Source organism: Nerophis lumbriciformis, linkage group LG05 (assembly GCF_033978685.3).
Source record: "Nerophis lumbriciformis linkage group LG05, RoL_Nlum_v2.1, whole genome shotgun sequence".
In the NCBI taxonomy this organism is placed as follows: domain Eukaryota; kingdom Metazoa; phylum Chordata; class Actinopteri; order Syngnathiformes; family Syngnathidae; genus Nerophis; species Nerophis lumbriciformis.
In genome coordinates this window covers 21,309,313-21,440,000 of record NC_084552.2, presented here as the reverse complement: position 1 = coordinate 21,440,000, position 130,688 = coordinate 21,309,313, and the positions used below count along the sequence as shown (strand labels likewise).

At 40.8% G+C, this 130,688-nt stretch overlaps 2 protein-coding genes across 7 annotated transcripts; both read left to right on the top strand.

Moving 5' to 3' along the window:
* The first annotated feature begins 25,831 nt into the window (after positions 1-25,831).
* LOC133606786 (phosphatidylinositol-binding clathrin assembly protein) lies at positions 25,832-118,432 on the top strand. 5 transcript variants are annotated; one of them, XM_061961116.1, is made up of 21 exons: positions 25,832-26,379; positions 26,625-26,776; positions 67,409-67,551; positions 90,608-90,683; positions 90,755-90,857; positions 91,230-91,323; positions 91,388-91,499; positions 91,694-91,800; positions 92,876-92,917; positions 96,726-96,811; positions 96,874-96,997; positions 101,832-101,971; positions 102,406-102,506; positions 107,630-107,740; positions 113,387-113,476; positions 113,569-113,599; positions 113,679-113,811; positions 114,185-114,208; positions 114,896-114,952; positions 115,018-115,134; positions 115,228-118,432. In XM_061961116.1, the coding sequence occupies exons 2-21, from the start codon at positions 26,647-26,649 to the stop codon at positions 115,240-115,242; spliced, it is 1,836 nt and encodes a 611-aa protein (XP_061817100.1). In that variant the 5' UTR covers positions 25,832-26,379; positions 26,625-26,646; the 3' UTR covers positions 115,243-118,432. The 5 variants fall into 5 exon arrangements, with proteins under 5 accessions (XP_061817100.1, XP_061817097.1, XP_061817099.1 ...); XM_061961113.1 differs by having other exon boundaries at positions 113,336-113,476; XM_061961115.1 differs by lacking the exon at positions 92,876-92,917 and having other exon boundaries at positions 113,336-113,476.
* Positions 118,433-118,577: 145 nt separating this feature from the next.
* On the top strand, positions 118,578-128,585 carry LOC133606787 (cysteine and histidine-rich domain-containing protein 1). 2 transcript variants are annotated; one of them, XM_061961121.2, is made up of 10 exons: positions 118,578-119,978; positions 120,237-120,286; positions 120,391-120,447; positions 120,522-120,676; positions 120,754-120,857; positions 123,193-123,245; positions 123,315-123,385; positions 123,449-123,551; positions 127,460-127,642; positions 127,950-128,585. In XM_061961121.2, exons 1-10 carry the CDS (start codon positions 119,915-119,917, stop codon positions 128,385-128,387), a joined length of 1,278 nt encoding a protein of 425 aa, XP_061817105.2. In that variant the 5' UTR covers positions 118,578-119,914; the 3' UTR covers positions 128,388-128,585. The 2 variants fall into 2 exon arrangements, with proteins under 2 accessions (XP_061817105.2, XP_061817104.2); XM_061961120.2 differs by having other exon boundaries at positions 118,578-120,286.
* The last annotated feature ends 2,103 nt before the right edge of the window (positions 128,586-130,688 follow it).

Sequence of the window (130,688 nt, the reverse complement as noted above, 5' to 3'; positions counted from 1 at the left end):
TACATATGCATACTTACACTCATGCACATAATCACGTTTCATCAAACATATATTAACGTTGTTGCCCTAGGGTAAACTGGGTGTAACACATGGCACACTGACAAAGCTTAACCTATTGTGACTATAACAATCTACAAGGTTAATGTAGGTTGCTTCTCTTTCTCCCCCTCCATTTTTCTGCATTCTTTCATATCTCAAGTTATCATTACGTATATGTATTGTTGCATTTAAACAACTGTATTGTTGATAATAAAGGTACATTATTGGTATTGTTCATTATCAATAGCGCTATTTCTATTGGTATTTGTATTGATCCATTTGTAGTGTAATAATGCTCATTGTCATTTCTGTATTATTTTTGATTTTTCGCTAACTGCTTATTTGCTATTACTTTTACCATCATATTTGTACATGTCATATTTGCTGATGTTGCTCTATTGTTGTTGTTGTTGTTGTTTGCTGTTGTTGTTTTTGTCTCTCTGTCTAATCCCCTTCTTGTCCCCACAATTTCCCCCTCTGTCTTCTTTTTTTTTTCTCTTTCTATCCCCTCCTGCTCCGGCCCGGCTGCACTAAATGATAATATAAATACATTTAATAAAGTCAAATACAAATAAGGCAACAAGAGAAGTATCCTACACTTCTCTTTTGTAAAGTAAATCTGAACAGCCGACATGGGCATCTACATCAACTATATGATTTGCCTGAGAAGCTGGACAGGACACAAAAATAAAAATAAAAAAAATAAAAATAATAAAATAAAATAAAAACTTCTAGAGGAACTCTCTTTGAAGTGTTAAACAAACTCTCTCTGAAGTATTTCACAAACTCTCTTCCAACTGTTTGGTGACCGAGGTCAACGCTGTTTACGACCCGCTGCCCTCTTGAAGTCACTGTGGTCAGGAGACGGGAGGGGTTATCCATTGTCCTCCAACACCTGCCCCAGCTGGATCCAGGAAGAGCCCAAGCCCGAGAAATCCCACTTCTTGGTCTTCAAAGCGACCGAAAACAATGACTGTTTTACATACTCCCCATTCCTGCTGAGACATGTGTTGGTGTGTGAACATTGAATATTGTAATAAAGAGGAGACGAAAACCTTCTTCGTCAGAGCGTGGTGCAGGACTGTACAGAGAGTGCAGTGGCCATGTCTCTCCTCAATTGAGTCCAAATTGAATTCTGTCTCTGTTTGATTCCTTGCCTTTTGTCTTGTTTAATAGATGTCCTCAGTGTTTGAACGTGACATCTTATTGGTCCTTCGAGCCGGATTCCAACACGTCTGACGATTCCAGCATGAGTGAGTGAAACCAGAAAGACCATGGCATCCAAATCCTGATTGAGGAACTGCTTTTTCTTCATTTCGGGCAGGAATGGAAAGACTGACGGAAAATCCTAGTACAACAGGAAGGAAGGCAGAGAGCAGTGAGTACGTTTTAAATTGACGAAGAAAGAAACGACTAAGAAAAAGCGTGTGACGAGGGTTACGACGCATAAACAAACCCTGTAAATCCTAGGCTCTAACAGGTAAAAAGGCCAAAATTACTGCAGGACGTCGGTGTCCGCGAAAACTGAAATACCCGAAATAAACTAAAAACTAAAATTCTAAAACTGAAGAGGCCAATATACTGCAGGTAAACGGAACCGCGAAAACTGAAATCCGTAATATCCGTAAACAAATATACTAGGGGGAGGCGGAGCCCACAATAATTTGAAATATCCGTAAGCCATTATCCTGGGGACGACGGCGTCCAATGCAGACCTAAAATGGTCTATTCAGAATAAAAACTGAATTTTGTCCGTAAAAAACAATAACCTGGAGAGCGACGGGATCCTCATGAAATATTGAAATTTCCGTAGATCAATATACTGAAAGGTGTGAATGTGAGAGTGTGAGAAGTAAATAGTGGGTTATTGTGGATACTCTAGGCAAGACACCTCCACTGGGGAACCATCTCCAGTAGAAGCGACGTGTACCACAATAATAAATTAAACCACTATCTTACAACAAAGACAAAAGTAATCCTTATAAGTTCGGCTCTGTAGGGGACGACGGATTACTCCAAATTCCCAAAATGGAAAGAGGAACCCAAAGAAACGCAGATCTAATATGGTCTATTACAATCTATTTCAACCAAAATAGGAGACCACAACAACGACAGCGATTACACCCTACTGCGTGTTGGCGTTGTGGCAAAGAGGGACATTGAAAATTGTGAAAAAACCCCGGAGGTTCAAATAAAAATAAAAATAGGTTAAAAGAAAAAGCAAATAGGAGAAAAATCTCAAAGTGCTAAAATGAGATAAAAGTAAAAATAGATGAAGAAATGGGAAGAAATCAATAAGAAGAATTAATGCAAAATGGAATAAACTAATGTGTACGACAGAGATAATGGGGGTATTGAAATAAGAGATGAAGAAAAGGTAGACTGACGATATACATGGATGTTTGGATATATAAAGAGCGCTTTTATATATACAAATATATATATGTATAATTAAATAATGGAACAAATAAAAACCTAGATTAATAACTATAATAAGAGTTGAGATGTATAGTATGATAGAATGATAAAGTGGGTTACATGGTTATTAGCTGAGGAAAGAAGAGAGAAAAAAGAAGAGAAATCTCTTCAAGTGTTGCTGACCTTTGCCCTTAAGAGTGCGCTCACGCACTTACACACCACCGTGTGTGTGTGTGTGTGTGTGTGTGTGTGTGTGTGTGTGTGTGTGTGTGTGTGTGTGTGTGTGTGTGCGTGGCGCGGTGGGGGAGGTGTGGAAGTGAATTTATTACATGTTTAAAGTAGGTTTAACTTTGAAGTGTAGTATAACATTCTTAAGTTAGATTATGTTTTAGACATTTGCAACACCATACATCTGAGTGTTGAGCCAAGATAAGATAAGGACATAACATAGAATAAATAAGGAGGTATGGCAATCAGGAAAACTATCAGCTAGCGATAGACAACTGATTGCTTTGAATATTATTGAATAGTAATTGCAAATAAAAAATATAAACAATGGGAAGAACGTAAATTCTGAGTGTAAAAGTATAGATTAAGTGGCGTATAGACAGTTAAGTGAGTTTAAAGCGTCACTTAAAAAATACATAAAGTAATATGTATAACATTTGAATTAGGAGGAAAAATAACATTAGCGTTATTAAATAATCTACATAGTGAAAGACACAAAATAAGCAAAATAAAAGTCAAATTATGCAAATGAGAAGTAAAGGATCTCGAACGTTCTCTAAACAAAAATGGACGCACTATTGTGGAAAATAGAAAACCAAAGTACTACAAGTACAAAAACCACAAACAAAGAAGCAAATGATGTAATTTTTAGGATTAACTAATTATTGTAGAAGTTGAATACCAAATTATGCTGAAATGGTAGCTCCTTTAAGTAAATTAATGAAAAAATGTAATCATCTGTAGAGTGGAATTCAGAAGCTAAAGCAGCATTCTGTGAAATAAAAATAGAACAGAGTGTGCGATTGTTACAGTAACGGAAATTTTGAAAGCTATCAAATGACCATCAAATTGCTCAATGCAAGCGGCAGAACTAGAAGCACTAATAGAAGCATGTAAAGTAATGAAAGATCAAAAGGTCACAATATATAAAGATAGCCAAAATATAGGAATGATAAAGTCAACAGGAAAATCTGTAACACATTGGAGAACTGATAATAAAAAAAAAAAGAGAGAAAAAAGAATTAGTAGAAGCAGTACAGCTACCAGCTAAAATAGCAATATGCAAATGTGCAACACACACCAAAGGAACAGACACAGTATCAATAGGAAATGTGTTTGCTGACAAAACAGCAAAACAAGCAACAGAAAAGGAAATACATATTTCAAACTACAAACTAGCGCATGATATACTAAAAGACATGCAACAACAAAGTACTCCAAAAGAAAAAGATAAATGGATAAAAAAAAAAACGGAGTCACGTTGATCAAATATATATATGTCCAGATATATAATAAATAAACTAATTTTACCAAAAAATCTATATAAGTGGGTAGCAGTTTTGAGCCATGATTGAACTCATGGCTCAACAGGAGGGATATTAATACCCTTATACAGAAGTACTATACTTCATATCGTTTAATTCTTATAAAAAAAAAAAAAAATTGTATAAAACATCTATGCAATTAACTAAATAAGAGTGAAGGAAAACATTATTGTCTGGTCATAGTAGATGCATTTTCAAAGTAGATAGAAATATTTCCTAAAGGAAAAGCAGATGTGCTGACACTAGCAAAAGCATTATGCAAATATTTAGTAAAAATGTACATTAACATTACAAGTACAACAGGACTAACACCATTTGAAAGATAGTGGAAAGACCAAGCTAAATACACTTAGCACATTGTAAAAAGGTCATATAATGGGAAAAGTATTTGGGATTGTATTTACATTGTAGAAAGGTCATATAATGGGAAAAAAGTATTTGGAATTGTATTTGTGTTATCAAAGGGACATGTTAACTAGCACACTACAAATTCCAATGTGACAAAGTTGTAAGCATACCATTTGATGGTGTGTCAAAGTTTGATAATAATTGGTTCCTGTTTTGGTAATTAATTTGTTCCTTATGGCGGAGCAAGTGGGAAAGGCTACAAAAACTGATTGTGTTGTATGTATAAGCCCAGACAATTACTCAAGATGAGTCAAAAAAAAGTTGAATTGAAGTAATGAGCAAAACAAAATTGACCCTGTAGCTAAAAAGACAAAACAGAAACCAATATTTGATAAATATGTGAAAAAAACTCATTACACCTGCATTAACATGCAAGGCTTGTACAACAGTTAGGAAACGTATCATCAGATAACTGCATACACATAGTAAATGTATCAATATTTCTACAAGAATTGTTAACACGCCTGAACAGTTTGATATCTGAACTTTGGAAAATAATTAGACATGATGTAAACTGGCAAAGTGTTGTAGATCCAACTTATATTGATGGGTGTCCAAAGAAGTATATCTGACGACTATAAATTGGTAAATCAAGTTGCAGCTGAATTTCAATCATACGTCTACTGGTGGTGTACGATTAACAAGAATGTTGACAGAATAAACTATGTCCACTACAACGTACAGAGATTGGGAAATTGGACACAGGCCAAGACTTGAAGCCGTCGCTAATCAACTCGCCACCGCCACCTTCTTTATGGCCTTTCAAAACCGTATGGCGCTGGACATGTTGTTAGCGGAAAGAGGGGGTGTGTGCGCAATAGTTGGTGAACAGTGTTGCACGTTCATACCAAACAACACCTATGCAGAAGGTAGCCTGACCAAAGCACTGGAAGGCCTTCGCACCCTCAACGGTAAAATGAAAGAGCACTCAGGCATAGATACATCTATGTGGGATGGGTGGATGGACGTGTTTGGCAAATACAAGTCTTTGGTATCTGGTATCTATGGCCGTGTTCAGCAATACTGACGTTGTGTGGATGTTGTTGTATTCCCTGTCTGTTCTCTGTTTAACCGTCTGATTACCACAGCGATTAGCCCAGCAGATGATAAAGCTGTTCAGATGTACTTCTTGGTGGACGACAAGGAAGATGAATCTGAAGACGAGGATACCTACCAGGATGGTGTTCCTGATTTATTTCCAGAAATGTTATAAATATGAGGAAAAATGTATGTTCAATTCTGAGTGTAAACATAACTTTGTCGTAAGGAAATTAACCATTAACTGAAAATTGCAAGAAGAAGTTATTAGGGATAAGGCGATTATGGGAAAGTTTTTGCGATAAACAGGAGGGAAATGTTGGAATAATTGTTTGTAAGTTATCACAAAAGAAACGTTGTATTATGAATGCTGTCTTTCGAGGCCTAACAAGAGGAAGAAGGCTCGTAAAACTCCACTGTGATTTCAACACGGACAGATGGCAGGATCTGCTCAACTTCCAGAGGAACTCTCTTTGAAGTGTTAAACGAACTCTCTCTGAAGTATTTCACAAACTCTCTTCCAACTGTTTGGTGACCGAGGTCAACGCTGTTTACGACCCGCTGCCCTCTTGAAGTCACTGTGGTCAGGAGACGGGAGGGGTTATCCATTGTCCTCCAACACCTGCCCCAGCTGGATCCAGGAAGAGCCCAAGCCCGAGAAATCCCACTTCTTGGTCTTCAAAGCGACCGAAAACAATGACTGTTTTACATACTCCCCATTCCTGCTGAGACATGTGTTGGTGGGTGAACATTGAATATTGTAATAAAGAGGAGACGAAAACCTTCTTCGTCAGAGCGTGGTGCAGGACTGTACAGAGAGTGCAGGGGCCATGTCTCTCCTCAATTGAGTCCAAATTGAATTCTGTCTCTGTTTGATTCCTTGCCTTTTGTCTTGTTTAATAGATGTCCTCAGTGTTTGAATGTGACAGTATCTGTCGCTCTTTCTCTGTCACTTGTACGTGTCAATCGCTTCTCTTCTCTGCTGCTCTTTTGTCTGTCTCTGCATGGAATGTACCGATAGTGATTGGCTGAGTAGTATCACATGGGATTGGCTTGCAATTGTTGATCGGTGGATTTAATGATCTGATCACAACCAGTATAGTAAAGGTCGATAAGAGCTGTGCCAATCAAACTAGAAGCGCCCTGTCAAAACTTTAAGTCGCCTACTATAATAATTTCTTGAGTATATATGACAAGTCCGTATGGGACGGCAACAGCGTCTGGGTTTGGAGTCGGACCGTAGTCCACCAGTTCGTGACCCCTGATCTAAAAGACATCATAGCAGTCTGTCGGGCGCGACAATGACTGTGCCAGATCATAGACCTCCACTCAGCCCTGTCTTTTGCCTTCAGCTGCCAGGTTGCAGTGTCGAGATTCAGTTCCCTCAAATCAAGTCCTTGTATCGTAGCCTTGGCCTCCCTCGGTTTCGTTTCCCTTCCTCCAGCTGTGAGTAGAGCAGATGCCAAGGAAGCCGCTCGTGACTCGTTCTCTCTACATGACCGACCCATCTCAGGTTCGTTTGGGTTAGCATGTCATCCATCGATGGCAGTCCAGCACGACTTAGGACCTCTGTGTTGGGGATTTTGTCTCTCCAGGAGATGCCCATGATGGCCCAAAGGTGGAGCATCATGTAGGCGTGAAGTTTCCTGACTTGCAACCTGTAGAGGGTCCAAGTTTCAGCACCGTACAAAAGTGTAGCTAGCACAGTTGCTCTGTACACCTTGCACTTGACACGAATAGAGACATGCCTGTTATTCCAGAGTCTTTCCCTTAAAGGCCTACTGAAATGAATTTTTTTTATTTAAACGGGGATAGCAGATCCATTCTATGTGTCATACTTGATCATTTCGCGATATTGCCATATTTTTGCTGAAAGGATTTAGTATAGAACAACGACGATAAAGTTCGCAACTTTTGGCCGCTGATAAAAAAAACCTTGCCTGTACCGCAAGTAGCAGACGAGTAGCGTGACGTCACAAGTTGAAAGTCTCCTCACATTTCCCCATTGTTTACACCAGCAGCGAGAGCGATTGGGACCGAGAAAGCGACGATTACCCCATTAATTTGAGCCAGGATGAAAGATTTGTGGATGAGGAACGTGAGAGTGAATTATTAGAGTGCAGTGCAGGACGCATCTTTTTTCGCTCTGACCGTAACTTAGGTACAAGGGCTCATTGGATTCCACACTCTCTCCTTTTTCTATTGTGGATCACGGATTTGTATTTTAAACCACCTCGGATACTATATCCTCTTGAAAATGAGAGTCGAGAACGCGAAATGGACATTCACAGTGACTTTTATCTCCACGACAATCTATCGGTGAAGCACTTTAGCTACGGAGCTAACGTGATAGCATCAGGCTTAACTGCAGATAGAAACAAAAGAAATAAACCCCTGACTGGAAGGATGGACAGAAAATCAACAATACTATTAAACCATGGACCTGTAACTACACGGTTAATGCTTTCCAGCCTGGCGAAGCTTAACAATGCTGTTGCTAACGACGCCATTGAATCTAACTTAGCTACAGACCTCGACAGAGCTAGGCTAAAAACATTAGCTCTCCACCTACGCCAACCCTCATCTGCTCATCAACACCGAAGCTCACCTGCGTTCCAGCGATCGACGGCGCGACGAAAGACTTCACCCGATCATCGATGCGGTCGGCAGCTAGCGTCGGATAGCGCGTCTGCTAAAGTCCTCCTGGTTGTGTTGCTGTAGCCAGACGCTAATACACCGATCGCATCTACAGCTTTCTTCTTTGCAGTCTCCATTGTTCATTAAACAAATTGCAAAAGATTCACCAACACAGATGTCCATAATACTGTGGAATTTTGCGATGAAAACTGAGCTTTTTGTATTGGATACAATGGCGTCCCAATACTTCCGTTTCAACTATCGACGTCACGCGCATACGTCATCATACCTAGACGTTTTCAACCGGAAGTTTCGCAGGAAATTTAAAATTGCACTTTATAAGTTAACCCGGCCGTATTGGCATGTGTTGCAATGTTAAGATTTCATCATTGATATATAAACTATCAGACTGCGTGGTCGGTAGTAGTGGGTTTCAGTAGGCCTTTAATTTCCCAAACACAGCACTCGCTCTCCCCATCCTGAGTCTGATTTCAGTTTGTGACCCCTGATCTAAAAGGTTGCTAGAGCCACCAGAGGGAGCAAAATGCTTGCCATTGTTGCTCCATTCCAAACGCTGTTGTTGAAGTGGAAGCAGCTCCTCCTCCTCCAATCTTTTCAACAGCTTCTATTTTCATCTATCGTTTCTTCTGATTCCTGTCACTGCGGCGACAAGGAGGACGGCGGTGAAGACATGCCACAGTGTTCCTGGCTCCTTCATGCAGAAGCTTTGGTTTGCCTTGATTCCTCCTAGAACTAATTGATGGTTGCATTTTTTCTGATTGTGAAACCTGTTGTCTTCCAGACGACAGAAATCATCAAAGGAGGGCTATCATCACCATCTTCATCATCCTCCTCCTCCTTGTAAGTTTATTACAATGACATCGTTTTTAATGTTGTTGTGTGAGCAGTTCCCTCATCAACTGGTGATTAAAAATCTTTGTTAACGTATTTCTCAGCCCATCATGAGGAGAGATGCCATCGTCTTCTTTGGCCTGCTGTTGGTTCTTCACTCCAGTAACGGTCAGTTCTTGTCATTCTACTTGACAAATCACAGTTGTGTAAAGACATCCTTTTCCAACTACCTGCTGTGCAATAGATGTTGGAATACCACAACTCAGGAAAATGACTCATGGTTTGTCGGTCTCACGGTAAGATTTGTGTGATAATTGAATACTCTAATTGTCCATAGGTGTGAATGTGAATGTCAATCTGTCGTGTAAGTCAGTGGTCCCCAACCTTTTTGTAACTGCGGACCGGTCAACGCTTGAAAATTTGTCCCACGGACCGGCGGGGTTATTATTATTTATTTCTTTTTTGTCATAAAAACATACAATCATGTGCGCTTACGGACGGTATCCCTGCAGACTGTATTGATCTATATTGATATATAATGTAGGAACCAGAAATATTAATAACAGAAAGAAACAGCCCTTTTGTGCGAATGAGTGCGAATGAGTGTAAATGGGGGAGGGAGGTTTTTTGGGGTGGTGCAGTAATTGTAAGTGTGTAAGTGTATCTTGTGTTTTTTTATGTTGATTTAATAAAAAATAAAGATTTAAAAAAAATACTATTATTTTTTTTAAATTCTTGTGCGGCCCGGTACCAATCGATCCACGGACCGGTACCGGGCCACGGCCCGGTGGTTGGGCACCACTGGTGTAAGTGACTGCCGACCAGTCCAGACTGTAAACCGCCTCTAACCCATACATTCAGATGTAATAGGCTCCAGCTAAGGAGGACACAGAAAATAGATGGATGCAATAGTTAAAAGTTAAAAAAGTTAAAGTACCAATGATTGTCACACACTCACACACAAGGTGTGGTGAAATTTGTCCTCTGCATTTGACCTATCCCCTTGTTCACCCCCGGGCGGTTCAGGGGAGCAGTGGGAAGCAGCGGTGGCCGCGCCCGGGAATCATTTTTGGTGATTTAACCCCCAATTCCAACCCTTGATGCTGAGTGCCAAGCAGGGAAGTAACGGGTCCCATTTTTATAGTCTTTGGTATGACTCGGCCGGGGTTTGAACTCACAACCTACCGATCTCATCGCGGACGCTCTAACCACAAAGCCACCGAGTAGGATAGAATAACAATATGTTTGAATTTCTTAGATTTTTAGGGACAATATTGTGACATACTACGTTATTTTAGTGAAATTTCCAACCTTTCAACTTTATGCGTTCCATCCCGTCTAAGCCATAGGAGTCCAAAGTACAGGGCCTATGTGGAGTTTGCATATTCTTCCCCGTTTATGGGAATTTTATCTGAGTACATCCTCCCTTGACCCCCAAAACATTCATGTTAGGATTGTTGGTAACTTCAAATTATCCATAGGAGGGAGGGTGAGTGTGAATGGTTGTCCTGACACAGAAACATTACCCTTAGCCTGTTGGGACTCTAGAACTCCTATTCAGTGGCCTAGTGGTTAGAGTGTCCGCCCTGAGATCGGTAGGTCGTGAGTTCAAACCCTGGCCGAGTCATACCAAAGACTATAAAAATGGACCCATTACCTCCCTGCTTGACACTCAGCATCAAGGGTTGGAATTGTGGATTAAATCACCAAAAATGATTCCCGGGTGCAGCCACCGCTGCTGCTCACTGCTACCCTCACCTCCCAGGGGTTGATCAAGGGTGATGGGTCAAATGCAGAGAATAATTTCGCCACACCTAGTGTGTGTGTGTGACAATCATTGGTACTTTAACTTTAACTTTAACCGGAGCTGAAATTCTGTTCTATGCCATTTTTCATCGAGACATCATAAGGCCTTAGCTCTTTGTTTCGATCCAAACATGCTTAGTTTTTGGGTGAAGTTCATTGATTTGTGTGCAGTCTCTGCAATGGAAAATAGTTCTAAAGTTGCAGAAACTTAAAAAGATCCACCTCATGACATGGGGTTGAAAAATGACTTTGGTTCCAGGGGAAACATTCCCTATTCTGGGTTAAACGTTCCAACAGTGGAAAGAGTGCTTATACTGTATATGCCCTATGACTGACTGGTGACCAGTCCAGAATGAACTTCTAATGTCAGCTGGGATTGACTCAAGGTATGACCCCAATTAGGATGGATGGAATTGTTGAGGGTAATCCAGGTGAAAGGTTGCACATCCATAAGGGAATTTTTCTCTCAAACTCGGGACGGCATGGCGTAGTGGGTAGAGCAGCCGTGCCGGAAACCTGAGGGTTGCAGGTTCGCTCCCCGCCTCTTACCATCCAGAATTGCTGCCGTTGTGTCCTTGGGCAGGACATTTCACCCTTGCCCCCGGTGCCGCTCACACCAGTGAATGAATGGGTTGTAAAAATGAATGATGGGTTCTCACTGTGTCTAGAAAAGCGCTACATAAATCTAATCTATTATTATTATTATCAATTAGCTTCAATCCTCTGGTCTTTGATTTATTGCTTTAGCCCACAACGCCGCAGCCACCGCCGCCAACACCAACTCCTTCCACGCCACGCTAACCAACACTCCACCCCTCGCCAGCCTGCTCCTGCTGGTCATGACAGCGGTACCAACGGGTATCATCTTCCTGTGGGTGCTGGTGTACGTCTGCATGGGCTGCTGCCAGCCCGTCGCTGTCGACCCGGAATATTTGGCCAATATGTCTTCAGCCCTCATATGAAGGAGGACTTTATTACAGGGTAAAATATTTTTTGTTAGAAAACGGCAAACTTGTTGATTATATTTCAGACACCGATTGAAAAGCTTGGAAGTTTCAAATGCAGGAAAAAGGATCCCTTTGAATAAAACATGCATTTTTGGTGTGAAATGTGAGTCAACAAAGTTTATGATGACACACGCAAGGTAGCTAATTCACAACTTCTTCAAAAATTGCTGAGGAGAAGTGGTTGGTTGGTACGGTATGGAGAACACCAATGGGCGCAACACTGCTTTGTTTTAAGGCCCACAAGATCAAGATGCCATCATCAGGGCAACAAGGTAAATAAAAGACCCAACACACGAAGACGATCGACTTTAACAACACAACAATATTAACATTGGGGTGAGTTTTTCCTTGCCCTTATGTGGGCTCTGTGCCGAGGATGTCGTTGTGGCTTGTGCAGCCCTTTGAGACACTTGTGATTTAGGGCTATATAAATAAACATTGATTGATTGATTGAACACTGATTACACCAAATTCAACAATATTAGGCAAAGTGCTTAATTCATATATCATCACCAATATGTTGTTGTTCAATCTAGATCACTATATATTTATGATGATTATACTCAAGTATTCATCTATATATTTATTCTCCATGTATTTATTTATTGTAATCTTTTTATTTATGTTTTGTTCATAATTTATTACTACTGTATGTTATATTTTGTTTTGTTATATTTTAAAAATCCATTTTCAAAACACCAGCTATTAACCGTTTTTTTTAATTTAAGTTTTACTCATATATCGCCTATTGGTATTTACTTCCTTCTTTTCTTTCCGTCACTGCTGAATCAATGTCCATCAATTATTTATGAATTGTGCGTTATTTTTAATTGTTATGAATAACTAGATTAGGGATGTCCCGATCCGATATTTGGATCGGATCGGCCGCCGATATTTGCCAAAAAATACGTATCGGCAAGGCATGGGAAAATGCAGATCCAGATCCAGTTTAAAAAAAAACTCCGGTCCGTGTTTTCCAACGCACCGATTTAAATAATACATTCCACTTTTCTGCTGCTCCCTATTTTCCGTTCGGCATTTTCCAGCACACCTTCAACACATCCACAGGTCTGTGGATTCTCACGCAGTTGCTTTTAGCTGCTGGCATTACAAGACAGGCGTCACATTAGTGCCAAAAATCCGAGCGCATAAAAACTGTTATCGCGCGCTGATTCTCCACTTCGTGCGCGCGCGTGGCGCCATACTTCTCACTCTTTCCTGTGTCTCCCTCTCACAGAAAGCAAGCGCACCTTCTTACACACGTCACATACTGTCACGTCATACGTCACATACGTATACGCCCTCCCCGAGCAGAGAGGTAGCAGCATGGCTAACGTTAGCTGTGATGCTAGCGCAGCCGTGTGACCAATGTTCCCTCTAAGGTACGCGCCTGTGCAATTGCGCACTGCTCAAGCGTCCTCTGCGCATAGCAATTATATGCCACGCACAAAATCAAATAAAAAAATAAGCGCATAACAATTTTCGACATACGGACACAACAGAGAAAACAGTTTTCGTCATCATTTTTCAAATATTGTAACGTCTGTCGAGACGCTTATCTCCATTCGGTGCCACACGTCCACACCATCAAAATGCCAAGGCAAACATTTCCACATCAACACCGCATGAAAAAAATAGTGATTTTTTTTAGTTGTGATTTCCTTCTCTGCATGAAAGTTTAAAAGTAGCATATATTAATGCAGTATGAAGAAGAATGTTTTAATGTAGACATGCAAGCCTTGAAAGAATATTTTGAAAATCAAGACTACATTTCCTGCAAATGGGTGCATTTCTACCCTATATTTTAACTTTAGATTTATTCTTATATCAAACTCTTTTGGCTGTCTTTTTGACATTTACATCCGGCGCCCCCCTCCACACCCTGGATTATAAATAATGTAAATAATTCAATGTGATTATCTTGTGTGATGACTGTATTATGATGATAGTATATCTGATAGTATATATCTGTATCATGACCAGATATATACTATATACTACTAGACCGTGGACCCCGACTTAAACAAGTTGATAAACTTATTGGGGTGTTACCATTTAGTGGTCAATTGTACGGAATATGTACTTCACTGTGCAACCTACTAATAAAAGTCTCAATCAATCAATCAAAACACATAGAATCATCATACTGCCTGTGATTATATGCATCAAGTGTTCATTCAAGGCTAAGGCAAAATATCGAGATATATATCGTGTATCGCAATATGGCCTTAAAATATCGCAATATTAAAAAAAGGCCATATCGCCCAGCCCTAGTTTCAATGATGCCATTTCTGTTTGTCATGTATAATTTTGTCTATTTTGTGTTTAACCTTGAATAAACAGGTCAGTTTCTTGTTACCAACCATTGTGTATTATTCAAACTCCCCTAATTCAGCTGGCTAGTTGTTATCAAGAGTACTAAAACCCTTTTCAACATGATTCTCACAACTAAGTAGGCTAAATAACTTTAAACTTTAATACTGCTCGGATAGGCCAGTATTGGTCAGGATCGGTATCGGTCAGTATCGGTATCGGATCGGAAATGCAAAAACAATATCGGTATCGGATCTGAAGTGCAAAAACCTGGATCGGGACATCCCTAAACTAGATGCTCCAGCATCTAGCTATTTATTATTTTATCTTTATTGAATGTTTGTTATTATTTTAATTTACTCTTATGACATGCTAAGTTATAATATCTTCATTGCACAAGCTGAACAGTCAGTCTTTTTTACAGTATTTCATTTCTTTATACACCTTTCATTGATCTTTTCTTTCCTTTATCAAAGCAAATACAATACATCTGGAAAGTATTCACAGCGCTTCACTTTTTCCACATTTTGCTATGCTGCCATCTTATCAAAATGGAATGAGTTCAATACATCCTGACAGAGCTTGAGAGGTGCTGCAAAGACGAATGAGTGAAATTGCCCAAAAAGTGCCGTGCCAAGTTTGTGACATCGTATTAAAAAAGACTTAAGGCTGTAATTGCTGCCAAAGGTGCATCAACAAAGTATTGAGCAAATGCTGTGAATACTTACACTTTTGATTTTTGATTTTTAAAACAAAACCCAAAACCAGTGAAGTTGGCACATTGTGTAATTTGTAAATAAAAACAGAATACAATATTTTGCAAATACTTTTATACTTACATTCAATTGAATAGACTGCAAAGACAAGATATTTAATGTTCGAACTGAGAAACTAATTTTTTTTTTGCAATTAATCATTAACTTAGAATTTAATGGTGGCAACACATTGCAATAAAGTTGGCACAGGGGCCTTTTTACCACTGTGTTACATGGCCTTTCCTTTTAACAACACTCAGTAAATGTTTGGAAACTGGGGAGACCAATTCTTTAAGCTTTTAAGGTGGAATTATCTCCGTTGTGGTATTTTAGGCTTCATATTGCGCCACACATTTTTATTGGGAGACAGGTCTGGACTACAGGCAGGCCAGTCTAGTACCCGCACTCTTTTACTATGAAGCCACGTTGATGTAACACGTGGCTTGGCAAAGTCTTGCTGTAATAAGCAGGGGCGTCCATGATAACGTTGCTTGGATGGCAACATATGTTGCTCCAAAACCTGTATGTACCTTTCAGCATTAATGGTGCTTTCACCGATGTGTAAGCTACCCATGCCTTGGGCACTAATACACCCCCCATACCATCACAGATGCTGGCTTTTGAACTTTGGGCCTAGATTTGAACAATCCAGCTGGTTCTTTTCCTCTTTCGTCCGTGGAACACCACGTCCAAAGTTTCCATTAACAGTTTGACATGTGGAGTTGTCAGACCACAGAACACTTTTTACACTTTGCATCAGTGCATCTTAGATGAGCTCGAGCCCTGTGAAGCCGGCAGCATTTCTGGGTGTTGTTGATAAATGGCTTTGGCTTTGCATAGTAGAGTTTTAACTTGCACTTACAGATCTAGCAACAAACTGTAGTTACTGACAGTGGTTTTCTGAAGTGTTCCTGAGCCCATGTGGTGATGTCCTTTACACATTAATGTCACTTTTTGATGCAGTACTGCCTGAGGGATCGAATGTCCGTAATATCATTGCTTCTGTGCAGTTATTTCTCCAGATTCTCTGAACTTTTTCATGATATTACGGACTGTAGATGATGAAATCCTTAAATTCCTTGCAATAGCTCGTTGAGAAATGTTCTTAAACTATTCGACAATTTGCTCACGCAAAGTGGTGACCCTCGCCCCATCCTTGTTTGTGAATGACTGAGCATTTCATGGAAGCTGCTTTTATACCCAATCATGGCACCACCCTGTTCCCAATTAGCCTGTTCACATGTGGGATGTTCCAAATTAACCTGCCCCCTCTCAACAATCAATCCCAAAAACGACACTGTGGGCGAATGAAAAGTGCACTTTTGGGGCTTGACAAATAAACGGTTCTCCAAAAGTCTCTGTAAGACCAAACGGACATGCTGATGGTGTAATTCAATGGAGCGTGAAAAAATAAGTATGTCATCCAAGTAGACTACCACAAAACGGCCTATCATGTCACGGAGTACATCATTAATTAAACATTGAAAAACACCAGGAGCATTTGTGAGGCCAAATGGCATGACGCAATATTCGAAGTGGCCAAGCGGTGTGTTAAAAGCAGTCTTCCATTCATCACCTTCACGAATGCGCACGAGGTGATACGCATTACGTAGGTCCAATTTCGTAAATACTACCGCCCCATGCAGGGGAGCAAATGAAGATTCTAGCAGTGGAAGAGGGTATTTATTCTTAATAGTAATCTTGTTAAGGGCTCGGTAGTCTATACACGGTCGCAACCCACCATCCTTCTTCTTAACAAAGAAAAACCCTGCCGCCACCGGAGCGGAAGAGGGACGAATGTGTCCGGCGGTGAGAGATGAGATGTATTCCTCCATAGCCTGCTGTTCGGGGCGCGAAATATTATACAGCCGCGAAGAAGGTAGTGGAGACCCTGGAAGGAGGTCAATGGCACAGTCATACGGGCGGTGGGGGGGTAGCGACGTAGCCTGGTCTTTACAAAAAACATCACTAAGGGAGTGATATTCGTCAGGAATCAGTGAAAGATCAGGGGGCTGAAGACTGGGAAGAATGACAGGTTTAGTAGGAGACGAAGCGGAACGCAAACAGTGACTATGACAGAAAATACTCCAATTAGTAATCTTAGGTGTGGTCCAGTCTATACTGGGACTGTGACGTCGCAACCATGGAAGTCCAAGAACTACGGGTGCCGAACGAGAAGGCATTATCAGAAAATTAATCTCCTCACGGTGATTACCAGAAGTAAGGAGGGATGTGGCATGTGTCTGATGAGTAATATTAGCCAGGTGGCGCCCGTCAAGTGAGCTAACATTCTTAATACGTTCAATACACACAGAAGGAATATTTAAAGACTCCACAAGCCCACTGTCAATAATGTTCTCATCAGCCCCTGAGTCAATTAGTGCTTTAATAGGGCAAGAACCCCCCACCCATGACAGAGTACCTTCCACTTGAAGTCTTCCCACCGTAGAAGATGCAGACGTTGCCACAGGAGCATGCGGCGAAGGTGGCAAACTCCCCCGTGGAAGATCTCCGGTGGAAGTGGAACGGCCCCCCTTGGGGCGCGCAGGACAGCGAACAACGACGTGGTCTGCAGCTCCGCAGTACAGACATAGCTGCAACCTCAGCCGACGACTCCTCTCTGCTGATGACAGGCGGCTGCCACCCAGCTGCATAGGTATGGCCCCCTCTGGCCCCTCCTCCGGGGCACTGCAGTCAGAAAGCGGAAGCGACCACACCTGAGGCTTGGACATAGATTGTGTGAAGCTGGTAGGTGACTGCCCTCTGGTGGATGGAGGACCCCTCCCCTTCTGGGCGTGTCGCTCTCGTAGGCGGTTGTCCAATCGGATCGAGAGCGAGATGAGCTCCTCGAGGGTCTGGGTCTCATCTCGGACAGCCAGCTCGTCTTGGATACGGGGGCTAAGACTAGCCAAAAATATTCCCCGTAATGCTCTCTCCCCCCAGCCACTCTCCGCTGCCAGGATCCGGAAGGAGACTGAATAGTCTGCCACAGAGGAGGACCCCTGGCATGTAGCGAGGAGGCGGCCTCCTGCCTCTCGTTCCCTCACTGGGTGATCGAAGACGCTGCGCAGCTCAGCAGAAAACAGGGGTAGGCTGGAACGAAGTTCGGGTTTGCTCTCACACACCTCCATAGCCCAGCGTGCTGCTCTTCCAGCCAGTAAACTGAGTACATATGCCACACGGGCGGAGTCTGTCGTATATGTGTGAGGCTTCTGTGCAAAAACTAAAGAGCATTGATATAAAAAAAAGTCTGCATTGTCCAAAGTCCCCCTCATACCTGGGCGGATGTGGTATGCTGGGCTCCCTGGTAGGAAAACCCGATGTCGAGGGGAACGAGTAAGAAGAGATTCCAGCTGCGGGTTGAGTAGCCTCTGAGCCTGGGAGCGGGGGAGGGACCAACAAGCGTGTATGCATCTCCTGCACAAACGTTGTCAGGTTCAACAAAGTCTGTTCATGATCACTTATTCGTTGACCATGGGCCATGAGGGCCCGCTGGATCTGATTCTCATCTGCGGGTTCCATAATATGACTCGGCAATTCTGTCACAATTCAATTACAAATAGAACAGAGGAACCCAAGGATGCAGATGGAATGTGAGTAAATAGTTCTTTACTAAACCAAAAAAGCACTCACAACAATAATCCAAATAGAATGTAACAAAAAGCGACGGTGCGAAAAAGAGCACCGTGACAAAAAGAACAAAAGCTAATATACAAAGCTAACTAAACTTGGGTCGGAGTTGCAAGACGTGCAAACTAACAAAGTACATACCAAGCTGGATGACACTGGAAATAGCCAAGAAGGTAAGAAGCATAAATACAAGGAGCATAGAAATCTTCATACAACAGGAGTCTAGGAGTGGAATTGCCGAGTGCCATCCAGCTGAAGAGGTGCTGCTTAAATAGTGTGAGGCTGATTGGACACAGCTGTGCACGTCTCACGACTCCGCCCACAGGAAAAGACAGGAATTCTGGGAAGAAGACAAACAATAAGAACCAGGTCTGCTGCACCAACAAAGGCAAACTGAACACAAACCACAAGATGGCAGCAGGCGGTGACACAAATAAGTGTTTGATGAGCATTCCTCAACTTTCTCAGTCTTTTTTGCCACTCGTGCCAGCTTTTTTTAAACATGTTGCAGGCATTAAATTCCATATGAGCTAATATTTGCTAAAAATAACAAATTTTTCCAGGTCGGACGTTAAGTATCTCGTCTTTGCAGTGTATTCAATTGAATAAAGGTTGAAAAGAATTTGCAAATCATTGTATTTTGGGTTTTATTTACAATTTACACAACATGCCAACTTCACTGGTTTTAGGGTTTGTACATTTTCAAAAAAAATGTTTAAAACATTTTTTGCATTTTCATTATGGGGTATTGTTTGTAGAATTTTGAGGACACAAATGAATGTATCCCATTTAGGAATAGTGATTCAATGAAGTGAATTACATTTGTAAGGCTCTTTTTTTCCCTATTGAGACTCAAAGTGCTTAAGCTACATTCAAACCAGTGTGGGTAAAGTGTCTTTCTCAAGGACACCACAGCAGTGACTACAATGGCTCGGCCGCTCTACCAACCGAGTCACGCCGCCGCGCCCCAGTGAATAAGGCGGCAACATAACAAAATGTGGCAAAAAGTGAAGCATGACATGCTGAAGTGTAACCACGTGATGCAACTTGTTAAAAACCATATCATACAATACAAAATGATGTTCATTATTGCTGTTATGGTTGAAAGCAATTGTTGGTTGCCCATATACTGCGTTGTTCTGCAGTTTTTACATTTTGATCATCTTCACTTAATCATAAGGCTACTGTTTGAGTGCTATCATGTGCTGATAGACTGGTTGCCAGGTAGCAACACCGGCTGCCAGCATGCACGCAGTCACCGTGGCAACTGAGAGTCTGCTTCCTCTCCTGCAGATGGCAACAGACTCTCATCTTCCCTGCATGGCAGAGCCCCCAACCCACCCGCACTCCCCAAGGAGCTGCGATTGAAAGGAGCATCATTTGATGTCCTGTGGGTGCTGCAGTCCCCCCCAAACGCATGCAAGTCAGGTGCAAGATGTACAATCCCTGCGGAGTGACTGACAGTCGGCTTTGAGTTAGCTGCATTGTCTCCACACTTCAGAGTGATATCTCTTGATTGCAGGCATGAGAATGAAAGAAAAGTGCCGTTAAATTGCAGCAGGCACGTTTCCAACGGAACGCCAAGTTCAGTGTTAAACAAAAAAACATCAAATGGAGAAGAGATGTCCCTGGAGGTCAACGTGTGCAACATGCTTCATGCATGCTGCACTGACATGCTGCACGCAGCTCATGATGAAGGACACGAGGAAGACTGTCTGCATCAGTTAATCTTCACATCCTGTGTGTGATGACCACAATAGAGTTCGTTCACGGTGCAGCGTGGCTGGGTGTGTGAGTTTGTGTGAGTGTGTGTGAGTGTGTGTGAGTGTGTGTTCGTAGTGGCGGCCGGGGGCGTTCCAGCTGCTTCAGCACACCGTGTTCCGTATAGTCCTGAGTCAAATAAGGACACGGATCCGCCTTCAACAAATGTAGCTTGAGAGCAATGGCAGTGACGTCAGCACGGTGTCGCTTTGTTCTTCAGAACGCCTCAGTGATGCATTCATCCATCCATTCATTTTCTACCGTTTGTCCCTTCTTCGGAGTCGCGGGGGGTGCTGGAGCCTATGTCAGCTGCATTCGGGCGGAAGTCGCCACCTCATTGCAGGGCCAACACAGATAGACAGACAACATTCACACTCACATTCACACTCTAGGGCCAATTTAGTGTTGCCAATCAACCTATCCCTAGGTGCATGTTTTTGGAGGTGGGAGGAAGCCGGAGTACCCGGAGGGAACCCACGCAGTCAGGGGGAGAACATGCAAACTCCACACAGAAAGATTGAACGCGTGCGTTTACGTGCACACTAAAAAATGTTGGGTTAAAAAATAACCCAATTTTAACCCAACGGCTGGTTCAGAAAAGTAGGAACCCCTTATTTGAGTTATTTTAACTCAACATTTTGGGTTTATTTTTTCAACCCAACTTTTGCTTTGAATTATTTAACCAAAAAGTTGAGTTATGATAACTTAATGTTGGGTTATTCCCAACCAAGCTATTGGGTTGAATTATTTAACCCAAAAGTTGAGTTATGCTCACTCAATGTTGGTTGATTCACAAGCTAACTATTGGGTTGAATTTATTTGACACAAAAGCTGAGTTATGCTCACTACAATGTTGGGTTATTCCAAACCCAACTATTGGGTTGCGCAATTTAGCGCTCCTCGACCCAAGAGTTGGTTAAAACTTATAAATGTTACTGCTGGTTTGGACTTCCTTTTATTGTCATTCAAATTTGAACTTTACAGTACAGATAAGAACAAAATGTTGTTGCATTAGCTCGTTGAAGTGCAGGATAAAAGAGCAATAATGTGGGGATATAAATAAATAGATTACTGTACAGATAAATATATTACACTTTTGCATATGCATCCACGTTTATGGATGTATGTTATATTGTCTTTATATTCCAGCGAGTTAATCCGTTTTTGGGGGGAATTGAGGGGATAATTATGATGCGTTCAAGAGTCTTATGGCCTGAGGGAAGAAGCTGTACAGACCCTGGAGGTTCTGATACGGAGACTGCGGAACCTCTTTCTAGAGTCCAGCAGTGAAAACAGTCCTTGGTAGGGGTGGGAGGAAGTTGTGGAACTTGGAAGAACATTTCATTGATTTCATGGGGATTTCCCCAAAAATGTGGGAATTCCTGGAAAAGCGGGAATTTTTGGGAAAATTGTAAAAAACTTGAATGGTCTGAATGAATTGTTGGTGTTGGAATTTTTCAAATCGGTCCAAAAATTTTTGAAGTTGTAACATATTGAATTGAGAAATGGTATTACAGAATTCCTGGAATTTCGGGAAAACCGAGAATGTTTCCAGTTCAAAAAACAACTTTGTTTTTTGTCCTGATTAAGAGGAATGTTTTGACAGTGGAACAGTTGAAATGCGTTGAAAAATGTGGAAGGGGTAGTCACCAGAAAAAAGGGTGGAAATAGGGCATTGGAAAACCAGGAATTCTGGAAAATCCTGGAATTTTTTTTTTACTTGAAAAAGGCGTACTTTGAATTTCCAGAATGGTGGAATGTTTTTAAGGTTGAATGGTTATGAATTGATTGAAACATTGTGGAAATGGTGGAAGTTTAAAAAATGGCAAATTAATTTTGAATGGGGAAAAATGTCCCGGAAAACCTGGAATTCTGGGAAATCTGGGAATTGTTGATTCCCGAATAGGCTGAAAAGTTGGAATGGTTTGAATCGGATGAAAAATGTGGAAGAAAATCTGGAGAAGAAGAAGAAGTTGTTGAATAATGAATACAAACCCCGTTTCCATATGAGTTGGGAAATTGTGTTAGATGTAAATATCAACTATAAATTTGCAAATCCTTTTCAATCCATATTCAATTGAATGCACTACAAAGACAAGATATTTGATGTTCAAACTCATAAACTTTATTTTTATTTTTTAAATAATAATTAACTTAGAATTTCATGGCTGCAACACGTGCCAAAGTAGTTGGGAAAGGGCATGTTCACCACTGTGTTACATGGCCTTTCCTTTTAACAACACTCAGTAAACGTTTGGGAACTGAGGAGACACATTTTTTAAGCTTCTCAGGTGGAATTCTTTCCCATTCTTGCTTGATGTACAGCTTAAGTTGTTCAACAGTCCGGGGGTCTCCGTTGTGGTATTTTAGGCTTCCTAATGCGCCACACATTTTCAATGGGAGACAGGTCTGGACTACAGGCAGGCCAGTCTAGTACCCGCACTCTTTTACTATGAAGCCACGTTGATGTACAGTAACACGTGGCTTGGCATTGTCTTGCTGAAATAAGCAGGGGCGTCCATGGTAACGTTGCTTGGATGGCAACATATGTTGCTCCAAAACCTGCATGTACCTTTCAGCATTAATGGTGCCTTCACAGATGTGTAAGTTGCCCATGTCTTGGGCACTAATACACCCCCATACCATCACAGATGCTGGCTTTTCAACTTTGCGCCTATAACAATCCGGATGGTTCTTTTCCTCTTTGGTCCAGAGGACACAACGTCCACAGTTTCCAAAAACAATTTAAAATGTGGACTCGTCAGACCACAGAACACTTTTCCACTTTGTATCAGTCCATCAGATGAGCTCAGGCCCAGCAAAGCCGACGGCGTTTCTGGTTGTTGTTGATAAACGGTTTTCGCTTTGCATAGGAGAGTTTTAACTTGTACTTAAAGATGTAGCGACCAGTGTTGGGACTAACGCCTGTAACGCCGTTAGTTTCGGCGGTAACTAGTAATCTAACGCGTTATTTTTTTATAGTCAGTAACTCAGTTACCGTTACTTCATGATGCGTTACTTCGTTATTTTACGTTATTTTTTATGTAGTATCGGCTAGAAACTGAGGATCTGAGTGTGTTTTATTCCAGCGAAGCAGGGACGTGCTTCCGATTCTTCCTCTGCGCTCTCTGTGTGTGCGTGTGACTGTGTGTCTGAGTGTGGGAAGGGGAGGGGAGGGGAGGGGAGGGGGGGGAAGGGGTGCGCAATACAACCGTTGGCCAACAAAAAAGTAACCACAGAACACTATACGACTATACGGTATAGTGTTCTGTGGTTACTTTTTGGTTGGCCAAGCGGACGTGACGACAGGCTGTCCCCACTCAGATCCGCACAGACCGGGAGGGGGCGTGCCTTAAGTCCGACTGGAAATCGGCAGAAATTTGGAGAATGGTTGTCCCAGGGAGAGGCAGTGAAATTCGGGAGGGTTGGCAAGTATGAGATATTCTCACTTCTTTTCTTTTGTCGAGCACAATTTAGTTAAATGTAAGTTGTGTCTTGGATCAAAGATCCCGTCTACTGCCCAAAACAACAATTCAAATCTGCCTGGTTAGGCTCTGTGTATGCCTTCCTTGGGTGAAGCCAGCTTTACAGCTATGTTGTTGATTGATTGATTGATTGATTGAAACTTTTATTAGTAGATTGCACAGTACAGTACATATTCCGTACAATTGACCACTAAATGGTAACACCCAAATAAGTTTTTAAACTTGTTTAAGTCGGGGTCCAGATACAGATATATACTATCAAATATATACTAACATCATAATACAGTCATCACAAAAGATAATCATCGGGGTATATACATTGAATTATTTACATTATTTACAATCCGGGGTGTGGGATATGGAGGGGGGGGGTTAGGTTTGGTTGGTATCAACACTTCAGTCATCAACAATTGCATCATCAGAGAAATGGACATTGGAACAGTGTAGGACTGACTTGGTAGGATATGTACAGCAAGTAGTGGACACAGAGAGAGAGATCAGAAAGTATAAGAAAAAGTGTCTACATTTGATTATTTACAATCCGAAGAGGTATTATGTGGAAGGGAGGGTGTTAGTTTAGGGTTGTAGTTGCCTGGAGGTGTTCTTTTAGTGCGGTTTTGAAGGAGGATAGAGATGCCCTTTCTTTTACACCTGTTGGGAGTGCATTCCATATTGAAGTGGCATAGAAAGAGAATGAGTTAAGACCTTTATTAGTTCGGAATCTGGGTTTAACGTGGTTAGTGTTAGTGTTAGTGTTAGTGTTAGTGTTAGTGTTAGTGTTATTATGCTGTTTGTTACTTATGTATGTTATGTTGCAGCTATTTAAAATAGTTTTGTCAATTTGTTCTGGCCTGAAATAAATTGGCCCTTTGAAACATATCTTTGTCTTTGTGTGTTGTATGTAGAGCACATTGCTTAGCAGAGTTCAGTGATGCAAATGTATGTCAAGTTGATCAACAGATTGTATTATTCTCCAGTGCAATAACAGTACTGAAATGAAGGCTAAAAGGGCATTAATGGGAGCTTTAAAAAAAAAAAGTAGAAGAAGTAACTAAATAGTTACTTTTCACAGTAACGCATTACTTTTTGGTGTAAGTAACTGAGTTAGTAACTGAGTTACTTTTGAAATAAAGTAACTAGTAACTGTAACTAGTTACTGTTTTTCAGTAACTAACCCAACACTGGTAGCGACCAACTGTAGTTACTGACAGTGGGTTTCTGAAGTGTTCCTGAGCACATGTGGTGATATCCTTTACACACTGATGTCGCTTGTTGATGCAGTACAGCCTGAGGGATCGAAGGTCACGGGCTTAGCTGCTTACGTGCAGTGATTTATCCAGATTCTCCGAACCCTTTAATGATATTACGGACCGTAGATGGTGAAATCCCTAATTTCCTTGCAATAGCTGGTTGAGAAAGGTTTTTCTTAAACTGTTCAACAGTTTGCTCACGCAATTGTTGACAAAGTGGTGACCCTCGCCCCATCCTTGTTTGTGAATGACTGAGCATTTCATGGAATCTACTTTTATACCCAATCATGGCACCCACCTGTTCCCAATTTGCCTGTTCACCTGTGGGATGTTCCAAATAAGTGTTTGATGAGCATTCCTCAACTTTATCAGTATTTATTGCCACCTTTCCCAACTTCTTTGTCACGTGTTGCTGGCATCAAATTCTAAAGTTAATGATTATTTGCACAAAAAAAAAAAAGTTTATCAGTTTGAACATCAAATATGTTGATTTTGTAGCATATTCAACTGAATATGGGTTGAAAATGATTTGCAAATCATTGTATTCCGTTTATATTTACATCTAGCACAATTTCCTAACTCATATGGAAACGGGGTTTGCAGATGAATTTTGGTGTACAAAACCATATGTGTGATCATTCACACATTTATCACAAATAAATATGTCGTCAACCACTTTTAAATAAACATGAAAGGTAGTGTACAGAATATTAACATTTTGTATGTAGTTTTTACATCTCTTATGGATGGATGAATTATCATTAAAACAATTTTTTTTTTAAGTGAATGCTCCGAAAGCTGAAAATTCCCAGCCTCAGTATCGTCCCTTGAAGGCCTCTGGGTTGTGAGATCAGCTGATTTTTTTACGCTGCCATTTTGTCCGGTGGAGCCTCAGACAGCCGCCAGACAAGTCGTCTCTGTGTCAGGACCGACCCGCTGCCCGGACTTCCAACCCCAGCAGAACGACCCACTGTCCTTTCACAAAGTCGCCCGTAACCCCGGGGGTGGCAGCGATAAGACGGAGCCGAGCGAACCAGAGGGCAGGCGGAGGTTGCTGCCATTTTTTCTAACTTCCACCTCCCCGCCGGCTTCTCGCCAGCTATCCCCGCTGCTAGCCCCTCTCGGCTACCCTCCGCCCCTTTGAGAGCTCCCGCACCGGTAGAGACGTCACCTGTCATCGCTGGGGTATTTTTTGCTGTTTTTTTGTTTTTGTTTTCTTCAAACTTTAAAGTTTCAGCAATGTCCTTGGCGGTTGAGACTGACTTTTCACGCCCTTTGGAGGAGTTTACTGGCACTTTTACGAGCGGCAGCAGCTAACGAGCTAACAAGTTGACGTGGAGGAAGGAGGAACTTTGTTGGGTGGATTTAGTCCTGAGGTGCACTTCTTTGCCCTGAAAACACATCACCAAAGCGACATAGCGGGACAAGTATGTTTATATTTCAGCACATGGTTATTTCTGGTGTGAACAAATACCGCAGCGGGAGTCTCTCTTTTAGGTCGAGGATTGCAGCGGAAGCATGAGTTAACGCAGACTAGCTGAGAATATTTTGTGGTAGATTTAGACAAAGAATCCTCTGCACAAGTGTCCCCGCAGACACGTATTCCACATCGACTGGGAGTTACCCAATTGATCCCATTGTTTTGTGTGTGTGTGTGTGTGTGTGTGTGGAGAAAAAGCATAGACGGAGAAGCCATGTCTGGCCAATCAATCACCGATCGGATCGCGGCGGCTCAGCACAGCATGACCGGCTCGGCGATCAGCAAGGCGGTGTGCAAAGCTACCACGCATGAAGTCAGTGGACCCAAGAAGAAACACCTGGACTGTGAGTGCATCTTTTTATTTTATTTTACCATTTTAGTATGTATTGCTGCAGCGCATCCACATTCATTCCTCCCATCAAAATCACCAAAGCAGTTACAGTACCGTACACTACCTTCTTATAATCAAGTTCTTAATTGGATACTGTAAACATTGTTGACCAATCAGAGGACAGAAGACTGTCCACGTTGACAGGAAATGTTGCAGGTTGTGAAAGTAGCGGCCATCTAAACCAATCATCCATTCATCCATTTTCTACTGCTTGTCCCTTTCGGGGTCGCGGGGGGTGCTGGAGCCTATCTCAGCTGCATTCGGGCGGAAGTCAGTTAAAGTTAAAGTACCACTGATAGTCACACACACACACACACACACACACACACACACACACACACACTAGGTGTGGTGTAATTACCCTCTGCATTTGACCCATCCCCTTGTTCCACCGCCTGGGAGGTGAGGGGAGCAGTGAGCAGCAGCGGTGGTCGCGCTCGGGAATCATTTTGGTGATTTAACCCCCAATTCCAACACTTGATGCTGAGTGCCAAGCAGGGAGGTAATGGGTCCCATTTTTATAGTCTTTGTTATGACTTGGCCCATACTTGCCAACCCTCCCGAATTTTCCGGGAGACTCCCGAATTTCAGTGCCTCTCCCGGGACAACCATTCTCCCGAAAATCTCCCGATTTCCAGCCGGACAACAATATTGGGGGCGTGCCTTAAAGGCACCGCTTTTAGCATCGTCTCTCACCTGAAAAGGAGACTATTATATATGTGTCCGTTATCCATAGGTTTATCTATAACCCATAAAGTAGGCAGGCATGGAGCTATTTCTCAGCGTGTGTTTATTCCAGCCGGCACTTTAATACTGTAGCGCAGGGGTGTCAAACTCAAATACAGAGAACAAATTAACCTTGTAATAGGGACCCAAACAAGTTTTGCATTGAATATTGAACAAGCAAGGCTTAAATAACTTTATAGTGACATGCAAAATCGAGTTTCAAATAGTAATAATAATAATTAAAAAATATCAATGGCATATCAAATACAATTTAAATAAAAATTTAATGCCTATTTTCTATTTGCAGCCTTCTGAGGTAAATATCAACATTAACTTTTTCCACAGGCTAATACATTTGAAAATAAAATAACAATGAATAAACCAACCATTCAAGACTTTAAACTGCTCAGTTTGCAACACACTGATCTAATCTGATGTGCCCAAGCCAGATACGTGGCATCTTTTCTTGGATGCTAGTTCATTAATGTCGGGGCTCAGGGTTTGAGCTGAGGCAACCTTCATTATCGAACGAAGGTGTTCATCAGTCATTATATCTCGTATTCCACCCGGACCACAGTCTTGGGGGCGTGCCTTAAAGGCACTGCCTTTAACGTCCTCTACGAGCTGTCGTCATGTCCGCTTAAACAGGAGAAGCTCCTAACTCAGCACTAACTCTTCGCCAGTACTCAAATGACAGAACAAAAGCTACTCAAATAGTGAAAGGTAAGTGTTATTTTTTTTTAAAGTAAGCAGCAAGTACAGTACAGTTAGTAGAACAACTGTGTTTTCATTACTGTTTACTGTACTATATATATATATATATATATATATATATATATATATATATATATATATATATATATATATATATATAAGAAATACTTTAATTTCAGTGAATTCTAGCTATAAATATACTCCTCCCCCTTAACCCCGCCCACCCAATCTCCCGATTTCGGAGGTCTCAAGGTTGGCAAGTATGACTTGGCCGGGGTTTGAACTCACGACCTACACTCTAACCACAGGGCCACTGAGCAGGCTAAAAGCTCAACAGAAGCTTGAAGAAAGTCATTTCAAGTGTAGTAGCCCATATTGACCGATCCTTAACAAGAAAATTGTAAGGATATTTTCAGATAGCCCTGAATAATCCCAAATGTTTTGTGGATTTTGTGGGGTACTTTTGTAAATACTATTGGATGGAAAGAAAAAATAATAATAAAATGAAGTATTTTACTGCTGGAGTCACAATTCAATACAGTATTGTAATATGGCGATATAAATTGCGATCTTCTACATCAGGGGTGTCAAACTCATTGTAGATCGGGGGCCACATGGAGAAAAATCTACTCCCAAGTGGGCCGGACTGGTAAAATCATGGCACGATAACTTGAAAGGGGCGGCATGGCGTAGTGGGTAGAGCGGCTGTGCCAGAAACCTGAGGGTTGCAGGTTCGCTCCCCGCCTCTTACCATCCAAATCGCTGCCGTTGTGTCCTTGGGCAGGACACTTCACCCTTGCCCCCGGTGCCGCTCACACTGGTGAATGAATAATGAATAATAGGTGGTGGTCGGAGGGGCCGTAGGCGCAAACTGGCAGCCTCGCTTTCGCCTGTGGCTACAAATGTAGCTTACCACCACCAGGTGTGAATGAATGAATGATGGGTTCCCACTTCTCTGTGAGCGCTTTGAGTATCTAACAATAGAAAAGCGCGATATAAAATCTAATCCATTTTTATTATTTATTATTAAAATAAAGACAACTTCAGATTGTTTTTTTTTGTTTAAAAATAGAACAGTCACATTCTGAAAATGCACAAATCATAATGTTTTTTTTTACACTTACATGTTGTGGTTAATATTATTCTACCTTTATTTGTTCTTATTTATACTTTCTGAATAAATTATGTGATTATGTTCATCAGTCAACTCATTGGTGATAATTTTCAATCTATCAAGATAAAAAAAAAATAATATGAAAATAAAATTACTGGATGTTATTTATGTAGTTTGCTAATTTTCCCCGACTGGTGCACTAACATCATGTGGTTTATATATTTTTTTACATATATAGCATAATCTTCAAAGATACAAATAATTGTTATTGCAACATCTAGTGAACACATTTAGAACAGCAGTTTTTTCATTCAAAAATGTCGGCTAATTTTTGTACTTTGATAACTCATCCCGTGGGCTGCATTAAACCTTTTTGCGGGCTTTACGTTTGACACCCCTGTTCTACATGGTAAACTGATAGATTTAAAAGGGTTCTTAAAATAAAAGCTATATAAATGTACACTAGATCAGTGGTCTCAACCACCGGTCCCTGACGCATTTGCTACCGGGCCGCACAGAAACATTAAATCATTTGTAAACGACTGCATTTTTCTCCTACTTAACTTGTCTGTCCCACTAGACCAGGGGTTGGCAACCCAAAATGTTGAAAGAGCCATATTGGACCAAAAATACAAAAAAGTAATCTGTCTGGAGCCGCAAAAAATGAAAAGCCGTATATAAGTCTTATAATGAAGACAACACATGATCATACTTGCCAACCTTGAGACCTCCGATTTCGGGAGGTTGGGGGCGGGGGGTGTGGTTAAGAGGGGAGGAGTATATTTACAGCTAGAATTCACCAAGTCAAGTATTTCATATATATATAAGAAATACTTGACTTTCAGTGAACTCTAGCTATGTATACATATATTTATTGTATTATATATATATATATATATATATATATATATATAAAATAAATACTTGAATTTCAGTGTTCATTTATTTACACATATACACACACATAACACTCATCTACTCATTGTTGTACTTGAAAGACTTGATCAAATACACAGTAATGAAAACACAGTTGTTCTAACTGTACTGTGCTTGCTGCTTACTAAAAAAAACAAAAACACTTACCTTTCACTATTTGAGTAGCCTTTGTTCTGCCGTTTGCGTACTGGCGAGCGATCTCTGAATCCAGGAACATATTCTTCACGGATTTGTTGTAGACATCCGCAAATGAGAACGGGATGTTGCTTCCAGCTATCAGCATAGCCATCTTTGTCTCTGCATAAATTACACCCTCGGGACTCCATTTAGCGAGGTGGCCCATAATACTGGGCTGGGACCGGTGGTGCGCTGCTGCCGCCTTGTGGTTCGCTAGCCGTTCATGAGTGAGTATATCCGTTCGGCCACCTTGTTCAATGGAGAAGTCTGTTCTACAAAATTTACAGGAAGCATACACCTTCCCCTTCGAACTGTCCTGGATAAACTGAAATCTGGAAATCGGGAGAATATTTGTCCCGGGAGGTTTTCGGGAGAGGCGCTGAATTTCGGGAGTCTCCCGGAAAATTCTGGATGTTTGGCAAGTATGCACATGATGTAAGTGTCTTTAGTAGCTATTTTAGCCTACTATCAAAAATACTTTAAAAGTCTTATATAAGTGTTATAATGAAGGCAACACATGATGTAAGTGTCTATATTAGCTATATAAGCCTACTATCAAAATTACTATGTGTCGCAGGCGGAAGCAAATCTTCGTTGACAGAAATGTTGTAATTTAATATTTATTCTACACATTTTTACAACATTAGACACCATTAGTAAATCAGAGGCTACTCAGAAGGTGAGATAACTCCTGGAAATTAATGGCTTTTGTGGCTAAAGGTATAGATGTGTGTGTCAAAGTTAAAGCAAACGGCAGGTTGTAATAAATCTTCTTTTGATATATTTATTACAATCTTTGGCAAGCTAGGTAATGTTTGCTGTGGTCTAGAACAACATGGCACACAAACAATTATCTGAAATGCAGCCAATATTACATACAGATAATGTGTCATGAGACATGCAAAACTAAATTATATAAAAACAGGATAAAAGTAAAGGATATTAAATGAGCTCAAATATACCTACAAATGAGGCAATATGTACATACAGCTAGCCTAAATAGCATGTTAGCATTGATTAGCTTGCAGTCAAGCTCTGACCAAATAAGCCTGATTAGCTCTCCAACAAGTCAATAAATGGGTAAATGGGTTATACATGTATAGCGCTTTTCTACCTTTTTAAGGAACTCAAAGCGCTTTGACACTATTTCCACATTCACCCATTCACACACACACATTCACACACTGATGGCGGGAGCTGCCATGCAAGGCGCTAACCAGGACCCATCAGGAGCAAGGGTGAAGTGTCTTGCTCAAGGACACAATGGGCGCGACTAGGATGGTAGAAGGTGGGGATTTAACCAGGAACCCTCAGATTGCTGGCACGGCCACTCTCCCAACTTCGCCACGCCGTCCCCAATAACATCAACAAAGCTCACCTTTGTGCATTCATGCACAGCATAAAACGTTTGGTGGACAAAATGAGACAAAGGAGGAGTGGAAGATTTTACATGTAAACAAACGGTTGCGTTTGTTTGTATTTTCCCCCCATCTTTTTCCATTTTCAATCCTTTATTAAAAATGCTCCAGGGAGCCACTAGGGCGACACTAAAGAGCCGCGGGTTGCTGACCCCGATATAAGTCAACCAGAAGCTCGAAGAAAGTCATTTCCAGTGTAGTAGCCCAAATTGACCTATCCTTAACCAGACTATTGTAAGGATATTTTAAGATAGGCCTGAATAATCCCAAATGTTTTGTGGATTTTGGGGAATACTATTGGAAATACTAATGAATGGAACGAAAACAATAAAATAAAGTGTTTTACTCCTGGAGTCACGATTCAATACAGTATTGTGATATGGTGATACATATTGCGATCTTCTACATTGTTCACTGGTAGATTTAAAAGGTTTTTTTAAAATACAAGCTATATAAATGTACACTAGATCAGTGATCCCAACCACCGGTCCGGGGACCGATGCCGGTTCGTGACGCATTTGCTACTGGGCCGCACAGAAACATTAAATAAATTGTAAACGACTACATTTTCTTCTACTTAACTTTCGCCTGTTCCACTAGACCAGGGGTCAGCAACCCGCGGCTCTCGAGCCGCATGCGGCTCTTTAGCGCCGTCCTAGTGGCTCCATGGAACATTTTTTTAAAAGAATCAGAAATGGAAAAAGATGGGGGGAAAATATTTTTTTAGTTTTAGTATGTCTTTTGATTGAGAACAAACATGACACAAACCTTCCCAATAGTTAGAAAGTCCACTATTTAAAATGTTTGTATGTATGCTACATCGTTTTGTTCTACTAATTTCGGCGGTTCTTGAACTCACCATAGTGTGGACTGTGACGCAACAGTTTGTTTACATGTAAAATCTTCCACTCCTTCTTTGTCTTGTTTTGTCCACCAAAAGTTGTATGCTGTGCGTGAATGCTCAAAGGTGCGCTTTGTTGATGTTATTGACTTGTTGGAATGTTAATCAGGCATACTTGGTCAGTGCATGGCTGCAAACTCAATCAATCAATCAATCAATGTTTATTTATATAGCCCTAAATCACAAGTGTCTCAAAGGGCTGCACAAGCCACAACGACATCCTCGGTATAGCCCACATAAAGGCAAGGAAAAACTCACCCCAGTGGGACGTCGATGTGAATGACTATGAGAAACCTTGGAGAGGACCGCATATGTGGGTAACCCCCCCCCTCTAGGGAGACCAAATGCAATGGATGTCGAGTGGGTCTAACATAATATTGTGAGAGTCCAGTCCATAGTGGATCCAGCATAACAGTAAGAGTCCAGTCCACAGTGGGGTCAGCAGGAAACCATCCCGAGCGGAGACGGGTCAGCAGCGCAGAGATGTTCCCAACCAATATACAGGCGAGCGGTCCACCCCGGGTCCCGACCCCGGACAGCCAGCACCCCATCCATGGCCACCGGATCTGTGTGTCTTCCCCTCCACAAGGGATAGGGGGGAGCAGAGGAGAAAAGAAAAGAAACGGCAGATCAACTGGTCTAAAAAAAGGGGGGCTATTCAAAGGCTAGAGTATACAAATGAGTTTTGAGATGGGACTTAAATGTTTCTACTGAGGTAGCATCTCTAATTGTTACCGGGAGGGCATTCCATAGTGCTGGAGCCCGAATAGAAAACGCTCTACAGCCCGCAGACTTTTTTTGGGCTCTGGGAATTACTAATAAGCCGGAGTTCTTTGAACGCAGATTTCTTGCCGGGACATATGGTACAATACAATCGGTAAGATAGGCTGGAGCTAGACCGTGTAGTATTTTATACGTAAGTAGTAAAACCTTAAAGTCGCATCTTAAGTGCACAGGAAGCCAGTGCAGGTGAGCCAGTATAGGCGTAATATGATCAAACTTTCTTGTTCTTGTCAAAAGTCTAGCAGCCGCATTTTGTACCAACTGTAATCTTTTAATGCTAGACATAGGGAGACCCGAAAATAATACGTTACAGTAATCGAGACGAGACGTAACGAACGCATGAATAATGATCTCAGCGTCGCTAGTGGACAAAATGGAACGAATTTTAGCGATATTACGGAGATGAAAGTAATCAATGCTAACATGCTATTTAGGCTAGCTGTATGTACGTATTGCATCATTATGCCTCATTTGTAGGTATATTTGAGCTCATTTAATTTCCTTTACTTATATCCTTTTTGTATATAATTTAGTTTTGCATGTCTCATGACACAATATCTGTATGTAATAGTGGCTGCATTTCTCATAGTTGTTTGTTGCCATGTTGTTCCAGACCACAGCAAACGTTACCCAGCTTGCAAAGATTGTAATAAATCTATTAGAAGACGACACCCTGCAGTTTCCTTTACCTTAGACACACACATCTGTACCTTTGGCCATTAAAAGCCAGCAATTTCCAGGAGTTATCTCACCATCTAAGTAGCCTCTGATTTACTAATGGTTTCTAATGTTGTAAAAATGTGTAGAATAAATATTACATTTCAACATTTCTGTCAATTTTGCTTCAGCCTGCGACACAGTCATTTTGATAGTAGGCTAATACATCTAATATAGACACTTACATCATGTGTTGCCTTCATTATAAGACTTATATACGGCTTTTAATTTTTTGAGGCTCCAGACAGATTAGTTTTTTGTATTCTTGGTCCTATATGGCTCTTTCAACGTTTTGGGTTGCCGACCCCTGCACTAGTCACACCAATAAGCTTGTTTGTAGATGTACAATAAAACTCCTCATAGGAAGTTGCCACTTGTTATATTTGTTATAACTTTGTGACATGATACAATACATAAATGTGACAGATTGTAGCCAAAGGCTGATTTTCATCTGCAGTCCACAGCAGATTGATGGTAACCTGCTGGGGATCTCATTCCAAAGAAACAAGCTCAGGGCTCCCACTAATTCAGCGTTATAGTGAGTTGTAGTTTTAATGCACTTATTTTTGCTGTGGAAAGCCGGTCCCTGAAAATAATGCCTACATTAAACTGGTCCGTAGTGCAAAAAAGGTTGGGACCACTGCACTAGATGACAGTAATAATTAATTGGACACACCGAGTCACAAAAACTATGTAATTCAAATGATGCATTTCCTTTTATTGCAGTTGTACAGAAAGTGGATCATGTTTTTTCTTGGTCTTAAATTGTCCTTATAGTGTGAACTTCAGCGTGAATGTTGGGACCCCGAGAGGGACAAGCGGTAGAAAATGGATGGGTGGACCTATGATGACTTTAATCTAGTCCTTGTGGTGTAGATATTAGGTGTGTGAAAGTTTTTCGGTACAAACCGATAACCGATTTTAACGTAAGAGATATGAATACATCGTTTGGCGAGCCGATTGATCGATCTATATATAGTATGGATCGGTCGATATATGGTCGGAAAGTCATGAATCGGTTGATTGTACATTTGATACAAAATACCAAATCGTACGAGACTTCTGTGATGACGTAATACAAGAGTACCGTTCTCGTTTGCGATTGACGACAGAACAACATGAGAAACAGCACCGAAAGTGTTTACAAACAATAAACCCCCGAATATTAAACCTAAAGCGGGGTTAACATTTCGATTAAAAAAAAAGAAGGTTTGTTGGATAAAAGTATGGCCATTTTTAATATTTGAAAAGTAGGGATAAAGTCGCTTGAGTGTCTCGACACTCAAGGCGATGAGGGAGCTGGGGGTGCTAATGCGATATTATCGGCCGATAAATGCTTTAAAATGTAATAATGGAAAATATCGGTATCGGTTTTTTATTATCGGTATCGTGTTTTTGTTTTTTTTATTAAATCAACATAAAAAACACAAGATACACTTACAATTAGTACACCAACCCATAAAACCTCCCTCCCCCATTTACACTCATTCACACTCATTCACACAAAAGGGTTGTTTCTTTCTGTTATTAATATTCTGGTTCCTACATTATATTTCAATATACCGTATTTTCCGCACCATAAGGCGCCCTGGGTTATAAGCCGCGCCTTCAATGAACGGCATATTTCAAAACTTTGTCCACCTATAAGCCGCCCCGTGTTGTAAGCCGCATCTAACTGCGCTAAAGGAATGTCAAAAAAACAGTCAAATAGGTCAGTCAAACTTTAATAATATATTAAAACCAGCGTGATGTGGGCGCGCATGGAATCGTATATCAACATGGACGGAGCTGCGTGAAAAAAGCCACCCGGCCTCTTCGCGTAAACTTAAACTTACCTTAACCACTCACTCATCTTTTCTTCATCCATCCCTTTGAGTTAGCTTTTATGATGACGCCGGCTGGAAAGGTCTCTTTTGGCAAGGTCTTCCTTTTGAATATCACCATGGGTGGAAGTTTCTGGCCATTAGCATGGCAAGCTAGAACCACAGTGAAGGATGACATCTCATTCGCTGTGGTGCGAATATTCACCGTACGTGCTCCCGTTGTATCCACAGTGCGGTTCACAGGAATATCAAAAGTCAGTGGAACCTCGTCCATGTTGATAATGTTCTCTGGCCGGATCTTTTTTTCAGCTATCTTGTTTTTACAATATGCACGGAAAGTAGCCAGCTTTTCTTGAAAGTCTTTAGGCAGTTGCTGTGAAATAGTAATCCGTGTGCGGATGGAGAGATTGCGTCTTTTCATGAACCGGATCCCTGTCGCTTAGTAGGAGCCATTTTGTGGTCTTTACAGATGTAAACACACAAAGGAAATGAAACGTACGGTAATATCCGCGCGCTTCTTCTTCTTCTACGCGGGCGGGTGGTTGCTTACAGTAGAAGAAGAAGCGCTTCCTGTTCTATGGGGAAAAAAGATGGCGGCTGTTTACCGTAGTTGCGAGACCGAAACTTTATGAAAATGAATCTTAATATTAATCCATATATAAAGCGCACCGGGTTAAAAGCCGCACTGTCAGCTTTTGAGTAAATTTGTGGTTTTTAGGTGCGGCTAATAGTGCGGAAAATACGGTATATCAATACAGTCTGCAAGGGATACAGTCCGTAAGCACGCATGATTGTGCGTGCTGCTGGTCCACTAATAGTACTAACCTTTAACAGTTAATGTTACTCATTTTCATTAATTACTAGTTTCTATGTAACTGTTTTTATATTGTATTACTTTTTTTTTTTAATTCAAGAAAATGTTTTTAATTTATTTATCTTATTTTATTTTATTTTTATTTTTAAAAAGGACCTTATCTTCACCATACCTGGTTGTCTAAATTAGGCATAATAATGTGTTAATTCCACGACTTTATATATCGGTATCGGTTGATATCGGTAATTAAAGAGTTGGACAATATCGGAATATCGGATATCGGCAAAAAGCCATCATCGGACATCCCTAAATATAATGTATTTTAGCGTCCAGAAGAAAACAATTTCTGACTTTGTTTGTCTCTTTTATTACCAGTTTTTTGATAACTGGCCCAATTCCAACAAGTATTTCCTCCAAGCACACGGGTCTGCCTCCGTGCTTCACTCCTAGGCACACAACACTTGTTTATTCTCCTCCGATACGGTGTGTTCACAGACCATGGGAAAAATTACCATCATAACACACTAACATACACATTAACATTATAGTATAAATGTATAGTTTATTATTTGCGCACTATTGACTAATGATGCACTGAAAATTTGGCCGGAAAAGACATATACATACATGCAGGCCTTGAATTTGAACTTTTTAAGGTCAAGGCAAGTGTTGCCTTAAAGGAGGGCTCATATTTTAGGGCACCAAGGCAAGTTGGAAGGGCACCTAGGCAAACATTACTTTCTTTGCCGGCCTACCAGGCAAGTGCCTGACCTAAATTCACCGAACACCTGACGTCCTTTTAGACCCTGATGCAACTAGTGTATCTCTCGGCTGTTCTCGTTGTCTGTTAATGTTTGACACACGCTTCCAAAATGGCTGCGCCCATGTTGTTTATACCGATTAACGTTATTTATGTTCTTACAGTTGAAAATGTAAGAAAAAAAGTAATGTCTCTGTGTTTTTATGAATTTATTCGATGAAACAATTAAGTTACAATTGTCCATTATAGGGATGTCACAGTATGAACATTTCTTTTAACGGTTATTGTGACCAAAATTATCAGTTATTTTTATCGCGGCAATTTTAAATGTGCAGTTTCAAAAACTGCTTATACTAAAATCCTTTAACCAAGTTTTTTTTTTTTTTTTTTTAAACACACACATTCAAAATGTATGTATGTACCTCAAGTGGAAAGTTGAATGTGCATATCAAAGCAACACAAGCATTATAAACAAAGTAATATGGCAGAAACAAAATAATACTATAGATAAATAAAAAATAAATGTGAAAAATTCGCAAGATGGCATCTTATGGATATAAGACGTAACTGCACTTTTTGTCCATATAGATAAAATTGTGTTCATATATGAGGTCAAGTCTTGTACATAGGACTGCACGAGTATGTGCAAAATAATAAAGATTATTTTTTATCAATGTTGAAATCACAATTATTAATCATGATTATTCATTGTTTGGTAAAACAGTGTTGGGGTGTGAATGCGAGGTCATCATGTAATTTGTAATATCTAATAAAAATGCTCTAGATTCTGGATCTATATATTTACTGACAAATATTTGTGTTTTTGTTCATCAATAATAGCACCTTTTTAATTACATGATGCCTTTCTCTAGTTTTACATTTTCACAGAGAGAGGTGTTTTTTAAGTTATGTACATTTGCTTGTACTAATCTGTGTACATGTACATGCTGTATCAGGACCGACCCATTGAGAGTTTGAGCAGAAATGTCATATATGAATTAATTATACACCATAAAACATTAACAAAATGCTATGTCACGTGAATGGTTATTAAAGTGATTACTTTGTGGAATGGAAAAAAACACAAGTAATGTAAAAAAAAAAACGTGGTGTTTACTTTTTGATATCAATATAAAACACAAAGCCGTTTGGCTAATGAAGATACAGTCAAATAAACAATCTTTGTTCTTCAACAACCACCATGTACTTCATTCAGTGCAACGAGACAAAAATAAAGAGTGATACCTCTCACATCTAACACACAATCTGTGTGCCTCACTGACAACTCAGCCAGCGATCAATTCGATGAAATGACAAAACATTTTCGCTAGTAATGATGTTATTGGAACACTAAGAAAGTTAGCAGTTAAATTAAAGGACGAGTGAGCATCCCCGCAAACAAACTACAAACTTTATAATAAACAAGTCGTTGCAAAGTTCGCAACACATCGCCTGCTGCATGCTAACTCTGTCCCAGCAGCTGACGGAAGGACGCCAGCTGCACGTTCAAAATTAAACTGCAACATCAAATATTTTTCTCCTACAACGGCATTGCGCTCTTAATTGCACACTGAGACTCCACGGAAGTAGAAGCGATTGAAACGAAGCGATCGGCTCCGTTAGCTCGGAGGGAATATTTTCAAAGCAAAGTCCATGGAGTCGCCGCCATGTTTCTCGAGCCGGCTCTAGTGCGCATGCGCAGATGCTGCGGCGCGTCAGTATTCAGGAAGTAAGCAGTTGCCTAAAATGCATTAATAAATGATGGCTTTTAGGTAAATAGAGCATTTAAACGGTGTTACTAACCGTCTGGAATTCTACCGCTGTCTATCATTATACCATTTATCGTTACATCCCTAGTCCTTTAACAAGTAAAAAGTCAAGGACAGTCACGGCATGTTGTTGCCGTAAATGCTGGTTAACTTTTTCGGGCATTACAGCAAGTCACAAGGGCGGTCGCAGCAAATGCTGCGGTTGCCGTGGTTAAATTCGAGCCATGTGTGTGCGTATATATGTATGTATGTATGTATTAGGGCTGTGAATCTTTGGGTGTCCCACGATTCGATTCAATATCTATTCTTGGGTCACGATTCGATTCAAAACTGATTTTTTTTTTTCAATTCAACAGGATTCTCGATTCAAAAACGATTTTTTCCCAATTCAAAACAATTCTCTATTCATTCAATACATAGGATTTCAGCAGGATCTACCCCAGTCTGCTGACATGCAAGCAGAGTAGTAGATTTTTGTATAAAGCTTTTATAATTGTAAAGGACAATGTTTTATCAACTGATTGCAATAATGTACATTTTTTTAAACTATTAAATGAACCAAAAATAAGACTTATTTTATCTTTGTGAAAATATTGGACATAGTGTGTTGTCAAGCTTATGAGATGCGATGCAAGTGTATGCCACTGTGACACTATTGTTCATTTGTTTTGTTTTTTTATAAATGTCTAATGATTATGTCAATGAGTGATTTTTAGTCACTGCTATGTTGAAAATGTAACTAATATTGATACTGTTGTTGATAATCATTTTTGTTTCACTACTTTTGGTTTGTTCTGTATCGTGTTTGTGTCTCCTCAATTGCTCTGTTTATTGCAGTTCTGAGTGTTGCTGGGTCGGGTTTGGTTTTGGAATTGGATTGCATTGTTATGGTTTTGCTGTGTATTGTTGTGTTGGATTGATTAATTTAAAAAAAATCAAAAATCGATTTTTTTTTTAAAATGAGAATCGATTCTGAATCGCACAATGTGAGAATTGTGATTCTAATTTGAATCGATTTTTCCCACACCCCTAATATATATATTAGGGCTGCAACAACCAATCGATTAAAATCGATTATAAAAATAGTTGCCGATTAATTTAGTCATCGATTCGTTGGATCTATGCTATGCGCATGCGCAGAGGCTTTTTTTATTTATTTTTAATTTTTTTAAAATTTTTTATTTATTTATTTTTGATAAACCTTTATTTATAAATTGCAACATGTAAAAACAGCTGAGAAACAATAATCAAAATAAGTATGGTGCCAGTATGCTGTTTTTTTTCAATAAAATACTGGATAGGATAGAAATGTAGTTTGTCTCTTTTATCCGATTATTAATCGATTAATCGAAGTAATAATCGACAGATTAATTGATTATCAAATTAATCGTTAGTTGCAGCCCTAAAATATATATATATATATATATATATATATATATATATATATATTAGAGATGCGCGGTTTGCGGGCACAACCGCGGAGTCCGCGGATTATCCGCGGATCGGGCGGATGAAATTTAAAACAATTAGATTTTATCCGCGGGTCGGGTCGGGTGGTTGAAATAAAAAAAAATTTGATTTTAAATAGATTCAGGCGGGTGGCAGTTAAACCAATTCGGAAATATATATACATAGTTAAATGTTGTTACCCACATACGAAAAACGAGCAGGCACCTGCAGCATATGCCACAACAGAAGAAAAAAAAAAAAAGAGATGGACACTTTTACGGAGCGGAGAAGGGACGCCTCGCCGGGGTCCGGGACCGAGGCCCCTTCCCCCGAGAGGGCCCCACCGGGAGCCGTAGCTGAGGCGATCCGCGAGAAGGGCCCGACGCACGTCCAGGGTCACCACCGCGCCCACCGCACCGACACCCCGCCTCGTCCGCCTTCGCCGCGGCCGGCGTCACGCGCAGCAGGTAAGCAGCTTACCTGCCCGCCACCCCCGTGGCCGGGGGCTCGTAACAGGGGTCACTCCGTGCGCTCCGCCCGCGCAGCTTACCTGCCCGCCACCTCTGTTGCCGGGGGCGCGTAACAGGGGTCACTCCGCGCGCAGTGCGCTCACGAAAGGGGTGGGGCTCACCCTGGTTGATATAGACAGCAGCTAGACGGTGGCCATGGAAGTCGGAACCCGCTAAGGAGTGTGTAACAACCCACCTGCCGAATCAACTAGCCCTGAAAATGGATGGCGCTGGAGCGTCAGGCCCATACCCGGCCGTCGCCGGCAGCGAGACGCGCTTGGAGGTGCGCTCAGCGCGGCTCCCATATGATTGCGCACTGGTGTGCGTCTGGGTTGTGACAGCGTGGCACGCGAATGTCTGTGCTGCATTGGATCAGTCTCCTTTCTTTAACAGGCAAAAGCTTTATAACCTCACTAATGCCTTGCATCGTCTATATTAGATATATAACAACGGGCGGGTGCGGTTCTGATCAAATGTTACATCGGGTGGATGGCGGATGGTTGACGACTTTCTGATGCGGTTGCGGATTAAATAATTGCCTATCCGCGCATCTCTAATATATATATATATATTTATATATATATACACACACATGTATATACACACATGTATGTGTGTGTATATATATATGTATGTGTGTGTATATATATATGTATGTATGTATGTGTATATATATATGTATGTGTATATGTATGTATGTGTGTACATAGTTCGATTAATTGACTTATTGATTATTGGCCCAGGCCTAGGTTGAACATCCATCCATCCATTTTCTACCGCTTGTACCTTTTGGGGTCGCGAGGGGTGCTGGAGCCTATCTCAGCTGCATTCGGGCGGAAGGTGAGGGAACACCCTGGACAAGTTGCCACCTCATCACAGGGCCAACACAGATAGACAGACAACATTCACACTCACATTCACACACTAGGGCCAATTTAGTGTTGCCAATCAACCTATCCCCAGGTGCATGTCTTTGGAGGTGGGAGGAAGCCGGAGTACCCGGAGGGAACCCACGCAGTCACGGGGAGAACATGCAAACTCCACACAGAAATATCCCGAGCCCGGGATTGAACTCAGGATTACTCAGGACCTTCGTATTGTGAGGCACATGCACTAACCCCGTGCTAGGTTGAACATACCCGGAGAAAACATCACACAAGTGCGGGGGAGAACCCTGCGAATTCCACACTGAGATGTTCCTACATCTCCTGACTGTGAGGCAGACGGGCTGACCACTGCACAAAAACATTGTTTGCAGGAAAGTAACCAATATCAGAGTTGTCAAAGCAACAGGCGGCACTCTTACCTCCAGCCTTGAGGGCTTGAGCCAAACAGGAGCTTGAAAAAAATCTTCTTTAAATAAAGGCACAATGTGTTAGTACGAACAAACTGCCTTGCAGGAACCACAGTGGTGTCATTGTTCCAGACAGCCACATTATTGAAGCTTATTAATATACTGTAGAAACTTGGACACGATAACGGCTAGAAAATGAATATACATTGTAGTGTTTGATATCACCTCAAGTATTATACCTTGTGAACCTGACCTTTGTAGACGATACACCACGTGGAGCTTAGTAATTGCACAATATTGATTTCTCTGAGTGCGACAACCTTCGTGTCAGCAGGCGGTGGCTGAGTGAAGAGTGTCCGGGTGATTGGCGCCAATAAAAGACAGATCAAGGTCATCATTCCTTTAGGGTTGTGTGTGTAGTTCAGCACCAAATACTCATGTTTACTCTCTTGGAGTTAGTTTGTTTGTTAGAAATGGAGCTCATGTGCTACACTGGCAATAATAAAAAAGTCCAGCACAGTGTGACGCTGCCGCACGACCTCACTGAGCACCTTACCTCTCGAGAGCTTTGAAGCTGGCTCCCCGAGGGGAGCTATCACATAACTGAAGCAGTTAGGGAACCAGTGCCAGGATGTGGTTTTCCTGAAAAGTCAGATGTGGTGAGAGGAAATGAAATCAAGAAGTTTGCTCACAGGCCCCAACTGAAGTTCCTTTTCACTCGGTGATCATGCAGAAGCTGCAGCTGTTTGCGTTTGACGCTTGAAGGGAGGGGGGGGGGAACTGGCTAGGTTTGAGTAGATGCTACATTTTATTCACGGATGCAAACATGCACAGTGCCTTCCCCTGAGCTCAAAGTCTGCCTGACAGCAAGCTGAGAATTATTTCAGCGGCGTATTTGCAACCCGGCCAGAGACCTTTCAACATCAGCAGCATCACTAAGTGTGACATTCATGCACCACTTGTGAAAATAAGTACCATTTGAAAGCCACTTAGCATCACCATTTGGACTGTCCACCTCAATTTCCCTTGCTTCTGTTTGGGAATGAAGCATGAGAATACTGCGCGCTGTGGAAAATGTTTAACATTAAAATCAATGAAGGCTGATTTTTTTTTTTTTAAACAGTTTGGAATAATTTGTGTCTGTATGCTCTCCAGGAAGCAGTTTCCAGAGTGACTCCTGTAAGATTGTGCGTTGGGTTGTGTTTCTAAGGAGCAGCTAAATGGTTGTTTCATGCCGTTGTTTTGCCATCTCTTAGCGGTTACAACAGAGTTGTGACATTTAAAGTCAAGTCTGCTTTCCCCTCCGCCAGCACTTTGTCGTCATGGCAGCAATGCAGGCATCCAGCTGCTGTTAAATGGTCTTAAGCGGCATAGGGAACTCACAATGATGCAGCTTGTTTACTTTGGGTTCCTGGAACCTTTAGTTTTTGGAAGTCTAGGTTCTTATAAACATGTGCAGTTTGTGTTTCCACTGCATTTCACAGTTAAGAGTAGTTTATACAAATCCGGCTGATGACATATTTTGTAAATAAACAGACAATATTAGGTCAGATGTATTTTACTTACGTGTAAGTAAATAAAATACAAAGCAATAAGATACCAAATGAACAGAACGAATGATTTAAAGACAAAGTGTACAAGATTTTATATAAAAAGTCAGTTTTGTCCACAATCCACAGTGTCCAAGGTCAGAAAGCTTTCACCTTAGACATTTGGGGCGTGGTGACATCATGCGTGCCAACAGAAACAAAATTGGTAAATGATTTCCAGGAATTGAAATACTGGGAGAACTGTTTTTTGATTCAAATCCCTAGTATTTACTGACAATAGACAAGAAGACAAAAAGCCATGAATGTGAAGTAGTGAAACTACAAAACAATAAGTGCTTTGTACAGTTTAACAAAAATCTAACAAGAACGTGTTACAGCAGAAGAGAGTAACCAGATAAGAGGACATTAGCAAATAGATTAGTAAGTCATGAGAGTGAGCAGTGTCGACACATTGCGACAGCACTGTGAGCCATAGATAGCAATGGGTGAATACGACACACCTATAAAACTTTTGAACATATTTAAAATATGTGCACTTACTTTTAAAAGATAAATTGTGCAGTCTTGTGTTTTATCTGTCATTACACTGCACATGCATAAGGAATGGTTTGTTTTTGTCCACTTAGACCTTTTTAAAAGTGGATAAATGGTCCAGGGTTTCCCCCAGATGGCCACTAAATATGTGGCAGTGGAGGCGTGAGTAGGGGTGTGGTCAATATGACATCATCATATATATGATGTCATGATAATTTTGATATGTAATGATACATATAATTTCAATAAAAAGGCTCAACAAATGAATGTATATTTAAAAACAAATGTGTTAGATATTAATAATAACATATTTTGTTCTTTGTTATGAGAATCGGAATCTGCTTTATTAGCAATGTTTAACACACAGACAATTTGACATGGTAGACTGTGCTTCCTTTGTTCAATGCGATTTCAATTGTTGCTGCTTATTGTAAAAGGTAACAAAAAATACACTATATTCTGCTCTTCTTGAATGTTGAAAGTTACTTTGCCAAATATGTAAACAGTCTGTTTTGAGTTAGAGATGAAAAAAATAATTTGGGGTGTTTTGTTGCTATTCTCCAAATTTGGAGGTACTGTAAAATTAATCACACCAAGGAAAGTACATTATATATTTACATGAAGTGCACATAAATGTAGGAATCGCGTTAAATGAATAATTTGGTTTGGAATGAACTGAAAAAAGCAATACAGTTATGCAGAATGAGGGTTGAGCTCTAATACCACTAGCTTAATGCTAATATAAAAAGATTAGCTCATAGACAGGCTAACCAAAATTAGCATGGATGATCGCAATTATTTCCATTTTGACAGGAAAAAAATACATGTATTGCATGCAATTGCATATTTTTTTAAATGTAATATGAGCTTCCTGGGCCCGGGATCTTTCTGCGTGGAGTTTGCATGTTCTCCCCGTGACTGCGTGGGTTCCCTTTGGGTACTCCGGCTTCCTCCCACCTCCAAAGACATGCACCTGGGGATAGATTGATTGGCAACACTAAATTGACCCTACTGTGTGAATGTGAGTGTGAATGTTGTCTCTCTATCTGTGTTGGCCCTGTGATGAGGTGGCGACTTGTCCAGGGTGTACACCGCCTTCCGCCCGAATGCAGCTGAGATAGGCTCCAGCACCACTTGCGACCCCGAAAGGGACAACCGGTAGAAAATGGATGATGGATGGATGATCGCAGGGCACATTGATAGACAAACATTCACATAAACATTCATGCCTATGGACAATTTACTGTGTTTCCAATAAACCTAACATGCATATTTTTGGAATGTGGGAAGCTGGCTTACCCAAAGAAGAACCACACACACACAAGGGGGTTCTTCCACACAGAGACTCCAAACAGAGGTTCGAAGACAAACACAGCGTAACGTTATTGTCGGTATTAATGTCAAAAGAATTAGGAACAATAAATATTAAAATAACTTAAAATATCTTTCTCTTCAGCTTTCTGTTCTTACTTTTGCTGGGCGTCAACCGGTTATGTGCGCGGCCAGCTGTATCGTACGGACAGGCAATTTAGATGCACGTTTTTTGTTTGTTAATATGCCCTTTTTTTTTCCAAAAATAAATCATAGAGAAACATTTTTATGATATTTGAGATGTTTTTCAAACTTGTTATGGCCAATAGTACATACATTGTAGACTATTTACAGTATATCTATTCATACAATATATTACATAAATTAGTTTTTATGTAAAAAAAATTATATATATATTTTGATGGTGTGGCGGCATTTATCTAGCAGTGCCGTGTGCTATGATCATTTACATGTCGAGGAAACCCTGTGCTCCAACCGTTGTGCATAGATGTCCGCCCCGATAGCCCGCTAGCCAGCATCACTACTCAAAGTGATAGTCTAATGCTATCCAAACAGAGCAGGGCTGCCCCTCCTTGGGTGCAGAACAAAGATAGGCCCAGTTTAGACTCTCAGGCCGGAAAGGAGTCTTAATGCTCACTTTATGACTGTATGGCAGTGTGAGTTGACCGGACGTATTAATATAAGCTTTGTGATTAACACTTCAGTTCATACACTGGGATCACAAAACTACACTGGCGTGACATAAAAGTAGATGAACGTATGTGTTCTTACTGTGTGTTTGAGAACATTCAGCGCTTCTGTTCCCGGCCTGTTCTGATGTGGGGAGTTTATTTATAACCGTGTACTCTCGGGAGCCTTTGGCCCGATTCAACTGTGTGTGTTTTACTCTACCTGTGTGTGTGTGTGTGTGTGTGTGTGTGTGTGTGTGTGTGTGTGTGTGTGTGTGTGTGTGTGTGTGTGTGTGTGTGTGTGTGTGTGTGTGTGTGTGTGTGTGTGTGTGTGTGTGTGTGTGTGTGTGTGTGTGTGTGTGTGTGTGTGTGTGTGTGTGTGTGTGTGTGTGTGTGTGTGTGTGTGTGTGTGTGTGTGTCTCGGTCTGACTGACGCACTCCGCAGTGCCCAAGTGGCTTGTTTACAGACGCACCACCATTATACCCGAGACGAACAGTACAGCGACACCCTCCAAAGCCCCACATGCACCCGAAGAGGGAGTCTTGTGTTTAGTTCTGTGCGACTTAGGGCCTGTCCCTACAGAACCGTTTTTAGGTGGAAACGGTAAAGATATGTACAGTTTCAGCTTTTTATCCCCACACAAAAGCTGTTTTAGGTGGTCGGAAACCTACGTATTTTGAGGACAGCCTCCAGAGGTCTGAAAACTCCGACATTGTCATTTCCATTGGGGTGAAGGAAGTCGAGAATGACGAAGTCACCACCTCCTTCCCGCCCTGACACTGCCCTGACAGGGAGAAGGCACGTGCAACAGCTGTCAACAACAAACCTGTGATTGTGATTAACAATAATTCCTACTATTAGCTCTATGGCATGGGTGTCAAACTCTGGCCCGCGGGCCAAATTTGGCCCGCCGTGTAATTTCACTTGGCCCATGAGGCGATATCAAATTAACACTAGAGCTGGCCCGCGGATTATATACAGTGGCGGTGCTGCGGTATACGCTAATTCTCATACTTGCCAAACCTCCCGGGAGACTCCCAAATTTCAGTGCCCCTCTCGAGAATTGTAACCTCCCCTTTATAAATAAATGATAACTGGGTTATACTTGTATAGCGCTTTTCTACCTTCAAGGTACTCAAAGCGCTTTGACAGTATTTCCACATTCACCCATTCACACACACATTCACACACTGATGGCGGGAGCTGCCATGCAAGGCGCTAACCAGCAGCCATCAGGAGCAAGGGGTGAAGTGTCTTGCCCAAGGACACAATGGACGTGACTAGGATGGTAGAAGGTGGGGATTGAACCCCAGTAACCAGCAACCCTCCGATAGCTGGCACAGCCACTCTACCAACTTCGCCACGTCGTCCTTTCCGTCCAGCCCAACGAGTGCTGGCCCAGTTACCATATGTGCGGCTTTGGCATGCACACAGAAGTGAATGCAACGCATTCTTGATCTTCAGCGATACAGATATACTGACGGTGCCAGTATAAAAAACTTTAACATTGTTAGAAATATACGCCACACTCTGAATCCACACCAAACAAGAATGACAAACACATTTTGGGAGAACATCCGCACAGTAACACAACATAAACAGAACAAATACCCAGAACCCTTTGCAGCACTAACTCTTCCGGGATGCTACAAGGTGTGTGTGTGTGTGTGGGGGGGGGGGGTTGGAGGTAGTAGGGGTGTATATTGTAGCGTCCCGGAAGAGTTAGTGCTGCAAAGGGTTCTGGGTATTTGTTCTGTTGTGTTTATGTTGTGTTACTGTGCAGATGTTCTCCCAAATTGTGTTTGTCATTCTTGTTTGGTGTGGATTCACAGTGTGGCGTATCTTTCTAACAAAGTTAAAGTTGCTTATACGGCCCCTCTGAGTGTAAACTGTATCGCTGTTGATGAAGTATGCGTTGCATCGCATATGTGTGCGTACAGAAGCCGCTCATATCTTGTGACTGGGCGGGCACGTTGTTAGAAGGGATGAAAAGCGGACGTGACGTCAGCTCGTAGAGGACGTTAAAAGCAAGGGCACGCCCCCAAGACTGTGGAATACGAGAAGTAATGACTGATAAACACCTTTGTTCGATAATGAAGGTTGCTTCAGCTCAAAGCCTGAGCCCCGACATTAATGAACTAGCATCCAAGAAAAGTTGGCAGGTATCTGGCTTGGGCACATCAGATTAGATCAGTGTGTTGCAAACTGAGCAGTTTAAAGTCCTGAATGGTTGGTTTATTCATTATTTTATTTTCAAATTTATTAGCCTGTGGAAAAAGTTAATGTTGATATTTATCTCAGAAGGCTGCAAATAGAAAAGAGGAATTCAATTTTTATTTAAATTGTATTTGATATGCCATTGATATTTTTTTAAAATTATTATTATTATTTGAAACTCGATTTTGCATGTCACTATAAAGTTATATAAGCCTTGCTTGTTCAATATTTAATGCAAAACTTTTTTGGGTCCCTATCAAAAAGGTTAATTTGTTCAACATTGGCCCGCGGCTTTATTCAGTTTTAAATTTTGGCCCAGTCTGTATTTGAGTTTGACACCCCTGCTCTATGGCAACAAAACCTTGTCATCTGTCAACTAGACATGCAGTGCAGAAACATACACATAATACAAACGTCATATTATTATTAATACCACAATGACAAGCGCGGGCCACCAGAAGAACAAGTGCTGGTTTGTCTCCTTTACTATATTGTACAATACTGCTAAAACCAGTGTTTTACTGTTATATATACTGTACTCCAAAACCCAAAACCAGTGAAGTTGGCACGTTCTGTAATTCATAATTCCAGTGCGAACCGTAAGTATCTTGTCTTTGCAGTCTATTCAATTGAATATAGGTTGAAAAGGATTTGCAAATCATTGTATTCTGTTTTTATTTATCATTTACACAACATGCCAACTTCACTGGTTTGGGTTTTGTATCGGATACTAGTTAGGTTTAATATTGTAGGTTTTGTTAAAATTATGGAATGAGACCGAGGCGATGTTGGTGAATTGTGTGTATGTGGTGTAAACAATGACAGCCACTTCCTTACTTTCCCTTATTTAGATTGACTTTTAAAATAGCACACATACAGTATCAAACAATAAAATACTACATACATCCATACTTGCATAGAGCCAGGCTTGATGTGACAGGATGATCGCGTGTGGGTTACAGCCAGCTTGCTTTGGGCTGCAGGAGCCGGCTAAAGAAACGGCAAGGTTGACGGTGCAGCTACTCCTAAGTCAACAAAGTAAACAATTGGCTGCCGTCAGAGCCAAGAAACTTTCGTTGCTAGCCTGCTAAGCTAACAAACACAGCTCAAACTCAGACTTGCTGACTGTCACTCGGCAACAGGCACCACCTTTTAAAAGGCTCCTGCTGAAACTTATCTCAACTGCATTACGACAGATATTTGAAGTAACACATTCATTAATTTCCCTAGTAATTAATTACATTTATTAAAGAGTAATTCCGTTAGTTATTCAGTTACTTTTTTGGTAAAGTAAGGAGTGACTATAATGAATGCCTTTTTAAAAGTAATTTTCAGAACATGTCACACAGCAGTTGGCAGGTTGGTTTTCCTGACTAAAATATTAGTGTGTATGTCCTATAATAATGTTTATTGTTAAAGGTCAATTATTTTCATGTTGCTGTTGACGTTTAAACATGTCCTCTTAAACCAGGGGTCACCAACGCGGTGCCCGCGGGCACCAGGTAGCCCGTAAGGACCAGATGAGTAGCCCGCTTGCCTGTTCTAAAAATAGCTCAAATAGCAGCACTTACCAGTGAGCTGCCTCTATTTTTTAAATTTTATTTATTTACTAGCAAGCTGGTCTCGCTTTGCTCGACATTTTTAATTCTAAGAGAGACAAAACTCAAATAGAATTTGAAAATCCAAGAAAATATTGTAAAGACTTGGTCTGCACTAACTGAATGAATGAATGAATGAATGAATGGGTTATACTTGTATAGCGCTTTTCTACCTTCAAGGTACTCAAAGCGCTTTGACAGTATTTCCACATTCACCCATTCACACACACATTCACACACTGATGGCGGGAGCTGCCATGCAAGGCGCTAACCAGCAGCCATCAGGAGCAAGGGTGAAGTGTCTTGCCCAAGGACACAACGGACGTGACTAGGATGGTAGAAGGTGGGGATTGAACCCCAGTAACCAGCAACACTCCGATTGCTGGCGAAGAAACAGATAACAGATTTGGTGTCCAGTTCAAAGTGTGACATGATTTATTTAAAAAATTGAGAGTTGACCTTTGTATTTTACATGAGTTATTATTTGTACAAACATGGTGCAAAGTAATTCATGATTTGTTAAAAAATGTTAGTGGCTAGCTAGTTAAAATGGGATATTTTGATTTCACAAGACTGTCTTAGAAGTGATCATTTGAAAATGTTCAATTTGAAAAATGTGCAAATATAAAAATAAAGTGTTGCATATTGATATTTATGTTTCTTCATATATTTATTGTGAGAAATTATTAAGATGATCAGTGTTTCCACAAAGATAAATATAATTAATTATTAATAACATAGAGTTAAAGGTAAATTGAGCAAATTGGCTATTTCTGGCAATTTATTTAAGTGTGTATCAAACTGGTAGCCCTTCGCATTAATCAGTACCCAAGAAGTAGCTCTTGGTTTCAAAAAGGTTGGTGACCCCTGTCTTAAACCATTCCACTTGATCTTACAAGTTATGTTGTTTTTTTAGCTGAAGATTTGAACATAGCTAAAAGTTTTGTTTAAAGAAGATTGGATATTACATTTGACTTTTCTTATATTATTTTCAAGGCTTTTTCTTTTTTATTATCTCAAAACACCCCTTAAGTTGGGATGCTATTATGCAAAACCTACTTTTCTTACTTGTTGGTACCTGTTTTTGTATATTTGGGATCCCCATCAGTGCCGAAAATGTAAAATCAAGGCATGGTGGAGGAATTTAGTTACGTCAACGAATATTTCCTTTATGGGTTGGTTTATGGGCCAGACTATATTGGGATATGAGTTTTGATCCATATTGCCCAGCCCTACAATCCTGTTAGCGACAGTGCTAACACAGTTTAGAGATGTTCTTTGTGTTTAATTGAGCAATACAGTAGGCCTTATGATGGCATCGTGTGCACATTCAGTGTTAATAATGAAATTGTGATACTTAAGAAATTTCATATCGCGACAGAAAATATTCTGTGCTACTATTTTTTTTCATTCAGTAGCACCGGTGCAACTAGTGAAAAAGTTAAGCGTACATCACTGTCGCCCAGGCCGAGGTATATGTTTTGGTAGTGGCTAAACGAGCATGCTGGGATGCTTTGTACAGGTGATGACGTCTGCACTCAGCAGATGTGCAGAGGGTTGAAACAGCGCTTGTCTAGTCTGCTGACAACATCAATCCATCCATCCATTTTTTACTGCTTGTCCATCTCTGGGTGGCTGGAGCCTATCCCAGCTGCATTCAGGTGGAATCTGCTGACAACACACCACACCTATTCAGTGGCTCTAATTTAACATCCAGGTTTTGAATGCTAACAATACAGGTGACTACTTTATTCAGAAATATTTATACATACTGTAACTGTGCCTGTCAGAAGGCTGTTACACAAATAACTATAATACTTTTGTCTATTTAAAAGCAAGGGCAAGCAAAGTGCTGATAAACACAAGTAATTATTTTCATGTTAAGAAAAGTCACTCATAATAGCAGCATTAACAACAAAACGACACCAAACCATCTAGCCTTCTCAAAAAGAAAATCGCCATTTTAGGTGATCTTTGGAAAATACATATTGGTTTAGCTGGTAGACTCTGGCTAAAATGATAATTAAATCTATTTTTCACACAACTTTGTCCTTCAGCTGTCATCCGCTTTAAATGCTTCTGCATCACATACGGCCACAAAAGCAAAGTCTGCTTGGCAAATCAGGCAAGTATTTTGCATCTTTGACATATTTAGTTTTTCAGTCGCTGTTTTTGCAGTGTACCCTGGACAAGTACTGATTTGATTTCAACAAATGTTTGCACACTACTAGTTTCTGTGATTTAAACACAAGGTTTTGTTCACAATGTATTGTTTTTCATGGGAAAAATGAGGTGGGATGCTTGGAGAGAGTTTGACTGTCTCCTTTCAAATTTGAATGAGTTAGGGATGTAGGACGCATATCCACTGTAGTGGATATTAAAATAAGGGGCTCTGATGGGAGGAGGCCAGCTGGTGGTCTCTCCTACTCGCTGCTTGATCCGCCTGACCACATGCTTGCTCTTAACACTGAAACGAGTTTGTGAATGCTCAACACAAGGCTGAACAGCCAACACACACACACACACACACACACACACACACACACACACACACTTCCATGTGCTCCATTGGTGTAAGGCAGTCTCTGGACTATTGTGGCTGAATCAAAGGCCAAAGATGAGCGATAGCAATAGTCCTCAGTTCAGGGAGCAATAGAGTAGATGGTGTTGGCACCCCGCTTCTTAATTTCCATAACCTCTTTCATCCATCTCTTCTATTTCTTTCTTCCTGATGAAATGACTTCTTCTTGGCTGCCAGTTGCGTGTTGTGTGTCACACTTCATGTTATTGTGTTTCGGAAGTCGGTGCATCGCTTCCAGAGTGGCAGTCGTGTCTTTTGTCTCCTAAACTTGCATTTCAGCTTTAAATTATTGTGTTGTGTTGTTTGTATTTGTTATGGCTTTTACAATCGTGCTGAAGCTGTAAGTTTGTGTTTTGTAATTAATGATGTTGTCTTGTGTTGTTTACGTTTGGTGTGACCTTTCTCCGCCTTTTTTTTTTGATGACGTCACAGACAGGAAAACAGACCTAACGTTTAACGTCCTTATTTCTAAAAGTGCTAAACTAAATTTTATGTCTGCCGTTCCTAAATCCAATGTTTTCCTATTTCTAGCATCGATAAAATTGATAGAATGACTTTTAAAACGATATTGGTTCGATACCTATCTTCCAGTGTGTCGACTGAAAATGTGACCAAATCTGCTGGGTCAAAAGTATACATACAGCAACATACATTATACATTTTGGTGATGTAGAAAAGTTACAATCAAATCAAATTAGCTTCATGGCATGGCCTCTTAACTTCATGTGGGTGATTATGATTTATGACATTTAAATAGGGCTCATGTGATGCAGTCATTAGACTCGGTTATAAACGCGACAATGGGAAAGTGAAAGAAACTCAGCACAGATCTGAAAAAAACGAATCATTGACTTGAACAAGTCAGGAAAGTCACTTGGAGCCATTTCAAAGCAGCTTAAGGTCCCAAGAGCAACTGTGCAGACAATTGTTCGTAAGTATAAAGTGTATGGCACAGTTTTGTCACTGCCACGATCAGGAAGAAAACGCAAGCCATCACCTGCTGCTAAGAGAAAATTAGTCAGGATGATCAAGAGTCAACCGAGAACCACCAAAAAGCAGGTCTGCAATGAATTGGAAGCTGCTGAAACACAGGTGTCAGATCACATGGACAAAGATAAGACCTTCTGGAGAAAAGTTCTGTGGTCAGATTAAACACAAATTGAGCTGTTTGGCCACAATACCCAGCAATATGTTTGGAGGAGAAAATGTGAGGCCTTTCATCCCAGGAACACTATTCCCACCGTCAAGCGTGGTGGTGGTAGTATTATGCTCTGGGCCTGTTTTGCTGCCAATGGAACTGGTGCTTTACAGAGAGTAAATGGGTAAATGAAAAAGGAGGATTACCTCCAAATTCTTCAGGACAACCTAAAATCATCAGCCCGGAGGTTGGGTCTTGGGCGCAGTTGGGTGTTCCAACAGGACAATGACCCCAAACACACATCAAAAGTGGTAAAGGAATGGTTAAATCAGGCTAGAATCAAGGTTATAGAATGGCCTTCCCAAAGTCCTGACTTAAACCCCATTGAGAACATGTGGACAATGCTTAAGAAACAAGTCCATGTCACCAATTCTGTCAAGAGGAGTGGTCAAAAATTCAACCAGAAGCTTGTGGATGGCTACCAATAGCGCCTATTGCAGTGAAACTTGCCAAGGGACATGTAACCAAATAATAACATTGATATATGTATACTTTTGACCCAGCAGATTTGGTCACATTTTCAGTAGACCCATAATAAATTCATAAAAGAACCAAACTTCATGAATGTTTTTTTTTTGTAAAAAACAAGTATGTGCTCTAATCACTCTATCACAAAAAAATTAAAGTTGTAGAAATTATCGGAAACTCAAGACAGCCATGCCGTAATGTTCTTTACAAGTGTATGTAAACTTTTGACCACGACTGTTTATATGTACCGTATTTTCCGCACTATTAAGGCGCACCTAAAAACCACAAATTTTCTCAAAAGCTGACAGTGCGCCTTATAACCCGGTGCGCTTTATATATGGATAAATATTAAGATTAATTTTCATAAAGTTTCGGTCTCGCAACTTCGTTAAACAGCCGCCATCTTTTTTCCCGGTAGAACAGGAAGCGCTTCTTCTTCTACGCAAGCAACCGCCAAGGTAAGCACCCGCCCCCATAGAACAGGAAGCGCTTCTTCTTCTACTGTAAGCAACCACCCGCCCGCGTAGAAGAAGAAAAAGCGCGCGGATATTACCGTTTCATTTCCTTTGTGTGTTTACATCTGTAAAGACCACAAAATGGCTCCTACTAAGCGACAGGTATCCGGTTCATGAAAAGACGCAATCTCTCCATCCGCACACGGATTACTATTTCACAGCAACTGATATTCCTGTGAACCGCACTGTGGATACAACGGGAGCACGTACGGTGAATATTCGCACCACAGGGAATGAGAAGTCATCCTTCACTGTGGTTCTAGCTTGCCATGCTAATGGCCAGAAACTTCCACCCATGGTGATATTCAAAAGGAAGACCTTGCCAAAAGAGACCTTTCCAGCCGGCGTCATCATAAAAGCTAACTCGAAGGGATGGATGAAGAAAAGATGAGCGAGTGGTTAAGGTAAGTTTAAGTTTACGCGAAGAGGCCGGGTGGCTTTTTTCACGCAGCTCTGTCCATGTTGATATACGATTCCATGCGCGCCCACATCACGCTGGTTTTAATATATTATTAAAGTTTGACTGACCGATCTGACTGTTTTTTTGACATTCCTTTAGCGCAGTTAGATGCGGCTTACAACACGGGGCGGCTTATAGGTGGACAAAGTTTTGAAATATGCCGTTCATTGAAGGCGCGGCTTATAACCCAGGACGCCTTATGGTGCGGAAAATACGGGTATGTTACTTTGCATGCAGTTGGCTTTCGGCCCTCGGCCAATTTTTTTTAAGCCCCCCTTTAAAAACTTAGAACACCTCTGTTATACCCAGACCTGTGTATTGATTTCATACCTGACGGTCACATGATGTCACTACCTCTGAGGATAGCCTAAATCGTCAGGTACAAAATCACACACAGGTCTGGCTATAAGAATAAAAATTACATAGATGAGCTCTGTAAAAAAAACATTAAAATAGAAGAAATTGTGAAACTAAGGGGAAGGCTTTGAACAGCTATAAAGGGAGCGACTACAGAGAAACTGATGAGTTAGAGCAGGGGTCTCAAACACGGGGCCCGTGGGCCAATTGCGGCCCGCGAGACGTTATTTTGCGGCCCCCACCTTGATATGAAAGTTTAATGTTAGTGCGGCCCGCAAGTTTTAAATAAATGGCGCTTGACAGCGTTGTGTGCGGAGCTGAAGGAATCTACCAATCGCGGTGTGGTATGTGGCTCTTGACAATTTTGAGGGCATGCTGTGATGGCGCTGCCTTTAGTGTCCTCTATAACCTATCGTGTTGCAGTCTTTTTCTCCATACAAACAGCGTGCCGGCCCAGTCACATGTTGGATGCGGCATCTGCAGGCACACACAAGTGACTGCAAGACATACTTGAGCAACAGCCATACAGGTCTGACTGAGGGTGTTCATATAACCAACTTTAACACTCTTACTAATATGCGCCACTTTTTTGCGCTCGCGATCCGAATACTTTCCGCCGACCGCCGTGTTGCTGTAGGGAGGAAAAGCGGAACGACATACATTGCGGAACGACATACATTGCGGAAATAACATTATTCTGCGTGCGTCGGCTAAATACAAATATATTCCACAACCCCAAACATGTCTTTTTCAAAGCCTGCAGTGAAGAGAAAGGTTAGTGATGAGCAAAGACAATTCCAGGAAAAGTGGGCGATGCAATATTTCTTTGTTGAGCACAGGGGCACCCCGATTGATTGATTGATTTTATTAGTAGATTGCACAGTGAAGTACATATTCCGTACAATTGACCACTAAATGGTAACACACCAATACATTTTTCAACTTGTTTAAGTCGGGCTCCACCATTGATTCATGATACAGATATATATACTATCAGATATATACTATCATCATAATACAGTCATCACACAAGATAATCATCAGAGTATATACATTGAATTATTTACATTATTTACAATCAAGGGTGTGGGATGTGGAGGGGGGCAGGGGGTTAGGTTTGGTTGTTAACAACACTTAAGTCATTAACAATTGAGAACAGAGAAATGGATATTGAAACAGTGTAGGTCTGACTTGGTAGGATATGTACAGCAAGTAGTGGATATATATATATAGAGAGAGAGATCAGAAGGCATAAGAAAAGTATCTACATTTGATTGTTTACATTTGATTATGAACAATCCGGGGAGGGTGTTAGTTTAGGGTTGAAGTTGCCTGAAGGTGTACTTTTATTGCGGTTTTGAAGGAGGATAGAGATGCCCTTTCTTTTATGTGTCTTATTTGCACAGAGAAAGTTGCGGTGCACAAGAAATACAATTTGAAACGTCATTATACAACTAGACATGCTGAGGAGTATGCAAAATACCAGGGAGATGAGAGTGTGAACCGGGTTGCACATTTTATAACCAGTCTACTGAGGGAACACGATTTCTTCAAGAAAGCAACCGAAAAGAGCGATGCAGCAGTCAAAGCTAGCTACATGGTGAGTGAGATGGTTGCTAGGGTGGGAAAGCCATTCAAAGAAGGTGAATTCATTAAAAAGTGCATGTTAGATTTTTTTTAAGAAATCTTTTCTTGCGGCCCAGCCTCACCCACTTTCTGCATCCAGTGGCCCCCTGGTAAATTGAGTTTGAGACCCCTGAGTTGGAGCGAGCGAGAGAAAGAAAGAAAGACATGGCAGATAAGTTTCTCCTTATCTGCCAAAAAAGTGTTCGCCAAGTAAAGTCTCTGCGCTATTCTTCACAGAGACCTGTGGAATGTACTAGGCTCAAAGTGCTGTTTACCTCTGCATAGAAAAGTCTGTAAAACTAAATAAGAATGGTAGGCGGAATAGTGACCTTTCTGACTAAAAGCAGTTAAAATTACATATAGCAGATGTTTTGTGCCATCATACAAAGGTGAAAACATGTTCAGTGTTAAAAGGTGATTAAACGTTTGCATGCTCAATGTAAACAAAAAATATTATTAATAATAAATAAATTAACTAAATAATAATTTGATTATTATAAGACTAAGATTAACTTTATTGACTTCCATCGGCCAGAATGTTACTCAACTGTCATCACTTATCCATGCCTATTTATTCTTATTTTTTGGGGGGGGGTGTTGCTCAGATGGTGGGGTTCCTGTTTTGAATCGAGCCTTTGCCATCCTCGTTCTGCCATTGTGTCCTTGGGCAAGATACTTCACCCACCTTGCTCCCAGTGCCACCCACACTGGTCTAAATGTAGCTTAAATTTAGATAATGTGTTTCTCAACGTAAAGTGCTTTGAGTCATTTGGTAAAAAGCGCTAAATCAATTAATAATTTATATTATGCTGTGTTATTAACTGGAATGCACATAATTAGATCCCATGGTATAGCGGTGTTATTCTACAAGCTCTGGATGTTATATTAGTGTTTTCCACTTGCTATATTAAAGTGCCTATAGTTTATTCAACACAGACAGGAAGAAGCAAAAAAGTGTCCCTGAATGAAGAGGAATGAATGACAGCAGTGCCTGTTGCGGTTTGTTTACACTGAACTGACTCACCACTAAGCTATTGATTGTAAGTGACACGTTTATATTTAACCTCCTACCAAATCAACTCTTCATGGAGTAACTTGCCAATAACATAATTTAACTCAGTCATTATGTCTTGCCTTCACTTTGGCGTGGAAAACTGGGTGGTGATCCCTCAAATGCCTCACCATATTGGACATATTAGACCCTTTAGTCCCATTTTCATTTTGGCAGGATTTTCAAGTGGGTGAGCCATCATCTTCAGTGACTCCCTGGTCATTTTTAAGTACCAGAAATGTTCCCACACTGCCGACTTCAGCATTATTTGGGTGGGGAAAGTTTGCTGCTTGGTCCTGCTGCCATTTATAAGCTAATGTAGCACATACTTGCCAACCTTGAGTCCTCCGATTTCGGGAGGTGGGGGGGGGGGGGGGGGCGTGGTCGGGGGGCGTGGTTTAGAGGGGAGGAGTATATTTACAGCTAGAATTCAACAAGTCAGGTATTTCATATATATATATATATATATAGGTAAAAGCCAGTAAATTAGAATATTATGAAAAACTTGATTTATTTCAGTAATTGCATTCAAAAGGTGTAACTTGTACATTATATTTATTCATTGCACACAGACTGATGCATTCAAATGTTTATTTCATTTAATTTTGATGATTTGAAGTGGCAACAAATGAAAATCCAAAATTCCGTGTGTCACAAAATTAGAATATTACTTAAGGCTAATACAAAAAAGGGATTTTTAGAAATGTTGGCCAACTGAAAAGTATGAAAATGAAAAATATGAGCATGTACAATACTCAATACTTGGTTGGAGCTCCTTTTGCCTCAATTACTGCGTTAATGCGGCGTGGCATGGAGTCGAAGAGTTTCTGGCACTGCTCAGGTGTTATGAGAGCCCAGGTTGCTCTGATAGTGGCCTTCAACTCTTCTGCGTTTTTGGGTCTGGCATTCTGCATCTTCCTTTTCACAATACCCCACAGATTTTCTATGGGGCTAAGGTCAGGGGAGTTGGCGGGCCAATTTAGAACAGAAATACCATGGTCCGTAAACCAGGCACGGGTAGATTTTGCGCTGTGTGCAGGCGCCAAGTCCTGTTGGAACTTGAAATCTCCATCTCCATAGAGCAGGTCAGCAGCAGGAAGCATGAAGTGCTCTAAAACTTGCTGGTAGACGGCTGCGTTGACCCTGGATCTCAGCAAACAGAGTGGACCGACACCAACAGATGACATGGCACCCCAAACCATCACTGATGGTGGAAACTTTACACTAGACTTCAGGCAACGTGGATCCTGTGCCTTTCCTGTCTTCCTCCAGACTCTGGGACCTCGATTTCCAAAGGAAATGCAAAATTTGCTTTCGTCAGAAAACATGACTTTGGACCACTCAGCAGCAGTCCAGCTCTTTTTTTCCTTAGCCCAGGTGAGACGCTTTTCGCGCTGTTTCTTGGTCAACAGTGGCTTGACACGAGGTATGCGGCAGTTGAAACCCATGTCTTTCAAGCGTCTCTTGGTGGTGGATCTTGAAGCACTGACTCCAGCAGCTGTCCACTCCTTCTGAATCTCCCCCACATTTTTGAATGGGTTTTTTTTCACAATCTTGACCAGGGCGCGGTGATCCCTATCGCTTGTACACTTTTTCTGACCACAGTTTTTCCTTCCCTTTGCCTCTCCATTAATGTGTTTGGACACAGAGCTCTGAGAACAGCCAGCCTCTTCAGCAATAACCTTTTGTGTCTTTCCCTCCTTGTGCAATGTGTCGATGGTTGCCTTTTGGACAGCTGTCAAATCTGAAGTCTTCCCCATGTTTGTGTAGGCTTCAGAACTGGACTGAGAGACCATTTAAAGCCCTTTGCAGGTGTTTTGAGTTAATCAGCTGATTAGTTTGTGGCACCAGGTGTCTTCAAAATTTAACCCTTACACAATATTCTAATTTTGTGACACACGGAATTTTGGATTTTCATTTGTTGCCACTTCAAATCATCAAAATTAAATGAAATAAACATTTGAATGCATCAGTCTGTGTGCAATGAATAAATATAATGTACAAGTTACACCTTTTGAATGCAATTACTGAAATAAATCAAGTTTTTCAAAATATTCTAATTTACTGGCTTTTACCTGTGTGTGTGTGTGTGTGTGTGTGTGTGTGTGTGTGTGTGTGTGTGTGTGTGTGTGTGTGTGTGTGTGTGTGTGTGTGTATATATATATATATATATATATATATATAAGAAATACTTGACTTTCAGTGAATTCTAGCTATATATATGTATATATTTTTTTTATATTTTTTTATTTATTATATATATATATATATATATATATATATATATATATAAAAGAAATACTTGAATTTCAGTGTTCATTTTTTTACACATATACACACACATAACACTCATCTACTTATTGTTGAGTTAAGGGTTGAATTGTCTATCCTTGTTCTATTCTCTGTCACTATTTTTCTAACCATGCTGAACACCCTCTCTGATGATGCATTCTGCTTAGTCTCCTTGTGTGCGCAGTTGTGCACTGCACTCTCTAAAATAACTAGATGTTATTGTCACATATGCATGTACAGTAGATGGCAGTATTGTCCTTTTTAAGAGTGTCACAACATTGCTGTTTACGGCAGACAAAAACGTGACTGCTGTTGTTGTGTGTTGTTGCCGCGCTGGGAGGACGTTAATGAAACTGCCTAACAATAAACCCACATAAGAAACCAAGAACTTGCCCTCATCATTCTACAGTTATAACGTGATTGGGCAGGCACGCTGTTTATATTGTGGGAAAGTGGACGTGAAAACAGGCTGTCGACCCGTCACTCAGGTCCGCATGGAGCTGGAGGGGGCGTGGTCTCCAGCTCCGCCTGAATTTCGGGAGATTTTCGGGAGAAAATTTGTCCTGGGAGGTTTTTGGGAGAGGCGCTGAATTTCGGGAGTCTCCCGGAAAATCCGGGAGGGTTGGCAAGTATGATGTAGCATCCTAGCAGGTCTCTCGCTAGGTGGGTATAAGTGCGTGGTCTAACTTTGTTTTGTTCCTTGCGGATTGTCCCGAAAATAACGTACTGTTCCGCTTGTAACGCGAAAGAAAGACAACTTGAAATATCTTTGACACACAAACGTGTGCACCGTTTATTCGACCAAAAAGGCAATCACAACAAACCCCCACCTTTGGGTAAAACTCTTGACTTAAAGGAGCCGCACCTATTTACTCACTCTTAACTGCATATATGAATGGTAAACAAGAACAACATTGTTATGTGCACAATAGAACAATGGCAGTGACTAATGACGACAAAGTCAAGTTAACAGGTGTGGTGAATTATGTCCTTAAAGCAACCGCTACAGTACCAGCGTAATGTCCGTTTACAATGAGTGCGCAGGACTGAAACACACAGAAACATTAAATAATTGTGACGTTTTTAATCACAATTAATAGTAAAACCGATTAATTGTTGCTTCCCTACTGTGGGCTATGTGTGCCGTGACTCGTGCGAGTGTTGCACAGTCCAACTTCACAAATGTGTTTTCCTTTGGTTTATGAGCAAAATGTACATTAAAAATAAACTGTTGTTACTGAGTGATTACTTTAGTTCCAGTGCGAACAGCGATCTGAATGTTGCGGTCGTCATTGCCATACTTGCCAACCCTCCCGGATTTTTCGGGAGACTCCCGAAATTCAGCGCCTCTCCCGAAAACCTCCCGGGACAAATTTTCTCCCGAAATTCAGGCGTAGCTGGAGGCCACGCCCCCTCCAGCTCCATGCGCACCTGAGTCCGCTTTCCCACGATATAAACAGTGTGCCTGCCCAATCACATTATAACTGTAGAATGATCGAGGGCGAGTTCTTGGTTTCTTATGTGGGTTTATTGTTCGGCAGTTTCATTAACGTCCTCCCAGCGCAGTAACAACACACAACAGCAGCAGTCACGTTTTTTGTCTACCGTAAAGCAGTTTGTCTGCCGTAAACAGCAATGTTGTGACACTCTTAAACAGGACAATACTGCCATCTATAACATCAATAACATATACGGCTTTTAGAGAGTGCAGTGCACAACTGCGCACACAACAAGGAGACGAAGCAGAAGAACAAGGAAGATACAGCCATGGCGACGCCGACGAGTAAGATGAAGAAATATTTATTTATTTATTTACCTTTCCTGCCTGAGTCCGGCGATTAGTTGCAAATCTTGCTTTATTGATTGCTTGCACACAGCCAATCCAACACAAAACAAACTAGTCCCCGCCGCACTCACGCTACCGCTCCCTCTCTTCTCTCGCCCACACACTCACTGACGTCACTCACCTCACATGCTCACCTATTAAAGGGCCACACACACACACAAGCTACTCTCATATCAGCTTGTAAGTTCCAAGCCGCAGCTGCGATTGGACCTGGATAGCCTCCGGGAAGAAGTAGTGGACTACCAAGTGCTTGGCACTGAAGATCTTCCTCAGGAAGCAAAGATTGACCGGTTTTGGGCCATGCTAGGGAGAGATGGAAGATTCCAGACTCTAATGCATTTGATGAAAGCACTTTTGTGCGTGCCACACATCAATGCATCATCAGAGAGGGTGTTCAGCATGGTTAGAAAAATAGTGACTGAGAATAGAACAAGGATGGACAATTCAACCCTTAACTCAACAATGAGTAGATGAGTGTTATGTGTGTGTATATGTGTAAATAAATGAACACTGAAATTCAAGTATTTCTTTTATTTATATATACACATATATATATATATATATATATATATATATATATGAAATACTTGACTTGGTGAATTCTAGCTGTAAATATACTCCTCCCCTCTTAACCACGCCCCCGCCCCAACCACGCCCCACGCCCGACCACGCCCACCCCCTCCCCCCACCTCCCGAAATCGGAGGTCTCAAGGTTGGCAAGTATGGTCATTGCTCACTACTACACAAGATAAATATCAAGTCAAAGGTAGTTGGGAATTGATGGCAAAAATCTAAATCATTATTATATGAACATTTTGACGCAATTTTTGCTTAATTCAACATTTTTTCCACTCTTAACTACTGCTCTCTTTTTTTTCGACTTCATTCTTATTGAAGCCAAAGTGTGTCCAAACAACCAACATTCCTTTTGGGTGCATACAAGACTGGATGGGACACTGTTGTCAGGCTTGTCCCTGACAGTTTAGTTATGTTTTGGTTTTTCCTCTGTCATTTCCTGTAGGCGCTCTTATTTTGGTTATTTCCTGATTGTCTCCCTGAGTGCTGCTTCCCCTCAGCTGCGGCTGATTGGCACCTGACCACACCTGGTGTCAATCAGCCAGCTGCTATTTAAACCTGCCTTCCCCTCCAGTCAGGGCTGGATTATTGTCGCTAATACTTGTTGATGTTATTTCTACCTGTCGTGTCGATATCGTTAGAGCTACTACCTGCCGTGCTACTACTTGTCCTTGTACCTGTCGTCGTAGCGATAAGCTGTTCCTGTTAGCTATTTGTAGTTTGCTTTCTCCTAGCTCTTTTGTTTCGTGTTTTCTTGTTAGCCATTAGCTGGTTCCTGTTTTCAGTTTTGACTATTCCTAGTTCCTGGTTTGTGTTTTTTACCTTTATTTTATGAACGTTAAATCATGTTTTTCTGGACAAAGCCTGCCATCTCTGCATCTTGGGGTTCGTCACCAACAACACTCTCTGACAACTGTTACTTGCTTTCTTCTTCTGTTTGGGTTTTTGCAGCCTTCACACTTAGCGACACCTGGCTTCCTGTCTTGTAACTACACAATCAGTACTGTATTTTAAGGGGATGGTGATCATGGTGTACTAGTAAAGAGAAAATCACAAAGAGGGAATTATCAACACAGGAGTTTTCCCTGGGTTTAAAGTTTAAATGTCAGGTGATTATGTTTCGATTAATCACTCCCTCAGGACAAACTGCCCTTTAGCGCTTTGGTTGAGAATTTTAAGTCTCCTGTTCAAGAGTATATCTACCTCATGAGTCGTCAGTAGTCCGTGCAGAAAGCAGACAATTTAGCACAGTGATTGTGGTACGTGTACCACTAGTGGTACGCCAAAGAATAACTTAAAGTACAGTGTTTTATTTTCCCATAGTCAAACACACTTTAAACTTTAAACTGTGTGTTACAGTGGTCAAAAATATGAAATATACTTGTCAAATAAAACCTGCCTTCTTTTTAATAAATACTTTAACCTACTGTGCTACTGTATTTGAATGTTGGCTATATGGTGCTACTTCGAGAGCCAAGTGTTTTCAGAGGTGGGTACTTGGTGAAAAAAAGTATGAGGACCACTGCTTTACCATAATGGAGAGTTTGTTAAACATACACTGTATTTTTCAAATGTGTGCCATGTTATCTGAAAATCACTGCACAGTCACACTCACATTGTTCAGGTTGTCATTGAAACCCTTAAATGAGTCAGTTGTGCTACAGTGTGCCTGTGTGATATGTTGTAAGATGGAGTCGGAGTGATGATTTATAAACTAAGTAAAGGCTATTGGGTGGATGGGCTTTGCTGAATGACCTCTCGCGCTCATGCACATGTGCAATTTTGATGATGAAGTCCCCCGACAGGACTTTCCCCGCTGTTGTCCTCCGGTTGCCAAATGACAAGCTGTTTCCGTAGTTACCAGGTGTGAGAGCCAGCATCTTATCATGTCATGTGGTGAAGAACAAAGAGAGGAGAGGAGGGGCCCGAGGAGCTTGGAGAGCAGAGGAATGAAACAAACAAGAGGCCCATTTGATAGTCCTATCCATCACACTTCCACATGCCTGTTTACTTGCTGGCCATCAAAATTAATGCAGTTTGAGACTAAAGATGCAACTATTAACCGGTTTTACTATTAAACGAGATTGAAAACGGTTATTTAAATGCATAGGCTCCACAACACCGTGTGTTTCAGTTCTTCTCACTCACTATAAAAGGACATTATTATTATTATTGCGACGGCGAGGCTCGGTTGGTACAGCAGCTGTGCCAGAAACCTGAGGGTTCCTGGTTCGATCCCCGGCTTCCGCCATCCTAGTCACGTCCCTTGAGTCCTTGAGCAAGACACTTCAACGTTGCTCCTGATGGGTCTTAGTTAGGGCCTTGCATGGTAACTCCCGCCATCAGTGTGTGAATGTGGAAATAGTGTCAAAGCGCTTTGAGTACCTTGAATGTCGAAAAGCGCTATACAAGTATAACCCATTTACCATTATGCCGGTACGTTATTTTCGACACAACCTGCACGGAACGAAAACAAAGTTCCACTTGCAGTGCACGAGCTTATACACACCTATCGAAAGACACGCTAGTATGCTACCAGCTACTACAATGCTATCATCTTAAAAACATAAGTAGGACCAAGCAGCAAACTGTTTCAACCTGAAAACAATTTTGACATGGGAAGTATGGGAACATTTTGAATTGAAGTTCATTTTGAAGTTAATTATATTTATATAGCACTTTTTTCTTTAGTGACTCAAAACATTGAACCCATTATCTACATTTTAAGCTACATTTATACCAGTGTGGGTGGCACTGGCATCAAGGTGGGTGAAGTGTCTTGCCAAAGGACCCAGATAACTAAAATGGCGGGAGCTCGATTCGAACCAGGAACCCTCAAGTTTCTAATTGACTGCTCTACCTTCTGAGAAACGCTACCCCACTTAAAAAAATGGTACTTAAAAAAATTACCAAGGAGTATAATATAATATGTCCAATATGGTGCAGCATTTCCGGGATCACCACCCAGCTTTACATGACAAAGAGGGGGAAATATCTATTAACTGGTTAAGTTACTTCTTGAAGAATTGAGTTGTTGAGTTGGTAGTGAGTTAAATATAAATGTGTCACTCACAATCAGTGACAATCTGTTGTGTAGTAGTAGTGACATAAGCTAGCTAGTGGTGTTCGTGTTATAATTTTTGCTTTGAAAATTGTTTACTGTGAGTAAGTTGCAAACAGTACGTTTAATCTTAGTCTCAATTGTTTTATTTAATTTATTAATATTTTTTGTTTATATTTATTGTCTTGTGTTATTATAATGTTATTTGATTACTGTTATTTCCAACAGTTAAATAACACACCAAAATCTCTCAGGAAAATGAGAGTTTATAAACTTTTTTTTGTGAAATTAATCTATGCATAATCATTTTAATAACCTTGAAACCTTGATTATTACTTGGCTATGACTATAATAGCACAATCAAATCTATAATCGTTGCATTCTTAGTTGAGACACTCTTTCACTGTCTTTCGTAACCTGACCTCAATAGTTACATTATCAGATGGCAAAGAAAACAGCCTGTGTTGCTGTGGGCATCCCAACATTAGTTTGTCCTCCATATGCAATGAATGAGGGAGTCTTGACGCTGTGTTGACATGTCGCTGAAGAGGAGAAAGGACACTGTCAAAGTCAAGTCAAAGGAAGAAGTCGGCACCTGTCCACACTTTATTCATTTAGTAATTCTGCTGACATGTCATGTTTTGTACGTCCTCAAATGACCCCCGTGTGAAAGTTCTCTTTGAGTCAACAGCAATTTTGCTAATGCTGTCAAACTGTTTTTCACAACATCCTCTTTGTGTTATGTTGCAGATTTGATTCACTGCACCAATGAGATGAATGTGAACATTCCCCAACTGGCCGACACGCTGTTTGAGCGCACAGCCAACTCCAGCTGGGTGGTGGTTTTTAAAGCCCTTATCACCACGCACCACATCATGATGTATGGCAACGAGGTGGGTGAAACACAACCACATATGCATTCACAAAAATGCCTCTTGGGCCGTTCTGCGGAGGCTGCATCAATATGTTGCTTTGTTACTCAACTCTGTCTCACCCCCACCCTCATAAATACAAACCCACTTGCATTAATTCATGTTGTTGTCTGCATTAGAATCAGTGTCTAGTAAGTACTAGGTCAGGGATCGGCAACCTTTTGCATCAAAAGTGCCCGTTTCAACCAGATCAAAACGCACTTGGAGCCACAAAACCTATTGATCACAATATTAAAGTTAATGCTACTTATACTTTAAGGTATTGTCACGTTACGTTCCTGTCTTTTTCTCCCCCCGGTTTCTTTTCTAGTTTTTCTCTATATTTTCCCAAATGACCCACACCTGTCGCCACCTGACAATTAGTCAAGATCCAACTTAGCTGGATATTTGTTTTATGATCTGTTGTGTTGTCATCAGTGTTAAGTGATTTATTTGAAAAAGTAACTAATTACTGTATGGTTCATACAGGGATTGAATGTGCTTTGGTGACTGTTTCGCTCCTTGTCTACAAACACGGTCTTTTGGGATTACATGATTATTACTTCATTGACTTGTCAATTATTCCCCAACAGTAGTTAAAGTTGTGTGTGTGTTAGTAACGCTGTTATTATGGAACGGCATTATGCCTGACACTGGTTGTCACACATCTCCTTTTCTTCCATATTTCTCCTTTACTAGGTATTTCCATGCTTCTGTGCTATTCTATTTAAAACACGTTTATGCTGCTGCGTTAAGCTCTGTCTTCCCCCTCCAAATCCTCTTGTGTAGTGTGGCCTACACCAAAAAAAAAAGTCTAACGTTGCGTTGCAGCGACGCAGAAAATGCTGTAATTGGTTGGCTTTTAGTACTTGTACTGTGTTGATGTGATTCAATCATGAGGCATACCACACACCTTTGCAAAAATGCCTTCTTTGTTTGCAATGTAAGTAATGTAACACAGCACCAGTTTCAAAAACACTCAATCCCTCTTTAGTTACCATTGTTTGTTAGCAACAAAGGAAGCTAACAGGCTAAATCATCAAGTTAGCTCAGCAGGCACAAGGCATTAAAACAATGTTGAGAACTTGTTGAATTTGGCCCTGACGTTGAGCAACTCAACCCTAATGTTGAAACAACATGCTTTTTGATGATGTTTAATCAATGTTGGGTTCTGACGTTGATTTGACCATTGAAATTCGGCCATTTCCCAACCAACAAAGTGGATCCAACGTTAAACATCAACATTGTCTCAATTTACAAATACAACTATTTTGCAACTTTGTTTCTAAGTCAGATTTAAAGGACATGTATGTATAATCAACGTTGTATCAATGTCTTGTGCCTGCTGGGAAGTGTCATGGTTTCTCACCAGAAAACACTGGCCCTAGAAATGAATGGCTGATGCAGAACTTTGAAAGACTATGAAGGTGCCTCAAGTACACGGAAGCATGAGGTAGCTGGAGCCCTAACAGAGGGATGAAAGAGCCACAGGTTGCATACCCCTGTACAATGGTGACAGACACACACAAACCTCTACTCAGGGCCAAACAAGCAGCGTAATGAACAAAAGTGATTATTTTTGAATGCAACAATAGGAAGTTAAATGTCATGGTTTATGAGATTTTCTAAGGATTTAAATATTTTGCAAAAGGACACATGTGTAGCTCAATAAAAAAATAGCCAACTGTGTCACACCGCCTGAATCGGTGCATACTGGCTCATTTCCTCACAGCATTTTTTTAAAATCTTAGTCTTAGTTTGTTGTTGAAACATTTACCATTCATCCCTAGTGCTACATGTTGCCTTAGTGTTTTACTACAACTGGATAAGCCTGGCACCCAGCTTTTAAAACTTGTAACTCATCCACTGTATATTCATGCTAAAAAAGATAAAGGTTTTGGATCATCATTTGTCCCTGAGAAGTCATTGTTGGCTCTTAAGAAGTCTGCCATGATTAGTGGTAGTTCTTGTTGTTGACGGAAGCAGGATGAGTTGCTGTGCGCTTTGTGAAATGAATACGGCCGAGTAAAAAGTTGAAGTAATGCTTTAAATGATTGCTGAAATGAAAACAATTACATGTTATTATAAATGTGCCTGTTTTGTCACTACATTACAAACACACAACATGTATATACAAAGCTTTTTGGGGGTTTTGGCTTCATAGGGTCAAAAGGTGAATCCGTATTACCTGCATTGTTAGTCACATGTGTGTTCTTATCTTGCATAAGAACTGTGGATGTTGAGCAAAATTTCCTGAAGAAAATTACAGTTTTCCTTCAAAGGCTGATGGCGGGTCCTGCAAACAAACCAAAAAAAATTGTCAAGATATAAAAGACATTTACCATTCGAAATTCTTGTTAACTGTTAATTTAAAAGGAAGGTCTTATAGTATTTAGTACACCAGTGATGCTTGCTTACTGCAGAATGCAGTTTTTCCTGTTATTTTGTTCATATAATAATAATAAATTAGATTTATATCACAGAGAAGTGAGAGCCCATCATTCATTCACACCTGGTGGTGGTAAGCTACTTTCGTAGCCACAGCTGCCTTGGGTTAGACTAACGGAAGTTTGCGCCTACCGCCCCTCCGACCACCACCAGTCATTCATTCACCAGTGTGAGCGGCACTGGGGGCAAAGGTGAATTGTCTTGCCCAAGGACACAACGGCAGCGATTTGGATGGTAAGAGGCGGGGAGCGAACCTGCAACCCTTTAGGTTTTTGGCACGGCCGCTCTACCCACTACGCCATGCCGCCCCTATCTATAACTGTGTTTACTAGAGGTGCAACGGTGCAGGTAACCCACGCTAAGTTCCGTGCCTCGGTTTTAGGTCCACTGTTTTGCTTCTTTTTGGTATGTTTTGTGGGAGTACAGAGAATAACTTTTTTCCCTATCAAAGTTATTTAGTTTTTTTGCTTGTTATCTCAAACGTATTCTGCAATAAACAAATGTTTTACTGAACACTATAGAAAAATGTATTCAAGTTCAGTCAGCCAGTTGACATTGGGACTCCACTGTAATTAGACGGGAGAAAAGAGAGAGGTGTTTTTTTGGCAAGAAAAAAGAAAGAAATGCAGATATTACTTGGTTGCCAGTAGTAACATGCTCTGAAATCATTATCAAACATAACTACCGGTATGTATCTGTAGTTGAATATGCGCAGTCGTGGCAAAAACTTTCAGGTGAGACTTAAATTTGTGTATAACAGAACAAGCACTTTTTGTAGGGATCACAAAATGAAAAGGAAGCAAAGTTATTGACGCAAAAAAACATGCACAACATGTTTGGCCTTGGCTTTAAATGCTAACATTTGTTTTCCCACACTCAAGAATATTTGCACTCCTTTCAGTTTCTTTTCAAGCAGGGAAGTGTTGCTTCCTTGTTCAGTCAAGAATATTTGTGTTAACATGAAGCAATGCTTCCTTTGGTCGCTTCCGTGCGTATTGTGTCAGATTGAAAAGAGGAATCATTTACCGTGGGGTATTTTTCTTTCTATAGAATGACTTCTGCCTCACTGATTTCTATGTAGATAAACTGTTTAAACAGCAGTCCCCCTGAAAATTCAATGGAATTTTGATGGTCTAACCAAATTCTACACTCAATAATTAAGCCCCTACTGCAGCCAAGACTATAAATACCGTTCAGAGACACCAGTTCATCACATGACCGTGTTAAATGTTTGCCCAAGCTCGGCAAATTCGCACAACATTTTTGCAAAACCGAAGGTTGTTAAGTAGGTCAACGCAGTGCAGCAGGGATTTCTTTAGTTGTGTTTTCAAGATGTCTGGGCTCGGTTAGCTGACTTGTCACCATTAGATGTAACTTAGTTTGAATGTTGATACATTACCTAAGCTGTTAAGCTAACAGGCGATTTCTTCTTTGGCCAACACAACAAGCGGCTCATTTGAGAGTGTGCTTAGATGGTACCCAGAGGATTGCTGCTCTGTAGACATTTTAAATTCAACACAATACTGCTACTTGGTTATTATGAACAATGTCAGGGGAATATGCAGCCATTACAAAGAACACAAGCAACCTTACAACATATTATACCACTGCTTTTGTGGTGTGGTAAGGCTCCACTGTGGTAGAGAGTATACCAATAGGTCTGCATTCATCAGGCCTGTCGGGACCCTTGCGCTGACTGCAGCTCAGCGGCCAGTTGCCCCTGTTTCCCCCGAGCAAACTAATCCATAAAGTCACAGCTGAAAAAAATCTTTCTATAAAATTTTAAACCACAGACCCAAGGAATTGGGGTCAAAGGACTGAACATGCTCTTTCTCATCTTCGCGCCAATCGTCTCCGGATTTGCAATCATTAAAACCAAAAGTATGCTACTCTGATTTTAATGGAACTTTTGGCTTTACTGTGGAAATGTTTTCACATACATACCGTATAATCCACTTGTGTAGTGTTCTGGGATATCAGCATGAACTTTTGTTTTTGATAGATGAATGTATATCAGCAGGAAGCCCCAAACAATGACAGCGGGAACTACTTTCCATCCCCTCAGCTCCAGCCTATGCTCTCCTCTCTCTCTCTTTGCAAGCTCGGCAGTGAAGACTCTCCTTCAAGTAACCAGTTCCAAAGAACAATAATGTGTCCAGGCACAAGTATTGGACAATATCCCTAAGATTATTCTAAAATTGATTGTAATTAAGACTTGGCAGTGGGGATAAAGACTCTATGAAAATGAAATCCTTGTTAGTAATGAAACACAAGTATAAGCAACCACTAGTTAAGCATTCTGCCAATCAGGTCTTTATGGCAAAGAGCTAATAGAAGCCAATTTTCACCCAAAGGCGGCTGACTGCCAACCCAGGGGTTTGCTAAAAGGAACGTTTAGATCACTTACAACCCACTCGGAATAGAACTCCTTTTTCAAATGAAACTAAGATTGGATTAATTGTCCGTAATTCCCATCTTTGCTCAGTGAGGAAACCAGGCACAGAGTAACACTTGTCCTGGAATGTTTGGTTCCATCAAGATGGAAGGAACAATGGACATTGATAATCAAACCATCCTGAGTCGGCTTTCAGAAAATCAACATTACAATGTTATTTGCTGAGGGTTTGAAAATACATGTGATGCACTGTTTAAGCAAATTAAGTTCTATAGAACGCACTGTGACCCTAATTTTAGTTTTATAACTCTGAGTCAGTGCTTTTGTCATCTCAGCAAAGAAAAAAAAAAAAGCCTCTGCAGCGGTGACCTTTTGGACCGATATTTTCCCTGGTGAAATGCAGTTTATTATTAATAGCCCTCAGTTTATTTTTCTGTGCTAAGCTTTCAATGAATTTCACAGCACAAATTTTGTCCACAACTGGCGGTACTGTAGAACAGAGCTTCTCAAAGTCCGGACTCCGGCCCAGATCCGTACAGTGAGGCACGTTGTCACAAACTTGTCATCCTTCCTCCTTCTGTCGTGTGTGTGTGTGTGTGTGTGTGTGTGTGTGTGTGTGTGTGTGTGTGTGTGTGTGTGTGTGTGTGTGTGTGTGTGTGTGTGTGTGTGTGTGTGTGTGTGTGTGTGTGTGTGTGTGTGTGTGTTTTCTAGCAGCCCTGCCAGCTGTGAAACACGCCGAGGAGGGTGGAACAATGCTCATATGAATGACAGGGAACAAGCAACCTATAAATTCACAATTTTGAGAGATTACAGCCAATCAGAAGCAGAGTAGGGCAGGTCAAAACACCGCTAGCAAAGCAGCACACGTAAGACAGTCAAACGAAATGAGATGTCGTCGCTGTCAAAACAAAATGAAAATAAACATGCATCAAGAAGAGAGATTAGGAGAAATGGACATAAATAAATAATACTTTTGGCCCCAATTGGCACAAAGCCAATGAGTTTGATTTGTTCTGAAATTAGAAAGAGTGCCAATGTAAGACGCCATTATGAAACAAAGCATAGCAATTAACAGAATTATCCACACAGTACACCTTTGAGGAAAACAAAACATTTGAAGACATCCTTTGAATGAATCGATTTTGGGATCAACGTCACAAGAAATATGAAGATGTACTTTTCCACAGTACATTTTTGAAATTTAGTTATGGTTGTTTTTTTTTGGTATTAGTATTGGCATATTTTTGTATGTTTTCACATCAAAAATTAAGTTACTGTAGAAAAGCCTAATGTAATGTATTTTTCTGACTTTTTCTTTTTTAAATTTTTTTTTTTATATTTACAAATTGCTCTGGACATCCAATTGTCAATAGAAATTGAATGGGGACTTTTGAGAAGTAGTTTGGAAACTCCCCGCTGTTGAACATTGTTTTATAATTAAGCTCTTTTAAAGGAGTTTGTTTTCAAGGGCATCAAAACCTTAACACAAGTCAAACATGTTGCACCTACAGCAGGAATCGAAAGGATGGGTCATATGCAGAGACAAAATTTGCTGTACCTCGTACATAGAACAGCAAAGATTGTTTTGTCCCGTTGAGCTACTCAGGCAAATCATATTGTTGATGCAGATGCCCATATTTGCTGTACAGAGAAGTGTTGGATACTTCTCTCGTTGCCTTATTTGTATCTGACTTTATTAAATGGATTTATATTATTGTTTGGCGCAGCCGGACCGGAGCAGGATGGGATAGAAAGAGGGGAAAAAAAGGAAGACTGAGGGGGCAATTGCGGGGACAAAAGGGGGATAAGACACAGAGACAACAACAACAACAACAACAACAACAACAGAAAAGCATCAGCAGATAAGATATGTACAAATATGATAAGAAAAGTTATAGCAAATAAAGCAGTTAGTGAAGTAAATTTTGATAACACAGAAATTACAATAAACATCGTTACTACAAATGGAACAATACAAAAACCAATAGCTCTATTGATAATGAATAATAACAACAATTACCACTATTATCAATAGTACAATTGTTTAAAATGCAACAATACATATACAGTATGTAATGATAACTTGAAACACAAAAGAAAGATTTTCTTTTTCAGAAGATTCAGAGCCCAGGTTCAAGTGCTGATGGGGTGTATTGGCACAGCATGGAATGGTAGAGTAAAGTCATTTAAAACATCAGTAGAGGCAGTCTAGCGAGGACACAGGCAAAATCACTGGTGTCAGCAAGACACATATTTTACCCTTGTGAGTGTTTGTGAAAAATACCGCCAGGCACAAGTTGCCATCCATGAGTGCATTCTACACCAAACAGGAGCTTTTTGCAACCGACATTTGCACAGGCAGCACGGTGACACAGGGGTTAGTACATGTGCCTCACAATACGAAGGTCCTGAGTTCAATCCCGGGCTCGGGATCTTTCTGTGTGGAGTTTGCATGTTCTCCCCGTGACTCCGGCTTCCTCCCACCTCCAAAGACATGCACCTGGGGATAGGTTGATTGGCAACACTAAATCGGCCCTAGTGTGTGAATGTGAGTGTGAATGTTGTCTGTCTATCTGTGTTGGCCCTGTGATGAGGTGGCGACTTGTCCAGGGTGTATCCCGCGTTCCGCCCGTGTGCAGCTGAGATAGACTGCAGCACCCCCCGCAACCCCGAAAGGGACAAGCGGTAGGAAATGGATGGATGGATGGATTTGCACAGGACTTGCTTTGCCTACTGAGTTAATGAGCTTTGCCAGAGACTCCTTCACTGTGACGACAGTGGGGCACTTATCCACTATGGCCAGGAAAATGGTACCTTCTATTGATGAGGAGAACCTATTGACATGGAGTCATCTGTGGCATTGTCATATGAGTTTTGCACAAATGGCAGTTTTGGGTAGGTATTACCGATAGTTTTAAAAAATGCTCCTCCGTATCAAAACGATCTCCAACCACACATGTGCATTTTAAAACTATTTCTGTCCTCAAGCAAACACATACTCAAGCCAATGGCCTAGAACTGTAAGCAAACTTGACTGGTTACGGCAAGAACTAATTATATATGTGGACTGACATAGGTAGCGCTACTTTTAAAGCATTGTTTTGGGATTCAAAGTTAGCAATAGTTAACAGTGTTGACTGAGAAACTTGGCATTTCAAGTATGGTGACATTCTTACTAGGGATGTCCGATAATGTCTTTTTGCCGATATCCGATATTCCGATATTGTCCAACTCTTTAATTACTGATACCAATATCAACCGATACCAATGTCAACCGATATATACAGTCGTGGAATTAACACATTGTTATGCTTAATTTGGACAACCAGGTATGGTGAAGATAAGGTACTTTAAAAAAAAATTAATAAAATAAGATAAATAAATTAAAAACATTTTCTTGAATAAAAAAGAAAGTAAAACAATATAAAAACAGTTACATTGAAACTAGTAATTAAAGAAAATGAGTAAAATTAACTGTTAAAGGTTAGTACTATTAGTGGACCAGCAGCACGCACAATCATGTGTGCTTACGGATTGTATCCCTTGCAGACTGTATTGATATATATTGACATATATTGTAGGAACCAGAATATTAATAACAGAAAGAAACAACCCTTTTGTGTGAATAAATGTGTAAATGGGGGAGGAAGGTTTTTTGGGTTGGTGCACTAATTGTAAGTGTATCTTGTGTTTTTTATGTTGATTTAATAAAAAAAGAAAAAAAAGAAAAAATGATACCGATAATTTAAAAAAATGATACCGATAATTTCCGATATTACATTTTAACGCATTTATCGACATCTCTAATTCTTACCTTTTTTTTGGAGCGGTACAGACTTGGTATGGTACAGACTTGGATGAACATCGGAGGAATTTCCTCATTGGAAAGAAGAAATGACAAAAACAGTCAGCACTAAACTGAAAGCGATTTGTGACAAGTACAGATAAGCAGTCGACGCTGGTCGAAGAAGCGGCTACGGTAGAATTGTTTAACTGTACTTCGAACTAGCCGAGCAGATCTGGGGCGGTTCTCCTTCAACTACATCCATTCCATTTGGCATAGACTGCCTGGTACAGACAAGGGTATGCCAAATGATGAACAACAAGATTCCAATGGGAAACATCCACAAAACTCTGTGGTAAAGGAGGGAAGAGTTTGGGTCAACATATACAAACAACCCCTGACAACAATGATGCACTCACAAGACAGAGAGGATGTTCATTCGGTTGTTTGATTTGGTAGAAAAAAACAAACAATAACAGACAAGACACAAAGCCATAACGATAATTTATAAAGAGCTTTTCTTGACACGCAAAGTGTTTGTGATGTTTTCAGCTTCCAGGAATTGTGTACAGATCTTTGCAACATGGGGCCGTGCATTCACTTCAACATGAGGTGATGATCTCGGGTGAATGACATACCAATGGGCCTCAAGATCGGTAGCCCTGAGATTCTGTGCATTCAAAATGCCGTCAATAAAATGCACTTGTGTTCGTTGTCCATAACATACGCCTGCCCATACCGTAACCCTCGCCCCACCTTTGGCCACTCGATTCACAACGTTGACATTAGCAAACTACTCTCCCACACAAAGCCACACACGCTGTCTGCCATTTGCCCTGAACAGTGAAAACCAGGATTCATCCGTGAAGAGAACATCTCTTCAACGTGCCAGACGCCATCAAATCCTGAGATGACAATGACCTGGATGAATGGAACATTCATAGACATACTTCTTAGTGTGGGGCAGCACGGTGGTGCATGGGTTAGTGCATGTGCCTCACAATACGAAGGTCCAGAGTAGTCCTGAGTTCAATCCCGGGCTCGGGATCTTTCTGTGCAGAATTTGCATGTTCTCCCCGTGACTGCGTGGGTTTCCTCCGGGTACTCCGGCTTCCTCCCACCTCCAAAGAGATGCACCTGGGGATAGGTTGATTGGCAACACTAAATTGGCCCTAGTGTCTGAATGTGAGTGTGAATGTTGTCTATCTATCTGTGTTGGCCCTGCGATGAGGTGGCGACTTGTACACCGCCTTCCGCCCGAATGCAGCTGAGGCTCCAGCATCCCCCGCAACTCCAAAAGGGACAAGCGGTAGAAAATGGATGGATGGACTTCTTAGTATGTCATTTTCTCTGCCTCAAGTAATTTATTTATATGTAAATCTTAAGGCATAACAACTTTTAATGTGGACCAATGCGGTTCTACAGCCCTCATAAAATTATGAAGACGCCAAGCATCATAACTCTGTTTCACAAAACACATGCTCTGCAGAGACGTATCATAAAAGAAATAGAAAAAGTGCCTGAAAGATATTTACTTTTTTGTGGAGCAAAAAATTACTAAACTGACCATATAATCCTGCTACTTTTGTAGTAAACAAATGTGTTGCAGGTAGTCTAAATAAAGGTGCTTTCAAATAAAATTTTAAGAGACCTTATCTTTTATACTTTATAATTTAGTCAACTAAATTTATTGTAATTTTAGCTGACTAAAATGTGTAATTTTGTTGACTAAAACTAGACAAAACTAAATCAATTTAGATGACTAAAATGTGACTATCACTTAAATACATTTTCGCCAAAAGACAATGACTAAAACTAAATAAAAAATTAACACTGGTTGTAAGCCGCCATAAGATAAAGCAGAAGCTAGAGCTGCTTCTGCTGTATTGCCTTTCAGTTTGGGTAAAAATTATTAATTAAATTATGAATCATCCTTCACACCTGTATAGTACGGACGGTGTGGCGCAGTTGGGAGAGTGGCTGTGCCAGCAACCTGAGGGTTCCTGGTTCAATCCCCACCTTCTACCATCCTAGTCATGTCCGTTGTGTCCTTGAGCAAGACACTTCACCCTTGCTCCTGATGGGTCTTGGTTAGTGCCTTGCATGGCAGCTCCCGCCATCAGTGTGTGAATGTGTGTGTGAATGGGTGAATGTGGAAATAGTGTCAAAGCGCTTTGAGTTCCTTAAAAAGGTAGAAAAGCGCTATACAAGTATAACCCATTTATAGTAGAAGGATGTGGTAACCAAGCCGGGAAGTTGAACAACTTTACAAATCTACACTTGACACTATATGACTGTTATTTAATGGAATGCAGCAGACCATTGTAACATCACTGAGAAGCGTATTTTTATCTGAGAAGTGAGTATTATTCTGAATTTAGCAGCTCAAGAGAGAAACATCTCATCAGTAGGCATCCCACTGAGTGCAGACATTGGAAGTGACTGTTGTAAATTCTTATTTGAAACTTTTAGTGCATAAGAACAAACGCCGTTGCTATCCACTCTGTGAAATGAATGTACCCAGGAAAGTAATTTTAGTAATGCTTAAAATGACCAAAATACTGTAAATATTACGTGTATTATGAATGTGCCTGTTACTTCATTACATACATACTTACATTACAGCATGTATATAAAACAATGTTGAAGGTTTTTGGATGTTTTTAGAGGGTGTTACAGGCACAACATGTCCCATCGCCATGACCTGTTTTTCAATATTTAGAATACACAGAAAAAGGGAATAACATATGTGTTCTTGTCTCTCATAAGGATTGTGAACGATGGAATGAATTTAAAAGTGCAGCTCCCCTTTAAGCCTAATGTGCCCGCATTTTTTTTTGTTAAGCCCTACATGGTGTTTATTCTGTAAGTACAGTATTTATTACTAACTAGCTGTTTGATGGGGCAGCACGTTGGCACAGGGGTTAGTGCATGTGCCTCACAATACGAAGGTCCTGAGTTCAATCCCGGGCTTGGGATCTTTCTGTGTGGAGTTTGCATGTTCTCCCCGTGACTGCGTGGGTTCCCTCCGGGTACTCCGGCTTCCTCCCACCTCCAAAGACATGCACCTGGGGATAGGTTGATTGGCAACACTAAATGGTCCCTAGTGTGTGAATGTGAGTGTGAATGTTGTCTGTCTATCTGTGTTGGCCCTGTGATGAGGTGGCGACTTGTCCAGGGTGTACCCCGCCTTCCACCCGAATGCAGCTGAGATAGGTCTTCAGCACCCCCCGCGACCCCGAAAGGAACAAAGCGGTAGAAAATGGATGGATGAATGGATAGCTGTTAGATTTTATCGTGCATCTTTGTTGTAGTTTTGATTACTAAATTTGGAGGTGTTGAAATGTAAAATTGCTGATGGCAATTGGTAGCATGTATAGCCTATGACACAGATTAGCACCAAGCTAGCACACTTCCAAAACTGGACTTTTATTGCTTTGTTGGCATGGAAAATTGTAATATTACCTACATACAGTCCAGCTGAGTCTGCTCCGAGTGATGGACTGCTTATTTTCACGGCAAGTGCTTGAGACGCTGTCGAGTCTGTAACCATACTTGACGTCACATAGAACAAAGGTATTGAAATATGGTACTGTTTGATTTACCATGAATCGGTACCTGGTTGTACCGACAGAATTTGTTCGGTACCTATAAGAGTACCAAATTCGGTACCCATCCTTAATCATTGGTTGTAGGTTTCCTGCACTGAAGGCTTTCAAAAGTTATTTTTTAATTCAGTCCAATGTCACCAGAATGTCAATTTCATTTAAATTGCCTCTGCACTATTTCCAAAATGCTATATATGCCCCTCAGATGTGCATGGTTGGGGTCTGTTTAATTGGATAATTGATATGCTGTCATAGGGCTTCACGGTGGCAGAGGGGTTAGTGCATCTGCCTCACAATACGAAGGTCCTGAGTAGTCTTGGGTTCAATCCCGGGCTCGGGATCTTTCTGTGTGGAGTTTGCATGTCCTCCCCGTGACTGCGTGGGTTCCCTCCGGGTACTCCGGCTTCCTCCCACTTCCAAAGACATGCACCTGGGGATAAGTTGATTGGCAACACTAAATTGGCCCTAGTGTGTGGATGTGAGTGTGAATGTTGTCTGTCTATCTGTGTTGGCCCTGCGATGAGGTGGCGACTTGTCCAGGGTGTACCCCGCCTTCTGCCCGATTGTAGCTGAGATATGCTCCAGCGCCCCCCGCGACCCCAAAGGGAATAAGCGGTAGAAAATGGATGGATGGATGGATATGCTGTCATTTACTTGTTGATGCATCTTTGTCATATGTAATCAAACTGTTTTATTTCATTTTCATTACTACTTCTATACACTTTTTAGGTATTTTCATAGAGTATCCAGAAAGTATTCACAGTGCTTGACCTTGTGCACATTTTATGTTCCAGCTTTATTTCAAAAGGAAATTAATTCATTTTTGTCCTCAAAATTCTACAAACATTACCCACAAGCTTGGCACACCTATCTTTGTCCGTTTTACCAATTTCTCTTTGCCCATTTCTCTTTGCAGCACCTCTCAAGCTCCATTAGGTTCGATGAGAAGCGTTGGTTTTCTTCCAGGATGTATCTGTACATTACTGCTTTTATCTTTCCCTTTTATCATGACAAGTCTCCCAGTTCCTGCTGTTGAAAAACTTCCCCACAACGTAATACTGCCATCACCATGCTTCACTGTAGAGATGGTATTGGCGTAGTCATAAGCAGTGCCTGGTTTCCTTCAAACATGATGCCAGGCATTCACCCCAAAGAGTTTAATCTTTGTCTCATCAGTCCAGCAAAAACATTTTCTCATGGTCTGGGAGTCTTTCAGGTGCATTTTGGCAAAATCTTTACCAAGAAATGGCTTTTGTCTGACCACAACACCATACAGCAGTGTTTCTAAACTGTGGTACTCGGGTTCTATCTAACGGTACGCCAAATAATTGCTTAATTCGGAGTCCCCAAACTACAGGCCCCAGATTGCTCCAAGGGTAATTTTTAAACATACAATTTAGAACACTGCATTTGTGTTGCCACCTGATGCAAGAGGGCATCAGCGACTATTATTGACCATGTGCCATTCTTAAGAACATGGTGCACAGACTCAATTTATAGATACTAATTCGAACAACCTTCCCAATTAGTGGTCCAATTCATGAAAAACCAAATCAGAATGTTGACATATGTGGTACAAAAACACACAACTTGCCCTCTGAAACATGTAGACAGTGTTAAAAGGTGTCTAATAGTACCATACACAATCAAAAACACATCCATTTAACCCATTTAATAAGCTTGATGGAAAATATGCAAAACAATCTCCACACTTTGACATGATTGACTCATTTAAGCTGCTTGAGGGACATCAATAGAAAATGGATGGACGGATGGATACTTCTGATTGATTACAAAACGTTGAGGTTGTCAGTGAAGTAAACAAGGTAGGAATAGTTAACATAGTCTTGATTTCAATGTTTGATAGTTTACACTTCATGTTGTAGTGATGATAATGTCAATGTGTTCATTGTGTTAGCTAATGCTTTGTATTGCTAATGCTTACAATAGCTAATGCTATTTTAATATATACATATAGACATATATGTATGTATACACATATATACTGTACAGTGTATACACATATGTATATATATATACATATACACATACAGTATGTATACATATATACATACATATGTGCATACATTTATATAGATGCCACTTGAAACTCAACTCAACTGAAAGCAAAGCACTGAGTCACAGTGAATGCATGAACTTATCGTCACATACAGTACTTGTCCTCCTAATAAGATAATAAGGGCGATAATGGCCACATCCAATCAGCTTGCGGTGCCAACTCCACTGCCAAAATGAACAGTTGCTATTTTAAATCATGTTTATGTGAGGCTGTGGTCACTTAATGAAATTCCCAATGTAGCCCCCCTGTGCCCCAATGTTGTTCCAGGAAAATGCAAGGCAGGTTTATTTATAGAGCCCAGTTTGTACTTCAAAGTACTTTACAGAAAATTACAATAATACAAAAATAAGATCATAAAAATAATTACAATTTAATTTAAAATGTGAGTGTAGATAAGTTACTTTCAGTTGCCATATGCACAACTAAATAAGTGTTTCAGGCTGTTCCAGATTTAAGGAGCATAAAACTGACACACAGCCTCACCATGTTCCGTCCTGACTGGGCACCAGCAGGAGACCACCCCCTGAGGTTCTTAGAGCCTGGCATGGTTCATATAGTTCTAACATGTCAGAAATGTACTTTGGCACAAGACCATGAAAATACTTTTACGCAAGCAGATTTGTTTTAAAGTCTATTCTTTGAGCAACAGAAAGCCAGTGCAGTGACATAAGAACTGGACTAATATTGCCATATTTCCTTGCTCTAGTCAGGACTCGAGCTGCATCATTCTGGATGTACTGCAGCAATTACACTAGTCTAAACTGATGGAGATGAAGGCATGGCTTAGTCTTTCTAAATCTGATTTAGACATTATTCTTTGAATTTTTCTGTTGGTAAAAAGCAGCCTAGTCCTGGGTTCGATCCTGGGCTCAGGATCTTTTTGTGTTGAGTTTGCATGTTCTCCCTGTGACTGCGTGGGTTCCCTCCGGGTACTCAGGCTTCCTCCCAACTCCAAAGACATGCACCTGGGGATAGGTTGATTGGCAACACTAAATTGGCCCTAGAGTGTGAATGTTGTCTGTCTATCTATGTTGGCCCTGCGATGAGGTGGCGACTTGTCCAGGGTGTACCCCGCCTACCGCCCAAATGCAGCTGAAATAGGCTCCAGCACCCCCCGCGGCCCCAAAAGGTACAAGCGGTAGAAAATGGATGGATGGATGGAAAAAGCAGCCCATGCTATTTACTTAATGTGGCTGTTAAAGTTCAAGTCTAAGTCAATTATTGGTCAATGGCTTATATAAATGATATAATTTCCTTCCCCAGAATGCATCTGGTCATCTATTATTACTGCTGTTAAATTGTGTTGAAAACATGTTGTTTGATGCCAGGCTTTTATCTTGGTAAGTAGCCATGCCACCCTGGACATAATAAAAGTTGGATTATGATGAGCTGTTTTGCTTCATTAAATTTTTTTAAAGTAATGACTTAAGCTTTGTTGAGATTGCACTTACTGTTGCATATGTTTTGCTGGCACACTGGTCCACCAGTGTCTACTGAGAACAGGTCCTCATCATTGTCAGATTAGCCTTGATAACTTGCTGCAAACAGACACACACATGTTGCTGTGCTGCATTGCTCCGCAGTGTAAATCATTCAACCCACGCTTCTCATGAGTCAACGTCTTTCAGCAGAATTGTGATGTTCCTCCTCATTGTCCTCATACAGTGTGTGTTTATGTTGGCAGCTTCAGCTCCCCTTGATGTACTGTAATACATTTATTTACCTATAGCAGGAGTTTTACATTTGTATTTGTGCAGGCTATATACACAAGGAAGGATGAACACTAATGCTGTTGGCTCTGTGCATAGTTTTGAGGCTAGCAGTCAATAATACATGAGTTTGCTCCCCAATATACACCGACATACCATAAAGTCTGTAGCTGTGTAAGTTATTCTATTTTTTCATTCAGTTGTCTCGCACCATTTCTAAAAGTGTACAGGTAAAAGCCAGTAAATTAGAATATTTTGAAAAACTTGATTTATTTCAGTAATTGCATTCAAAAGGTGTAACTTGTACATTATATTTATTCATTGCACACAGACTGATGCATTCAAATGTTTATTTCATTTAATTTTGATGATTTGAAGTGGTAACAAATGAAAATCCAAAATTCCGTGTGTCACAAAATTAGAATATTACTTAAGGCTAATACAAAAAAGGGATTTTTAGAAATGTTGGCCAACTGAAAAGTATGAAAATGAAAAATATGAGCATGTACAATACTCAATACTTGGTTGGAGCTCCTTTTGCCTCAATTACTGCGTTAATGCGGCGTGGCATGGAGTCGAAGAGTTTCTGGCACTGCTCAGGTGTTATGAGAGCCCAGGTTGCTCTGATAGTGGCCTTCAACTCTTCTGCGTTTTTGGGTCTGGCATTCTGCATCTTCCTTTTCACAATACCCCACAGATTTTCTATGGGGCTAAGGTCAGGGGAGTTGGCGGGCCAATTTAGAACAGAAATACCATGGTCCGTAAACCAGGCACGGGTAGATTTTGCGCTGTGTGCAGGCGCCAAGTCCTGTTGGAACTTGAAATCTCCATCTCCATAGAGCAGGTCAGCAGCAGGAAGCATGAAGTGCTCTAAAACTTGCTGGTAGACGGCTGCGTTGACCCTGGATCTCAGGAAACAGAGTGGACCGACACCAGCAGATGACATGGCACCCCAAACCATCACCCAACCATGCAAATTTTGCATTTCCTTTGGAAATCGAGGTCCCAGAGTCTGGAGGAAGACAGGAGAGGCACAGGATCCACGTTGCCTGAAGTCTAGTGTAAAGTTTCCACCATCAGTGATGGTTTGGGGTGCCATGTCATCTGCTGGTGTCGGTCCACTCTGTTTCCTGAGATCCAGGGTCAACGCAGCCGTCTACCATCAAGTTTTAGAGCACTTCATGCTTCCTGCTGCTGACCTGCTCTATGGAGATGGAGATTTCAAGTTCCAACAGGACTTGGCGCCTGCACACAGCGCAAAATCTACCCGTGCCTGGTTTACGGACCATGGTATTTCTGTTCTAAATTGGCCCACCAACTCCCCTGACCTTAGCCCCATAGAAAATCTGTGGGGTATTGTGAAAAGGAAGATGCAGAATGCCAGACCCAAAAACGCAGAAGAGTTGAAGGCCACTATCAGAGCAACCTGGGCTCTCATAACACCTGAGCAGTGCCAGAAACTCATCGACTCCATGCCACGCCGCATTAACGCAGTAATTGAGGCAAAAGGAGCTCCAACCAAGTATTGAGTATTGTACATGCTCATATTTTTCATTTTCATACTTTTCAGTTGGCCAACATTTCTAAAAATCCCTTTTTTGTATTAGCCTTAAGTAATATTCTAATTTTGTGACACACGGAATTTTGGATTTTCATTTGTTGCCACTTCAAATCATCAAAATTAAATGAAATAAACATTTGAATGCATCAGTCTGTGTGCAATGAATAAATATAATGTACAAGTTACACCTTTTGAATGCAATTACTGAAATAAATCAAGTTTTTCAAAATATTCTAATTTACTGGCTTTTACCTGTATATCTTTTCAGAACCATGTATTTGTTTTAGAAGTGTGCAGTGAATCATCGGTGGGCGCAGCAGACTTTTGGCTCTCTATTCAAGTGTTTCTACCTTCTTTTTTTGACTATCTGTGCATTGTGTGTGTCGGGGCAGGATGCAGGATTTCATTAGATGGACTTTTGAGGAGGAAATTGGTGCAAAGAAAAATGTTTTGTTTAAGTTCATAATACTTAATAGACAAAAAACGCTCGCCTTCCCCTGAATTGTGTATTTTGTTAAAGGCTGGCGCATCGTAATTTTAAGCAAACATTTTCATGCATAAATACTATGACATGCAGGCTGGTAAACCTGAAAAAATATTCCCCAATTTTCCAGTCAAGGAAAACAAATGGGAAATGTCAAATTTCTCAAAGTCTTCAACGCCTTCTTTCCTGATTGCGCGTCTTCTCATTAAGATTCACAATGTCTCTCAGAACTCAGTCGTTGTCAGCTCGCTCAAAACTTTGGACGCAATTCTGCAAAGATTATGGCTTCAACAAACCTTCAATATTAACCCCAATAATGAAAGATTGCTTTCTCCCTGTATATTTTTATGTATATATATATATATGTATATATGTATATGTATATATGTGTATATATATGTGTGTATATATATGTATATATATATATATGTATATATATGTATATATGTATATATATATGTGTATATATGTGTATATATATATATGTATATATATATGTATATATGTATATATATATGTATATGTATATATATATATATATGTATATATGTATATGTATATATATATATATATATATGTATATGTGTGTGTATATATATATGTATATATATATATATATATGTGTATATATATGTATATATATATATGTGTGTATGTATATATATATATATATATATATATATATATATAAGCAGATCCCAAATGTACCAACAGGTAAGAAAAGTTGGTTTTGCGTAATAGGTGGGGATGTAAACCAGTGTTAATTTTGGCAGCAGTTATTAATTTTGTTTTAGTCAGTCTTTTGATGTACATTTATTTTAGTTTGTCATATTTTAGTCATCTAAGTTGATCTAGTCAACTAAATCCCTCAACATTTTAGTCGACTAAAATTACACAACATTTTGTCGACTAAAATATGAAGTATAAAGGATAATGTATCTTTGAAGTTGTCTTTTGATACCACTTTTATTAAGATTATTAAAATTACTGTATTATGTAATACAAAAATTCTGCATAACTTAGCATATTCAGATGCATTTGAATAAATCTGAATATGGTGCATCACATTATTTCAGAATCAATTCAGACTAAAGCCTTAAAAAAAGGTCAGTTAATTTCCGAACGTCCATTAGAGAGTGTATTATGAAAATTGACAAGCAGATCGTCCGCCATTTAATTAAGCAAACAAGCTGGGTAGACCTAGGTGCATGGTGGAGTACAATGTATTCACTTTTTGTGCGGTGTGTAAAATAAAATTATCTGCAGTACATGCACTTGTATTAAAGTAATAGTATTTATTTAACAGGAAATAATAGAAATGGAACAAACATGTATTTGACGCTCAAACCTTAATATTAGGAATGTAAGGAGAACTGCTATAATACAGTGTTACGTTATGTACATACACAAAGTTGTATACATTAATTGTTGGCAATTTGGAGTGCATAATTTAGAGAAATCATATTTTTAATATGTTCAATAACATTGTAACTATTTTTTGTTTCATCATTAAAATGTAATATGTACATGTCTACCATTTATTTTAGACAATTTTTACAGCAACAAAAATCACTGATCTGAAGTTTGGCGTGCATGAAAATATGTGTGCATGTTTATGGTCATATGAAAAATTAACTAGTTTTATTCTATATTGTGTATAACTACACTGAGTGTGCATAATAATTGGCGTCTTCTTGGCCACTGTTCCGTGTAAATACAGCAAGCAGTGTTATAAACTTTATATACAGTATATATATACAGTATAGGCATATGTGTGCAATTAATATCTGAACAGTGTGCCGAAAAGTGCACTGTACAGGTATTTTTCTTATTATATTGGCGGGTAAAATGGCGGCATCATTGTGGAATACAAAAGTAGTTAGTTTTAAAATAAGTATTATTCGAACATGTGGACATGATGTAAGCGACCTTGCTCCTGCTCTATCGTCTTTAATAGTAACAGTAATTCAGTACAATTGGAGTCATTTTGAAATATTAGCTTTGGCTTACTTTACGGTGTGTAGAAGTGCCTCCATTAGTCTTCTCTTCTCTTTCTTCCCAATGTAGAAGACATATCGTATTCATGTCTTGTATTGCGTCTTGTTTTCCGGGTGAAAAATCAAAACCATGTCCTTTTTAAAGACACTAGCTCTGATTGGATACCCTTTGTGCTGTTCCACACTATCCTCTCCCACATGCAACTGTGATTGGCTATTTTCTGCGACTGCCACCCACCTACAGACGAAATTAAATATGATTGGATTTCGTCGTTGTCAATCTTTTCGTTTTGTTTTTATTCCTTGACTAAATTGTCAATTGATTATGTCATTGTTTTAGTCAACGTGCTTTTGTTTTGATTTGGTATGATCCTAATTTCGTCAAAGGAAAATAGGTCGTTGACAATAACAAAGACGAACATTTTTAGTCAAAAATATGAACACTAATGTATACAGAGTACCTGTATTTTTTGGGACCGTTTCCTAATTGGGTTGGTATTTTTTTAATTCAAATGCCCGTTGTAATTATAACACGCTGTCACATTCAGTTCAAGTGCCGCTGCTACACATAAAAAAGACACAAGTAGATAATAATCAGCTTGTAATAATCACAAAAAAGGAAGTAACGCCACACTGTTTGTAACAAAACAATAATTCCTCCTCAAAAGTCCCTCAAAGTCACACATGCAGTTAGTTAGTGTCAGTTTGAAGTGAACATATTTTTACTCTTGACCGCTGCTACCACGCTTCATCAACCTTCCTCTTAGCGATCCAGTAATGCACAGGCCAATATTAGTCCACTCTAAGATGTGAAACATTGAAGTAATCAGTGTTTTTTATTTTATTTCTATAGTACACACTACACAGTTACATACATCGGTAGCTGTCAACACTCAATATGGCGTTGGTCCGTCACTCAAATACGTCCGTCTGTAACATAAACTCAAATAACAATTCCTGTTGTTACTAAGTACACACCTAACATTTATGTTCAAGTCAACTGCATACCTCGTTGACTTGTTTGAGACTTAAAAAAACGGGTGTTGATTAAAGACTTCCCTGCTGTGAGATGTTACATGATGTTGGTGGTGTATAACCTATTGTAGTATTTTCACATATGTATTTACACCGGTTATATTTAGTACCGATGAGTATCGATATTGGTATCGGTATTGATAAAATCCTACAATGCCTTTATAATAGGTCCTCTTTAAAAATTATTTAGTGGGTTGTTGATCAAACTTGCACATTACATGATCATACAGACTTTTGTAGCTCAAATAGCTGCTGTACTGTACCGTATTTTTCGGACTATAAGTCGCAGTTTTTTTCATAGTTTGGCCGGGCTCCAGTGCGACTTATATGTTTTTTTCCTTCTTTATTATCCATTTTCGGCAGGTGCGATTTATACTCCGGTGCGATTTATACTTCGAAAAATACGGTATTAGGATTAATGGTCAGCCATTTTGAAAACGTGTTTAACCTCAGATAGGGGCTTCAAAGCCTGGGTGGGCAGTCATCAAAAGAAATGACAAGAAACGCAAATGAATGCTCTTCTATAAACAGTTACAATGCTTTTTAGTGCAACTTGAATCCAACACATATTCCTGCATGTCAATGTGTGCTCACAAAATCAGTCTCGCATAGACAGCGCATGTTTGCTGCCAAATCAGGAATTGGGAAAGTGGCAAATCTTTTTGAATATTTTAAGTGGGCTAAGTAGAGCTGCTCAACGCAGAGCTCCCTGGTCCTCTGATGATTGCCAAGACTTCCTGCATTGTGCACACTTATTGAGGGAAGACAGATGTTTTGTGAACACTGCTGTCAGGGATGGAGGAGTTGAACAGTTTAGGTGGGTTAATTTTTGACTGTCTGATTTTTGGGGGTGCATTTTTTAATTCGTTTGGGTTAGGGCTGTAGCTGGGATAGGCAACTGCAAGAGGGACAAACGGTAGAAAATTGGTGAATGGATGGATGGGTTAGGGCTGCATGACTCCAGAAAAGAGTCCAAAACGTTCTTGCTAAAAATTAAGATGGGGATTCTCTGAAACGATTGTCGGTACATACATACCATGATCAGGAAAAATAAATGCTAATGTTCTTTGTTTTGTTCATCATGAGCGGTACGGAAAGACATTTGTCAGGGGACTTCTAGATAGAAATGATTATGAATAATCCAAGTTAAAGACCTTGTATGCTAGCTCATATAATAAGCACATAATAAGACAAGTCAAAAAAAAACTTGGTCAATTAATTGGATTGCCCCTCCCATGCTGTGAAATGATTGCGTAGAACCGAACAGCAGGGCAAACTTGTTGTGGTTGGCAAGGCTTGATGGGTAATAAAGAAAAAGGTGTTGCAGAGTTTGTTTGTGATGGAGCTCGTAAAGTAGAAAATAACAAATCGTCTTCATTTACTTACTTGCTTACTTACTTTACTTACTTAGTTGTGTAGGCGGATGCAGAGATGCAACATCAAGTTAAACGCGCACATGATGCCAAATAATGCAAGCCAACCTGTTCCATAACTTGTTCCTCAGCAGTCAAAAGACGTCATGCCATTAAGTGCCAGAATCACGTGCGGCTTAAGACAAAATCTTTTTTCTTTCTTATATTCCCTTGGCTCAAAGGTGGTGTGACGTATCTGCTTTTCAGGTGTGTGTAATAGTCTCTTTCACCTTCTGTACACTAGCCCAAGGTCTTCTATGTTTCTGAGCCTGTATCTCCTACAAATGCCATGTAGGAAAAGCACTCAATAGAAAGTCTGCAGGTTTGAAAGGTTATATTGGATGAATTTAGATTTTGGGTTGGGGGGATATTTTTGAAAGAAAAAATTTGGCCCAATTTATGTCTTTCTTGTCCATTACTCCAACTTACAGCCCCTCACTTAGGCTTGTTGGCTGCAGAAAGCATGCTTTAAATGTTGTATTTTGATCATCAATTTTAAAACCTTTTTTTTTTTACATCCCCCAGCGTTTCATCCAGTACTTGGCCTCCAGAAATACCCTCTTTAACCTAACCAACTTCCTGGATAAAGGAGCCCTGCAAGGTACAAACAAAAAAAACAAAAGTTAATTGATGAAGCTGCACACTCCTTGCTCTTCCATCCTTCTCTCCCAGGTTATGACATGTCAACCTTCATCAGGAGATACAGCCGTTACCTGAATGAAAAGGCAATGTCCTACAGGCTGGTGGCTGTGGATTTCACCAAGATGAAGAGGGGGTAGGCAGGCAATGCACAAACTTGACATTCTAGCGTTTTTTCTCTCCTCATTTCACAGTTTTTATGCAAGCGGTTTTGCCAAGCTCAGTTAATCATCTGCAACCTGTAGTTAAAGATTTACCTGAGCTCTTTAAATGAATCGCAACTCCAATGTGACTACGTGAGCTATTAAATGCCCTTCATTAAACAAAATAAAAATTGTCATCATTGCGGGGATCATTTTTATCAGAATCTCATTATCCGAAAATCAGTTGCAAGCACCATCAATGGGAAAATGCTCTTCCTTATGTATTCCTTTTTTCTGTGTATTTCTTCTTTTGCATCTGAGTGTTCCACAACAATTCCTTGGGTGTGGGGTTTGTCAATGTGCAGGACTGATGGTGTGATGCGGACTATGAACACAGAGAAGCTGATTAAGACGCTGCCCATAATTCAGAACCAGCTTGATGCACTGCTGGATTTCCAGGTACTGTGCGTGTGTGCGAGAAAGCTTATATTGGAAATTCATGTTGACCACCTCCGCTTCGCAGGCTAACCCTAACGAACTCACAAACGGTGTGATCAACTCCGCCTTCATGCTGCTCTTCAAAGACTCCATCAGGCTGTTTGCTGCTTACAACGAAGGGGTCATCAACCTCTTGGGTACCACACTCACCTTCACTTAAGTGCTCTTGTGATTTATCATACCAGTGAGGCAGATGGGGGGGCATGTTGCAGTGGCACTTACACAGCAGTTGTCATGACAGCAGTGTTGGTTTCCAAAAGCATTCACTTGACATTATGTCTTTTTTTTGGCTGCATCCCTCACTCCCATTATCTTCCTCTGGCTGCTGAAGAGAAATACTTTGACATGAAGAAGAACCAGTGCAAAGATGCTCTGGACATCTACAAGAAGTTTCTTTACCGGATGACAAAGCTGTCAGAGTTTCTCAAAGTTGCAGAGGTATGCATACACACGCAGGCACGCACGCACACACACACACACACACACTCACAAAGTATATCAATGGCTTGCTTTTTGCGCTTCGTCTTCCTAACAAGTCTGGATACCCAATGCGACCTTCCTTTACCCAGTGCGCACATGTTATTCCTCTTTTTCCTCTCATTGGTTTCAAACAGACGTGAAACAGTGCGAGTCAGCTGTCGTAACATCAGCAGCAGAACAACAGCCCCTCCATCCGTGTGTGCTCAAACAAACCAAATGAAATCCCATTGTTTCCTTCTAATTAGTTTTCAAGGAGCTCCCTGAATGATTCACTGTTAACACATTATTACTAATAATAGAGGATTTAAAAATATATATATTTTAATCTACTTTTAAGCGTAAACAAGTAATTTGTTCCAAATTGCAAATGTGTCAAGGAGGCAGATCTGGAATTGTGTTTTCTGCGTAACATTGTCCCTCAGGGAATGTGAAAATCCATTTGTGCAGCAATAAAACACTGAAAAAGTGTTTTGAATATTAACAAGTAGATGATTATTTTAATTTGTGAAAGCAGCGTTTGGTCAACTAGAAAATGAATTCCATTAAGCACCACATTAATCTTCCTTGTCTTTGCTTTAAAATCATGCAGCGTGAAATCAGAGCTTAAGTTTTTACTTTTCTAGATGTAGCAGCCGCTTTGGAAGGTGCACCGGATGGTGTGAGGCAGAACTAGAGGCCACGATGGTGATTGTTCAATCGTCCTTGACCTAATGTTCTTTATCTGTGTCCAGTGAGTCGACGTGTGCACACGAGCGTTATGTGTCCGAGCTGTTAGTCTTCTTGGCGATGGATTTGGCGTTTTCTTAATCAATGTGTTGTCACCATACAATTCATTTATGTCGCTTCATCCCTCACATCACATTGGTCACGCACATTTGTCATCACCGCTCAGTGTCACACGTTCCCTTGTTTTCGTTAGCGCATGAATTAACGAATCCCATGTTTCCTTTCTCACGTGGTACCTGCCCTCCCTTTTTATTCTCAATTTTTTTCCCACCCACCTTCCTCCCTTCTTTTTTGTTTTCCACAACAGGAAGTTGGAATAGATCAGGGTGACATCCCAGATCTTTCACAGGTCAGTGTGCATCTCACCACCTTCTCTTCTTACTCTCGTTCTTCACCTCTCCTTCTCTAACTCTTCTTCTCTGCCAACACTCATGTTTCCATCCTAGACTCACACATTATTTAAATTCTGATTGCATTTTCCTCCATCACAAGCAGCTCTATGTTTCACTCTCCACGAGGGATGGTCTGAGCTGATACTCAGGATTGGTATTGATGTAATACTGGCCAAACTTACTGGATCTGATTATGTGTGTACATATATGTCATGATACGTGGTCGGATCATGTTTTGTTTAGTTCCGACCACGGATCATGACAATATAGGGTCCAAATACTTGTGCACTTGTGATTTTTGAGTTTTTTATTTTTAATAAACCTGCAAAAATGTATACATTTCTGTTTTTTCTGTCAAGATAGTGTGTTGAGTGTACACTAATGAGAAATAGAATGAACGTTTTTGATTTTAGCAAATGACTGCAATGAAACAAAGAGTGAACAATTTAAAGGGGTCTGAATACCTCTCGTACCCATGTATATGTTTGTACGTATATATATATTTATATTTTTTAGATTCACTGTAATTAACTGTATTATATATAAATATAACCCCATCGAGCCGATCCAAAAGCCAAACTATTACAGAAAAGCTAAGTTTAACATACGGCGACATGCCGTAAACAAATGTCAATTTAATATTTTTATTTTTGTTATCATTTTGGTTATGGACAACCTGATTGCTGTGTCATTGAGGCCACATTGAGTGTGACTCATCTCTATTATTCCTTACTAATTAAGACTCAGGCTTGAAACCTCTTTATTCACTTTTATTTGTAATCTTTAGAATGTGCTGCTGGGTTTGGTGACCAATCATAAAAAAAACTATTAAAAGTGGTAAAGTTAAAATAAAAAGCAGTGGCAGTAGTCTTACATAACTTTGTTGCTTGTCAAGTTGTGGCAATTTTATTTTATTTTTTCAGCAGAGCAGGATATTTATTGCACACATTGAGTTTATTGTGTATATTAAGCAAAGCACATGCATACCAATTAATTTATTACTATAACATATATTGGTATCTGCCTATTTCAGTCTTGTGGCATCGATATTGGACATGCATAAGTGCTAGCAGGCCACCCCTGTGCTCCACTTGGTTTTTTGTTATTTTACAATTTTCAATGAACTTGCTGGTAGTAATTAGGGAAGCTCCCACTTTTTTTTATTCATCCTGCATTTTCTTTTCCGCAATTAAAGGCTCATTCTAGATTGGGTAGCAGGCACAGTGTAACACTGCACCATTACCAACTCCAGGTTGCACGGGTTAAAGCGGTACTAACTACACAAGGAAAGTGCTTTGTCATGCAAAACAACGTCTTCCTTTGCTCAAAAATTAAACCTGGTAAAAAAAAAAATATATATATATATTGGCGCACGATAGACAAACTCAGCATGGCCGTCACAAATTGTGTTTTCTTCTTCCTCCTGTGTCGCAGAAAACAAAAGGAACTTACATTGTAGGTGGTGGGTTGCGTATTGTGTTGCATCCCCCTTCCTTCCCACTCGTGTAGACACCACTGCATGAAGACCAATCTTTTCTTAAATAGTGTGATCTATCTCACACCCAGACCGCATGCACAGCTTGTTTCCAGCGCGCTATGTCTGTCGAGCTGGTACCGATTGCTTTTTGCTCTCTGGCGAGCAAGACCGGCGTGACAGGCAAAAGGCCTTAAAACCTTATGAATAGAAAATGAGGACTCGCCACGCCAGACTCGTCTTGATATGCATGACTCCTTACTCAGTGTCCCACTGCCTCATTGGAATTCTCCACTTCCGTCATGTTGTTGATCTCATTTCTGTCACGAACGCCATCATCTATTTCCACAGTTGCTTTAATTGCCGCTGACCCAACATTTACATTGTAATCTTACTGTGCAGAATAAAGACATGTGTGAGTGGGAAACTAGTAGGGGTGTGGGAAAAAATCGATTCGAATTCGAATCACGATTCTCACGTTTTGCGATTCAGAATTGATTCTCATTTTTTTTAAATAAATGTTTTCTTTTATTTTAATTTATTTCTTTAATTTTATTTTTTTTATTAATTAATCAATCCAACAAAACAATACACAGTAATACCATAACAATGCAATCCATTTCCAAAACCAAACCCGACCCAGCAACACTCAGAACTGCAATAAACAGAGCAATTGAGAGGAGACACAAACACGACACAGAACAAACCAAAAGTAGTGAAACAAAAATGAATATTATCAACAACAGTATCAATATTAGTTACAATTTCAACATAGCAGTGATTAAAAATCCCTCATTGACATTATCATTAGACATTTATAAAAAAATGTAAAAAAGAACAATAGTGTCACAGTGGCTTACACTTGCATCGCATCTCATAAGCTTGACAACACACAGTGTCCAATATTTTCACAAAGATAAAATAAGTCATATTTTTGGTTCATTTAATAGTTAAAACAAATTTACATTATTGCAATCAGTTGATAAAACATTGTCCTTTACAATTATAAAAGCTTTTTACAAAAATCTACTACTCTGCTTGCATGTCAGCAGACTGGGGTAGATCCTGCTGAAATCCTATGTATTGAATGAATAGAGAATCGTTTTGAAACGGGAAAAAATCGTTTTTGAATCGAGAATCGTGTTGAATTGAAAAAAAAATCGATTTTGAATCAAATCGTGACCCCAAGAATCGATATTGAATCGAATTGTGGGACACCCAAAGATTCACAGCCCTAGGAACTAGACAATGGCTCATGTCCCTAAACCTTGTATCATGAATGATTAATAGCGAAGCACACCTTTCACTCTCGGTGTGTGTGTGTGTGTGTGTGTGTGTGTGTGTGTGTGTGTGTGTGTGTGTGTGTGTGTGTGTGTGTGTGTGTGTGTGTGTGTGTGTGTGTGTGTGTGTGTGTGTGTGTGTGTGTGTGTGTGTGTGTGTGTGTGTGTGTGTCCACAAAATAGTGACTCTGCTTAAAGGTCTTCTTCTCCAAGCTAACTACTGTCTAGCCCGGTGAAAAGCATTCACTAGACAAAATACTTTCAGATGTGTGTGTGCGCGCACGCAACCCTGCCAAGAAAACACTCTGCATTCTTGTGGACGGTGACATTGTCATATTTTGGCTGTAGAAGAATTTCCTCTACTCATCACGCTACAATAAGCCATACAGTGGATCTGAACTATTGATTTGTCTGGTGAATGTTGCTGTCTCCTTTGCGTATGTCCTTTTATAAAGCTTCTAACAAGCACAAGGTGAATACATGTCAACATGGACATAAATTAACTAAATTAGGCTCCAGCCCCCCTGCGACCCAGACAGGAACAAGCGGTAGAAAATGGATAGATGAATAGACAGTGTTGGCGTAGGGGTAGCTTAGCAACAATTCCCTATACGCACCTCAAAGGCAATACAAGCAAGTATTTTAGAGCCAAATTTTTGACTTGAACAAAAGCACAAATTAGAGCTGCACAGGTACTTATACAAGGATGATGCTACTTCACTTCTCCGAAGAAGACGAGAAACAGTGAATTGAAAATGAAAGGAACCGCATGACCTCTCCTCTTCTTGCTCTTAGTTTCAAAGCTTTTTGTTGCTTCTTGACTCGCTGTGTGAATATTGGCTGCATGTTGCCATGGCTACCTGTTGGTGCCTGAGCACTCCTTTGAGACCAACTAACTGTGGGTGATGTGTGTTACTCACTTAGCAGGATCTTATTGTTTGGAAAAGTTGACTTGATTATTCGATGTACTATTTCTAATAGTCTACATTCTTCCTGTCCTTATGTCCCAAGGCCCCCAGCAGCCTGCTGGAGGCTCTGGAGCAGCACCTGGCCTCCCTGGAAGGCAAGAAGACCAAGGAACTTAATGCAGATACTAGGTAAACATTTCAAAGATGGCAAGAAAAGTGCTGCAGTGCTTAATCTATCACTTGTCTTGCAGAGCGTCCACTCTGTCCAGCGCAGTCTCGTCTCTCTCCTCCACCGGCCTGTCCTTTACCCGCATGGATGAGAAGGAGAAGCAGCTGGCCCTGGAAGAGGAGCAGGCCAGACTACAAGCTCTCAAGGTAACTGTCAGCAAGGTCAAAGTCACGCGTATCAAACACAGAAGTGATTTGCTGCAATGTTAAGAGTGAGAAACTGAGTGAGAGAGCTGGGGGTCAGGGGTTCTTGTATGGCTGTCTTGCTTTAACCCAGGGGTCGGCAACCCAAAATGTTGAAAGAGCCATATTGGACCACAAATACCAAAGAGTAATCGGTCTGGAGCCGCAAAAAAATTACACTTATATAAGTTTTATAATGATGGCAGCTAGGGCTGGGCGATATATCGATATACGCGATATATCGCGGGGTTGTCTCTGAGCGATGTAGAAAATGACTATATCTTGATATAGAGTATACGTTCTCACGCAGTTGCTTTTAGCTGCGGGCATTAAACTACATGCTCTACTCGCTCTTTCCTGTCTCTCCTTCTCACAGACAGCAAGCGCACCTTCTTACACACGTCACATACTGTCACGTCATACGTCACATACGTATACGCCCTCCCCGAGCAGAGAGGTAGCAGCATGGCTAACGTTAGCTGTGATGCGAGCGGTAATATGAGTGAAAGAAGGTGCGAATCTGGTAACAAATGAAGGAATAATTAATTCCCAAGAAAAACAGCAGGGAGTCCATCGTCTGTCGGTGGTTTGGCTTCAACTGGGAAAATGTGGAACAGACAACCGTAAGTTGTCAAGTGTGGGGCGAAAGCATTGCTATAAAAAGTAGCATTACTGCTGTAACAAACAGTTCAGGGTGTCCCAAGTTACCGGAGTGTGTTAGGTAAGGAGGAGTTTTGTCCCTCCAGAGTTGTTGCCGTAGGTCTGTGACGTAGGGTGTGTATGGTTGTGGAAGGAGGTGTGTGATGTTGACATTAAAGAAGCGGTGGCTACCGAACCTGCTCTAATGTCTCCCGTTTATTATTTTATTAGATAAGTACACTGTATAGGCGAACCCAGGACACTCGGCTACACTGCTAATGTGTAGCATCATTTGAAAAGTAACCCGCTAGACAATGAAGAGTGCTTACTCCGCACGTCAACATCGTTCGGTGCCACACGTCCACACCATCAAAATGCCGAGGCAAACATTTCCAGATCAACATCGTATGAAAAAAATTGTGATTTTTTTAGTTGTGATTTCCTTCTCTGCATGAAAGTTTAAAAGTAGCATATATTAATGCAGTATGAAGAAGAATGTTTTAATGTAGATACATAGAATCATCATACTGCTGTGATTATATGCATCAAGTGTTCATTCAAGGCTAAGGCAAAATATCAAGATATATATCGTGTATCGCGATATGGCCTTAAAATATCGCAATATTAAAAAAAGGCAATATCGCCCAGCCCTAATGGCAACACATGATGTAAGTGGCTAATTAGCTATGTTAGCCTACTATCAAAATGACTGTGTCGCAGGCTGACGCAAATCTTTGCTGACAGAAATGTTGACATGTATTATTTATTCTACACATTGTAAACATTAGTAAAACTTCTCAGAGGGTGAGATAACTCCATGAGGTTCCTGTCTTAGAATGGCCAAAGGTATAGATGTGTGTGTCCAAGTTAAAGGAAACGACAGGCTGTCTTCTTCAAATGGATTTATCACAATCAAATCAGAAATGCAGCCAATATTGCATACAGATAATGTGTCATGAAACATGAAAATAAACTAAATACACAGAGGACATAAGTAAAAGAAATTGAATTGATTGATTGAGACTTTTATTAGTAGATTGCACAGCACAGTACATATTCCGTACAATTGACCACTAAATGGTAACACCCAAATAAGTTTTTCAACTTGTTTAAGTCGGGGTCCACGTTAATAAATTCATGGATATATATAATGAACCAAATATACCTACAAACGAGGCACAATCATGCAATATGTACATACAGCTAGCCCAAATAGCATGTTGGCATGGTTTAGCTTGCAGTCAGGCACTGACCAAATATGCCTGATTGGCACTCCAACAAGTTAATAACATCAACAAAGCTCATTTTGTGCATTCACACACAGCATAAAAACGTTTGGTGGACAAAATGAGACAAAGGAGTGGCATAAAACCCATCTTTCTGTGGCAGCGTTGGAGAAAGTTATACATGTAAACAAACTGTTGAGTCACAGTCCACACAATGGTGAGTTCAAGGGCCGCTGAAATTAGTAGGACAAAAGGCCGTTCGCCAAATATTTTCATCAGTGAAGCATAAACACAAACATATTAGACAGTGGGCTTCCTAACAATTAGGAAGGCTTGTGTCATGTTTGTCCTTCTACAGAAAGCATATTACAACAAAAAATTAATTTTTCACCCCAATTTTTTCCATTTCCATACATTTTTGAATAAGCTCCATGGAGCCACCAGGGCGCCGCTAAATAGCCAGGGGTTGCTGACCCCCGCTTTAACCAAAGAGGAGCAGCACTTTCCATTTGTTCTCTTCTTGACTCAGTCAAAATGCAAATGAAGATGTGTCCCGTATTGCTGAGGCTGCGTTAAAACTGACGCTTCTGTCATACTTTCAAAGTGGTCAGCAACAGTAGTGGTGTTAATCTTAAATGTTTGTTTTTTTTCCTTTGGAGGTTGAAGGCTTTGTAGAGTGCTGATTTTCCATGCCTTTCTTTTTATAGCATGGAGCTGAATGATAATGTGCATATAAAAAAAAAAAAAAAAGTCAAAATTTACTAGCCTGAAAATTTATTTTTCAGCACATGTTCCCACAGATGAAATATATTGATCCCTGTGAAGCTGCAAAAATAAGTTTCAGAGGGCAGACAGATGGAATATTAAGAGAACCGTCCTGCAAGCATTTCTTGTAGAATGAACAATAAAAGCTGACAAATGGTGAAAACCCTTAATAAAACACTGTATATGCATATAAAATGAGACAAAGCAGGGTGCGGGTATTTCAGTGTGTTGCTGCATGAGCACACTTGAGGCTGCATGGTGCCAGCAAGCCTGCAATCATGAGCCCAGCATCAGACGTGAGCTGTGTTGATTTCAAATTCAACCAAGAAATGGAAAGTGTGGAGTGGACGATGTGCAGCTTTTGATTGCACTGTAATATCTTCAAAGTGTGGCAGAGTTGACCTTAGAGCAGGGAAGGGCAGACTACGGCCCGGGGGCCACATCCGGTCCGTTGATCTTTTTAATCCGGCCCGTCTAATAGAACAAAATTAAGCAAATATCTGTTTTGAGATTTGCTGATACAATACTTCGACGCAATGGCAAAAAAATGGTGATCAAAAACAGTGCTCCCACTGAAAGAAAATGTAAGTGTAACCCTGTAATACAATTGTTGTGTTTCTTTGAGGTCCTGATATGATATTGTTGAAAATAGATGTGTAGCCCATGTTTGGGAAGTCTACTCTACTCTCAACAGATGCTTGAAATGCACCATGTGCTCGCCCACCCCTGCTTTAGAGTGTCCTTTTATAGAGACATTCCTTTATGATTTCATGCAGTTTTGGGTAATAGCGACGCTACACAGCTTAACTTCATTATTCATGGCGGTAGCACCTGGGGATAGGTTGATTGGTAACACTAAATTGGCCCTAGTGTTTGAATGTGAGTGTGAATGTTGTCTATATGTGTTGGCCCTGTGATGAGGTGGCAACTTGTCCAGGGTGTACACCGCCTTCTGCCCAAATGCAGCTGAGATAGGCTCCAGCACCCCAAAAGGGACAAGCGGTAGGAAATGGATGGATGGTAGCGTCGCTACTTTTTGAACTAGTAGCGATTCTTATAGCTTATGTATTTTAGACCCATGTAACAAGGTAACTTACATCAAAGCTACAAAGAAGGAAAATGGACCGCAAATCTATGGCGGGAAAAACACATTCAAGCAACACATTTACTCGATATACCAACATCCAAACTGCTTTTGACATGTCCAACACAAATTTAAGAAGACACATTGAGGTGGGTTGAGTTCATGGAAGGTTTTACTGCCTATACCATTAACATATATATATATATATATATATATATATATATATATATATATATATATATATATATAGGGGTGGGCCAAAGTAAAGGCAAACTAAAATAAATACGTACAGTGAGGTGTGCAGAGTTCTAGGGTGTCCCCAGCTAAATGACAGATAGTTAATAGTAACGGACCCTTACTGGGTCCATTTGGTTCCATTTGTACTCTCTCAGTTACATGAACATTGATATTGTACATACGGACCAATAGAAAGAAATGCCATTAAATGGGGGTCTGTAGCTTAATGCATGTTAAACTCGGGGTTCTTGAAATGAAAATGGGTGATGATAATCACTGCGAGAGCCGTAGAACCTGTAAATCTTCTCTTATGGGGGTCCCTTGCGTATTTTTTCTATTGCATGTTAGTGGAGCCAGTGAGTGTTAATTTAATATGTAGTGTTGAAGTAAGAAGCTACTTTTGCTGTGTAGTTTGCTACAATTCTCTGGGCATAGCTTCCTTTGTATCTTAGTGCCTGCCATTCAATCCAGAGTAACTAGTAGCTTTGTTTACTATATTTTCCAAGCAGCTTGCCCATCACTGAAATCATGTAATATTTGCTCATCTGTATTCAAAAGAAAAGGATGTTTACTGCTAATTAATCTCCATTGATTTGTGTCTTAATTAAACTATTGATGCACCTTTATCCTTGTGCCCACCTTTAACTGTGTATTTGTAACTTTCGCTGAATTTTCTTTCAATTGGCAAATGTTTTTTCTAAGCCTCGTGTATATATATATGTGTGTGCGTGTGCGTGTGCGTGTGCGTGTGCGTGTGTGTGTGTGTGTGTGTGTGTGTGTGTGTGTGTGTGTGTGTGTGTGTGTGTGTGTGTGTGTGTGTGTGTGTGTGTGTGTGTGCGCGTGCCAGGACCAGCGTCTGAAGGAGATCAGCTTGCAGACTCCGCCATCTGCCTCCCCAAGCAGCCAATCAATAGGCAGCGCAAACAACAACCACCACCACGTCACACAAACACCAGAGTTGTTTGGCCCCACATTCTCAACCAACAGGTGTGTATGTGGGAGAATACGCGTTCACTCACAGCAAGCCAAACATTATTTAACAGTTATTTCTTGTACCGCGTCACCAACCTAAAGAAATAGTGGCGCTAAAGACAAAAAATATAAAGTGAAGTGTAATCACTTAAGATGTTTTTGTCCCCTACTTGACTCAATCTAGCTGTCATTATAAAGACACGAGCACACCTTTTTATTTTCTTCAGGGACTCGTGTGTTTTTTGGACGCGGCCCTCGCTGTTTATGCCCAGGCAATTAATTATTGATGTCTGTCTTTCCATTTTCTGTGCACTTTTTCTTCATCTTTCACTGACCTGCTCCTCTTCCCCCATTGAATTACCGCTCATCATCCTTCCCATCGCTTCGTCCAAATTCTCTGTATCACTTTACTTCCCTCAACACCTTTTTTCTACTCCCCCTCCTACCAGTGTGCCCAACCTGAACAGCGACCTGTTTGATCTACAGCCAGCCTTTATCCCCACGGTGCAGAGCGCTCCTTCCATCTCTACCGCCAACAGTGCCTGGGGAGGTACGGCGCGCACGCACACAACTACTTGCATTTGAATATTCTTAGAAGTATGATTGGAGGCAAGAAAGACACGAAGGGAACAGTTAATTAGCCCCTCCTTCTATCCATGTATTTATTTTGACGCCACCCACCAACCATCATTGTCCCTCATTTCATGATCTTACCACCGAGAAATCCTGTATAAAAATAAACAACCTTACCTTATCTAAAGACTACAGTCACACTGCAGGGTATGATGCCTAATTTATATTGTTAGTTGAATCCAATCTTTTATGGAACATTTTCTCAACTAAATTTTTTCGTGTGGGAGATTGGGAAGGAAGGGAATTTGAGCTCTCGCAGTTTGTGCGGCATTTGCTGTGACATCTGTTCCGAGGAGCGTGTGGGCAAGCAGTTGCAGGCAGGAGAGGTGGGGCATTGACATGACTTGTCAGACATCTTAATTTCCCCTGTTTTCTGCTCATCCATTCACAATTTTTATTTTTTGCTTTTCGTCTATTTTGGTGACGATACATGACGTTTGTCACTTTTTGATGACGCATGGATTGGAGGAAGTGCGACTCGATCGTTCAGACTGCAGGTGCATCATATGCATATCGGGTTTATATCCGGATACGAAAGAGGCCTAGGTGGGATTTGAAAAAAATCGGAATTGTATCGATCCCTTTTTCATGTCAACATGAATTTCACATTTACACGAAAAAATCAGCATCATGTCACATATGGACAAAATAATCGAAATTCTAGACTGCATACAATGCATGTGGAAATTATTCACAGTGCTCACTTAATTATGTGAAGGTCTTATCCGCCAGGGGGTTGTATAACCGTTCCTGTTGGTTAGTTAGCAGGATAACTCAAAAGGTTATGGGAGGATTTTCATTAAACTTTCAGGAAAAACTTATTTGATTTTGGGCATGATCTGATTTCTGCTACATTACCTTACATTTATGCACCTAGTGGCCCTGCAGAGACAAAGACAGTGGATGACTGACAAATGTTCACCCTGTTTGTTTCTATTCCGCTATAAGTAGCTGAAAAAGTTATGTTTGGATTTCCATCTAATTTTTAGGAAATGTCCAACATGAGAAAAGCAACAAGTCATTACATTTTGGGGCTGAACTGGATACATTCTACTATGTTACCTTATGTTTACGTTGCACGCTTCAACTTTTATGTGTGTATGCTTGTGCAAAATTGGGATAAGGAAGACAAGATTACATTTTGGTGTAATTACTTTTTTACTATTTGGTAGGTAGGGCCTAGGAGAGGTCTGCGCTCTCAGAGTGCTTTTCTAATTCCAAAATTTAAAAGATTTCCCACAATGTAACCCATGATGACAACACGTGAAATATTTTTTTAGGTATGTTTGCAAATTTCTGTAGGTTCGATGGGAAGCGTCGCTAGTCAAGCAAATGTGAAAAAAAATGAAGCGCTGTGAATACTTTCGTGATGCAATGTACACAGCCAAACACGTTCACATACAGTGCATCCGGAAAGTATTCACAGTGCTTAACTTTTTCCACATTTTATTATGTTATAGCCTTATTCCAAAATGGAATAAAATCCTTTTTGGCCTCAAAATTCTACACACAATAAATACTGTATTTTCCGGACTAAAGAGTGCACCAGTATATAAGCCGCGCCCACTAAATTTTAGAAGAAAACATTTTTTTTCCGTTTTTAGCCGCACCTAACTATAATCTGCAGATATATACGTTGTGAAATTAGTTATTTTACACAAAGATTTAGTAAATGTTTATTTACATACCCTAATTGTTTCCAAACGGCCTCTGTAACACGGCAGTAAAACGGTGATCAAACAAACTAGAAGACATCGTCATGGACCCACTAGTTGCGGAAGCTAGCTCTCCAATCAGCCAAACAGACTCAATATCTGCACGGGAACATCAATTTACTTAGAAAGTTGTGAAACTGAAATAATACAAATGGAATGTCATCGTAAGTTAATAATACTAGCACTTGTAAACGTGTTAGCATAATAGGTCATGCTTAGATGCTAGCTTCATTACTTTACGATAGCACGTACAAATATGCATGAAAACCCTCCTATACAGACATCACACATGGGATGGTTTAGTAAGTAAGAATTTGTTGTACTGTGAGACTTACAAACGTTGCTTGGAGTGATAATTGAAGAATCTGCACGAGTATAAACGCTATGGAGGGCTACAAGACGAAATAGCACTGATACTACCGGTTGAAAGCACTAAATGAAAGGACACTGCAGCATCTGCAGTGAGCAACCTCCTCCTAAAGATAGTGCCATAACAAAAAAATAACACACCTTTTCAGTGTGTGTGTGTTTTTTAAACTATTTGCATAATAGCCGTCAGCGAAGAAAGATCCATAAATAAGCCGCACAGTTTTAGAAGCCACAGGGTTCAAAGTGTAGGAAAAAAGTAGCGACTTATAGTCCGGAATTTACGTTATCTAGGAGTGTAACGACTGATCGCTATATCGGTAGATAGATTTATATTCCTAAATTTTTCGAGTATATCGATCTGTTTGGAAAGTTCCTTCCAGGAGATAGGTATCGATCCAACATCAATTTAGAAGGCAATGTATCAATTTTATTGATACTAGAAAAAAGAAAACATTGGATTTAAAAACGGCAGACTTTGTTTAAAGTTTGAAGCACTTTTAACGACAAGGATGTTAAATGTTAAGTCTGTCGGCCCGTCTGTGGCGTCATCAAAACAAAAATGGCAGATACCTATGGTGGTTAAGAAATGTCATACCAAATGCCACAAGACAATATCATAAATTACAAAACAAAACTTTCAGCGAGAGCACGATTGCAAAAGCTACAATGAATAAAAAGGACACAACATGATATTATAAAGCCACAACTTAACTTGAAACCACAAAAGGTGCGACGGACAAAACGGAAGTGATAGCAAAGCAAGTTTGCAGACGCACCAGGCTGAGAAGAAAGGTTAAAAACAGTGTAATGATCATAGTATATTAGTATTATTAAAAAAGTAGTTTATGACTGTAAAGGTGGTCACACTTAACTTACTTTTCCAACTTCATTCATCACACCCTCGGCCATTTGGTCCGTGCATCGCTAAAACTTGTACGCTGTTGCTTCCGTTACATCTGTATGAGTTTCTGTGTTAACTAAAATATAGTATAGAAGGTCAAGCATGAAGAGATGTTGGTTGCACTTTATTGTTGTTATTAATGTTATATATATCATGTTTTTATATTGAAAAACCAAAGCTAAAGTAGCAGTTAAATGTTAAAATGTTGGTTACTGTGCTTTCATTGAAGTCAGTCAATTATATTTATATAGCGCTTTTTTCTGGTGACTCAAAGCACTTTACAAAGTGAAACCCATTATCTTCATTTTTAAGCTACATTTAAGCAAGTGTGGGTGACACTGGGAGCAGGTGGGTGAAGTATCTTGCGCAAGGACACAACAACAGTGACTAAGATAGCGGAAGGGGGGATCGAACTTGCAACCCTCAAGTTGCTGGCACGGCCGCTCTACCAACCGAGCAACCCCCCGAGCTATGTCTTGAATGTTGAAAATAAGAGCAGAAAATGTTTCCTCTTGTTAATTCAACCTAAAGTGTTGGTTGCACTTCTATTCAGAAACGATGTGAATGTATTGGCCTTTAATTGTTGTTTACCTGCTTGTTTGTATCCATAATTCATGTATCTAATTCCCATACAAGAAATAACAGGAATTTAGGAAACTTCACCTGCAGTGTCCAGTATCCAGTATTTATTTCACAGTCATACTGCTTGTGCTAAAAAGTTACAGAATTGATTTCAACTCAGTGAATCTTTTGGGATTGTGTCATTCTGAAAAAAATATTGTCTCTGAATCAAATCGGCAACCACAAATACTGAATTGAATGGAATCGTTGTTAAAACGAATGGTTACACTCTTAGCAATATCCCATAATGACAATGTACAAAAGTTGTTTTTTTTAGAATTTTTTACTTATTTATTGAAAACAAAAAACTAAGTGATTCAATATACATAAGTATTCACAGCCTTTGCTCAATACTTTGCCGATGCACCTTTGGCAACAGTTACAGCCTCAAGTTTTTTCGAATACGATGCCACAGGCCTGGCACACCTATCTTTGGCCAGTTTCGCCCTTTCCTCTTTGCAGCACCTCTCAAGCTCCAACGGGTTGGATGGGAAGTGTCGGCGCACAGCCATTTTCAGATGTCTCCAGAGATGTTCAATCAGATTCAAGTCTGGGCCACTCAAGGACAATTTCTTCGACTTAATGCTTGGTTTGTGGTCTTCCATGCACTGTCAAGTGTGGGACCTTATATGTAGACAGGTGTGTGCCTTTCCAAATCATGTCCAACCAACTGAATGTACCAATGGTGGACTCCAATTAAGCTGTAGGAACATCTCAATGATGATCAGTTGAAACAGGATGCCCCTGAGCTCACTTTTGAGCTTCATGGCAAAATCAGTGAATACTTATGTACCGGTACATGTGATTTATTTTCATTTGCAAAAATCTCTCTTTTGTGTATTGTAATTATGATTTATTGTGTGTAAAATTTTGAAGACAATGGAATAAGGCTGTAACAAAACAAAATGTGAAAAAAGTAAAGCGTTGTGAATTCTTTCCGGATGGGTTGATTTTTAAACCCTGTAGTCCGCTTGTTTCAATAAAAACGTATCGCAGACATACACCCTAAGGGGTGTTACAAGCTTAATGAAAAGGGCTTTAACTTTAGCCTCTTCATCCCCTGCCTGCTTTCTAAAGGGTTAGTTGTTAAAATTACCAGACAAAAAAGGGAGCTTGCTGCTTTTGTCATGCAATACATCAAACTTAATCCCTGCCAGGGTTTCAGCGGCAAGAAAACAAAAGGTGTCTTGGTGGATTTCCCTGTGTGGATTATTCTTTCTACGAAAGCCTACCAAGCATCTCTGGTTACTTAGCAACAACATTGCTGCAAAAACAGGGTATATGTTAAGTCTGTGAAGTCATTTTTGCAGCCCAGGTAAAACCCCATATGATGTCCAAGTATTTATCATGTGGAGTCGTTCCAAAAGATGATCTCAGCTGTTATTTCCTGCCACAGTACAAGCTGCGCTTTAATGTTGGACCTACATCCCTCAGGACTGGAGAGCCAGCCCCTGCAGCAGAGCGTGTCAGCCATGACTGTAGATTTCGATGCTGTGTTCGGGAATAAGGCCTCTCCCGTAAACGACGGAACGCAACCAGCAGCCGGTAAAGCCTTTCTCCCCAACCCCATCTGACCGTCAGACTGGGAAGTAAAACATTTTGGCTCTGTGGGCAGCACCAGCGTCGCTTCAGATTAACCCTCGTTCTTGCGAAGCTGTACTACCACACCTCTGCTACCCTTCTAACCTAATTTGGCTCAGGCTTAACTGTTATCAATCCTCTAAATCGGTGCATTTGCCTCAAAATAAAAAGTGTAAGAGGGCCTTTGCTTTTCTTGGCGTGCATGCCTGTCTGTCCTGGTTGTACTTTTGCTAACTCAACGGAGAGCTTTACTCTGAAGCTTCTAGTGCCTTCCTTCCTGCTCGCGTCTAATCAAAGTGCAATTATTTTGCGTGCATCTCCATATTGACAGCTCTCATCAATCAGCTTTGCTACTGGAAGATGGCCAGCTTTAATCAGCCAGCTGTTTCCCATTTGCTGTTGCTGCATGTGCAAGTCACTGTGCTTTTTCCTCTCTTCCATTATTGTTTAAATGAGACATCTTATAGAAGAGTAGGTGTATCCACATGTTTAGTGCATTCTACTGTAGATTACAGTACTCACTGGTAACCTGGACCATTTTCCAAGCGTCATTGCTATGCCTGTCGCATAGTGTACAAAATACTTTGTCACACCCTGGGTAATTCCTCTAAGTTAGAACGTGATAAAACCACGGGCGTGTGTTCTGTCTAAAGTTTGCCAATTTGACAGTCACAGATACGACTATTTGCCATGTTGTTGGCTTTTAGTGTTGTCATTCCACATTGCTTATGCCAAAGTCTTGTCAATGTCATGTGGAGCTGATTATGTTGAAGATAAAGCGCATCAACAGAGTTAATCTCCACTTGGCATTGCCCTGCTTATAGCTGTTAGCATCAATCGCCACGCCAAATCGAGTTTTGTACGTCCCGCGTCTCGTCTTTTGATATCGCTCACGTCAATAGCTTACCAATGTGGAGACGTGTTATTGATGAGTCTAATTGAAGATGAAGTGCATCAACAAGTTGCTCCAGTTGATTGTTGCAGAAAAGATACAGTAGTGCCAAGTATAGCCACCGTGTTGTTAGCATTGTTCACTCTTAATCCGAATATCTTTGTGGCTAATAATCCATAACGAGACAAATACTGTACTGTAATACATGTAAGACTTCATTTAACACTTAATTTAGGTCAAAATATGTAAAGTATGCATTAGGGTTGTACGGTATACACAATATTAGTATAGTACCGCGATACTAATGAATCATTTTTGGTACTATACCGCCTCTAAAAAGTACCGGTCCGCCATTGGTGGATCTACACCTAACATCCACTGTAATGATACCAAATACAGTAGCGTATCTAGTCGATACTACTATGATTACGTATTTTTTGGCATTGCAACATCTTCTTTCATTTAAAAAAAATGTATATTATGTTTATAAACTCAGAAAACATGTCCCTGTACTTTAAATATGACCAATGTATGATCCTGTAACTACTTGGTATCGGATTGATACCCTAATACATGGTATCATCCAAAACTAATGTAAAGTATCCAAACAACAGAAGAATAAGTGATTATTACATTTTTACCTACTCAGTGGCCTAGTGGTTAGAGTGTCCGTCCTGAGATCGGTAGGTTGGGAGTTCAAATCCCGGCCGAGTCATACCAAAGACTATAAAAATGGGACCCATTACCTCCCTGCTTGGCACTCAGCATCAAGGGTTGGAATTGGGGGTTAAATCACCAAAATGATTCCCGGGCGCAGCCACCGCTGCTGCCCACTGCTCCCCTCACCTCCCAGGGGGTGATCAAGGGTGATGGGTCAAATGCAGAGAATAATTTCGCCACACCTAGTGTGTGTGACAATCATTGGTACTTTAACTTTAACTTTTAACTTTAACAGAAGGGTAGATAGAACATGTTAAGAGAGAAAGTAAGCAGATATTAACAGTAAATGAACAAGTAGATTAATAATTCATTTTTTACCACTTGTCCTTAGTAATTTTGACAAAATAATAGAATGGAAAATGACACAATATGTTACTGCATATGTCAGCAGCTAAATTAGGAGTCTTTGTTTGTTTACTTACTACTAAAAGACAAGTTGTCTTGTCTGTTCACTATTTTATTTAAGGACAAATAAAGGTCCCCTTTATTTAGCAAAGTACAGAAAAGTATCGAAATAATTTTGGTACCGGTACGGTATATTGGTATCGGCACAACACCAGTATGCATACATTTTTTGCTTAGTTTTTATATCTGCGATGTATCCATCCATCCATCCATTTTCTACCGCTTATTCCCTTCGGGGTCGCGGGGGGCGCTGGAGCCTATCTCAGCTACAATCGGGCGGAAGGCGGGGTACACCCTGGACAAGTCGCCACCTCATCGCAGATGTAGAGATGCTGCAATATTTGAAGCGCAAGGTGGCTAGGGACGACTACTGTAATAATAAATAAATGTTTTTCTGTAAAATCAGGCTTCAGGCCAAATTTTGGAAACCCTTGTGGTAGGCGCTCGTGGCTTGTTCGGTGACACTCAGGTGTGTCTATTTGCCAACACATCTGACTGACTGGCAGCGTCTCACTACAGGGACTTTGTTTCCCAGATTGAGTGTGTGTGCGTGTCTGTGTGTCTGTGTCCTGTCATTTTTGCTCTGTCTCACTGGTAAGCTTTTTGTCGCTGTTTGTCATTGTTCACATTATTTTGTTGCTCCCATCATGCTTGGCGCAGCAGAGAATCACCCAGGCATCTTTGTTACACCTACTTGCCTCCCGTTGTTTTCATCTCACACGTTATTTACTCTGAAAGATGTCTTTTGTTCTCCCTGTGTGTGCAACATCTTAGCACATTTGCTCTTCTAATAGAACACTGCATGTTTCATCACCGCGCCCTCTCTCTTACGCTCTCTCTCTCCCCCGTCATTTCTCGCTGCTCTCTATTCTGTTTGATCTTTTTCCTTTCCTTTTCTCCTGCTGCAGTCAGGGAGCAGCCTTTACTCATGACTGGGGCAAAGGATTGCATATGAGCTACAACAGAGAAATTAGACACCATGAGAATTTGTATTTATTTTTTGCTCATTGCCTCCTCCTCCCTCTGCTAGCCTAGCAGGAAAAGTATGCTGGATTTCTTGTGTCAGCACCACTGTCAGAGCTACAAACTGCTTCCTAACTAAATATTATTCCTTGCTCTTCCTTCCTGTCATTTTCTGTGTCTTGTGTTCCACAGGGTAAAAATGGTCATTTTGCACCGTTTTTTCTTCTTCTTTTTTTTTTTTTAAACACCACTTTAAAAACATCACATATTTAAGCACCTGCTGCTGCGCTAGTTTTGTTGCATCTTTTGACTACAATGACAATAAAGATTGCATAGAAGTGCAAATCTTTCTTCTGGTAGCTAAAAATAAAAAAATGGTTACATAAATGGGTGCATTTTGTTAGTTGTTGCAGTAAAAACCAGGTAAATATTTCCATGCTTGTACAAAACCCAAAACCAGTGAAGTTGGCATGTTCTTTGAATCGTAAATAAAAACAGAATACAATGATTTGCAAATTCTTGTCAACCTATATTCAATTGAATAGACTGCAAAGACCAGACACGTAACGTTCAAACTGGAAAACTTTATTTTTTGCAAATATTAGCTCATTTGGAATTTGATGCCTGCAACATGTTTCAAAAAAGCTGGCACAAGTGCCTGAGAAAGTTGAGGAATGCTCATCAAACACTTATTTGGAACATCCCACAGGGGAACAGGTGGGTGCCATGATTGGGTATAAAATCAGCTTCCATTAAATGCTCCATCATTCACAAACAAGGATGGGGCGAGGGTCACCACTTTGTAAACAAATGCCTGAGAAAATTGTCGAACAGTTTAAGAACAACATTTCTCAACCAGCTATTGAATGGAATTTAGGGATTTCACCATCTACAATCCGTAATATCATCAAAAGGTTCAGCGAATCTGGAGAAATCCCTGCAAGTAAGCGATGAAATTACAGACCTTTGATCCCTCTGGCGGTACTGCATCAAAAAGCGACATCAGTGTGTAAAGGATATCACTATATGGGCTCGGGAACACTTCAGAAAACCACTGTCAGTAACTACAGTTTGTGGCTACATCTGTAAGTGCAAGTTAAAACTCTACTATGCAAAGCGAAAGCAATTTATCAACAACACCCAGCAACGCCGCCGGCTTCGCTGGGCCCAAGCTCATCTAAGATGGACTGATGCAAAGTGGAAAAGTGTTCTGTGGTCTGACGAGTCCACGTTTCAAATTGTTTTTGGAAACTGTGGACGTTGTGTCCTCCGGAACAAAAAGGAAAAGAACCATCCGGATTGTTATAGGCGCAAAGTTCAAAAGCCAGCATCTGTGATGGTATGAGGGTGTATTAGTGCCCAAGGAATGGGTAACTTACACATCTGTGAAGGCCCCATTAATGTTGAAAGATACAGTACATACAGGTTTTGTAGCAACATATGTTGCCATCCAAGCAACGTTATCATGGACGCCCCTGCTTATTTCAGCAAGACAATGCCAAGCCACGTGTTACAACACCATGGCTTCATAGTAAACGAGTGCGGGTACTAGACTGTAGTCCAGACCTGTCCCTCATTGAAAATGTTTGGTGCAATATGAAAGTTAAGTTAAAGTTAAAGTACCAATGATTGTCACACACACACACTAGGTGTGGTGAAATTTGTCCTCTGCATTGACCCATCCCCTTGATCACCCCCTGGGAGGTGAGGGGAGCAGTGGGCAGCAGCGGTGCCGCGCCCGGGAATCATTTTTGGTGATTTAACCCCCAATTCCAACCCTTGATGCGGAGTGCCAAGCAGGGAGGCAATGGGTCCCATTTTTTTTATAGTCTTTGGTATGACTCGGCCGGGGTTTGAACCCACAACCTATTGATCTCAAGCCTGAAATACCACAACAGAGACTGTTGAACAACTTACGCTGTACATTAAGCAAGGATGGGAAAGAATTCCACCTGAAAAGCTTCAAAAATTGGTCTCCTCAGTTCCCAATCATTTACTGAGGAAAGGCCATGTAACACCTATGCCAACTTTTTTGCAATGTGTTGCTGCCTTTAAGTTCTAAGTTAATGATTATTTGCAAAAAAAAATTCAGTTTCTCAGTTCGAACATTAAATATCTTGTCTTTGCAGTCTATTCAACTGAATATAAGTTGAAAAGGATTTGCAAATCATTTTATTTTCTTATATTTACGAATTACACAACATGCCAACTTCACTGGTTTTGGGTTTTGTATTTTAAAGCTCACTTTGAATAAGTCACTTTGTGTACGTTTTAATGTTGTAGAGCTAGTTAGTAGCATGTTGCTGTTACCATTCATCTTAACAATTCTACAGCACATGTTGACATAATGACCTATTTGTCATAGAAATGGCCCTTTACCACTGTTATAGACTCATTAGCTTGATTGAAAGCTGACCGAGTCACTTACCACTCAAACGCCGGCACACCAAGGCTGGAAGTTGTTATTGGCATTTGTGCCACCTGGCAATACATTGACAAAATATAATTGTTTTGAGTGTGTGCACGAACAGCCCACAGTCGACATTCACATTACAAGATTGGATGTGCTGCTACCTCAGGTTTTAATGCCCTGGGAACGCTGTTAAAGCCTTCGGTTCCCGCACACACAGGGCCTCCTCTCCCCCCTCAAATGGTCTTCCAGTCTGGAGGGAAGCTGCTCGCCAACGACCTGGACTCCTCTCTAGCCAGCCTCGTGGGCAGTGAGTGAAACATGACCTTGCTACTTTATATATAATGCAGCTATACTACTCAAGTCTGCATGACTATGATCAACGTCGTCCTATCTCCTCAGATCTGCAGTTTGGTGGAACACCATCCAAAAAGTAAGACCTGTCTTTACGACATTTGTCTTTTACACTGGCGTGCATTGGCTCACATCCCGATGGTATTGATCCTCTCCAGGCCAGAGATGCATTGGAGCCAGCAGGGAGAGAAGAAACTGACGGGAGGCCATAACTGGCAAAACAAGACCATGTCCACTACCCACTGGAGCCCGGCCCCCATGGTCGCACAGCCCATGCCTGTGCCACACGTGGTGAGTTGCACGAGTCCTTACCATGTGTTACATGCACGCAAATTGAGAATCCCTCATATGTTTTATTTTTACGACCATTTGCTTGCTGTCACCGCCCCCTCCACTTTGACCTCTTCAAGCTTTTCTTCCGTCTGTTTTGCAGCGTCATGCCTTCATTTTCCTTCCCTTCTTTGCTTGTGTTCACTTGTATCTCCGTTTTGCTTTGTCATCTGCTTACCATTTATTTCCCTGCTGTCCATATTTGGCCCTTGTTTGTCTCGTATGTGTTATGTTTGTATTAACCTTCATTTGTCTTTTTCCTCTCCTCACTTCTCTATCTGTGTCTGCTCGTCTTTCTGTTTATTTGTATTCTTCTTGTTGCATCCTGATGCAGAATGGAATGTTCTATACAAGTTATGTAAGTACCCTAACATTTGCTCCATTAACATTAACATTTGCTCCTGTCTATGTAACCTGCATGTTACTCTAATACAGCACTGTACAAGTACTAAGTAAAATAGTGAATGATATGTCTGGGCTAGATCAGAAGAAACTAAACTCGGCTCTAGGAATGGAGAGTAATAAAGACTGAACACAGGTTTTGAGTTTAAGTGGTACCAAATGATATTAAAGAATACTCGGAAAAATAAACAAACAAACATTAAACATGTAAATTCAAATGGCCATTCACATATACATCAATTCACAGAACGTTCAGTATTTACGATATCAGTATACGTGATTCAGTCCTTGTTTTATACCAACGATGGTATGAGGCAAGGTTGTTTTATAAATATCTCCGCCATGCCTCCATGGTTGGATTTCAAATGTTCTGGGCTTATGCAGATCCCAAATACACAACAGCAGGTACCATTAGGTAAGAAAAGTTGGTTTAGTCCCCTTTAAATGCTTCCCTGTCAATGATTCCCATTGGGATTCCCCTAAAAACATTTACCTGTGCTCCTGGCATGCACGCACTTATCAGCTTTAAAGGTTCACTTATTGATGGGGATTGGCATTTGTTTCCAGTGTCAACAATTCATGCGTCAGGCTGCCTCAACTTTTTTTAACAATTCTGAGTCATTTCCCGTTTTCTCTTCCAAAGGCTCCTGCTTCGATGGCTTTCCCCATGACGACACCGCAAGTGCCTGTGTATGGAATGGTAAGGGAACAATGCACTTTAAAAATGTTTAGGACTGCCCACTAACTTTCGTATGTTCTCCACAGGTCCCTCCCCAATTGGGTCAAGTGGGTGGGGTACCAGTCATGGCTCCTCAGCCAATAATGTACAACCAGCCTGTTCTCAGACCCTCTAACCCCTTTTCACCCATGCCAGGAGCCCAGGTCAGACCACACAAAGAAACACACAGCATGAAAAGTAACATTTTAGTGTGGAATTTGTCACAAAACTGAGCTTTGTTTTCTACCTTAATTTAGATGCAGTTCATGTAATACAGTCAACGATGTGGGGAGCGGAGCAAAGTGCCAAAAGCGACAAATTAACAAAAAGAACAAGACAAGCTGGAATAATTATTTGATCAAGTTAAGAAGCCAAAAAGACTGAAAACCAACCGATGCTTCAAAAGAAGTTGATGACCTAGTAAAGGCTGGAGGCGACCTGATAGGTTGTTGTCTGAAGCAACATGCTAAAGTGTGAGTTGTGCCAGAAATGTACGACAAATGTGCGTAAACCGTGCGTATGATGCGTGTAACATGTGTAAAATATGTGTGCGTATGTGCATGGAGGGATGTTTGAGGCTGAGAGGATGCACGTGAGTATTACGATGCTCTCTGCTGCCACATAGCTTTATTTCATACTGGTGCTATTTTCTTCCCTCTGGGCTCTGTCTGCCTGCAACGGCCATCCAGAGCACTTTGGAGATGGTGTGTGTGTGTGTCTGTGTGTGCGTGTGTGTGTCTGTGTGTGGTGTTGCTTAAGACAACTGTCCTGCTGTCAAGCTACTCCCTCGTCTGCCGTCCAATGGTCCAATTAATGAACAAGTTGGAGGCCAGTCTTTTCAAATATGCTTCTCGTCAGGACATTTTTGTACTTATCATTTTTCATTTTCTAGTGCGCGCTCATGATTGTTGAAAATTTGGAGATTGTTTTACATTCTAAGCCAAATTTTAGTTTTGTTTGGTTTTCTCCGTTTAAAGCGATGTAACCACACAAAGATGCAGGGCTAAAGTTGTGCTAGCATGGCAAAGAGGTGATCATATCAGGTCTGTTCTGAAAGGCCCCCCTCACAAATTGTTTTGGAGCTATTTGAAATTCATTTGATGTTTTCATCTTCCCTAACCTGTCCACTGTTAGCTCATCCAGCAAAGAGACTTTCATCATATTCGTATAGTCCGAGCAAGTCAACCACGATGGTTGTGGTTCCCTGTGATTGAATAGATTTATCACGAGATCGACGCATTTAATAGGTAAATAGTTTTTTTCCCTCTGTTGTGGTTCGTGTCATTTTTAATTTTTAGATCACTTAAATTGCACTGACTCTATTTAAGTGTCTTTAATGCCAACCTCCCTTACGCCCAATGCTTGTCAAATGTTGTCTTGTAAAAAAAAAAAAAAAGAAAAAAAAAAAACTTTCATAGTATCCATCACAATGATCTGCATTGTGTGCAATTTGAGGGTTATTTGTCAAGGTCACATAATGTCAAGAGTTTTACATTTGCCTTGTCTTTAAGGTGTCAAATGGGTGGGTGGGGGGTGGAGGAAAACATAAAATGTGACGACATTTTGGAGTTTTACAAAAACAAAATAGCCACTTTAGCAGGTAACAAAATATCCCTGCCATTTGAACAACAAACTCTTTCTCTATTCTCTAGTTCGGTCACGTCCATCCTCAGCCATGTCTTAGTCGTTCTATCTCTATATGGCTTGTCCCATTGCTTGCCGTGTGCAGATATGTAAAGATTACCAATGCTAGTAATAGTCTCAGCTGTCACTGTTGCTAATGGATAGATATTGCTCCAGAGCGCTTCTCGTTGCAGTCTTGTGTTAACGTTCTAGACTCCTCACCGTGCGCTCCTTGTAGACTGAAAATGCCGTAGATGTCCTGCATCGCCTTGTGCTGCTCCAGTTTCTTTGAATCGTTCTCGGTGTGTCTGGTGTTGCTTCTCTTCTGTCTGTTGGCATCACTGCCCTCTTCTGATAGAGGTTTTCTTTTTCCAACTTGGTCATCTGTGCCTCTTTTAACGATGTCAGCAGCCTACACGCGCCATGATCGGACTCTTGAATGTCCAGAGCAAACCATGTTATCCAGGTCTTATGTCACAAAGACTAATAACACTCAGCACTTTTCTAGAACATGTCGCAGTTTAAAGGTGGACCTGTTTTGAAGCGAGTTTCACGCTAGCAGCTTCATCGGGTTCAAGCTGTATAGAAAAGACAATCGCCCTCTTTGTCAAGGTCAAACCTTGGAGGACCTAAAATCGATCCCTGAGGAACACCCCGTGTGTATATATATATAAATATATAAGAATTTAGTAATTTCCGCCAGTGTGTGTTAACAGTAGTTAAAAGGTTATTATGGCCCGGGGTTTTGCTTGTTCACAACAATTTGAATGGAGAAATGTGGCCACGGACTGCTACACGTTACATATGCTTTTCGCTTGGAAATAAACATTATAAAGAGTACATTTAGTGTTTCCATTCCCACTTGCACACAGTGGAATCAGCAGCAGCAGAATGTTTTCCCCCTCAGCTGATGTAAGAAGGTGAAACCAAACCAGATAAAACCTCACTAACCCAACTTCAGCCATGTTTTACTGACTTATGTTACGTCCACTGTTTCTTATTGCAAAGTTTCTCTGCATGGGGCCTGGCTGAGCATGACACGCTGAGCTCTTCTTGTGTCCTGAGTGACTCGTTGCCGTGTGGCGGTGAAGACGAGTGTGGCTCTTAGATGTTAACAGTCGGTGAGTTTTACGTGAATGACTTGTTGGTCCAGTTCATGTTTGATACTGGGACTCAGTGATGAGAACCCGAATGAGCCTACGTGTCATAATTATTTTCTTTACTGAGCACTTGTGTGTATCTCCTCCAAGGTCAGTGAGTGCATGTCCTTCATTGTTCCAAAAAAGCATGACGTGACTGTGATGAGGATCTTTTTTTTTTTTCAGCACAATCTTCCCTCATTTTGTCTTTATATTATTATTGTTCTCACTTGCTGGTCTACTCTTGTAGATGAACCACTGTAGTGAAGTTATCTTTGCTGGTGTGGCGCCACCTGGTGTTCACTGCAACTGTGTGAGTTACTTAAGAAAAAGACAGAGGACAACGCTACCACCCCACTTAAACAGAGAATAAACACCTTTGCTAACATCATAACCTGAATTATATACATTTACGCTTGTTTTTGTCAATGTAGCCAATCATGTAAGATATCAGCACAGATGTTCTATTCCTGCTCATGTATGCGGGGAGGGGGAGCCCAGCATTCACTGATGCCAAAGGCGACACCGTTTGATCTTTGTACATGATTTCTATTTATTTAATGCATAATTATATGGATTGTATCCAGCATGGAAATGGCAAAGCAACAAAAATCACAGGCTTTTATTTGACGGCAGTATATTTGTTTATTCAGATGATTGTTTTTCTCTCCTTTTGGAAGAATAAAGTCATTTTCCATTCCTAGTGTGTCATTACTATTATTTAGCTTCAATGTAGGTTTAAAGGAGCATATGTAATAATGTGGCCCGAAATGTACTGTTATCACGGTCAGAATTCTGTAGTTCCCTCCCCGTTTCTCTTACTAAGGTTGCCAGATACGCAGCCGAATCCAGCTCGATCGAATGGGCTACTCTATTTTACACAGAAATTAGGCTATATTTTAGGAAGAAGTACGTCATGCCTGCGTACAATATTACGACAAATGGCAATCATATGGTTATTGTCAGTACTATCAGAAAACAAAGACTAAAACGAACCAAACCAACGCTAGCAATGGTTATACTGGTGAAAATAAGAGCATGCTTAGCAGCCTAATGTACGGCCAAAACTTAAGAGGTGACATTTTACCAAGGTATGCCTATAGGCTACTGTTTTAAATGTTTCAGATTGCCATATAACTTGGTACATGTAGTCCACAATATGCAAACACGAATGAGGAATTATTTTAGCTTGTGATTTGGCTGTTTCCATTAGTTTCACATCGCAATGACAGCCGTGCTAATGTTGGAACCCATTTCCTCAGCGTATCAGCATATTGAGAACGAAATAGGCACTGACACTACCCATATCCACATAGGTTTTATTTGTCAAATATATTTTTCCGTGTCAGTTCGATTACACATCGACATACAGGCTAACGGGCATATATTTCCCCCGTACGTATGCTCCCATTGACGGGCTCGCATGCTAAGCATTCGTTGCACGAACATACTAGCTTTGTTAGACAAGGTCATAGACTGTATTTGACAATATAGTTTACGTAATTAAAAAAAACGTAAATGCCTTACTTACCTATCAAGGACGAAATTAGTAATTTTGGCGCCAGATGAAAAAATCTTCTCTGCCTTCAATTGTCTCCATCTTTCAAAGGCATCCCCGATACAAATCCTCGTTTTGTTCCTGGCTCTTTTATGAATAAGCAGAGAATCATAACGAGGCCTTTTAGATTTACTAAGGTCTTACATGTTTAGTAACTTTACCAGTGGCAGTAGCAAGACGGTAGTATATCCCGGCTGAAATACTGTTATCAGTTATAGAGGTATTCGAAAAGAATATGATTTATTAATGCATTTTAACATATCAGGGCCATTTAATGACTTGACATTAATTTTTACATATGGTACCTTTAATTAATTGAACTCTTGTTTCTTATCAACTGAGGCTAATGACAGTGTGCTCAGCTTTACAACAAATCTAGAAGTCTCACAGGCCCTGAGCCTCCTGTGACCCGACCCCCACCAGAATGAATGTCCCAGCACACACACACACACGCCTTAACAGATAAACCTCGACAGCTGTAGTGTGCGACAGGAGAGCTGCTATTTTGGTCTTTCACCCAGCCAGAAAGAGAGCTGGATCACACTTGGCCACGGAAAGTTCTGGATCGGTGGCCTCCAGACTACTAAAGACGTCCGAGCGCTCCAGGAAGGAAGAGGGGTCGACATGGCGCTGCTGTGCTACAACAAAGGCTGCGGGCAGACATTTGAGGCGGACAAGAACAAGGATGGTGAGCTCTTGCTGTCGTTTTAAGTTATTTTAAGTTTCTCCAACTGGAAGAAGATAACTGTTCCTACAAAATAGCTTAAAAACAACAATAGGATGATAAAAAGCTGTTTTACCTGCAAGTTCCTAGTATCTGCAAAAATAAAAAAGCCACATGTCTCTGGGTGAATGGCAGCCACCACATTTCCTTATATGGCACACACACATGTAAAAAAAAAAAAGCTGACTTGCCATGTTGACTTGTCTGCACACTGTCCTAAAGATTCCTGTGTCTTCCATCCTGGAATCCCCATCTTCCACGATGCCCTAAAGGTAAAAACCTCATGGTCCAGCTTTGACTGACTTTGTAAATATTATTGTATTTATTTAAACTTGTTTTGTTTAAACCTCAAAACATTTCGATCTCCTTCACGCAGGGTTGGTCATGCTGCCGCAAGAGGACCACAGACTTCTCCGAGTTCCTCTCCATCAAGGTAGAGCTCCTCAAGGACTCAACTCTGCACCATGTTTTTTCCGACACTTACAGAGCGCCGCTCTCTTTAAACAGGGCTGCACCCGCGGGCACCATAGCAACGAGAGGCCCTGCGAACCTCTTGTACCTGAGGTGTCATCAGACAAGGCGTCCAGCAAACACGTCAACGGGCAGGAGATCATCTACCAGGGACCCAAATCTGCTGAGAAGCTGAAGAGAGAGAGACCAAGGTTGTGTTGTGTTATTGAGCAGATGAGATGAGATAAGATACAAATACCGGTACATATAACAACATTGCTGTGCACAGTTCAGACCAGCCAAAGACCAAACTGCCCGTCAAAGTGTCACCGTCGCTGGCCAAGGAGCTGGAGAAACTGGATATCAGCACGAGAGCTGAGAATGCAAAGAAAGGTAAGAAATACAGTGCATCTGGAAAGCATTCACAGCGCTTCACTTTTTCCACATTACATACAGCCTTATACCAAGATTGAATACATGTTTTTGTGTGCTCAAAATTCTACAGACAAGACACCATAATGACAATATGAAAATGTTGGATGGGAAGCATTGGTTTTCATCACATTACTGCATCCTTTTTAGTGTAGTCAGGGAGGTGACCAAGAATCTGATGTTCACTCCACAACATTCCTCTGTGAAGAGAGGAGAACCTTCCAGAAGGACAACCATCTCTGCAGCAATCCACCAATCAGGCCTGACAGAAGCCATTCCTTGTGTAAAACTTTGCAAAAATGCACCTAAAAGACTCTCAGACCATGAGAAACTAAATTATCAGGTTCTGATGAGACAAAGGTTGAACTCTGGGGTTAATGACAGACGTCATGTTTGGAGGAAACCAGGCAAATACCATCCCTACAGTGAAGCATGGTGGTGGCAGCATCATGCTGTGGGGATGTTTTTCAGCAGTAAGAACTGGTAGACGAGTCAGGATAGAGGGAAAGGTGAATGCAGCAATTTACAGAGACATCCTCCAAGATTTCTCATTGTGCCCATTGGGTTGAGTTTTTTTCTTGCCCTGATGTGGGATGTCGTCGTGGCTTGTGCAGCCCTTTGAGACACATGTGGTTAAAGGCTATAGGAATAAACTCTGATTGATTCATTGATCCTGGACGAAAGCCAACACTTCCCATCCAACCTGGTAGCGCTTGAGAGGTGCTGCAAAGAGAAACGGACCAAACTGCCCAAAGATAGGTGTTGCCGAGCTTGTGGCATCGTATTCACAAAGACTTGAGGCTGTAATTGCTTGCAAAGGTTCAACAACAAAGAATTGAGCAAAGGCTGTGAATACTTATGTGATTTTTATTTATTTATTTATTTCTAATACATTTGCATTTGTTTTAAAAACATACGTTTCACATTGTCATTATGGGGCATTGTCTGTAGAATTTTGGAATGTACCATAACAAAATGTGGAAAAGCGCTGTGAATACTTTTCACTGTAACAAGGTGACAATCATGATCATATAGACCCATCCATCCATCCATCCATCCATCCATCCATCCATCCATCTTCTTCCGCTTATCCAAGGTCGGGTCGCGGGGACAGCAGCCTAAGCAGGGAAGCCCAGACTTCCCTCTCCCCAGCCACTTCGTCCAGCTCTTCCCGGGGGATCCCGAGGCGTTCCCAGGCCAGCCGGGAGACATCGTCTTCCCAACGTGTCCTGGGTCTTCCCCGTGGCCTCCTACCGGTTGGACGTGCCCTAAACACCTCCCTAGGGAGGCGATCGGGTGGCATCCTGACCAGATGCCCGAACCACCTCATCTGGCTCCTCTCGATGTGGAGGAGCAGCGGCTTTACTTTGAGCTCCTCTCGGATGACAGAGCTTCTCACCCTATCTCTAAGGGAGAGCCCTGCCACCCGGCGGAGGAAACTCATTTTGGCCGCTTGTACCCGTGATCTTGTCCTTTCGGTCATAACCCAAAGCTCATGACCATAGGTGAGGATGGGAACGTAGATCGATCGGTAAATTGAGAGTTTTGCCTTCCGGCTCAGCTCCTTCTTCACCACAACGGATCGATACAGCGATCCACTTTTCCCTCACTCGTGAACAAGACTCCGAGGTACTTGAACTCCTCCACTTGGGGCAGGGTCTCCTCCGCAACCCGGAGATGGCACTCAACCCTTTTCCGGGCGAGAACCATCATTTAGACCAGGTGTGTCAAACTAGTTTTCATTGAGGGCCACATCGCAGTAATGGCTGCCTTCAGAGGGCCACTTTTTTAAAATGAATTACAATTATGCATGCGGCCATGCATAACATTAACCTGTGATTAATCAAAATTCAAATGTATCTGATTTGGAAAAAAAATACATCATTTGAAAGCATTGATATAAATGTGTACCAGTAATCACCTCATATTATAACACCATTTCCTATGCTTATTAGATGTTTTCACGCTCAAATTAATGGATACATCATACGTAAAGGTGACAAGCAAATATTCAACTGTTTATTTTTTATCTTTACTAACATATTTTTGTAATACACTATATAATATAATGTAATATTTGGCATGATTAGATAATAACGTTTAAAAGATATGCATTTTTTCCTGTCAAAATCGATATAATTATTTGCATTAAGTAAAAAAATTAAGTGTTTTATTAACACACATTTCTCCCAGGCTTCTGCGGGCCACATACAATGATGTGGCGGGCCAGATCTGACCCCCGGGCCTTGAGTTTGGCACTTGTGATTTAGACTTAACTATTCCAATCTTTTGCCAGAGAGTCAAGGTGTGGTGCAAGGGACAAGATGCAAGAATGCGGGATGCAAAACAGTGAGTCTCTTTTCTTGTTTGAATTGAGTTGATTACATACTTTGTTTGCAATGTACTGTTGTTGTTCAGGTCTATGAAGGCCCAGAAACGGAGGTGGGGGTCTGCACTCATCACTGTGGAGGGCCAGTCTTCCACGAGGGGTAACACGCACACGCACAGAAGGTGTGGTGTTGGCATGTAAGTCACTTCTGACCTCTCCTCAGTTACAAGTACTGGAGTTGCTGCTGTATCAAGACAATTGACTTCAACGCCTTCCTGGACCAGAAGGGCTGCACAACAGGGAAACACTGCTGGCTCCCCAAGCAGGTACTGCAAAAAGTGTAGTAATGTATGTCAAAGTCAATTCAAATCAAAGTTTATTTATATAGCCCTTAATCACAAGTGTCTCAAAGGGCTGCACAAGCCACAACGACATCCTCGGCTCAGATTCCACATCAGGGCAGGAAAAAAGTCAATCCAATGGGATACAATGAGAAACCCCCACACGGCGACCGGTGCAATTGACGTAGAGTGGATCTAGTTAATAGTGTCAGAGCCCAGTCCATAGTGGGGCCAGCAGGAGATCATCTTGAGTGGAAACCAGTCAGCAGCGCAGAGACGTCCCCAACTGATTCACAAATGAGTTGTCCACCCCGGGTCCCGACTTTGAACAGCTAGCTCTTCATCTGTGGTCACCTGATAACCTCTCCACGCAGGACAGGGGGGCAGAGCAGAAAAGAGACGGCAGATCAACTGGTCTAAAAGGGATAGCGTATACAAATGAGTTTTAAGATGGGACTTAAATGCTTCTACTGAGGTAGCATTTCTAACTGTTACCGGGAGGCTCTATAGCCCACATACTTTTTTGGGGCTCTGGGAATCACTAATAAGCCAGAGTTTTTAGAACACAGATTTCTTGCCGAGACATATGGTACAATACAATCAGCAAGATAGGATGGAGCTAGACCGTGTAGTATTTTATACGTAAGTAGTAAAACCTTAAAGTCGCATCTTAAGTGCACAGGAAGCCAGTGCAGGTGAGCCAGAGTAGGTATATATGTACAGTATATAGGTATATACAGTATAGGCATAATATGACATACTTGCCAACCCTCCCGAATTTTCTGGGAGACTCCCGAAATTCAGCGCCTCTCCCTAAAACCTCCCGGGACAAATATTCTCCCGAAAATCTCCCAATTTTCAGCCGGAGCTGGAGGCCACGCCCCCTCCAGCTCAATGCGGACCTGAGTGAGGACAGCCTTTTTTCACGTCCGCTTTCCCACGATATAAACAGCGTGCCTGCCCAATCACGTTATCCCATACGGGGCGTCCGGCATACCGCCGATGAGCATGGTGCAGATGGAGAGGATCTTCTCTGCGTCCGTGTTGGCGCACACGTTGCCAAAGCCGACGCTGGTCAGGCTGCTGAGGGTGAAGTAGAGGGCGGCGATGTACGAGCTGCGCACCAACGGGCCGCCGACCGTGTTGTTGACGTAGGGAAGTGGTCCCCAACCACCTGTCCGTGGATCGATTGGTACCGGGCCGCAGAAGAAAATAAATAAATAAATGCATTTATTTTTTATTTGTTATTAAATCAACATAAAAAACACAAGATACACTTACAATTAGTGCGCCAACCCAAAAAACCTCCCTCCCCCTCATTCACACTCATTCACACAAAAGGGTTGTTTCTTTCTGTTATTAATATTCTGGTTCCTACATTATATATCAATATAGATCAATACAGTCTGCAGGGATACAGTCCGTAAGCACACATGATTGTATTTTTTTATTAACGTCGGACAAAATTTCAAGCGTTGACCGGTCCGCAGTTACAAAAAGGTTGGGGACCACTGACGTAGGGCATCTCCAGACGTTTGCCCAGCTCATGGAGCCATCCTTGGGGAAGAGACGGAAGGACAACAGGGTGACAAGAACTAAATCATCCAGACTAGAGATACATTGTATTATTATGTTTATCTTACCTAAAAATAAATATATTTATTAATTTAAAAAAAACAACTAAATACATTTTTACTATATTTTGCTAAAAGCATCAAAATTTATTGTATTGTATTGCCATAGAATTATACATTAAAATAAACATATTTGAAGTAGTTATTTTTAAATGATCATAATAATTAATTTAAAATGACCATATTTAATTATTAAAATAATTGCTTGTTTATCAACAACTTTAGCATTTTATTCATTACATTTTGAAGCTCTCAGAAGCCAAGTTTTGTTATATTCCTTAAGATTTATTTATGCAAGTTTGAAGTATCAATTATCTAAACACAGTTTTGTTCGCATATTTTCAGGATGTATGTATATATATATATATATATATATATATATATATGTGTATATATATATATACATATGTATATATATATACCGTATTTTTCGGACTATAAGTCGCAGTTTTTTTCATAGTTTGGCCTGGCTCCAGTGCGATTTATGTATGTATTTTTCCTTCTTTATTATGCATTTTCGGCAGGTGCGACTTATGCTCCGGTGCGACTTATACTCCGAAAAATACGGTATATATATATATATATATATATATATATATATATATATATATATATATATATATATATATATATATATATATATATATATATAGATATGAAATACTTGACTTGGTGAATTCTAGCTGTAAATATACTCCTCCCATCTTAACCACGCCCCCCGCCCCCCCACCTCCCGAAATCGGAGGTCCCAAGTTTGGCAAGTATGTAATATGATCAAACATTCTTGTTTTTGTCAAAAGTCTAGCAGACACATTTTGTACCAACTGTAATCTTTTAATGCTAGACATAGGGAGGCCCGAAAATTGAGACGAGACGTAACAAACGCATGAATAATGATCTCAGCGTCGCTAGTGGACAAAATCGAACACATTTTTGCGATATTACGGAGAGGAAAGAATGCAGTTTTAGTAACACTCCTAATGTGTGACTCAAACGAGAGAGTTGGGTTGAAGATAATACCCAGATTCTTTACAGAGTCGCCTTGTGTAATTGTTTGGTTGTCAAATGTCAAGATGGTATTATTAAATAGGTGTCGGTGTCTAGCAGGACCGATAATCAGCATTTCCGTCTTCTTAGCGTTGAGAAATTGTGTTAGATGTCGTGTCCTCCGGACCAAAGAGGAAAAGAACCATCCGGATTGTTATAGGCGCAAAGTTGAAAAGCCAGCATCTGTGATGGTATGGGGGTGAATTAGTGCCCAAGACATGGGTAACTTACACATCTGTGAAGGCACCATTAATGCTGAAAGTTACATACAGGTTTTGGAGCAACATATGTTGCCATCCAAGCAACGTTACCATGGACGCCCCTGCTTATTTCAGCAAGACAATGCCAAACCACATGTTACATCAACGTGGCTTCATAGTAAAAGAGTGTGGTATCAGACTGGCCTGCCTGTAGTCCAGACCTGTCTCCCATTGAAAATGTGTGGCCCATTATGAAGCCTAAAATACCACAACGGAGACCCCCGGACTGTTGAACAACTTAAGCTGTACATCAAGCAAGAATGGGAAAGAATTCCACCTGAGAAGCTTAAAAAATGTGTCTCCTCAGTTCCCAAATGTTGTTAAAGAGTGTTGTTAAAAAGAAAGGCCATGTAACACAGTGGTGAACATGCCCTTTCCCAACTACTTTGGCACATGTTGCAGCCATGAAATTCTAAGTTAATTATTATTTGCAAAAAAAAAAATAAAGTTTATGAGTTTGATCATCAAATATCTTGTCTTTGTAGTGCATTCAATTGAATATGGGTTGAAAGGGATTTGCAAATCATTGTATTCCGTTTATATTTACATCTAACACAATTTCCCAACTCATATGGAAACGGGGTTTGTACATTCTGGGTGTCTCATTCAGTAGAAAATTTAAAATTACATTCCGTTTTTAAGGTGGTTTGTCATAATGTTTTTAGCTTTCAATCAGACATCATTGTGAGTTTTTGTATTAGTGTTTCTAAAAATAGATATACTGGCCCCCAGACACATTTTTTTCTCTAATTTTAGCCCCTTGAGTCAAAATAATTGCCCAGGCCTGACCTAGAGGGATAAACTGGTTGTCAAATGTCAAGGTGGTATTATTAAATAGGTGTCGGTGTCTAGCAGAACCGATAATCAGCATTTCCGTCTTCTTAGCGTTGAGTTGCAAAAAGTTAGCTGACATCCATGTGCCTCGTTCTTTCTCAACCCGATATGTCGCCAGGACAAGAAGAAGGTGGCGTGTCGACACGACTGGCACCAGACGGCGAACAATGTTGTGGTGAGCATCTACGCCAAGAACACCAACCCAGGGATCAGCTGCATCGAGGCCAACGGGACGGTGGTTACATGTCAGATCCAGTTTGAAAACGACAAGCTTTTCCGGAGAGACTTCCACCTTTGGGGGGTGAGCGCCTGCTGACTGTGTTAACATGTGTGCTGATGCAGTGAAGTGAAGTGAATTACATTTATATAGCGCTTTTTCTCAAGTGACTCAAAGCGCTTTACATTGTGAAACCCAATATCTAAGTTACATTTAAACCAGTGTGGGTGGCACTGGGAGCAGGTGGGTAAAGTGTCTTGCCCAAGGACACAACGGCAGTGACTAGGATGTCGTAAGCGGGGATCGAACCTGCAACCCTCAAGTTGCTGGCACGGCCGCTCTACCAACCGAGCTATACCGCCCCTTGACCCTCTTCTTTCTCCGCACTCAGGTCATCAACGTCCAACGCAGCTCCGTCAACATGATCCCCTCCAAAGTGGAGATCAACCTCTGCAAGGCCGACCAGGTGGCGTGGGGAAAACTGGAGGACCCCACCTACAAGCCGCCGCCGGAGCCCGCGGAGGACACGGCGGTTGAGGTCCCCGAGGCGCGGCGCCCCGACTGGGACATCGACGATGACGACATCAGCGACTCGGACGAGGAGTGGGTCGACGACGCGCCGCCGAAGGACACTCAGGAGAAGACGGCGTGCGAGGGCGAGAGGCGGGTGGACGGGGAAGACATGCAGAACGAACAGAGGAGAGAGGTGGAGCAGGAGATGAGGAGAGCCATGGAGGACAAGAGGAAGGGCGAGGAGGAGAGGAGGAAGCTGGAGGAACTGAGGCGTCAGGAGGAGGAAGGTTACGAAGAAATGCCCGATTTGGAGTAAAACTTCAAGATTACCGTATTTTTCGGAGTATAAGTCGCACCGGAGTATAAGTCGCACCTGCCGAAAATGTATAATAAAGAAGGAAAAAAACGTATATAAGTTGCACTGGAGCCTGGCCAAACTATGAAAAAAAACTGTGACTTATAGTCCGAAAAATATGGTACTTTTTTTTTTTAATGACATTTGAATGTGAATGTTTGCATGCAATAAATCATTTTCTTTGTTGTGATGTCTTTTCATGCTTTTTGTCACAACATGGAATACTAATACCCAATTATTACATACAATACAGGTCGAATTGACCAATTCTAATTGTGAACGCAAATAAAAAAACAAGTACTACATCTATACTATCAAATCATTCAAATAGTCCTGTTAAAATGGATTGCTTATGCCCTGAAATTAACTATTTTTCTAATGAGGACAGTCTTTATTTTTTATTTCAATTGAGCTCTGCCTTCTGCCTGAGGTCGGCTGGGATAAGCTCCAGCAAACCCTAGAGCAGACCTGGGCAAATTAAGGCCCGGGGGCCACATACTTTTTAATCTGGCCCGCCGGACATTCCCAAATATTTTTTTAGATCTTTTAAGATGGAAACTGCAGCTGCCATTATGTGTGTTTTCAATTAACCGTAAGTCTTGAACTGTACAAAGTATTTCAATGGTTGGAATCTGCACTTTTGCATGATATACTAGTTACTATGGTAATCTAAATCACAGCAGCTCAGACGAGGCACCAAGCAGTGTGGGTGGGGAGCGTTTCCATAGCGGCCAGCCTGAAATCCGGGTGTCAGGGACAGACGCGGAAGGAGATTTTTACAACAAAGTTCTAAAGCTTAGTGATATATCAGATGTTTCAGATTGTAGGTGGGGGTTTATTTACCCTTCGCGTTCATATTTCGCTGTTTGTTGCGTTTCGCTTGACTGTAAAATATGTCAATCGAGAGGGGGTGTGACGTTCATATGTTGTCAATATCCAATGTTTTATCGTTCATAGTTAATATTGTAAATCCAACAATCTTTTTTTTCATGTACAAACCCTGTTTCCATATGAGTTGGGAAATTGTGTTAGATGTAAATATAAACGGAATACAATGATTTGCAAATCATTTTCAACCCATATTCAGTTGAATATGTTACAAAGACAACATATTTGATGTTCAAACTGATAAACTTTTTTTTTTTTTTTGCAAATAATCATTAACTTTAAAATTTGATGCCAGCAACACGTGACAAAGAAGTTGGGAAAGGTGGCAATAAATACTGATAAAGTTGAGGAATGCTCATCAAACACTTATTTGGAACATCCCACAGGTGAACAGGCAAATTGGGAATAGGTGGGTGCCATGATTGGGTATAAAAGTAGATTCCATGAAATGCTCAGTCTTTCACAAACAAGGATGGGGCAAGGGTCACCACTTTGTCAACAAATGCGTGAGCAAATTGTTGAACAGTTTAAGAAAAACCTTTCTCAACCAGCTATTGCAAGGAATTTAGGGATTTCACCATCTACGGTCCGTAATATCATCAAAGGGTTCAGAGAATCTGGAGAAATCACTGCACGTAAGCAGCTAAGCCCGTGACCTTCGATCCCTCAGGCTGTACTGCATCAACAAGCGACATCAGTGTGTAAAGGATATCACCACATGGGCTCAGGAACACTTCAGAAACCCACTGTCAGTAACTACAGTTGGTCGCTACATCTGTAAGTGCAAGTTAAAACTCTCCTATGCAAGGCGAAAACCGTTTATCAACAACACCCAGAAACGCTGTCGGCTTTGCTGGGCCTGAGCTCATCTAAGATGGACTGATACAAAGTAGAAAAGTGTTCTGTGGTCTGACGAGTCCACATTTCAAATTGTTTTTGGAAACTGTGGACGTTGTGTCCTCCGGACCAAAAAGGAAAAGAACCATCCGGATTGTTATAGGCGCAAAGTTGAAAAGCCAGCATCTGTGATGGTATGTGGGTGTATTAGTGCCCAAGACATGGGTAACTTACACATCTGTGAAGGCGCCATTAATGCTGAAAGGTACATACAGGTTTTGGAGCATCATATGTTGCCATCCAAGCAACGTTACCATGGACGCCCTGCTTATTTCAGCAAGACAATGCCAAACCACGTGTTACATCAACGTGGCTTCATAGTAAAAGAGTACGGGTACTAGACTGGCCTGCCTGTAGTCCAGACCTGTCTCCCATTGAAAATGTGTGGCGCATTATGAAGCCTAAAATACCACAACGGAGACCCCCAGCCTGTTGAACAACTTAAGCTGTACATCAAGCAAGAATGGGAAAGAATTC

Bases quoted from the DNA above. Each gene is read 5' to 3' on its own strand.
- LOC133606786 (XM_061961113.1), top strand. From the start codon at position 26,647: ATGTCTGGCCAATCAATCACCGATCGGATCGCGGCGGCTCAGCACAGC. The intron at 26,777-67,408 runs GTGAGTGCATCT...GTTATGTTGCAG, and splicing joins CAAGAAGAAACACCTGGACT to ATTTGATTCACTGCACCAAT. The intron at 67,552-90,607 runs GTGGGTGAAACA...TACATCCCCCAG, and splicing joins TCATGATGTATGGCAACGAG to CGTTTCATCCAGTACTTGGC.
- LOC133606787 (XM_061961120.2), top strand. From the start codon at position 120,143: ATGGCAGCCACCACATTTCCTTATATGGCACACACACATGTAAAAAAA. The intron at 123,386-123,448 runs GTAACACGCACA...ACCTCTCCTCAG, and splicing joins GGGCCAGTCTTCCACGAGGG to TTACAAGTACTGGAGTTGCT. The intron at 127,643-127,949 runs GTGAGCGCCTGC...CTCCGCACTCAG, and splicing joins GAGACTTCCACCTTTGGGGG to GTCATCAACGTCCAACGCAG.